The sequence below is a fragment of the Piliocolobus tephrosceles genome, chromosome 9 (genome assembly GCF_002776525.5).
Source record: "Piliocolobus tephrosceles isolate RC106 chromosome 9, ASM277652v3, whole genome shotgun sequence".
Taxonomy (NCBI): Eukaryota; Metazoa; Chordata; class Mammalia; order Primates; family Cercopithecidae; genus Piliocolobus; species Piliocolobus tephrosceles.
Window position 1 is genome coordinate 27,101,173 of NC_045442.1, and position 144,179 is coordinate 27,245,351.

Sequence of the window (144,179 nt, forward strand, 5' to 3'; positions counted from 1 at the left end):
CCCTGGGTAGCCCTAGGCATAACCTGATAAAACTAAGAGGAGTATTAGGTACCTATACAATATGGAAGTAGGGGGGTAGAAAGTACCTCCACGAGATGATAGTCATATTTGTACTTTGTTTTAATTTTCCATATTCATAAAAATCTTGCAATGCTAAAGAACTAATAAACTCTGACACCCCAAATGTTCTTTGTTTTTTTAAATTTTTTTTTTTTTTTAATAACTGGAGACAAAATGTTACTATGTTGCCCAGACTAGTGTTGAACTCCTGAGCTCAAGCTATCCCACCACCTTGGCCTCACAAAGTGCTGAGATTACAGGCATGAGCCACTGCAGCTGGCCACAGATATTCTTTAAATGGTTCTATAATATTTATGAAAGGCACATTTTTCCCCTTGTGCTTTAGTATTAGGCTGGTGCAAAATTAATTGTGGGTAAGTCTGCAATTAATTTTACACCAACCTATTATTGGATCAAAAATTATATTGAAAATTTAGGAGCAGGGCACATTAAATGTTAGATAGGTATAAGATAAGGGGTGAGGTCCATTTCTCAACCTGACACTACTTAGGTTTACAGATGTCATAATTGCATTTTTTTCCAGGAATCTTGAATTCCTGATGGTCAGCACCTTAGAGACTGTGCTTGCTCTAAAGGAGACATACAATAATCCTTGGGTAATGGGGGAAAATATTACCTGTTGACTCTTCCTCCGAGAAATTCTGGGCTCTTGGCATCTTTATCCAGAATTCACTCACAACAGCATTAAGAAAATATTGACCACAACCCTGCAAGATTTTTTTTTTTTTTTTTTTTGAGACGGAGTCTCGCTCTGTCGCCCAGGCTGGAGTGTGCAGTGGCCGGATCTCAGCTCACTGCAAGCTCTGCCTCCCGGGTTCACGCCATTCTCCTGCCTCAGCCTCCCGAGTAGCTGGGACTACAGGCGCCCGCCACTTCGCCTGGCTAGTTTTTTGTATTTTTTTAGTAGAGGCGGGGTTTCACCGTGTTAGCCAGGATGGTCTGGATCTCCTGACCTCATGATCCGCCCGTCTCAGCCTCCCAAAGTGCTGGGATTACAGGCTTGAGCCACCGCACCCGGCCAACCCTGCAAGATGTAAAATGAATTACCTTATCCCATTTTTCTTAGACTGTTCAGATCTTCTAGTAGTTAAAACAGAACTGTTTCTTCTGTGAGATTTTAAAACTTGGTAGATTCATTCATTGTTGCTGGGCTTTTTTTGTTTGTTTGTTTGTTTGTTTTGTTTAGTCGTTTGTTGTTTGGGGACTTTTTCATTTTTTGTTGTTTTTACTGAAGTTCTCAATAAAACATGAATCCTGTGCTATCTAGTAAAAGCACAGGGTCCAGCTTCAGTCTCCTATAATACAATAGACATATAGACACAGCAAGTTGCTTACAAATAGAGTCTAAAAGAACTACTTTTGTTTGGACAATCCACTCTCTTAAGAATGGACATATTTTTCACTAAGCCAGTCCCAGGAATCTCATCCCCTTCTTTCTGTGAATGGTTTGTGAATTGGTTTACAACATAATTCTGGCCAAATGCAGGCAAGGGAAAAATCTCTCAGGGAGACTTCTAGGAAAGCTTTCCCTAAATATACTAAGAAATTGTCCTTCCTCTTTTGGAAATTTTTACATCTGAAAGTTATATCTAGAATTGTGGAAGCCTTTTTTTTGTGACCACAAGGGTAAGCCAACAAGCTGAAAATGGCTAAGAGGAAGGACCAATATCACAGACATATGATGATTAATTTTGCATCAGTTGACTGGGCTAAGGGATGCTGGATGCCTGGATAGCTGCTGTAATGTTATTTCTGGTGTTTGAGTGAGGGCTTTTCCAGAAGAGATTAGCATTTGAATCAGTAGACTTCGTAAAGATTTCCCTCACCAATCATCATCCAATCTTGAAGGCTTGAATAGAAGAAAAACACAGAAAAGGGGTAAATTAGCTTTCTCTCTGCTTGAGCTAAAAAAATCCATCTTCTCGGCCAGGTGCAGTGGCTCATGCCTGTAATCCTAGCACTTTGGGAGGCGGAGGTGGGTGGATCACCTGAAGTCAGGGGTTCAAGATCAGCCTGGCTAACATGGTGAAACCCCGTCTCTACTAAAAATACGAAAATTAGCCAGGTGTGGTGGCATGCACCTGTAATCCCAGCTACTCAAGAGGTTGCAAGAGGTTGAGACAGGAGAATCACTTGAACCCAGGAGGTGGAGATTGCAGTGAGCCAAGATCATGCCATACACTCCAGCCTGGGTGACAGAGTGAGACTCCACCTAAAAAAAAAAAAAAAAAAAAAAATTCCATCTTCTCTTGCATTTAAACATTGGAGCTCCTGGTTTTCAGGCCTTTGGACTTGAACCTATACTTAGACCATTGGCATCCCTGATTCTTGGGCCTTTGAGCTTGGACTGGAATTACACCATGGGTTTTCCCGGATCTCCAGCTTGCAGATGGCAGATCATGGGACCTCACAAGTTCCATAATCATCTGAGCTCATCCTTTACAATAAATCTCTTTCTATTTATCTTTTTATATATCCTGTTGGTTCTGTTTCTCTGGAGAGCCCTGACTAACATACAATGGGTCCATGATGTTGTTGAGCTGATAAAAGCTAATCACTTTGGAGCTACCCTAACTCGGGGTTTCTTGTGAGTTATTGTCCTTAATATTAAGGATACTTTGAACTGGATTGTCTATTACTTAGCCTAAATGTACTAACTGATCATTTGCCTGTCCAGTCTCTTCAAGAAGACAATAGAATGTGCTTTAAAAAGTCAATAGGATAGAATAGGAAGAAAATCTGAAGGTAAGGGCTTTGGATAATTTTAACACTGATTCAGAGAATATTCTGCATTGTTAGAGGACTAAAAGCAGGGAAAAAAAATCCTGTCACTTCTCGTTGACACGTATAACTTCTCAGATACAACTTGTAAATGTCAAAGTGCATAGAAAAACTTTCCGAAAACTGAAGTGCAGTCTGACCATTAACCGGTATTATTTAAAGCACATTGCAGGCATTGAATTGAGTGGGATTTTGAATGTGGACCCCTGTCTAAAAGCAGAAGGTTCTGGGCATAAGGGTCTCAGCAAATGGGGCCAAAATAGAATGAGTATGCAAGACTCAAAGTAATAAATAAAACTTCCTAGATTTATGTAGTTTCAACCAATTCGTTGAACTATTTTTTAACCAGAAACCAGTGATCTTAGCATATGTTTCTACGTGCTTGCTTATGGCAAGATGTAGTTTAGCACAAACACACATTATTAACCTTTCTGAAGGCAGATTTCACTAGAACAAGTAGTGCAAATTGGAATTTGTCTCATAAAGATGTGCCATTTTGATGCAAGCTAAGTGATGCCTTGGTATAATTACTGGTTAAAATATAATTACGAAAAAACTGGATTCATAATAAAATTCCAAGACTTCACTGAGGGGTCAAAGGGATATGCATTCTTAGATACGATGTCAGTAGAGAATGTATATGGAAAGCTCCTACTTTTACCAGATTTATGCTGAAAACGTCAAAAGAAAAAAACAAACAAACAAAAAAACCTGAGGAACCCCCCTGGCTCGCCCCTCTACCCCCACACACACTAGAGATCTAGGACAAAGAAAAGACAAACAAAACATTGTATGACATTGACGTTAAATTGCAAGTTAAGAGAACTAATAACCAATCCTTGTATCAGCCTGAGGAATGTATTGGGGAAAACTTTACTCTGCTTCCATTTTCTGTTTTTTTTTTTCTTTTTTATTATACTTTAAGTTCTAGGGTACATGTGCATAACGTGCAGGTTTGTTACATATGTATACTTGTGCCATGTTGGTGTGCTGCACCCATCAACTTATCAGCACCCATCAACTCGTCATTTACATCAGGTATAACTTCCAATGCAGTCCCTCCCCCGTCCGCCCTCCCCATAATAGGCCCCGGTGTGTGATGTTCCCCTTCCCGAGTCCAAGTGATCTCATTGTTCAGTTCCCACCTATGAGTGAGAACATGCGGTGTTTGGTTTTCTGTTCTTGCGATAGTTTGCTGAGAATGATGGTTTCCAGCTGCATCCATGTCCCTACAAAGGACACAAACTCATCCTTTTTTATGGCTGTATAGTATTCCATGGTGTATATGTGCCACATTTTCTTAATGCAGTCTGTCACAGATGGACATTTGGGTTGATTGCAAGTCTTTGCTATTGTGAATAGTGCCGCAATGAACATATGTGTGCATGTGTCTTCATAGCAGCATGATTTATAATCCTTTGGGTATATACCCAGTAATGGGATGGCTGGGTCATATGGTACTTCTAGTTCTAGATCCTTGAGGAATCGCCATACTGTCTTCCACAATGGTTGAACTAGTTTACAGTCCCACCAACAGTGTAAAAGTGTTCCTACTTTTCCACATCCTCTCCAGCACCTGTTGTTTCCTGACTTTTTAATGATCGCCATTCTAACTAGTGTGAGATGGTATCTCATTGTGGTTTTGATTTGCATTTCTCTGATGGCCAGTGATGACGAACATTTTTTCATGTGTCTGTTGGCTGTATGCATGTCTTGTTTTGAGAAATGTCTGTTCATATCCTTTGCATTTTCTGTTTTTTAATTTGACAGTCTTTATATTGAGGTTCAGAACTCAAATGATAATTGTTGTCTTTTCCTATAAAATTTTATTTAACCTCTCAGCAAGGGAGAGGAGGAAAGAGTCAAATTTGGTGTGTGTGTGTGTGTGTGTGTGAGAGTGTGTGTGTGTGTGTGTGTGGTGGGACTTGCTGCACTTCAGGGAAGAGTGGAGCTTTTTTTGGTTTAGGTTAAAGTATATCTTCAGCTTTGGTCAATGCATCTTATATCTGGGGAATGTGGCTACCATATTGTATAATGCAGGTTTAGAAGGCATCTCAATTAGAATGCTTTTGATGAGGTCACTGAAGAAACTCAAAATGGAGAATAAATAAATGTAGAGGCTGGGCGCGATGACTCATGCCTGTAATTCCAGCACTTTGTAATTTCAGGCCCCGGTGGGTGGATAACAAGGTCAGGAGATTGAGACCCTCCTGGCTAACAGGGTGAAACTCCGTCTCTACTAAAAATGTAATAAACAAACAAATAAACAAATAAATAAAATAAAATAAAATAAAATAAAATTAAATTAAATTAGCTGGGTGTGGTGGCAAGCACCTGTAATCCCAGCTACTTGGGAGGCTGAGACTGGATAATCATTTGAACCCGGGAGGCGGAGGTTGCAGTGAACCGAGATTGCATCACTGCACTCCAACCTGGGCAACAGAGCAAGACTGTCTCAAAATAAATAAGTAAATTAAATAAATAAATAAAGAGATGGGGTGATCCTAAGGCAAATTCCATGACATTAAAGATTCAGGTTCTTTCCATCATTTGGTTCTTCACTTCTCAGTAAATTAGCTTTGTACTTGAGGCCACTCCACAAAACAACCAGAATTCCACTGAACATGATCTGATTACTTCTGAATTAGATGCATTTTCATGTTTCTTTAAGTTTTAAAATTCTGATTTACTCTACCCAAAATATTGTAGAGAATCAGCCGTATGTCTTTAAATCTGGAATCTCCCAATATACCTTCTGAAATAAACTACAACAGTTTTTGCATTCTGTGATGCAGTTTTTAATTCTGTGAAGGAACGTATGTTTGGTGGAAGTGGAAGGCTAAACATAAATTTAATAGCTCCTTAATGTTAGTGAGCAAAGTATTCCCAAAAACTATAATGAACAATTAAAAGTCAATTAAATCCATTTAAATTATTATAAAATAAAATAGATATTTAAGATGGACTTAAGCTATCTGCTGCTGATTGTAATTTGAAAAACTGATCGATATCAGCAAGCTTTGGGTTTCATTTATTCAGTACTAGAATGGACAGAGAAACCTTTCAATTCTTTAGGAGTAGTTCCTATAGCAGATTTTTAAAGGAAACAGTCGCAATTTGATGAACCCATCCATCATTAAAAATCTGAAATGTAGAGGGTATTAGCATTCTTTGCCTCACATGATGAGAATAATGAACATTTACTCTTTTTTAAATAATTGTACTTAAAAAAACAATTCACTACCCACTATTAGCATTTGGAATAGGCTCTAGTGAATTTTAATTCAAGGAAACAAATGTAAGGAACCTAGAAATACACCATTCACATGTGTCAAAATGGCAAATTTTGATAAGGTATCACTGGTGATTTTAAACAATAAACAGCTCAATTTTCACTGCTTATGAATAGGTTATGTTCACTGCCTCCTGGTTCCAGTCAGTGTAGAAATGGCTCCAGAGTCACTGCTGTAACAGGATTTTGGCTCATTGGGTTTCTGTCAAAACTCACAACTAAAGATACTGCTCTGAATATAGGAAGTGAGGAAAAGCTTTAAGAGTGCAAATGATTTTAAAGCTCAAAATAGATTACACTGACTTTGACAGCAGTTGTTCTTTTTCTCCCACCTCCATTCCTAACTCAAGGTCATTCAGGGTGTTTTGTCAATAGAATGGACTGTTCATAACTTCCATCAGTGATCTCGTGATGATCAAGATTCACTTTCCACTGTTCTTTTACTGTGGAGGAGATGGGGCAAAGGAGGCACCCACCAGAGGCAGGATGCACAGTTCTGCTGCTAGTGTAATGCTCGGCAGGTTGAGCCTTGAAGCAAAAGGAGGCTGGTGAAAATGCCCCCTCCTAGGGTCCCTCCAAGGGTTAAGAGAGTTAATGCATATAAAGGAAGGGTCTGGCACATAGGAAATGCTCAATATCAACAAATGGATCTATTCCTGTAGTTTATTACTAAGAAGTCTCTTTGTTTGCTACACTCAGCTAACTCATGTTCATCGTTTTGATTTTTGCTTTGTGTAGGTTACATTCAGTTCTTTAGAACTACTGCAACTGTCAAGGCATAAGTCTTAGTAATCTTGATGATATTTCATTCAGTCTTAAGTGGGTAGGAGTCCACAAATCTACCATGGAGAGCTCCCCAGCATTCTGTATCAAGGGATAAATACATGGCTTTGAGAGGGTGAGCAGAGCCAGCTTGCTGAGCGGGAGTTTTGACAGAAGTTCTTGGAGTAGTTATGAAGTCTGTGGGTATGGGGCCAACATTTTTTTAGGTAGACTTTAATCTTTCGTCAGGGTTATATTCATTGCCAAAGATGTTTTCAGCTCCTGAAAGCTCACTCATTTTACTTTAGACATATAGCCAGGAAGGTTGTTAAAGCTCCAAATTCTCTTAAATTCTATGGATGTGAAATTCCTCTCAGACAATATCACCAACCTGGAGTAAGTACTAGGTGATCTGTTAACATGATAAAACTAATATACCACAAAAGACAGGCAGCCCCCTGAGACCTGAAATTTCACACAGCACTTTCACTTTATGGCCATCTTTCTCATCCGGGGCATAAATTCGATTATTTTAATGCTCTGGAAAGATAGAGAATTTGTAGAGCATTTAAGATATGGAAACTTAGTTTGGCCATCACAAGGTCAGATTTCTTTTTTTGTCATGGTGCTATCTAAACAAATGCTCTTACATCTTTGCTTATGATACTTTTCAGTCAAGGTTGAGAATAAGTTTACATTTTAAAAAGGAAAATCTAAAATTTCCTTTTTTAAGTGCAAACTTAGAAACGGGGGTATTTAGAGATGGGGAGTGTTGCTGTCATGAATTTCTTGCTTTGTCACAAACTTCATGACTTCAGCTATAGCTCTTCTTTATTTTCAAAAGCCTTAATAAGGTGACCTGAGATGAGTTTCTCAGTCACATTCCCATGACATGTAATTAGATAATGAAACTCAAATTTTTAGGGAGGCTTTGTACTGAGTAAGAAGTGGAAGAAATGACTTAACTGGGCTCTAATCAAAGAAAAGTAAAGACCTATGACAGAGAGACAGCTGGGGAGATGCAATTACTTATGAATTTGCCCTTATTTTAAATTATAACACTATAACCGGGCACAGTGGCTCACGCCTGTAATCCCAGCACTTTGGAAGGCAAGACGGGTAGATTGCCTGAGGTCAGGACTTCAAGATCAGCCTGATCAACATGGTAAAACCCCATCTCTACTAAAAATATAAAATTAGCCAGGCGTGGTGGCACGTACCTGTAGTCCCAGCTACTTGGGAGGCTGAGGCAGGAGAATCGTTTGAACCCAGGAGGCGGAGGTTGCGGTGAGCCGAGGTTGCGCCATTGCACTCCAGCCTGGGCAACAAAAGTGAAACTCCATCTCAAAATAAATAAATAAATAATAACACCATGTCTTGAAAAGTGGTGAAAAAAAGCCAGGCATTAATTTTGTTACATTTTCATGTTATTGATTTTATTGTAAGACCTACAGAACTTATTCTTAGATTTTAGTGTTCCTAGGAGTCACACCTGATGCCTATTAAGATGGCAAAATTCTTTTTCCACCTCAGAACTACTACAGTAAAATGAGAAATCTGAATTTTATGCACAATAAAGTTTAAGATTAGCTGCCATAAATTATCCCCCCATTTCTTCCTGTTCTCAAATTTGCCTTTGCTAAATCTGTAACTGGAGTCAAGTCACCTTCCATTTCCCTTGATTAGACAACAAGTATTTTTTACCGTCTTGAAGGTAAAATCATTCTTACATTTTTGGAGGTACTAGGATCAATAGGAACTTAAATTCAGTCTAGTTTTTATACTATTTATTTATTTAGCACTGATCTCCTACTACATACAGAACACCTGGTCCTCAGATCCAAACATGAACCCTGCCCTCAGGATCCTTTTAACCAAGTAAAAGATGCAAAAAAAAAAAAAAAAAAACTGATGGATACCTGAATCTGGTCAATAAACTGTGAGAGGTGCTCAGAGTATGTTCTGAGGAAGGGCACCCACTCTAGCTTTAGGAGTGTGGGGATGGTCAGGAAATTCATTCTGGAAGAGCTAACACCGGAGACCCATCTGAAATGATCGGGTTTTAGCTAGGATTTGGGCTATTCAGAGGATACAGAAGACATTATAGGGTGGGAGAACGATTCTGGCAATGCCATGTTAAAAGGACGTATTATATTTATGGAGATCACACATATTATTAGGTGCTGGTGATGAGTCTGGAAAATGAAGCCAATTTTTGGATGTCATATTTAGGACCTGAGACTTTGTCCTAAAAATGAAGAAAAGGTTGGCAAGAAGCTTTTTGTTAGACTCACCCATATCAAAGATGACACACAATTGCCACAAAACAGTATTGAGTGGTGAAATGTTTTGCTCATTAGGTCAGTTTGCATTTAGAGAAAAAGGCATAATTCTTCCTCCTGTTGTGGTAGATAAGAGCGAATGCCCTTTTGCAGCAATCACTCACAATCTTATCTCTGAAATAAATAGATAAGATTAATGCGTGGTGTTTATGTTAGCTGGAGATTGATGCAGTTGGTGTAGATACATCATTGCTTGTACTGGTGATGCTGTAATAGAAACTATTCATTAGCACTGCCAAAGCCATTCTTTAAAGCAGTGGTCCTCAACCTTTGTGGCATCAGGGACCAGTTTTGTGGGAAATAATTTTTCCACGGACCAGGTTGGGGGTTTTGGGATCATTCAAGCACATTTCAATTATTGTGCACTTTATTTCTATTATTACTACATTGTAATATATAATGACATAATAATACAACTCACCAAGATCTAGAATCAGTGGGAGCCCTGAGCATGTTTTCCTGTAACTAGATGGTCCCATCTGGGGGTAATGGGAAGCAGTGATAGATCATCAGGCATTAGAATCTCACAAAGAATGTGCAACCTAGATCCCTTGCATGCACAGTTCACAATAGGGTTCATGTTCCTACGAGACTCTAATGCCACTGCTGATCTGATGGGAGGCAGAGCTCAGGTAGTAAGGCGGGCAAGGGATGGGGAGCAACTCTAAATACAGATGATGCTTCACTCACTTGCCTGCTACTCACCTCCTGCTGTGCAACCCCGTTCCTAACAAACCATGGATAGGTGTCAGTCTGTGGCCTGGGGGTTTGGGGACCTCTGCTTTAAATAAAACAATTATACATAGAGACAATAGAGCATGGTGGTTAGGGACTCAGGTTGTGGATTCAAATGTGAGTAAATTATATAACTCTCTTAGCTTCAATATTCTTTTTTTTTTTTAAGTCTGGGTGATAGTTCATGATAGTGACCAGCAGTGATGAAAATTAAATGAGGTAATACACTGTTATGGATTGAATTGTGTGCCAGAAAAAAGAGATATTGAAGCCCTAACAGACTGACACCTCAGAATGTGACTGTATTTGAAAACAGAGTATTTACAGAAGTAATAAATTAAAGCGAGTTATTAAGGCAGACTCTAATCCACTATAACTGGTGTTCTTGTGAAAAGGAAAAATTTGGACACAGAGAAAGGTATACAGGGTGAACATATGAACATGAAGGCAGAGATCAGGGTAATGTATTCATAAGCCAAGGGATGCTACAGATTGCCATTAAACCCCTAAAAGCCAGGACAGAAAAATGGTAACGTTCCTCCCGCCAGCTCTCAAAAGAACCCACCCTGCCCACACATTGATCTTAGACTTCTAGCCTCTAGAACTGTGAGACAGTGAATTTGTGCTGTTTGGCCACCTAGTTTATAGCACTTTGTTATGCCATCTCTAGCAAACTAATACATTCACGTAAATACTCCAGCACATAGCAAATGGGCAACATTATCAGTCTTTCTTTCTTTTTTTTTTTCTTTTTGAGATGAAGTCTTGCTCTTGTTGCCCAGGCTGGGGTAGAGTGGCATGATCTTGGTTCACGGCAACCTCCGCCTCCTGGGTTTAAGTGATTCTCCTGCCTCAGCCTCCTGAGTAGCTGGGATTACAGTCATGCACCACCACACCTGGCTAATTTTGTATTTTTTGTAGAGACGGGATTTCTCCATGTTGGTTAGGCTGGTCTCAGACTCCTGACCTCACGTGATCTGCTCGCCTCAGCTTCCCAAAGTGCTGGGATTACAGGCCTGAGCCACTGCCCCCAGCCTATCTGTCCTTCTTATTGCTGTTAATACTAAGCTTTAGTCACATTTCCAGATTTCTACTCAGACTCTTCTTGTCCAGTCGGGCTCCTTTGATGAGAGTGCATTGTTCTATAGGTCACAGACAGGAAAAATCAGAGGTGTAATGCAGAATGGAATGCACAGATTTCTTACAGCTATGTGTAGAGAGCAGGGCCATTCTGGAAGCATTGAAACCAGTTATCAGCCGTCACAGGTAGTGCTAGGATGGTGACATGACAGGGCAGTGTAAAAAGCAAAGGCTTTGGGTATGAACAGACTGGGCCTGACATCTTCAGAAAAAACAAACTAACCAACAAATGAAGCAAAACAACAAAACACAATACAAACAACTTAATGGTTTGATTAGGAATGAAGGAGAAGTTGAACATATACTGATAAGATGCGTATGTGGTTGCATATCTTATTTTTACATGAATCAAAGATATTTATTTGTTACATAGTATTGACCAGAACCAAAGACAGTTACAAGAAGACAAATATAAAAGAAAAATAAGAGGGAAGAAAATAGGAGAAGGAGAGAAAAGAGAAGGAGGGGAAAGAGGAGTGTGTGTGGAAATCAGCCATGTAGATTCAGGCAGTTCCTTCCATTGCGAACACAGTACTTCAGCATAATTTCTCAGGAAGGTGTGATGGAAACTTTACCACCACAATTTCATTTCAAGGACGAGCTTTTGCTTTGAGATTTGTGAGTCCATTCACTCTGAGCTTAATGTAACTGGGCTCTGCCAGTGTCCTTGACCAATAAGCAAGGGAGAAAGAAGAGAAAATATCTGGAAGTATTTGTATGTGGTTGGGAGACCATGGGTAGAAGTGATAAAAATAATAAAAAAAGAGGAGAGATAGAGAGAAAATAAGCAAAATAAACAAATAAGCAAATCAAAGGATGGTCAGCATTATTGCTAAGTACACAGGTTCTAAACCCTAGCTCTGTCACCTCAGGTACATGGCCAACCTCTTTTAAGACTCTGCTCTCCCATCTATAAAATGAAGTTAATAAAAACACTTACCTCATTGAGCTAATTATGAGGATTAAACCAGCTAATACACAGAAAACTTAGGTTGTTTCTATTCATGAATCATTACTGTGCTGGGTACTCATCAAGAGGAGAGGATTAAATAAATCATGGTATATCTATGATACAATTAAAGTGAATCTGGTAAGGCCTCATGTGTTGATAAGGCAAAATGTCCAATATGAACAGTTAAGTATACAACAAGAGTTGTATAAAATAGTGCATAATATCTACACATTGCCTTGAAAAATGATGCATTTTCTTGCAGATTTATATATGTAGATTATTTCTGAAAGAATGACCAAGAAATTGGTTATAATGGTTCCTCTGTGGAAGTCATGTGGGAAAACACAGAGTAAGAAACATCATATTTTATTGTATTCCTCTTTGTTGTATTTGAAATTTTATCATTTGCATGTATTATTTTTTCAATTAAAAATAAAGTAAAAAATGAAAAAAAAAAAAAAAAACCAGGAGAGTAAAACTAGCTTCTGTTGTATAGTTTGAGAAGATTAAATGAAATAATGCATAAAAGTTAGCATTATGCCTGACAATTAAAAAGCCCTACAATTATTATTACTATTATTAATAAAGTCATCTTTAACTTTCAGTGTAACTATTGAATGTTAAAAAAAGGGATGTTTATGGAAGAAGGAGGCATTGGGCTCATCACTGATGCTGCCAGAGTTGCTTGGGGGTAAGATTAACCACACTTTGCATGGTGTGGCTTACAGGTATGGCGAATGTTAGCTTACTTCCATGGCTTCCTGGTCTTTTAATGACATGGATTCATGTCAGAGCGCCCATTTTCACATTATCAGTTTAGAAAAGTTTAGAGAAAGCCTCCTGAGACTCTTCACTAACAGGAGGTTTCCTGACCCCAAGGTCTACAGATTGGCTCCAATGAGGAGCTGCAATCCCATTTCATGCTAGAGTAAAAGTTTTCAATTTAAGGAGGAAATCTCAGAAGAAGGATACATATTTTAAAGCTAATAGTGTATAAGTTAATTTTGGTTCTTCAACCTAGAGTTGCAGAAAAAGGGAGATTCCCTTAAGCCTTGGATTGTTTCTGTTAAGCAATTTTCTAGAAACACTAGGGACACTATGTGTAGATTGAAAGTGTTTAAATTGTGTGTACACCCTCCCCCCAACACACACACACACACACACACACACACACACACACACACACAATAGAAAGAGAAAAACTAGACTCTTTCAAGGTCAATCCTTACCTAGGTAGCTAACATAAGTTGTTCTCATTTTGAACCTTCACAAACATTCTTTATTTATGAATTTATTCAAGGAACCACTGTGAGCCAATCTGTATCTCACTTATTTCAGCATATTGGTGCTGGGAAAACTGTTTTGTTTTCTTCTGCTGTACTTAGACCAATGAGAGACTACTTTGAATTGGTGATTTGTGGAAAAGCAACTAGACTAGAGCTTATTAGTGGCTAAGCTGGTGACTCTGAGGCCACCCATTGGAAATGAGCTGAAAAAGTTGTCCTTTCATTGCAAACTTGCTCTCTCACAGCACAATCTAACACATGTAAAAACAAACGTAATAACCTCAGCACTGGGGAAAATATTTTGTTTTTCTTAAATGTATGTGTTATGTATAGTTAAATGTACTGCTATACACATAATACATATATATGTCTGTGTGTGTATATATATCATATATCAGGTGAGATATATGTGTATATATATGTATATATATGTGTGTATAGAAATATGTATAAATAAATAAATAAATATATATATATATATATATATGTATATATATATTTATTTCACCTTGATAGGAAAATTTCTTTCCATCTTACTTGGCAAGACATCATGCTCCAAGAGCACAAATAGCCTTTGAAAGCTATTTGAAAGCCTTTGAAATAGCACAAATAGCCTTTGAAAGACTAATAATTCTGTTTCTTCCCCCAATTCTTGGGTTCTTTCATTTCTCTATAGTTTTCAGGTTGGTTAATTGTATTTTCAGTCTGTACATTGAAACCTGTTTAGTGAAAAAACATCTGTTAGTTGCTGAGGTTGGTAAAACACTGAAGACATTAGTCACCTTACAACCAACACAAAAAATAATAGGTTTAGCTATTCCCTTCAACTGCTCTGGGAAATAGATGTGGTGGCAAGATAAGTATTAGGTTTCATTTTCTCAAAGTTCTACAACTAGGTAATCTGAACTGTTTCCCAGATGAGTCTGTCTATGTCCTTAAGTGTCAACTAAACTACGAAACTTTAGTTCCTAAAATTGTAGTTTCAGGTTTGCTTGGTTCAATGCTCCTTTCAGAACCATATTTTCATGCATTTATTCATGCATACATGTTTGTTTTCAACCAAAATCTATTGAGCACTTATCATATTCAAGTAGTGGTTGAGAGGCTGGAAAAATATGAATGACAATTAATGCAAAATCTGATTTGAACAAGGTTTGGCTTAGGAAACAGACATGTAAATAGATAATTCCACCACAGTGTCTTAGTGTTAAATATAAGGTATTCTAATAGATAGAGGAAGAACACCTAATTTAGACTGAACGGGGCTGCGATATAAGGGAAAGATTCCAGGAAAAGTTGATAACTGAACTGAATGTCAAAAGGTAAGTATATGTGGGCTAAATAAAGAGTTGTACAAATTTATTTTTCTGATGTTTTGAATGACCTCTCCTTACTAATTAAAAGAATGTGGTGAAATTAAAGTACATTGAAAAACTCACAGGAGAAAATAAGTATATTTTTGTAATGAAAACATTGAATCTAGATACTTGGCAGAGTTACATGTCTAGTGTAATGACACTCTGAATGGAAAGGGAAGATGATGAAGATGCCATCGTTGTCCCCTTAGGCAGAAGGATCAACATTTAGTGACTTGAAGAATCTCTCAGCATGCTTTTTAAAAATAATAATTTCTGGGTTGTCTCCATGAATTCTGATTTAGTATGTCTGCAGAGAGGCCTAGGAATATGAATTTGTAACATGCCACCCAGGTAGGTACAGGGTTTTTTGCTCTTTGATTTTTATTTCCATCATCATGCCCTGCTCTTTTCTGTCCCACTACTACCACATTCACAAGAGGCTGCTGTTTTCAAAACGAAATTTTTTTTTTTTAATGCTAAGTAACACTGGAAAAGATATGAAATGAGGAAGTCATACAATTAGTTAAGCTTATACAGTATGAAGGTCCTGCTTCTACTGTAAATGCAATGTAGCCTTTGAACTTAGGACATCTTTATAGGGCCATTCTTGGATTATTTTCCCTCCTGGCAAAGAATTTCCCTGTGAGACTGCTCCACTTTATTTCCTGCCACATAAAAGTTTGTCAGTTGTTCATTTTACTTCTAACTAATTTGAGCATAAACATCTAATCTTAACTCTACCGACTACTTGACCTTCTTCAGCTCCCTTTGGGTTTCCTACTCAAAGGAGCATTCTTATCCTTAGCTGAGTTTAAAGGACATACTCATATCTCAAATAAGCCAACACTGTATTTACACAGAAAGCGACCTTTGTTGAATCCTTCATAATGATAGCACCACAGGTTAGAGATATCGTCTCCATAAAATAATAATACCTATGACAAAGCACTTGCACACATAACATCCCAGGCTTATACATGATACTCAATAGATATTTGTTGAAAACTAGATAATGAAATTCAGTAATTGTGAGTCACTCAAAGACATTGTTGTTTCAGGATACTTATGTCTAGGAAAAGTGGTATACCATTTCGGATCTTATATTTGACATGGGAAAAAGTGACTAATGTCAAAAATAGCCAAGGTGCTATTTTATTTTTATTTATGTATTTATTTTTATTATACTTTAAGTTCTAGGATACATGTGCACAATGTGCAGGTTTGTTACATAGGTATGCATGTGCCATGTTGGTTTGCTACACCCATCAACTCATCATTTACATTAGGTATTTCTCCTAACACTATCCCTCCCCCAGCCCCACACCCTCCAACAGGCCCCGGTGTGTGATATTCCCCTCCCCGTCTCCATGTGTTCTCATTGTTCAACTCCCACTTATGAGTGAGAACATGAGGTGTTTCGTTTTCTGTCCTTGTGATATTTTGCTGAGAATGATGGTTTCCAGCTTCACCCATGTCCCTGCAAATGACATGAACTCATCCTTTTTAATGGCTGCATAGTATTCCGTGGTGTATATGTGCCACTTTTTCTTTATCCAATCTATTATTGATGGACATTGGGTTGGTTCCAAGTCTTTGCTATTGTGAATAGTGCCACAATAACCATATGACTACATGTGTCTTTATAGTAACATGATTTATAATCCTTTGGGTATATACCCAGTAATGGGATTGCTGGGTCAAATGGTATTTCTAAGTTCTAGATCCTTGAGGAATCTGAATTTTCAACCCAGAATTTCATATCCAGCCAAACTAAGCTTCATAAGTGAAAGAGAAATAAATCCTTTACAGACAAGCAAATGCTAAGAGATTTTATCACCACCAGGCCTGCCTTACAAGAGCTCTTTCTTTAAGAATGTTGACTATTGGCCCCCACTCTCTTCTAGCTTTTAGGGTTTCTGCAGAGAGATCCACTGTTAGTCTGATAGGCTTCCCTTTGTGGGTAGCCCGACCTTTCTCTCTGGCCAAAATTGACAAATGGGATCTAATTCAACTAAAGAGCTTCTGCACAGCAAAAGAAACTATCATCAGAGTGAACACGCAACCTATAGCATGGGAGAAAACTTTTGCAATCTATCCATCTGACAAAAGGCTAATATCCAGAATCTAATATCCAGAAGGAAAAATGTTAAGCGCAGCCAGAGAGAAAGGTCGGGCTACCCACAAAGGGAAGCCTATCAGACTAACAGTGGATCTCTCTGCAGAAACCCTGAAAGCTAGAAGAGAGTGGGGGCCAATAGTCAACATTCTTAAAGAAAAGAATTTTCCTTCATTTCAACCTTTGTAAATCTGATAATTATGTGCCTTGGGGTTGCTCTTCTTGAGGAGTATCTTTGTGGTGTTCTCTGTATTTTCTGAATTTGAATGTTGGCCTGCCTTGCTAGGTTGGGGGAATTCGGGAGTTCTCCTGGATAATATCCTGAGGAGTGTTTTCTAACTTGGTTCTATTCTCCTCATCACTTTCAGGTACAACAATCAAACATAGATTTGGTCTTTTCACATAGTCCCATATTTCTTGGAAGCTTTGTTCATTTCTTTTCACTCTTTTCTCTCTAATCTTGTCTTCTCACTTTATTTCATTAATTTGATCTTCAATCATTGATATCCTTTCTTCCTCTTAATTAAATTGGCTATCGAAGCTTGTGTATGCTTCACAAAGTTCTCGTACTGTGGTTTTCAGCTCCATCAGATCATTTAAGTTCTCCTCTGCACTAGCTATACCAGTTAGCCATTTATCTAATCTTTTTTTCAAGGTTTTTAGCTTCCTTGCAATGGGTTACAACATGCTTTTTTAGCTCAGAGATGTTTGTTATTACTGACCTTCTGAAGCCTACTTCTGTCAACTTGTCAAACTCATTCTCTGTCCAGTTTTGTTCCCTTGCTGGCAAGGAGTTATGTTCCTTTGGAGGAGAAGAGGTACTCTGGTATTGGAACTGTCAGCCTTTCTGCTGTGGTATCTCCCTATCTTTGTGGTTTTATCTACCTTTGGTCTTTGATATTGGTGACCTATGGATGGGGTTGTGGTGTGGATATCCTTTTTGTTAATGTTGATGCTATTCCTTTCTGTTTGTTAGTTTTCCTTCTAACAGACAGTACCGTCAGCTGCAGGTCTGTTGGAGTTTGTTGGAGGTCCACTCCAGACCCTGTTTGCCTGGGTATCACCAGCAGAGGCTTCAGAGCAGCAAATATTGCTGCCTGATCCTTCCTATGGAAGCTTCATCCCAGAGGAACACCTACCTATATGAGGTGTCTGTTGGCCCCTCCTGGGAGGTGTCTCCTAGTCAGGTTACATGGGGGTCAGGGACCCACTTGAGGAGGCAGTCTGTCCGTTATTGGAGCTCGAATGCTGTGCTGGGAGAACCACTGCTCTCTTCAGGGCTGTCAGGCAGGGATGTTTAAATCTGCAGGAGCTGTACCCTGCCTTTTGTTCAGATATGCTCTGCCCCCACAGGTGGAATCTAGAGAGGCAGTAGCCTTGCTGAGCTGTGGTGGGCTCCACCCAGTTCGACCTTCCCTGCTGCTTGGTTTACACTGTGAGCACAAAACTGCCTACTCAAACCTCAGCAATGTCAGACGCCCCTCCCCCTGCCAAGCTCCAGTGTCCCAGGTTGATCTCAGATGGCTGTGCTAGCAGCGAGCAAGGATCCATGTGTGTGGGGCCCACTGAGCCAGGCATGGGAGGGAATCTCCTGGTCTCCCGATTGCTGAGACCATGGGAAAAGTGCAGTATTTGGGCAGAGGTGTACTGTTCCTCCAGGTACAGTCACTCATGGCTTCCCTTGGCTAGGAGAGGGAAATCCCCTGACCCCTTGTACTTCCCAGGTGAGGTGACTCCCCGCCCTGCTTTGTCTTGCCCTCCATGGGCTGCACCCACCGTCCAACCAGTCCCAGTGAGATGAACCAGGTGCCTCAGTTGGAAACGCAGAAATCACCCATCTTCTGTGTCGATCTCGCTGGGAGCTGTAGACTGGAGCTGTTCCTATTCGGCCATCTTGGAAGTGACTCCAAGGTGCGATTTAAATACTCATTGAAATAGCATGTAAACATCATCTCCTATCTTTCTCAAGTTGTTAGCTGATCTCTCATGATCCCTTCAGAGCTGGTCTATGAACCAAGGATTACTGGACAATAGTAACTAGGCTACTCGCTTTTCCCCCAAGAACTCAAAACTGTCAAAGTGAAATTATGATATAGATGATTTGAAACTATTTATTTGACATTTCAGAAGTTCTTTCATGAGCTTTAGAGTTAGAAGAGCAAAATATTGTTGTCCACTAAGAGCTTATAAGTAGACAAAGTTCACATAATACAGTAATGAGCACATTTGATTAAAACAAAAGGAGTCTATATATCTGCAGCTATATAGAAACTAGTAAACCTTCGGCATATGTCTCCAGTACTGAACAGGGACCTTTCTTCAAAGCGAGCGGGCCTGGAGAAATAATTCGATGATGTTAGGAGATCTGATTTGGAAATACAGTTATTAAATGAAAGTATGTATTATGCTATAAAGTCCCCAAATGCCCAAACAAATGTAGAGACGAGAACAGGGAGATTTATAATTTAAATTTGGTTTCAAAATCTTCAAGACAACATCTATTTTTATTATTTTATTTATTTATTTTTGGGGGGATGGAGTTTTGCTCTAATCATCCAGGCTGGAGTGCAATGGGGCGATTGTGGCTCACTGCAACCTCTGCCTCCTGGGTTCAAGTGATTCTCCTGCCTCAGCCTCCCGAGGAGCTGGGATTACAGGCATGTGCCACAATGCCTGGGTAATTTTGCATTGTTAGTAGAGATGGGGTTTCTCTATGTTGGTAAGGTTGGTCTTGAACTCCCGACTTCAGGTGACCTGCCTGCCTCAGCCTCTCAAAGTCCTGGGATTACAGGCATGAGTCACTGCACCTGGCCTACATCACCTATTTTTATTTTTGAATATTTGGTTATCTGATGTGCACGATGCAATAGGGGAAAGCTTACAACGGGGCCATGTGTGGCCTTGTCTCTTTCATTTCTCCTTTGGATGTCTCTGAGACTATAGCATAGTCAGTCAGGTGGGCTCATTTTCCTGAGATGGCTGCTCAATTAGGGGTTACGGCAAGCTTTGAAAGAGAAAGATGAAATGCTGATGACCCAACACAGGAATTAACATTTAAAAATTGTTCTGTACCAGCTCACAACATTGGTAACAACAACAGTAATTATCGTTGTTATTTTAGAAAGTTGTGAGTCTCAAAGTAGGTGTGGAAAGTCAAACTGGAGAATAAACTTCCTCTGTTTGATTGACATTTTGGGAGCAATTCTTCTTTACCCTAATCATCAGCTCAGATTTGCAGAAACAATCTCTCTCTGAAAAATCACAAGCAAGTTCCAATAAGGTAAGAATTCTGTTTGAATAAAATGAAATAAAGGAAAACTCAAATCTAATTCAAAGTACTTAGCTATTAAAAAATTATTCTTTCTGGCTCCATAGACACATGAACACCTTTTCATCCATATACAAATTTTAATGTTCTCTTCAAAATAATTCAATGTTATTGACTATGGATATCATTGGACAGACATTGAAAATGGTATTATTCTTGTTCTCCTGCTTTTATTTTTTCTTTCTTTCTTTTTTAGATGTGTCTTGCTCTGTCAACCAGGCTGGAGATCAGTGGCATGATCTTGGCTCACTGCAACCTCCTCCTCCCAGGTTCAAGCGATTCTTTTACCTCAGCCTCCTGAGTAGCTGGGATTGCAGGCGTGTGCCACCACGCCTAGCTAATTTTTGTATTTTTAGTACAGATGGGGTTTCACCCTGTTGGCCAGGCTGGTCTCAAACTCCTGAGCTTAAGTGATCCACCCACTTCGTCCTCCCAAAGTGCTGGGATAACAGGCCTGAGCCACTGCCTCCCAAAGTGCTGGGATTACAGGCATGAGCCACCACGCCCCACCTAATTCCTGCTCTCTTGAAACGTACATTCTATTGTCCTCAGATCTCTTCACAGCATTACTTCTAGTTACTCGCTAGTTGAGCTCATCTGTCTCATAGCTTAATATCAATGATTTTCTTGATCTCATTCTAGATAAAAATCAAAACCCTAAAAATGACTCCCCAGTTAACTTTAGTTAGGACTTATCCCTTGATTTTCATAATCATATATCTAACTCCCTAATTGACACTTTCACTGGGATGATTATTTTGTACCTCCAGTTAAGTGTCCCAAATGGAACTCATTCTCCTCTCACCACCCACGTCTCTGATAATCTATTCTTTGTCTATCCTTCTACCCAAAATGCTAACTTCATTCTTCCAGTCAATCTGGCAGAAAATCTTACAGTCATCTATAATCTCTCTTTTTATCCCTATATCTCCCTCTGCCATCTGTCTCCTGCACTTTGATATATTAATATACAATCTATACCAAATATTCTTAATGGCAACCATGAAACATAACCCAAATTCCATGACTCCTAAATATTATCTCCACTGTTACCCTAGCTAAGCTACCATGTTTTCTTACCTGGAATATTGTGATCACTTCCAGCTGGTCTCTTAGCTTCCAACACTGACCCATACATTCTATTTTCCATAGTGCAGCCAGAAGGACCTTTTAAAAAATGTTAGCCCTTGATACTCTTCTACTCAAAACCTTCCAGTGATTTTCTATCCCATTCTAGATTAAAAAACTATACCACAAGAATGAACTTCAAGGCTCAAAATGGTCTGTACATATCAGTCCCCTAGCCCCCAACTCTGTATTATTTCCTGCTTTCCTGTCAAGCTCCTTTCATTTCAGGCACATTTTCTCCCCCAGATTTTGCTTGTGGTTTTTGCTTTGCTTGGTATGTTCTTTTCTTCATATACCTGCAAGACTCTTTCATTTTATTTAACACTCTGTTTAAATTTCACTTTATCACAGTGACCTTCCCTGACCAAGCCATCTAGAATAATACATCCACCCTCCTTACTCTGTCTTTAAGTCTTTCTTCATAGTATGTCTTATACTTCTAGTTATCTGTCATTACAGTTGGTTCTCATTATTTGAAGATTCAATATTTGTGAATTTTCTTACTTGCTAAAATTTATTTGTAACCCCATAATCAATAATCACGGCACTTTTATCATTATTCACAGACAAGGGCAGTGGTGAAAAATTTGAGTAGGCTAAGGTGTACATTTTCAGCTGAGGTCTAACAAGGAGACATTCTGCTTTCTTTTTTCAGCTCCCATACTGCAAACAAATGTCCTATTCAGTCTATTTAGTGCCCCATTTTTACCATCTTTGTGCTTTTTCTTCTTGATTTTGCTATTAAAAAGGGCCTCCAAACATGGTGCTAAAGTACTGTCTAGTGTTTCTAAGTGCAAGAAGGCTGTGGTATGCCTTCCAGAGAAACTATGTGTGTTAGACAAGCTTCATCAGGCATGAGTTAAAGTGCTACTGGCCATGAGTTCAATGCTAATAAATCGACAATACATATTAAATAACATGCCTTTAAACAGAAACACACTTTAAAACAAAGTTATATATTGATTGCTTGATGAAAATTTTGTGACCAGAGGCCTACAGGAAACTGATGTATATTTCCCTTAGGAGTGATGATCTAGTAGTATTCACTAATTCAGTGTTTGGGATGACTTTATAGAACATAACTACCACAAATTATGAGAACTGATTATAGCTGGTTTTTCTATTTCTTTATTTTCCTCTGATAAAAAATAAACTTATGAGAGCAAGGACTTTGTGTTCACTGCTGTATGTTCAAAAGTACTAATAAATATTTAATGAAATAATGAAAGGAAGAAAGAAAGAAATTCTCATTGTAAAAGAATTACAATAGGTTAGTATTTCAAGAAAAATTCTCTAAACTGGTAAACAAACCAATTAAAAATAGAAATTGTGAAACCCTCTCTGAAGTTGATGTACAAGTTAATGAGGTAGAACAACCAGTCGGCAGGGGTGTTGTCATTTGAGTTGAGCCCTACAGGGAGAAGAATAAACCATACCTGAGCAGCAATAAGGAAACAACATTCCAGGCAGAAAGAATAAGAAGTGAAGACTCGGTTAGGCACGGTGGCTCACACCTGTAATCCCAGCACTTTGGGAGGGCAAGGCAGGTGGATCACCTGAGGTCAGGAGTTCAAGACCAGCCTGGCCAACATGGAGAGAGCCCATCTCTACTAGAAAAAAATACAAAAATTAGCCAAGTGCAGTGGCGCATGCCTGTAATCCTAGTGACTCGGGAGGCAGAGGCAAGAGAATCGCTTGAACCTGGGAGGCGGAGGTTGCCATGAACCAAAATCACACCACTGCACTCTGGTCTGGGTGACAGAGTGAGACTCGGTCTCAAAAAAAAAAAAAAAAAAAAAAAAAAAGAAGTGAAGGCTCACAGCAAGAGGGATGGCAGCAGAGATTAAATGATAAAGTGAAGCCAATGTGAGCAATGGGAAGAATGGTGACAAAAAGGTGAAAGACATATGGAAGAAGTGGGAGGGATGCTAGATCAGGAAAACATTTTGTATTTTGGATGTTCTAAGAGAAATAGGAATCCATTGAAATATTTTAAGGAACATGAATTGATAAATGTGATCTATACTCCTAGGAAAACAAAGTTAAAGAGGAAAATGATTGGTCAACTAATGGGCCCAGTTTTTAGTTGCCATATATTCTGTCATTGCCAAATAATGATCTATTCTGGGATGGAACCTAAGCTGGTCCAGGTACTACACAGACTGTTATGGGACCTCTAGTTTGATTTCTTAAAAATAAACTTGAAGAAGCTTTATTGGAGTTTCAGGTGTATGACGGGTAGCTTTGGCCAAAGAATTCTTCTCCATTTGGAAAGTACCTCTTCTTCAAACAAATGTGCAGATTTGGAAAAATACACAGGGAAACAAATTGAGGAGACAGGAACACTTTTGTAATCAGAATGATCTGTCAAAGGAACCCTGCTGCGTGGTGGCTCACACCTGTAATCCCAGCACTTTGGGAGGTTGAGTGAGCGGATCGCCTGAGGTCAGGAGTTCAAGACCAACCTGGCCAACATGGCGAAACCCTATCTTTACTAAAAACATGAAGATTAGCTGGGCCTGGTGGCGTGTGCCTGTAATCCCAGCTACTCGGGAGGTTGAGGCAGGAGAATTGCTTGAACGCAGGAGGCAGAGGTTACAGTGAGCCGAGATTGCACCACTGCATTCCAGCCTGGGTGACAGAAGGAGACTCCGTCTCAAAAAAATAAAAAGAATTAAAAAAAAAGGAAGTGTGCTCATCTGGAAATCAAGGAGTAGCAAATATTACAAACAAACACACTCAATTTTATTAGGTATATATTTTAAAAGTCTTGTATTATGCTCAGCACTTCAAATGTGCTGTGTAAATTGGTAGTGATTATTATTATGAATTCTTAGAATGAGTTCAGAGGTCAGTGGTTTTGAAAATTTGAAATCAATACCAAAAGGAACTCTCAAAACCACACAAGTACACAGAAACTAAACAACTTACTCCTGAATGACTTTTGAGCAAATGACAAGACAGAAATAAAAATAAAAATGGAAAGAAATAGAAATAGAGACACAACATGCCAAGCCTCAGGGAACTAGCAAAAGCAGGGTTAATAGGAAAGTTTACAATTATAAGTGTCTACATCAACAAGAAAGGTCTCCAATTAACAAAATAATGTCACATTTCAAGGAACTAGAGAAACAACAACAAACCAAATCTTAACTAGACAAAGAAAAGAAATAAGAAAGATCAGAGCAGAACTAAATGGAATTAAAACAAAAAAAAAGTATACAAAGGTTCAACGAAAAAAAGTTGTTTTTTTTTTTTTTTTTATAAGAGTAAACAAAATTGATAGTCTACTAGCTAGGTTAACCAAGAAAATAAGAGAGGAGATTCAAATAAGCACAATCAGAAACGATAAAGGGGACATTACCATTACCACAGAAGTACAAAAGGTCATCAGAGACTACTGTGAACATCTCTAACACACAAACTAGAAAATCTATAGGAAATGGATAAATTCCTGGAAGCATAGAATCTCTCATGATTGAACCAGAAAGAAATAGAAATCTTAATCAGACCAATAACTAGTAATAAAATTGAATAAGTAAGAAAAAAATTTATCAGTGACAAAAAGCCCCGGACCAGACAGATTCACAGTCAAATTGTACCAGAATTTACAAAGAAGAGCTGGTATCAATCTTACCGAAACTATTTCAAAAATTCAAGAAGGGTATATTCCTCTTTAACTCATTCTATAAAACCAGTATTATCCTGATATCAAAATCTGTCAAGGACACAAGAACAAAAGCAAACTACCAGACAATATTCCTAATCAATGTAGATGCAAAAATCTTCCACAAAATACTAGCAAACTAAATCCAACAGCACATCAAAAAGATAATCCGTCATGATCAAGTGGTTTTTTTTCAGGGATGCAAGGATCATTCAACATATGCAAATAGTAAGTGTGATTTACCAAAGAAGCGTAATTAAAAATATAAGCCATATTATTATCTCCATAGATGCAGAAAAAGCATTCGGTAAAATCCAGCATTCCTTCATGATAAAATTTCTCAACAAACTAGGCATCGAAGGAATATATCACAAAATAGGAGTCATTTTTGACAAACCAACGGCCAAGATCATGCTGAATAGGGAAAAGTTGAAGGCATTTCCCATAAGAACTGGAACAAGATAAAGATATATATTCTTACCACTTCTATTCAATGTAGTACTAGAAGTCCTAACCAGCATAGTCAGTCAAGGGAAAGAAATAAAAGACATCCAAACAGGAAGACAGAAGTCAAATTATCTCTGTTCATTGATGACGTGGTCTTATACCTAAAAATCCCTAAAGATTCTTCCAAAAGTCTCATAGACTTGATAAATGGTTTCTGTAAGGTTTTAGGCTACAAAATTAACATACAAAATTCAGTTGCATGTCTATGCACCAACAATACTCAAGCTGACAACCAAATCAAGAACTCAATCCCATTTACAATAAAGACACAAAAAACAAAATATCTAGGAATACATTTAACCAAGGAGGTAAAAGGCCTCTATAAGAAGAACTACAAAGTACTGATCAAGAAAATTGTAGATGACACAGACAAATGGAAAAACATTTCATGCTCATGGGTGGGGAAAATCAATATTGTTAAAATGACCATGTTGCCCAAGCAATCTATAGATTCAATGTAATTCCTATCAAATTACCAACATAATTTTTTCACAAAATTAGAAAAAAGTATTCTAAAATTCATATAGAACCAAAACTTGGAGCTTGAATAGCCAGAGCATCCCAAGCAAATAGAACAAAGCAAAACAACATGTTACCTGACTCCAAACTATACTACAAGACTATCGTAATAAAACAGTATGATACTGGTATAAAAATAGAGACATAGGTCCATGGAACAAAATAGAGAACCCAATAATAAAGCCACATACCTACAGCCAACTGAGCATCAACAAAGTTGAAAGAAATAAAACATGTGGGAAGGACACCCTATTTAATAAATGGTGCTGGAAAATCTGGCTATTCATATGCATAAAAATAAAACGGGACCCCTGTCTCACCATATACAAAAATTAACTTACAATTGATTAGACTTAAATGTAAGACCTTAAAATATAAAAACTCTAGAAGAAAACCTAGGAAAACCTCTTCTGGATATTAGCCTAGGCAAAGAATTTGAAGGCAAATGCAACATAAACACAAATTTATAAATGGAATTTAATCAAACTAAAGAGCTCTGCACAGCAAAAGAAGCAGTCAACAGAGTACGCAGACAACCTATACAATGGGAGAAAATACTTGCAAACTAGCATCTGACAAATGACTAATATTCAGAATCTGTAAGGAACTCAATAAGAAAAAACAAGCCCATTAACAAGTGGGCAAAGGACATGAATAGCCATTTTTCGAAATAGTTCGTACAAGAGGCCTACAAACATGAAAAAACAATCATCACTAATCATAAGAGAAATGCAAATTAAAACTACAATGGGATATCTCACATCAGTAGGAATGGCTATTACTAAAATGTCAAAAAGTAGCAGATGGTGAGGATGTGGAGCATAGGGAACGCTTATGCACTGTTGGTGGGAATGTAAATTAGTTAAACTGTGGTAAGCAGAGTGGAGATTTCTCAAAGAACTAAACCTAGAACTACCAATCCAACTCAGCATCCCACAACTAGGTATCTATCCAAAGGAACAGAAATTGGTTTATCAAAAAGACACCTGCACTTGTATGTTTATTGCAGTACTATTCACAGTAGCAGTCATGGAACCAATGTAAGTGTCTATCATTGGTTGACTGAATAAAGTATACTTGGTATATATACGTCATGGAAAACTATGAAGCCATAAAAAAGAAGGAAATCATGTCCTTTGTAGCAACATGGATGAAACTGGAGGCCATTATCCGAAGTGAAATAACTCAGAAATAGCAATCAAATACTGCCTGTTCTCATTGTAAGTGGGAGCTAAACAATGGACACACGTGGACATAAAGATAGAAATAATAGTTCCTGGGGACTTCATTGAGGGCACGGTAGGAGGGGAGTGAGGGTTGAAGATTTTACCTATTTAGGGTACATTGTTCAGTGTTTGGGTAATGGATTAACCAGAAGGCCAAACCTCACCATTATACAATATATCCATGTAACAAACCTGCAAATGTACCCCCAAATCTAAAATAAATTAACAAATAACAGTCAGTGGTATTAGGCATTTCTAATAAGTTTCAACTCAGACAAAGAACTCTGATTTCTAGTGGCCTCTCAGACCACTATGTTAGGAAGGTGCTACCATAGAATCTAGGCTCAAAGAGTACTGCTATCAACTGCTGATGTCTGCTAAAATGAGGAGAGGGAAACTGTAATGTGCCAACAGTTCATCACGCCTAAAGTAAAATACCCTGACAAACTAACTTCTGATAGAGCAATATGTTGTACTGAAATCAGCATGTGATTAATATCAGACAGAATCATCTTCAAATCCTTGCTACACAATATCTAAGTGCGTGTGATTTTAGAAGTACATCCATATCACTGTCTCTACACAAGGGGGGCACACTATCTACTTTTGATGTTCAAAATGGTGACCAGTTTACAATCCCACCAACAGTGTAAAAGTGTTCCTATTTCTCCACATCCTCTCCAGCACCTGTTGTTCCCTGACTTTTTAATGATTGCCATTCTAACTGGTGTGAGATGGTATCTCATTGTGTTTTGATTTGCATTTCCCTGATGGCCAGTGATGACGAGCATTTTCTCATGTGTCTGTTGGCTGTATGCATGTCTTCTTTTGAGAAACGTATGTTCATATCCTTTGCCCACTTTTTGATGGGGTTGTTTGTTTTTTTCTCGTAAATTTGTTTGAGTTCTTTGTAGATTCTGGATATTAGCCCTTTGTCAGATGAGTAGATTGCAAAAATTTTCTCCCATTCTGTAGGTTGCCTGTTCACTCTGATGGTAGTTTCTTTTGCTGTGCAGAAGCTCTTTAGTTTAATCATATCCCATTTGTCAATTTTGGCTTTTGCTGCCATTGCTTTTGGTGTTTTAGACATGAAGTCCTTGCCCATGCCTATGTCCTGAATGGTACCACCTAGGTTTTCTTCTAGGGTTTTTATGGTTTTAGGTCTAACATTTAAGTCTCTAATCCATCTTGAATTAATTTTCGTATAAGGAGTAAGGAAAGGATCCAGTTTCAGCTTTCTACTTATGGCTAGCCAATTTTCCCAGCACCATTTATTAAATAGGGAGTCCTTTCCCCATTTCTTGTTTCTCTCAGGTTTGTCAAAGCACTGTTGGTGGGATTGTAAACTAGTTCAACCATTATGGAAAACAGTATGGCGATTCCTCAAGGATCTAGATCTAGATGTACCATATGACCCAGCCATCCCACTACTGGGTATATACCCAAAGGATTATAAATCATGCTGCTATAAAGACACATGCACACGTATGTTTATTGCAGCACTATTCACAATAGCAAAGTCTTGGAATCAACCCAAATGTCCATCTGTGACAGACTGGATTAAGAAAATGTGGCACATATACACCATAAAATATTATGCAGCCATAAAACAGGATGAGTTTCTGTCCTTTGTAGGGACATGGATGCAGCTGGAAACCATCATTCTTAGCAAACTATCACAAGAACAGAAAACCAAACACTGCATGTTCTCACTCATAGGTGGGAACTAAACAATGACATCACTTGGACTCGGGAAGGGGAACATCACACATCGGGGCCTATCATGGGGGGGAGGGGGGAGGGATTGCATTGGGAGTTATACCTGATATAAATGACGAATTGATGGGTGCTGACAAGTTGATGGGTGCAGCACACCAACATGGCACAAGTATACATATGTAACAAACCTGCACATTATGCACATGTACCCTAGAACTTAAAGTATAATAAAAAAAAAAAAAATTGGTGACCAAAGATCATGGATGTAAGTCTATAATTTGAATTGGGTAAACACTGGCTTTCTTTAACTTCCTTCCATTTCCCTAATATCTCTTGGAAAGATCTTTTTTGTTTCAAGGCTCCACAGCCATTTTTGGCAGGATGCTCACTCAGTGGACCATTCATAGAATTCAAGGCTTACTTTTGTTACCTTTCTCCATCGATTAACATTCCATCCCTTCGTACCTCTCCCCATCCAATTTATATAATTATTATCATTTGTTGTTGCTCACCACAGTTCTCATGAGTGTTGAAATCAGGAGACATTTGTCTTTGGAGCCTGGCCTCTACTTTGAGTCAAACCTCCTCCCTTTCATGCAAGTCTAACTAGTCTCCTAATAGGGGACCCTGAATTTTTGTCAAAAGACAGGAATTTAATAAATGTAATATATAAGAAAGTTAATCTTTCATCCCTCCAAGAGATATCTGTACTTTAAAATGCTTTTCTATGTGTGAGAAAAAGGTGCTGAAACAAACGTTATCAAATGGAAGAATTTTAGGTGTTAGGAAAGAAATGATATGTACTATAAATCTGATTTCACGGATTAAAAACCCTATGTTGTAGCCACAGCTGGAGCCTAAGTCCTCTGCACAGACACTATAGTGTGGGTCTTTATACTTAATTCACTTTGTTTTCTTGTACACAAACCCTATGTTGTAGCCACAAATGGTAAATCTTATATTCCATAATTTGACATGTTTTTATTGAATATTTTCTGTGTGCCAGGGCTGGGCTAAGTACTACAGATTCTAGGAAGGAGACTGTGTCCTTTCTAATTGCTAAAGGAAATAAGAAATGGACAAGAATTTGACTCTGTGTGGTATTTGACCGGTGGTTACCACAGAACGTAAATGGTAAGTATTCCGAGACCTGAAAGATCATCTTCATCTGTGAAATAATCAGAGCAGGCTTCATGGAAGAAGATGGCATATGAAATTTGACTTAAGAAATGGAAGGCTCTAAATAATATGGATTAAATTAAAAGGGAGAGAACTTTACAACTATAGGAGCAACATATGCAAATATACCAAATATCTTCAGGAAATGGTAAAGAGTCCAGTGTGGCCAGATTTAGGGCATACATTTATATGGAACAGGCTTGGGGCAGGTTTTTAAGTGTTATGCTTTTGTGTGTATGATTGATTGAAAAAATAGAGAACTGTTAATTTTGAAGAAGGACTGGTGCTAATAGAACAGTGATTTAGAAAGAAAAGTTTGCAATTTATATATATAGTAAACTGGAGTTGAAAAATAATGTCTAGACATATTCTTTAAAAAGCACTTACTAGAATAGGGCAAGTATGTCTAGAACCCAAATTAAGGTACCAAGGTTAGGCATAAAGAACATCACAAATTTGAGTTATATTGTAAAGGGACCCTATATTAGGATTTGTGGATTATACTGATGGCTGAAATAGTTTAGATTTATACTTGCATGTGAAAAAGTAAGTCCTGAAGTGACTGGGCATTTTACTTGGATATTTGACAACTACATTGGAAATGCATTGCTGTTACAAAATGAAAGAGAAAATAAGCAACTTGTTGACATTTAAGACTTTCAGTGTGGCTGAATCGTGAATAAAATACTTCTGATTCCCATATCTGAAATAGTACATTCGATTTATGATACAGAAAAGGAGTGAAAAAAAGTCCTCAGTCACCCATGTAAAATATGCATGCCAAGAGAGCGTGCACTGGGTGCCATTTTATCATATCTTCTCTACACTTTTTAGGTCAAATGAAATGATTTATTACCTCATGCTAAATTGCCAATTCTCAGATAATGTGTATCTCCAAGTCAGATCACTTGAAAGGATTCATCTCCTGGCTTGTAGAACACTACATACAAAGTGGTATTGCTTTTCTTCTCTGACTTTGCTTGCAGTGGAGACATTTAATACACAAAACTATTGATTTTTTTGTTTTACAAATGCTTCCAAAGCTCTTAACTTGACCTTATCCAGCCAAGGACAACCAGTTTACATTTGTTGGTGATCATATGCAGTTTCAGAACATTTTATGCAGGCCGATTCTTTTATCTTGCCTGTTTTGGGTGATAAGAACTTCAGTGTGAACTGGAGGAAGAGACTATGGGAAACTGAGTACCAGTGATCTAGAACCCATCATGTGTAGATTTCTGCACAGTTTTATAAATTTTATTTTATCTTTTGACCCAATCCCAAATATTATTTCCTAAATTTTACTTTTATTGAAATAATTATACACATATGCTAATATATGAAAATAATTTAAAAGTACATACAATAAAAATGTAAACTTTAACCCCTCCAAAAAACTCAATTCGTTAACACATTTTGTACACCTTTCCAGAAAGTTTATATGCTTATATGAATATGTGTCTGCTGTGTTTGTTCTGTTAAAACTGTTTATTTTATTTTTAAATTAATATAGAATAAAATTTAGTTTATATTGGTGTACCATTTTATGAATTTTAGCATGCAAATATTTTTGTGTTAACACAACCACAGTCAGTAGAAAGATCAGTTTCTTCATCTGGCAAGCGTTGATCAAATAATTACTATAGTTTTGTCTTTTTAAGAATGTCATCTAAGGGGAGTCAAACAGACTATAACCTTTGGACACTGTCTTCTTTTGCTGAACACAATGCCTTTGAGATGTATTCAAGTTGTTGCATCTATCAACAGTTTACTTCTTTTCATTCCTGAGTAGTATTCCACTACATAGATATTTCACAGTTTGTTTATCAATTCACTCATTAAAGACAATTTGGCTTATTTCCAGTTTGGCCTAATTTCCAGATAATTAGGAATAGAGCTGCTATAAAGATTTATACAGAGGTTTTGTGTGAATTTAAGTTTTAATTTCCAAAGGTTAAAAACCTAGGAGTTAAACTTCAGGGGCCACATGGTAAATGTATAATCTGTAAGAAACTGGAAAGCTTCTCTTAAAGGTTGATTCCCACTAGTAATCTTTGAGAATTCCAGTTGCTTCATCATATCCTCTCAGCACTTAGTCTTGTCAGTATTTTTTATTTTAGACATTCTGATAGATTTGTAGTCATATCTCAGGATGGTTTTAATTTTCATTTTTGTAATGACTAATTGTATTGAGTATTCCTTCTTGTGCTTATTCTCCATTCATATATTCTCTTTGGTGAAGCATTTGTTCAAGTATTTTGCTGATTATTTAACTGGGTTATTTTTTATCTCTTTTGAGTGATGGATAATTTTTTAAAAAATCTATTATTGCCAGGCATGGTGGCTTGTGTCTGTAATCCCAACACTTTGGGAGGCCAAGGCGGGTGGATCATGACCAGCTAACATGGTGAAACCCCGTCTTTACTAAAAATACAAAAAATTAGCTGGGCGTGGTGGCAGGTGCCTGTAGTCCCTGCTACTCAGGAGGCTGAGGCAGGTGAATTGCTTGAACTTGGGAGCAGAGGTTGCAGTGAGCCAAGATCGTGCCACTGCACTCCAGCCTGGGCAACAGAATGAGACTCTCTCTCTCTCTCTCTCGCTCAAAAAAAAAAAAAAAAATTATTTGTAATTTCATTTTCTTAACAGTATCTTTCTGCAGAGCAAAAAAATTTAATTCTTTGGAAGTGTGCCTTATCAATATTTAGTAGTTCAATGCATCATTCTTTTGGAGTCATGCCTAAATGTTCTTTGTTTAAACCATAAAAGAAGATGGAAAAAGACAAATTCATAATTATAGTTGGACATTGATACTTCTCTTCCAGTATGATTAATAGAGTTATTACCTAGAAAATCATTAAGTATATAGAAGAATGGAACAATAACATCAACCAACTGGATTTAATTGACACGTAGGACTCTCCAACCAGTAGTAGAATATATATTCTTTCCAAGAGCAAATGAAACATTCACCAAGATAAATCATATTCTGGGCCTTAAACTGAACCTTAACAAAATCAAGTTTTGTCAAGTTTTGAAATCACACAAGATATGTTTTCTGACAATAATAGAATTAATCTAGAAATCAATTACTAAAAGATAAAAAGAAAATCTGCAAACACTTGGAAATTAAGCAACATATTTCAAAATAACCTGTGGGCCAATGAGAAAGTCTTGAGGGAAATTAGAAAATATTTTTAACTGAAGAAATATGAAAGTACCACATAAAATTTTATGAGATGCTTGAGCAGTGTATGCAGGGTGGGGGGCATTTATAGCACTAAAATTCATATTAGAAAAGTTCTCAAATCAATCAGCAAAAAGGTTTATTAAATCAGTAATTTAAGGTCTGTTTTAAATCTGCTTTACCTGATATTAATGTAGCCACTCCAGCTATCTCCTTGTTTTAAATTTTACCATTTCAAAAAGTATTTCTTATTATTCATTCAACAATATAAGTATTTAAAACTACACTATTTTCAATAAACTTTGCTTTAGCTGGTCAGTGAGATTGTGTTTTCATTATTGCAGTTAAAATTTTGATTTAAAGTTAGAAGAGAAGTTCTATTATCTGATACTCTATCATTTGATATCATGTTTTAATTGTATTGAATATCATTCAGAGAATATAATTTTTCCATTTTGGAAAATCTGTCAGTATTTTAAAGAAATATGTTGTCATTTTTAGTAAATGTTTCATAGATGCTTAAAAAATATTTTCTTTTCTATCAGGATTTACATATTTGGCAGAGATGACTCTTTGTCCATTATTCCCTTTTGTAATATAACTTTTTGATTGGCCTACAACCTCTTAGAATAAAGATACTGTGTTCAGCCTAAATACAGTTATATGATACACTTCTGGTCAATGGGATATAAGCATGTCATCTTTCAATTTCTAGGAATTTCTTAAGAGATACATATGAGATATTCTTGGCCTGTTTCCCTCAGTCTTTTCATTCTACAATTTGGAATATGAATATAATTGCTGGAACTCTATCTTATAAGAATGAATGCCACTCCTTTATGACAGATGAGTACAAAACTAGAGGAATGTGGGTCTCTAAAGACTTTGTAAAACAAATCATATTGCAGGCCTGAATTGCCAATAGATAGATTTTATTTTGTCTAAAACACTATTATTTTAGGTTTTCTGTTACCTACACAAACTTAATTTCAAGTAAAGTATTGTACTATGTTTTTCTATATCTGTATTTTTAGTATGTTGATATGTTATGATAGACATCACTACCATTAATCACTTTAAAATTTATGGTAATTTTTATTGGGTATCTGTAGAGATCTCCTTATGTTTCCTTCCCTTACCCTGGGAGCCTGTTTCCTAGTGCCCTCACCATCTTTGAATATTGTCATTTTTGGTTTACTTAATATTCTATATTAGTTTGAACATGGTTTATTGGATTCCTCACCCATAAGAAAGAATAGGAAGTGTTTGCTCAAGAAAGTGCCTTGACTTTGAAGTAGTTAGATGACTTTATCTGTCATGGTGCTCCGAAAGAACTGTGATAAATCAAGGGCAGATCTTAGAAGGGATTGTATTCACCATGTTTTAAATACCTGGAAGAATAGTTTTGGATGAGTTGCTTTACGATTTTGCCGTAAAACATGTGCCACTCATGACCTATGAATATTTTAGTTTCTTCATAGAGCAATTACATTCAACTAAGACCTTTATTTTTTCCTCATCACGTCACTTTTAAAGTTTTACAAGTATTTTCTTCATTTATAGTCAACCTCTATTAAAGTCTGTTGGCTAGTAATCAGAATTGTGCCAATATCTAGTGAGAGGAACAAATAGCTAAACTTATAAATCCCTCACTAATCTTACTTTTCAATGGTTAAAGTAATTGACTCTGAGCACTAGTAATGTTAGCCAGTTCTAGGGAAAAATCCATTTTTCCAACTCACCCTCTAGGTAAAATTATTGCACTGTAGATAGGACTCTGCCTTTGAAAGAAATTAAAAGCTATCATCACAAACAATAATAGCTTTCTGCAGATTCTAATTAAAGGATAACTTCACACTTTTCCTTTACTTGATTATAAAAGAATGAAAGAGTAGAGAATTTTGATATTTAAATATTATTGTTTACAGTTTTGCATATCCACTCCAAGAGCCAATTTCCTATGGCTGCTGTAAGAGATCGCCGCAAGTTGGGTATCTTAGAACCACAGAAATGTGTTCTCTCATGTTGGAGGACAGACTTCAGGATCAACGTGTAAGCAGGATTAGTTCCTCCTGGAGGTTCTCAGGGATGCCTCTTCTATGTCTCTTTTCTTAGCTTCTAGTGGCCTGCAATCCTTGGCATTTCTTTGTTGGTAGCAGCATAACTCTAATCTCTACTCCCATCTTCGCATGATTTTCCCCTCTGTGTGTCTTTATGCACAAGTTTCCCTCTGGCTTTCTCTTACAAGGACCTCTACATCAGGGTGATCTCATCTTGAGTTCCTTAACTTACTAGTATCTGCAAGGATACTTTTCTCAAACAAGATCACATTCACAGGTTTTGGAGGTTAGGACATGGGCATGTTTTTTTTATGGCTGGGGGTGGGGGGTGTGAAGTATGCACTATTCAACCAACTACAAAGTCGATTATTTACTTAGGTAAATGTGATTCATTTTCACATTCAGAAGGCATAGAAGATGTCCCAGGACCTGAACGGGATGTCTCTCCTATGCAACCAAAAGGAAGAGGTACAAGTTGGAGCGCTCATAGTAAGGGAGGAGATAGTCTCTGAACACAGATTTCACACTGTGTGTTACTGACGCATATGTTTGTCTTCTTAGAATATTGCTACTTTATTGTACGGTGTGAATATAGGAATTATATTTCACAGAAAGAAATTGTTTTACCCAAAATCATTATTTTCACTCTAGGATTTCAATGTAACATAATACTTTCAAAAATAGCTGCAGATTAAAAGCGGGTAAGGGTACACTTGGGCAAAATAAGCATGCAAGGTCTGAATGATTTACCATCTAAGGTGTTAATGGGTTTTGTTGAAAAACTTACTGAACTACTGCTGATGGTTATTTATGAAAATTTACCGAGAACTGGGAAATGATAGGATGGAATGCCAACATTGTATCAATTTTCCAGAATAGAAAGAACCGCTATCATGGTAATTATGGTTCAGTGAATGTAACTTAAATCCTTCAGTAACGGAACAACTATTAAAAAAAGAACCTGTAAAAGCCTCTCAAAGGTAACAAAATCATGAACAATGAATAGAATTGGTATATAAAGAAAAAAATTGTGACAGATGGAGTTTAACAGCTTTTTGATAGGATTACCAGATTAATAGACTATGGAAAGGAAGTGATTGCAATATGTTTTTATTTTATTATATGTTACAGTCTCTAGTGAAATTTACATCAATTCAAATTTTCTGGAAAATGAATAGCACCTTGTGGTTTGAAAACTACTTAAGGTCTCAAACAGTAAAGAATCAACAGCAAAATACCTAGTTTGAAGAGGAGTAAGCTATTCCGATCCATTTAGATTTAAAGTAAAGCTGAATTTTAATAACTCATTTGAGGTCTCAAAGAGGCAATTTTGTTGCTAGAAACTTTTATCAGTTTAGAAGAATGAAAAACATAAGACATTAATGCATGCCAATGAGACTAGCACACTGTGGCCATTTTTCTCTTACTTAAAAAAAAAAATAAGAAGTAGAAAGGTGATAGAATTTGAAGGTGAACAATCTAGTAGCTAAAATTAAGAAAAACAATTTCATCCTGGACTTTAATTTAGGTGCAGATGCTGCATTTTGCTTTAGAAGGCTCTCTGCTGTTTTGTATTCCCATGTTTTTTTTTGAAGAGAATTTTCTTATAAAGACGTTTTCCAGTTTTCAGGTATACAGGAGATCCTTGAGTGATGTTGTTTTGTTCAACGTCATTTCATTATAACATTAATAAGGGGGAAAAACACAATTCCTGGCCAGGGCCACGGTCTGCTGGAGTTTGCACTTTCTCCCCATTTCAGTGTGGGTTTTTTTCTGGGCAGTCCAGTTTTCTCCCATATCCCACAGCTATGCCCCTTAGGTAACCTGGCATGTCTAAATGGTCCCAGTCTGAGTTAAAGTGGGTGTGTGTGAGTACGTCCTAGAGCAGGATAATGTCCTATCGAAGGCTGATTCCTGCCATGGCCCTGAGCTGTTGGGATAGGTTCCTACTAACCTTAACTAGAATAAGCAGAGTGGCAGATGAATGGTTTAATTAATAAAAACTATTTTAAAATAAAATTTCTTGAAGTATGTGACATTTATACCGACGCACAACAATAAAAAATATGGTATGAAGGCACTCAGCAAGCCTGCCATATTTATTCTTGCTATGGAACTGCATGGTAGAAGAGATTCCTCCCAATTTTTGCTTTGCAAACATTTGTTCCTTGATTTAACCCACCACCACTCCAATTACCATCACTCACTGATGGAGCAAAAATTTGGTAGATTCTTTCACTTGCTTTTATTTTAATGTTTGATATTAGAAGTGTCTTGTGTCTTTCTTGATTTAGAAGTTTGGTGATGTTTTTATGACCAGAAATGTGCTATAGGAACTTAATTCTTGTTTATATCCGTTAGCCTGTGGTAAAATTGGTTTAATCAAATGTTATTTTGCTTCAAGTCTTGCAAGAACCTATGCACGACATTAATTGAGGGCTTACTATATTTGATCCTTAAGTGAGATTGCCTTGAGAAGATATGGTCCAAAAAAGAGGAAAGAGGTTGTTTGTTTGTTTGTTTAATTTTTTTTTAATTATTATTTTTTGAGATGGAGTCTTGCTCTGTTGCCAGGCTGGAGTGCAGTGGCGCCATCTCAGCTCTAAGAAACCTCTGCCTCCCCGGTTCAAGTGATTCCCCTGCCTTAGCCTCCTGAGTAGCTGAGACTACAGGCACACGCCACCACACCTGGCTAATTTTTTTGTATTTTAGTAGAGGTGGGGTTTCACCATGTTGACCAGGATAATCTCGATCTCCTGACTTTGTGATCCACCTGCCTAGGCCTTCCAAAGTATTGGACTGGAAAGAGGTTTTTAAGTTTGGAAGGATATGACTTACATTGGTGGGACTTAGAGGGCTGTATCGGGGAAAGATGAAATAGAATCAGAAAGGTAAAGAATTTCAATTGAGAAAAACTTCATCCACAGCATTGCATGAAAGATAGTGTAGCATTAAGCATAATATTCACCAAGTATTTCAAAAAGATATAAAATTATGGGATGCATTAAATGAAAACATGAAACTGTATATTATAGCATTTGCTCAACTATGTAAAAATATTCATAAAAAATGAAAGAGATATGTTAAAATTATAACAATCATTATTATTGCATGTTAGGATTATAAGTGATCATTATATTCCTTTTTTATGATGAGTTTTCCAAATTTCTACACCGAAAATACAATTCAGCATTAATCAACCCCCTGAAAAAATAAAATGTTTATACACACCACTAGAAATTCCCTGGGATAGAACATAAAATTGGAGTTAAGAATGAGTAATGTTTAAGTATTTATTATGTGACAAAATGTGATAGGGCTTTATGTATGTTATGTCCTTTAGTCTTAGAACAGCCATTTGAGATCGATGTCAGCTCTAATGATTGCTTCACAATATGGCTTTGGGTTTGGGATAACATATTGCTCAAAAGATGCCAAATGAATAAATCAGAGACTGTTTAGGAAAGAAAATGATTAAAGAGCTTCAGGCATTGATTTATGATGTAAGACACAGTGTATACAGAGTTCTGTCAGGCATAAATGTGGTCAAGAAGAGATAAAGTAAGAGCATAAAATGGCAAAATTATTTAGAATATAGATTGGGTAAAATTGGTGGAAGAAATTGAATTATCATGTGATAGTGGAGCATATCTAGGTTGTCATCAGAATCTAATGAGGAGCCTATAGTTTGAAAACAATTATTTTGTATTTAAATATTAATACTTGGGGCCAGGCATGGTAACTCACGTCTGTAATCCCAGCAGTTTGGGAGGCCAAGACAGTTGGATCGCCTGAGGCTGGTCAGAAGTTCAAGACCAGCCTAGCCAATGTGGTGAAACGCCATCTCTACTAAAAACATAAAAATTAGCTGGGTGTAGGGGTACACACCTGTAATCCCAGCTACCTGGGAGGCTGAGACAGGTGAATCACTTAAATCTGGGAGGCAGAAGTTGCAGTGAGCTGAGATCATGCCACTGCACTCCAGCCTGGGCAACAGGGTGAGACTCTTTCTCAAAATAAACAAATAAATAAATGAATAATAATAAATATTAATACTTGTTAACAAAGCTATTGCGTTGTAATAGCAAGATAAACTGGATAAATCCTAAGAACAGGTAAGAAGGTAAAGAAGATGAGTTATTTCCACTGAGGCACCAGTTAGAAGGGACAATCCTATGGATAGATCTTCCATTAGAAGACAAGCTGATAGGCACCACTGTAAGTGATGCATCAGACTGACCACACCTAAGCCTACCTATCACACTTAAGATCACAAAAAGAGGGAACTAGAAATTAGGTGCTCCTGGATGGGATGCAATGGGTAACATACTAAATCACCTATAAAGTGTTCTTGTCTAAAAAATTGAATCTTGAAATATTAAACCTAAATCTGATCATGCTTCTAGATTTAACTTTCAGATACAAACAATATGGGGGACAGAAAAACAGGGGAAGGAAAATCAGAAAAATGAAGAAAATGGAAATGTCTAGAAAACAAAGATTCAGTTTCTTTAAAATAATAACTAAAAGAAAAGAAAACAAGAAGAGGAACAAAAGGGACATATAGAGTAAAAGACAAGAGGGAGGCCAGGTGCGGTGGCCCAGGGATCCAGCACTTGGGGAGGCCTAGGTGGGCGGATCACGAGGTCAAGAGATCAAGACCATCCTGGGCAACATGGTGAAACCCCGTCTCTACTAAAAATACAAAAATTAGTTGGGTGTGGTGGTGGGTGCCTGTAGTTCCAGCTACTCAGGAGGCTGAGGCAGGAGAATAATTTGAACCCGGGAGGTGGAGGTTGCAGTGAGCTGAGATCGCACCACTGCACTCCAGCCTGGTGACAGAGTGAGACTCCGTCTCAAAAAAAGACAAGAGGTAAAACACCAATTGCTGGTGAGAATATGAAGCAACAGGAACTCCCTCCCCTCCACTTCACTCCTCTCCCCTCCCTTCCCCTCCCCTCCCATCCCCTCCATCCTGCCTTCCTTCCTTTATTCCTTCTGTACCTCCTTTCATCCTTTTCTTTCCTTAAATCGACTTAAAAATTAAATATACTTATGTAAAACATAATGTTTTGAAATATGTGTACATTATGGAATGGCTAAATCAAGCTAATTAACCTATATGTCATCTCACATACACTTATCTTTTGTGGTGATGTATTAGTCTGCTTGTGTTACTATAAAGTAATACCTAAGACTGTGTAATTTATAAAGCAAAAAGGTTGAATTGGCTAGCAGTTCTGCAGGCTGTACGGTAAGCGTGGCGCCAGCATGCGCGTCTAGCCAGGACCTCAGAAAAGTTTTACTCATTGTGGAAAGTGAAGGGGGAGCTGATTAGTAACATGGTGAGAGCAGGAGCAAGAGAGAGAAGGCGAGATCTCAGAGTCTTGTTTTACAACCAGGTCTTAAGTTAATGAACTGAGTCTGAACTCAGTTATCATCAAGAAGATGGTGCTAAGCCATTTGTGAGAGATCCACCCCCATGATTCAGTCACCCCTTACCACACCCCACCTCTAACTCTGGGAATCACACTTCAGCATGAGATTTGGAGGGAAAAATATCCAAACCATATCAAGTGAGAACACTTAAAACTTACTCTCAGCAATTTTCAAAAATATAGTACATTGTTATTGACTGTGAATAGATCTCTTATTCTTCCTAATTGAAATTTTTTATCCTTTTAACGGGATCTCCCCACCTCACCCCACCCCCTAGTTCCTAGTAATTACCATTCTACTCACTATTTCTAGGAGTTCAACTTTTTAAAATTCTGCATATCAATGAGATCATTAAGTATTTGTCTTTCTGTGCCTGGCTTATTCCACTGAATGTAATTGGTGAATTTCCAACTGTTATTACACATACACTTTGGAAGACAGTTCATCACTTTCTTACAAAGCTAAATAAAGCCTTCATATATGATGCAGTGATTGTGCTCCTTGGTATTTACCCAACTGATCTGAAAACTTATGTGCACATATAAACCTGCAAACAAGCTTATAACAGTTTTACTCATAAATCATCCCAAACTGAAAGAGGTACTTAAATAAGTGAATGCATAACAAAGCAGTGGTACATGCATACAATATTGTTCAATGATAAAGATAAATGAGCTCTTAAGCCGTGGAATGACATGAACAAATCTGTTTTGTTTCTACTGTGTTAGGATTTATTGTTAGGTTTATTTTTCCCGAATTTTCAAAATTAAATTTTGTTTTAAAAAAATATTTAATTTTTGATTTTTGTGGGTACATAGTAGGTGTATATATTTATAGGATACATGAAATGTTTTGATAGAGGCATGCAGTGCATAATAATCACATCGTGGACAATGGAGGTATCCATTTCCTCAAGCATTTATCCTTTGTGTTACAAATAATCCAATTATAGTTATTTTAAAATGTACAATTAAGTTGTACATATATGACTATATCATTCAGTGAATTGTTTCATATATTTATAATGCAGTTATATTTTTTGCCAAGTTCTGCAAATGTACAAATAAAGTTGCACATTTATTATTGATTATAGTCACCCTGTTGTGCAACCATATAGATGATCTTATTCATTCTTTCTGTTTTTTTGTAACCATTAACCATCCCCACCTCCCCTCCATCACTCTACTACCCTTCCCAGACTCTAGTAACCATCTTTCTACTCTCCATGTCCATGAGTTTAATTGTTTTGATTTTTAGATCCCACAAATAAGTGAGAACATGTGATGTTTGCCTTTCTGTGCCTGACTTATTTAACTGAACATAATGATCTCCAGTTCCATCCATATTGTTGCAAATGACTGGATCTCATTCTTTTTTATGACTGAATAGCACTTAATTGTGTATATGTACCACTTTTTGTTTATCCATGCACCTGTGGATGGACCCTGAGGTTGCTTCCAATTCTTAGCTATTGTGAACAGTGCTGCAACAAACATAGGCTTGCACATGTCTCTTCAGTATACAAATTTCTTTTCTTCGGGGTATAAGCCAAGGAGTGGAATTGCTGGATCATACAGCCATTCAATTTTTAAATTTTTGAGGAACCTCTAAACTGTTCTCCACAGTGGTTGGACTAACTTACATCCCCACCAACAGTATATGAGGGTTCCTTTTTCTCTACATCCTTGTCAGCATTGGTTATTGCCTGATTTTTGTTTGTTTGTTTGTTTTTGTTTTTTTCAGATATAAGTCATTTTAACTGGGGTGAGATGCGATGTCATTGTAGTTTTGATTTGCATTTCTTTGATGATAAGTGATGTTGAGCACATTTTCATATGCCTGCTTTCTATTTGTATGTCTTGTTTTGAGAAATGTCTATTCAGATCTCTTGCCCATTTTTGATTAATTTATTAGAATTTTTTTTTTCCTATACGGTTGTTTGAGCTCCTTATGTATTCTGGTGATTAATCTCTCATCAGATGGGTAGTTTGCAAATATTTTCCATGGGAAAATATTAGATTCACATTTCTAAGTGAAAGAAGGCTGCCTGAAAAGGTTACATACTATATGATTCCACTTATACAACATCTGGAAAAGATAAAACTATAGAGACATTAAAAAGATCAAGGCTTACCAGAAAATTTGGGAAGGAAGGAGGGTTGACTTGGTGATAAAGGATTTCTTTTTAGGTTTATTAAACTGTTCTGTGTACTATAATTGTTGATATATAATAGTATGCATTTGTCAAAACCCATTGAACTTTATAGCACAAATAATAAAGCTCAATGTATGCAAATTTAAAAAAGTAACTTAGGAAGCTGGTGGCAGCCCATGATAAAATGCAGAATTTGGCAAAAAGTATAACTGCATTATAAATATATGAAACAGCTCACTGAAGGATTTGTGGAAAAGGTGCTGACTAACTTTGGAACCGAGTGGGGTCTATAAAAACAAAGCAAAATAAACTATGCATAAATACTACATGCTGGTTGAAAGAATTGTTTTCCATAGAGATATGAGTTAACATATCTAATTTTATTATACATGTACCCTGGAATTGAACAATTAAATGGATGGCAGGTGGTGTGAGCCAGGTTTGTCACTGTTGATGTGGGAGTTTACACATGAGAAAGGGGAGGTGCCTAGAATGACTTATGTGGTAATAAATTTGAGTTAGAGACATCAGCATAAATTTATGTTTGGCTTAATATATATATGGATGGTTACATAGAAATATGTTTATAGATATGTGAATTCAGAGCGTTCAATATATGCATATATGTTTCTTTGCTCTGTCAGCTAAGAAGGCATAAAAGAAATGACACCCAGTAGCTTAGTTTTTAATACCATTCTCCAATAAAGGAGCAAGAAATACTTGGAGAAATTGCGGATTTTCTGTGGCAGAAAATAACAAGATGAGGTTAGAGTATCTTGTTGTGCTAAAAGGTAGAGAAATACTCAAAAACAAAATAAAACACAGCGATGAAGGTATATATCAAAGGGGCACAGAGCCTACTGAAAGAGCTCCCAAGGGCTACAGCTGAAACAGTTAGAAAAGCAAAATGAAGTTGTGTTGGATTGTAAATACAAAACAGAGTATACTGGAATATAACCCAAAGTATAAAATAAATATAAGTCCATGCTGATAAAAGTAAATAAAGGAATGAATATGTAAGTGGGGGAGTAATGACACATTTTCCATGCAAAGAATTCCAGATTAGCTTTGTGGATCCTCTGCATTCAAGAAGGTAAAGCATGATTATCCACTTCTTAAGAAGGGAAAGTGTGATTATCCACTCCTTAAGTCTGGGCTGTACATGCTGATTTCCTTCCAAAAGAAAAAGTATGGGAAAAGAGGAAAAACATAATGTTATAATGGAGAAAACTGACAAACACAACCTCAGCAAGGTGATCAAGGTTAATATTAATAGTGATAAGCTGTATAGATATGTACCTTTGATATGACATGATAAACATGACACCTTTCGTCACTCATCTCTGGGATTTTCCCCTAAATATCCACAACTCAATCTAATTATAAGAAAACATTAGACCATTCTAGCAAAGGGACATTCTACAAAATACCTGACTGGTATTCCTCAAAACTGTCAAGGTCATCAATAACAAGACAAATTTGTAAAATGGTCACAGCCCAGAGAAACCTAAGGAGGTATGATGACTACATGTAATGATGTATTTTGAATAAAAATCTGAGACAGTAAAAGATACTAGGAAAAACTCTAAGGATATTTAAATAAATAGAAACTCTAGCTAATAATAAAATATCAATGTTGGTTCATTAATGATAACAAATATAGCATAGTAATATAAGATGTTGGCCTTTCCTTTGACTTGTGAAACTGGATCTAAGGCTATCATTCCTTCTTTCCCATATGTCTCTGAGTGCTCCGTTCCTTTAATGGGTCAATACTTTTTTATCCAATTTGGAAGCTTCAGTCTCCATCCAACAGAAAGACATCCAAGTCTCAGTATCCCCTGAGAAAGAAATCCATCTTTTACTGGCCCCTTTGGCTCCCCAAAGTCAGCAACCATCCCCTGTCCCAGAGAAAATACTAACTAAAGTGACAAAGACCATATGGGACACCAGTACTCCAGAAAGGTCATCAGTGCAAAGCCTGTTAAAATAAAACTCAAGCCAGCCATATGCTACCCATGCAAACTCCAATATCCTTGCAGGCAGAAGCCCAACAGAGGGTATGGCCCTTCCTGGAAAAATTTCTACAGCATGAGCTAATTCAGCCCTGCCAATCCCCCTGTAATACTCCAATCCTGCCTGGGGAATACAGCTTTGTTGAAGACCTTAAGGCAGTAAATGTCTCAGTTGTTCCCATTCATCCTATAGTTCCCAACCCCTACACTCTCCACTCCCAAACACCTGGGTGGACTACATTTTATAACATGCCGTATTGAAAGGATGCTTTTTTTGGTAAACTGTTGCATACTGATTCCACCTACATTTTGCCTTAAGTACTAGTCATGCTATCACTATATTATATTTTATTTATGGCCTGATCCACCTAAATAAATACTACAGGGCAAGTAGAGATTGACATTCAGGCAATGTATAATCAGGCAATGTAGTTATACTCTTTTGGTAAAGGGGACCCAAGAGCTGACTCAGTGAGGAATGCTGTCAAATCAGCCTTACCCTTTATAACTTGGTTCCTTCCTTTCTTAGGGCCTGTATTAGCTGTCTTTCTTCTTTTAATCTTTGAACCGCACTGGTTTAACTTTCTGATAAAATTCATGTCTTCTGGACTAAAAGAGTTTTATGCCAAGTGAATGGTCATGCAAGGCTTCCAGCCTGTTCCAGAAACTGCCATCCAAGAGTCATATAGCCCATTCCACTAAGCCACAAGAAATTTCTACTCCTCCTAGGAACAGATACAGGGATTATGTCTTTGCTCAGCAGAAAGTAGCTCCAGAAGAAAAGATCTTCACTCCTTAACAATAAAGAGCATAAAATCTCTCAAGGGGGGAATGAGACAAACAAGTTGGCTGATTTCCTGTTTGAATGTGGTCTGGAGAAAAAGAACAAAAGCCCCTTACTCAAGCTGTAGCTTATTTAATCTCCAGATAATTAGCATCAAAGGCCCAAGAAGCTATTTTTTTCTTTCTTTCTTTTTTTTTTTGGAGACAGAGTCTCGCTCTGTCACCCAGGCTGGAGTGCGATGGCATGATCTCTGCTCACTGCAACCTCCAGCTCCTGGGTTCAAGTGATTCATCTGCCTCAGCCTCCTGAGTAGCTGGGATTATAGGCGCCTGCCATCATGACCAGGTTTTTTTTTTTTTGTATTTTTAGTAGAGACGGGGTTTCGCCATGTTGGCCAGGCTGGTTTTGAACTCCTGACCTCAAGTGATCCGCTGGCCTGGGCCTCCCAAAGTGCTAGTATTACAGGCGTGAGCCACTGTGCCCGTCCCCAAGAAATTATTAACCACATGTATCTGCTTTAGGGGGCTAGAGACATCCATGAGGCCCTATATGTGCAGCTAGGCTTAAGTTTCAACTCATAGTGAACTTTTCCTTATTTTAATAACAAAAACCACGCCCAGGCATAGAAATTTAAAATGCTAATGTTACATGCAATGTGTGTTGAAGCATGTAAAGCCACTATGCAAATACTAGAGAAATCCCTTCTGTACATGCTCTGACATTATCCCTTCCTATAGGAAAGTTTTAAAAAACTAACCCACACTGTCCTTGGAGAGGAGTTCACCTTTTTCCTTTCCTGTTGCTGATTTCCCTTGTGCACAAGCTAAATCAATCTTTCTCTTTTTCTTTGCTGCTATGTCTGGAGACCTTTCCTGATTTCTGTTCCGGGAGATTGCAAGAACCCAGGATGCCCATAGCAGATTAGCCATGTGTTAGTAATTTTTGAAAGTAGGTAATGGGTATTGGTAGTTTATTATATATTCTCTCTACTTCTGTATATATTTCATATGTTTTAACCAAAACAGATTTTTTATTTTTTAAGTGTGAGAAACAATATGTGGAAGAAAATGAAAGAATTACTAGGTATAAGTTAAAAGTCACTGTTGTGAGTTGCAAGGAATGTAGTGCAAATACATTCTGAATTTTACTCTTAAGTTTATCCAATGTTGATTGAGGAAGCTTATGTCCTAAATGGTTTTAGACGTCTAGAAATAAGTGCATTTCTCACATTTAGAATAATTTATGAGGGCAAAGGGAAGTTCAGTCGCCGGAAAACTGAACTGGTTTATAAGCAGTGCATTATAAACCAGTGCATTGAAAACATTTTTGTCCCATAATCATCCATAGTCCTGGTCTGCCTACCAATTTATAATCCACTGAATAAGTTCATGGAAAGGGATGCAAAAAGAGTTTTTGTTTATAAATGAGCCTTAAAGCCTTTCTTTAAAAACAGACATCAATTATTTTTGGTTTCTATTAATGTTCTCTTTCTTATTCACCAATACTTAGATATGTTTATGTATATATCTGTGTATGGAATAAAAATCTTTCTCTGAAAAATTTCTCTGTGCTAAGCAATCATTTTAATTATTGCTTCCTACAATTTTTAAAAGATAGTAGTAAATGCTGCTTAAATTCCAAGTAAATCTATAGAAACCCCTACTGTTGTGAAAATGGTTTGGTCTTCATTTGGTAGTGTGTGACTTGCTTTAGGAAAATGTGTTATGACCAATTCTGACTAGTTGGTATTTCTTCTTTCCCCTTTTTTTTCTGCAACTCTTAGTGTTTTGCAAGAGTGTTAGAGAAAATATGAGCACAGTGAGAGCAAAGGTTGAATTTTTGGCAAACTATGAATAATCAGGATGTCAGCCAGATGATTCCACATTTTGTACTCAAATAATTTGCTTTAAAGTAGATATTTTACTACTTTACTGTTGAGCGGAAGTAAGTTTATTATTGAAAAATTCTCAACTACATTTACTAATTTATTAAAAATACACACTGTATGCTGTATAGTCCTGGAAATATTAAGAACTTAATTCTCTGTCTCAATCACTGGCTTGCTCTAGTTGTCTCTCTATCACTGGAGATATTTACTTCCTGAGTTGGAAGTGATTTTCCCATGCTCACACTGTTAATTAGTAGCAAAAGCAATCTAAAAATTCACTCATCTTTCCACAAAATCTCCAATGTCTCTGTTGAGTTTTGAATATCTTTATTGCACCCTCTTTGCATGATCCCTTTAGAGAACAAGTAACATAAAGAAAATTGTTTTTCCCACTTCAAATGAGTGATTATGTATGTTTTTGCATACCTATGATATTATGTATATGTGTATGTATATGTGTGTATTTGCTTTGCCAAAATATGACAGGGGAGGCAGATGAAAAATGCTGTAAATGAACAAACCCTGGACTCTGAGTAATTGTCAAGTTTACTTACACAGAGTCTATTACATGCAATAGTGATTGAACCATTGGCTAATACCTCTGTCAGTAAGTGATCGCAAAATGGACCTATTTGTGGTTAGAGTTATTTTTTTCTGCCTTAATGAACATCGAAATGTCTTCATTAATTTGTTATGTAACACCATGATCTATTGCCTCTAGGACAAAACCCTAAAAGCTGGCATTCAGTCCTCTCTTGGTCTCTATTTTCAGTATCATCTCATTCTATTCCTCACCATAAACCGTGTTTACTATTTCTTAAACACGTCCTAGCCTTTTATTTCTCTGTTTATGTCAGTTCTAGAAATATCTCACTCCATACTCACTTCTTTCACTGGTAATTCTCATTCTAGCTACCCTTAATGTGTGCAAACTCCATGAAGTTTTCTCTGCCTTCACAAACTCCCCATGATTTCTTCCTTTTTTTGAATCCCTGTAGGAACAGCTCTTATTAGTAAATGTGCAACTTTTGTGACTGTTGGCAAAATGTGGATAATGACGGAAGATTATATATCTCTGTATATAAAAGTCCAAAGTAGAAGCAATATAAATGTTAGTGAATCTAGTAAACAATGGGTAACTTTCCCAGCACACAGTGGTACCTCCTAAAACCCCAATCATTAGTGGATGACAAGAAGGAAGAGGCAAAATCACCAGCCTAGAGCAGTGGTTCCTAAAAGCCTATGGACCATGGATCAGCTAAAGGGACTGCGTCATAATCATTTTGAGGACTTAAATAATTCAGAGCACTGTCCCAGAGGACTTGATGCGGGTTAGTGGATGTGTCCCACAATTTGCAAATGTAGTCAAAAGAACACTGAGGTGGGCATTTGCAGTCATAAAAAGTTGTCATTTTCTGGCTTTAGGCAAAGGTTTCCAACCATAGCTGCATATTACAAACACCTGGGATGCTTTCAAATTAAATGCATGCTGGGCCTCACCTCTAGAGATGCTCATATGATTAGTGTAGACTAGGTCCTGGTATCCGCATTCTTAAAAGCTCCCAAAGTGATTCTAGTGTTCAGCCAGGATTGAGAACTATTGCATAGACATCCTTTTAAATTCAATCCATGAAAATTATTGGAAATGTCTCTCTCTGGCCCCTAATTCAAGTCATTTCCTTTGCCTTCTCTTACCCCACTCTGCCTCCCACCCAAGCCAGGAGATACTTTCTTTTTGCTGGCATGGATTTTTTCCCACTTACTTTTTATGAGTTTGTCTTTTATGGAAATGCCTATTGGAATGAGTTCACCTGGGAGGGCCTCCAGGGCGGGGATAATGGGTGGTGAGGTGTTTACAGCATGATTCATTCCACCATCCTATTTATCTTCTCAATGAGCAAAGTAGCTTACAAAGTCTTTAAAACTGCTTTATGTTACTAAGATAACTAATTCCCTGGGCTTACATAGTAGTGGGAATTAATTCTTTGAGCATGCCTAAAATAGGTCACCATGGAAGGTAGTTTTAAGAACTAAAAGGAAAAATAAATACTTATGAATCATGTTGCCTGTTTCCTGGCAACCCAAGCTCACTTGTTCCCTTAATCCACAACTGCCATTATTTCACTGGAGACCCATGTGCTTTCTTTCCTAATAATTGATCACTTTTTCCAGAATTGAGAGTTGTCATTGGAAGTGATTCAATTCTAGGTCAAAAGCAGGAACAAACTCTTACTTTTTAATCATTCTGTCATCAATTTGAGACCTGAGTGTGATGCATAATTTATTCTCTCAAAATAAAAGAAAACAAAGTATCTATTTTTTTTTTTTAAAAAGTGAGCCAAGAACGTGAAGGGGACTGTTGTCTCCTTACAGGTATGCACAGTTGACAAACACAGGGCCGCTCATCTCTAGAATACCACAGATACATGAGTTTTTAACTTTTAACTTGAGGCAATTGCAGTTGAAAAAAAGAAATAAAGAGGAAATTCTATGCTTTGGCCTTCAATTAATTGAGTTGTCAAGGAACCAAAGGCTGAACCTACTAGTTGTAGAAGGAAAATACAGTTATGTCTCAGAATACAAGGTGTAGGGATGTATACAACCCCCTTTCATGGGAGATTATAATGCAGCTTGTGGTTGGTCTCTTTAAAATTGGCCTCTGTCTAGGGTTGCATTTGCATTCCTATTGCAAGGGCTTTTGATGTGATGTTTATGGATATAACCAATGGGGTGTTGATGATGAACTTGCTTGTAGAGCTCCAGCCTTTCAGCCCCAATTGTCTGGTTGTTATTGCAGTGATATTCTTGAAAGAAGCAATGCCCTTTAATTATTGCAGCACAAAACGAGCACCAGAAAATGTCTGTCTTATTTCAAGGATATGTTTTTAAACTTTAAAGTGTTGTCTGTGAGTTGCTGAGTGCAAAAATAGCCAAAGAGCAGTGTGGTGGACAGTCACTAGGACTACTTCCCATTGCCCCCAGCTCCTGCTTTTAGTGTACATACCCTTATGTGATCCCTGTCCCTTGAGTGTAGGCAGGACCTGTAGTTTTCTTCTAAACTGAAACAATAGCATATGACAAAGGTGATGAGTATCACTCCCCTGGTTGGTTTATGTTACGTAGCAAAGATGATGAGCTATTACTCCCATTACCTCATGTTGCGTAAGATTCCACCTAAGCAGACTGAAACTCTGTGGGGTTCATGAAGTCAGTAGTCATGTTGGAAAAGCTCATGTGTCCAGAAATTGCAGGGGGCCTCTAGGAACTATGTGTGGCCTCTAGGAGTTGAGGATAATCTCCAGCCAAAGAGTCAACAAAAAGCTTGAGCCCATCAGTCATACAACCACAATTAATTTGCCAACAACCTGAAAAAACTTAGAAGCTGATGCCTCCGCAGTCAAGTCTTCAGATGAGAATACAGCTCACCTGACATACTGATTGTAGCCTTGTGAGACCAAAAGCAGAAGGCTGAGTTAAGCCATATCTAGACTTCTGACTTCCACAGAGTGTGAGAAAATAAATGTGTTTTGTTTGAAGCCACTGATTTTGTGGAAATTTATTATGTAGCGATAGAAGACTAATATAAGCAGAGACCCCCTGGAGGCTTTTAAATGAAAAAAGTTGCCTAGCTGGCATTTGCTTATCTGAACCAGGTAATTAAGAAAAACAGCAATTGAAATCTGCAACAATATATGATCCTCTGACTTGACAGTGGAGTCTAATAAAAGGGAGAACTTTCATTCATTCCTACCAGAAACCAAAGGTTGGGGGAGGGGGGCAGTGTGGAAATAAACTTTTCTGTTTTATTCCTACCTGCTCTCACTATAACACTTTGACATTATGCTGTCTTTTTGCTATTTGTTCTCATAAATTTTCATCATAGAGAAAAGAGAGTAATCTTCATTTCTCATCAATGAAAGTATTGTTTCCCATCTGCATTTCTCAAGGATCACTTTAGAAAGGTAACAAAGGGTTTTATTACAGAAGCTGGGCTTCTGGGGCTTGATAATTTATCCATCTTGTTATTCACTGTTCAGTTGTTAGAGCTCAAGGAAGGTACCCCCATCTTTGTAATAGGACAGTGATATAATATAATCCAAATCAGTGGATAGAAAAAAGGGTGCATCCCACATGATGCGGAATTCAATTAAGCACATTGGTTGCTAAAGAAGAAGCTCTGCGTTATTTCATACACATAGTCCAGCTGTTAGAAAGACATTATTCATTGCTTTCTCTGTCCAGTAATATTTTCCTGTTTCACTGCTCTTAAAAAGTAATGTAATTGTTTCTTTATATATTTACTAGGATACTACTAATTTTATTTTCTATTATAATCTGGGAAGTAACTATATAAAAGCTAACAAAAATACTTAAAAGTGTCCATTGATATCAAGGCAGGAAAAAATGTAATTTCATCAAGAATTCTATTTGGATCAGGATCTAGGTTGATTTTTTACCAATTGCATAGAAGTACTTATAGCCTCACAGGGCTGCTTTCCTTTTATACAAAATGAGTAACATTGAAATTTAAATATACTTCTACCAGATGGCCATTGTTCCTCAGTCATAGCCTAAATAATTGTTTCAAAAATAGTAAAATAACATTTTAAAAAAATTGACAGTGATACACATTATTAGCACATACATGTAAGTGGTATGTGAGAGAATGAGTATGTGAAGATTTATCTATCTACACACACACACACACACACACACACACACATCTTTGGGACTTAATTTTATTCAATTGATCTGTACATCTCTTCTTATCCCAGTACTACTGCTTTACAGAGTACTGTAGCTTTGTAGTAAGTTTTGAAATTGGGAAGAGTGACTCCTTGTTCTTTTTCTTTTTCAAGATTGTTTTGGCTATTTTGGGTCCATTGCATTTCCAAATGAATTTTAGGATCAACTAGGGAGTTTCATCCAAAAATGAAGTTGGAATTTCATTAGGGATTGCATTAAATCTGTAGATCAATGTTGGCCATATTGCTATTTTAACAGTATTAAGTCTCCTAAGTCATGAAAACACTCATTTCCATATTCATTTATTTCTTTTAGGCAATACTTGCAGTTTTCAGTGTATACGCCCTGCACTTTTCTTGATAAGTGTATTTCTACTTTGTTCTTTCTAGTGCTATTGTATGTGAAATTATCTTCTTAATTTAATTTTAGGATTATGAATTGCTAGTGTTTAGGAATACGAATGAGTTTTTTTTTTTCTGTTTTGTAAGAGCATTGCTTTTTACAATTGAATTTTCAATATGCATCTTGTATTTTCTAACTTGCTAAACTTGGTCAATAACTCTAAAATTTTTTTGGTGGATTCCTCAGGATTTTGTACATATAAGTTTATGCCATTTGCAAATACAGATAATTTTCTTTTTTCCTTTCCAATATGGATATCTTTTATGTCTTTTTCTTGCCTAATTTCCTGACTAGATCCTCCAGCGACAATGTTAATAGAAATGTTGAGGAAGGACATTTATGCCTTGTTCTCGATCTTGGAGAGATGAGGAACAGAGTTTTCAGTATTTCACCATTTAGTATGAAGTCAGTTGTGTGTTTTCTTTTCTTTGTTTGTTTGTTTGTTTTGAGACAGAGTCTCACTGTATCACCCAGGCTGGAGTGCAGTGGTGTGATCTCGGCTCACTGCAACCTCTGCCTCCTGGGTTCAAGCAATTCTCTTGCCTCAACCTCCTGAGTAGTTGGGACTATAGGCACACACCAGCATGCCCGGCTAATAGTTGTGTGTTTTCAGAGAAAACTTTATCATGTCCTATTTCTAGTTTTTTTTAGTGCTTTTCTCATGAAAATGTGTTAGATTTCATCAAATTATTTTTCTGTGCCTTTTGAGATGTGTGTATTTGACTTTTATTAATAATGTAGATTTTGTCCTTTTTTTTTTTTTAACAAGATGTATTATATTAGTTGACTTTCATATGTGGACTCAACCCTGGATTTCTGAGATGAATTCCACATGGTTATGGTATATGTTATGTGTTTCTTGATTTAGTTTGTTTGTTGAGGATTTTGTGTCAATACTCATGAGAAATATTAATCTGTTGTTTTTCTTTTGAAATCTTTGATGTCTCCCATCAGAGTAACAGTGGCCTCATAATACCTCATAATATGAGTTGAAAAGTGTTTTCTTCTGGTCTAATTGTTGGCAGACTTTGTGCTGATTTTGCTTTAAATGTATGGTAGAATTTACCAGTGAATTTGGTACTGGACCTTTACTTGTGGGAAATTTTTTTTTTTTTTTAATTACTAATTCAATCTCTTGTTACATGTCTATCCCGAATTTCAACTGTTAAAAATCAGTTTTAGTAGTTTGTATATGTATAGGAATTTATCCATTTCATCTGTTATCTAATTGATGACATAAAAAAAGACATAATTCTTTAAAATCCTTTCTTTTTTCTCTAAGGTCAATAGTAATATCTCCTCTTTCATTTCTAATTTTGATTCTCTCTTATTTTCTTGGTTATTCTAGCTAAAAGTTTTGTCAGTTCTGCTAATGTATTTAAAATATTTTGTTATGTCAGTTATCTCTAATTTTTCAATTTCTTGTTTTATTTACTTTCTCTCTAATATTTATTACTTTCTACCTCTATTTGCTTTGGGTATTAGTCTACTTTTCTTTTTCTAGTTTCATAAAATGAAGGAATATGTTATTGATTTGAGAACTTTCTTTTTAAATGTGGTGTTTATGACTATAATTTTCTCTTATAATTTTTATTACTATATTTTTTTCTTATAAATTTCTCAAGGACTGTCTTTGTTGGATCCAAAAAGTTTTAGTATTTTGTGTTTTTGTTTTCATTATCATAAGTTTTCTGATTTTGTTGTGATCTCTTTTTGGACACCTTGCTTATTTAGGAGCGTGTTAACTTCCACATTTTCCTGAATTTTCAAACTTTTCTTACATTATTCACTTCTAAATTTATTCTGTTATGGTAGCAGAGCATACTCTATATGACTTCAATCATTTAAATAGATTGAGACTTATTTTTATCGGCTAACATATACTCTCTCCTTGAGAATGTTACATGTGTACTTGAGAACCATATGTATTCTGTTGTTGAGTGAACTATTCTATAGATACTTGTTAGGTCTAATTGGTTTATAGTTTTCTTAAAGTCTTCTATTTCCTTGATTATCTTTGTCTTGTTCAATATTTACTGCAATTGGGTAATTGAAGTCTCTATTATTATTGAACAGTCTATTGTTTCCTTCAGTTCTGCAGTTCTGCCTATTTTTGGTATACATATTTTGGGGCTCTTTAGTTAGAGGCTTATATGTTTATATATTTATATCTTCTTCTTTTAAAAAAAAAATTTTTTTTGAGACGGAGTTTTACTCTTGTTGCCCAGGCTGGAGTGCAATGGCGTGATCTCAGCTCACTGCAACCTCTGCCTACCGGGTTCAAGGGATTCTCCTGTCTCAGCCTCCCTAGTAGCTGAGATTACAGGTGCATGCCACCATGCCTGGCTTTTTTTTTTTTTTTTTTTTGTATTTTTAGTAGAGACAGGGGTTCATCATATTTAGCATATTTCATAAACAAAAAATTTAGTAAATTTTTTGTATTTTTAGTAGAGACAGGGTTTCATCATATTGGTTGGGCTGGCCTCGAACTTCTGACCTCAGGTGATCTGCCCGCCTCAGCCTCCCAAAGTGTTGGGATTATAGGCATGAGCCACCACGCCCGGCCGTATTTATATCTTTTTAAAGCTTTGATACATTTAATACATTTTAAAGTGCTTTTTAATCTCTAGTAACAAGCTTTGTTTTAGAGTTGATTTGTCTAATATTATTATACCCACTTGTTTACCTTTATTACTATTTCCTGGTATATATTTTGTTATCGTTTTACTTGCAACCTATTTTTGTCTTTGAAGCTAAAGTGTATCTGTCATGGATGGTATATAGTTAAATCATATTTGTTTTTATTTTTTAATCTTTATATCATTCTGTTTACTTCAATTGTAATATTTATTACAGTTAAATGTAATGTATTTACTGATAAGGTATGATTTACATCTTCCATTGGTTATTGTTTTCTATTTGTCACACGTTCTTATTATTCTATTTCTTCATTACTATTTTATTGTGTATTAACTGGATATGTGCTAGTGTATAATTTTATTTTTTTCATTTCTTTGACAATATTATTTTAAAAATTATTTTTATTGGTTGCTCTGAAGGTTGCAATAAACATCATAATTTATGACAACCTACTTTGAATTAATACCAACTTAATGCAATATTTTGCAATTGGATATGCCAAAACTTTACTCCTATATAACCCCATTCCCTCTTCCCCACTTTGTGCTGTTATTGTCATGCACAAAATTATGTATTTGTGCATATAAAAGTATGTATATCAATGCAGTTTTATAATTAGTATTTTATGCAGTTGTTTTTTTAAATAATTGTTTTTAAGAGACAAACAAGTATTAAAACCAAAAATATATTTATAATTTGTTCTTTATATTTATCTTCATAGTTATCTTTAATGCTTCTCTTTAATTTTTCATGTCACTGTCTAGTGTATTTTCATTTAAGCCTTAAGGACTCCCTTAGACAAGGCTTTATGGTAGCTCTGCTATAAAATAAATTTTTCTCAAATTTGTTTATTGCACGGCCTCTTAATTTCACCTTCATATTTAAAGAAGAGTGATATTTGATATAGAAAATTCTTAGTTGGCTGTCTTTTTCTTTTTAGCTGTCTTAATGTCATTTTACTATCTTCTGGTCTCCATGATTTCTGATATTAAATCAGCTGTTAATCTTATTGAAAAATCTTTATGTACACTTGTACATAAAGAAATACTCTTGTGCTGCTTTCTTTCTTTCTTTTTTTTTTTTTTTTGAGACGGAGTCTTGCTCTGTCGCCCAGGCTGGAGTGCAGTTGTGCGATCTGCGCTCACTGCAAGCTCTGCCTCCCGGGTTCACGCCATTCTCCTGCCTCAGCCTCCTGAGTAGCTGAGACTACAGGCGTCCACCACCACACGGGGTTAATTTTTTTTTTTTTTTTAGTAGAGACAGGGTTTCACCGAGTTAGCCAGGATGGTCTCCATCTCCTGACCTTGTGATCCGCCCACCTCAGCCTCCCAAAGTGCTGGGATTACAGGCGTGAGCCACTGCGCCCAGCCTCTTGTGCTGCTTTCAAGATCCTCTCTTTGTCTTTTTACAGTTTAATTATCATATGTCTAAGCATAGTTAGCATTGAGTTATACTACTTGGAATTTGCTGGGCTTCTTGGATGTGTAGGGTAATGTTATTCTTAAACTTTAGTAAAAGTTTAGTCATTATTTCTTTGAAGATTCTTTCCCCTTTTTCTCTCTCTTCTATTCTGGGATTCCGCAGAATGTATATGAGTACTTGCTACACTTGATGATGTCTCACAGGTCTCTAATTATCGCTTCATTTTTCTTCATTCTGTTTTTAAGACTGGATAATCTCAATTAACCTGTCTTCATTTTGCTGATTCTTTATTCTGCTTGTTCAAATCTGCTGTTGTACCCCTCTAGTGATTTTTAAAATGTTTCAGTTATTGTGTTTTTTAACTTTCACTAATTTCTTGAACGACATTTGTGAGCCCTTTATTTTCAGTTTGTGACAATATCAAAACATCCCTGGTCTGTTGACATTTCAGTATTTGATTCAGTATTTTATTAAAGTACATAAAGATTTTTCAATAAGATTAACAGCTGATTTAATATCAGAAATCATGGAGACCAGAAGATAGTAAAATGACATTAAGACAGCTAAAAAGAAAAAGACAGCCAACTAAGAAATTTTATCCGTTAAAAAAGTTGATCTAATTCAGCTAAGCTATTTAAACTGAAATGGAGCTTAGGTTTCCAACGTTGTATTTACATAACAGGGAAGACAGGCTGCCAACTATAAAGGACATCTTGTCACAGAGAGTATCATCAGTGCTCTTTACTGTCTTTACTCCTTTTTCCTTTTTATTTATTTATTTATTTTTTTTTTTAAGACGGAGTCTCGCTCTGTTGCCCAGGCTGGAGTGCAATGGCCGGATCTCAGACCACCGCAAGCTCCGCCTCCCGGGTTCACGTCATTCTCCTGCCTCAGCCTCCCTAGTAGCTGGGACTGCAGGCGCCCGCCACCTCGCCCGGCTAGTTTTTTGTATTTTTTTAGTAGAGACGGGGTTTCACCGTGTTAGCCAGGATGGTCTCGATCTCCTGACCTTGTGATCCGCCCGTCTCGGCCTCCCAAAGTGCTGGGATTATAGGCTTGAGCCACCACGCCCGGCCTACTGCCTTTACTCCTAAGGCGGGTAACTCCACTTTACTCCTGTACTCCCTATTTTTTATTTACTAACTATTAACTTGAAATTAAAGCAACCTGACAACATTACATTTCTCATACAGAATAGCTTTAAAGAAATTCTTGTTCCAGGTTAACCTATTTTTTGAAAATTTAAAATATACAAATAAAAAAAATCAATGGATAGAAAAAAAGAAATACAGTTGTAGGAAATGAAAAAAGTTAAAACTACCTCAGATTATATCACAAAGAGATGATCACTCCTTTTTGTTGTTTGTTTGTTTTTTTTTTTTTGTTTTTTCTTTTTTGAGACGGAGTCTTGCTACGTCGCCCAGACTGGAGTGCAGTGGCCGGATCTCAGCTCACTGCAAGCTCCGCCTCCCGGGTTCACGCCATTCTCCTGCCTCAGCCTCCTGAGTAGCTGGGACTACAGGCGCCCGCCACTTCGCCCGGCTAGTGTTTTTGTATTTTTAGTAGAGACGGGGTTTCACCGTGTTAGCCAGGATGGTCTCGATCTCCTGACCTCGTGATCCGCCTGTCTCGGCCTCCCAAAGTGCTGGGATTACAGGCTTGAGCCACCGCGCCCGGCCTAAGAGATGATCACTCCTAAAACTTTGTCATATATACTTTCTGATTTTTCCCATATATGTACATAAATTTATGTACAATGCATCAAAATACATTATACTGTAACTCATTATTTTGCTTTTAATAGAAAATATATTCTATATGTGACATATTCTTACATTTTTAATGGTTGTGTATTATTCCATTGATATTCCTATGATTTAAAGAATCACAGCTATCAGATCTATAGATGACCCACACTAATCCCAATCATTAGCAACCGTTTGTAACCAATTATGGCAGTAAATTAGCTTCAATATGTATTTGCACATTTGAAAATTTGCCTTGAGAAATTTATATAATTGAAATTGATGGATTTAATGTCTTTTATTAGACCCTTGATATTCTAAATTTCTAAACAACTAAATTTCTAGTATGTTCCTAGAAAATAGCATAGCAATTTATATTCTAAGCAATAGGCTGTGAATACTGATTTCCCTTTTAAACAATACTGGGTGTTCCCACTTTTTTCAATCTTTGCCAATCTTTCTGTTTTACTTTATTAAACAATAATTCTTTGAAAACTAGAGCACCTGTAATTATTTTTATCCATTGCTTTCTTTTAGATGTATTTTTTCCCCAATATTTTTCTATTCATTTTCCTGTAGCATTGGGGGTTATTTTTTCCCTATTAATATGCAAAAACATTTATATATTTAGGATATTTACCCTTTTTTTTCTATACATGTAGTTTGGCCTTTAAGGTTGTATGTTAGTTTTGGATTCTTCAGAGAAACAGAACCAATAGGATGTATATATAGAAAGAGATTTATTTTAAGGAATTAGCTTACATGATTAAGGAGACTGGCAATTCCAAAATCTGTAGGGAGGACTGGCAGGATAGAGATCAGGAAGAGCTGATGTTGCAGCACAAGTGTGAGGAATATCAGCTGGCAGAGTTGCCTCTTGTTAGCAGGGAGGTCAGTCTTTTGTTGTATTCAGTCCTTTGTTGATTGGATGAAACCCACCCGCATCATAGACGGCTATCTACTTTATTAAAATTCCACCAATTTAAAGTTAATCTTATTCAAAAATAACCTCACGAAAATATTCAATACAACGTTTGACCACATATCTGGGTACCATGGCGCAGGCAAATCGATACACAACATTAACCAACGTGTGTTGTTATATTGTTCTGGAGCCTTCTGTCATGTTTTGACTCTATCTGACATGACCCTTCCTGGAAGAAAAATTTTATAAATGATGCTCTCATAATTAACATTCAAATTTTAATCTCTGTGTAATTTACTGAAGCATACGGTGTGAAGTTTAAATAAAATTAGGTGTGTTTGAGAGTGTGTGTGTGTATATGGATATACACACTGTAGATATAGAGAGAGCTATAGATATAGAGAGAGCTATAGATATAGAGAGAGCTATATCTATAGTGTGTATATATAGATATATTTCTATATTTTGCTACATATAGATATTGCTGTCTCTCTATACACACACTATATTTAGTGTATACAGTAATATAAATTTAGGGAATCATAGCTATCAGATCTATAGACTTCCCACACTAATCATGATCGTTAGCAATCATCAGCAACAAATTATGGCAGTAAATTAGCTTCAATATATATTTGTGCATTTAAAAAATTAGTTTGAGAAATTCATAGAATTGAAATTGATGGATCAATGGCAATCTGAAGAATTGATGACAATTCTTGACACTTCAATTGATGGATCAATTTCAATTCTTCACACTTCAATTGATGGATCAATTTCAATTCAATGATATGACAAAAAGACTGTTAAAAGAGAGAAAGAAAGAGAAAGAAAGTTGGGCAATTTATCTTGCATCATGTGATGAATAGAACCCACCCAAAGATGTCTAGACCCTAATCTCCTGAACTTGTGAATATGTTGCCTTATATGGCAAAAGGAGTTTTGTAGATGTGATTAAGCTAAGGATCTTGAGATGGGACATTATTCTAAATTATTTCGCTTTGCTCAATGTAATCATGGTCTTTATAAAAGGGAGGCAAGAGGGGCAAAGTCAGAGAAGGTTGTATTGTAACAGAAGCAGAAGTTGGAATCATGTGCTTTGAAGGTGGTAAAGGAGCTATGAGCCAAGGAATGCCACCCATTTCTAAAAGCTGTGAAAGGCAAGGAAAAGGAAACCTAGCACCCCCAAAATGGGCACTGACCTATGGACACTTGAGTTTAGCTTACTGAGACTGATTGTGGATGTTTAACCTGTAGAACTGTAATGGAATAAATTAATGTTGCTTTAAGCCATAAGGTTTTTTAAAAAATAATTTGTTATAGAAGCACTAGGAAGCTAATACATACCATTTATTGAACAATTTATCATTTTCTTCACTGATCTAATATTCAGCATTTATCATTGCTGTTCCAGGGATAATATTTAGCAAATGACAAACTGATGTATTTTAATCTTAAATCATGTTTCCCTGTAGTTTTCCATCTCCAAGGCCTAACTCCCAAGTTGTTTTTGTTTTTGTTTTTGTTTTTTGTTTGTTTGTTTGTTTTTTGCCTCAAATAAGGAAAAGTAGCTACTTGACTTCTTTAGCAAGACAATCAGTTTGGTAATCAGAGAGACTTCTCCAAAGTTCTTTTGCCTATTACATGCAGGCAAAGTCTTGCTGCTAAATACCAGAACGATATGACACAAAGGCTGTTAAAAGAAGCCAACCCTTTTTAACCCAGCGTGGATTAAAATGATGGAAGAGAGCAGAAAGCAGTAGGAAGGATTCTCCCACATATACCCTTAGCTACCTCTCTGGGAATGAGTGGCTTTCCCTCACACTCTGGGAGAAATTTTTCCACCTAGACCCCTACCTTACAATGTGAGGCCCAAGCAGAGTTAAATGGGAAATGTGTTGCATAGTGAGAAGAGAAAGAATTTAATAGTTTGCCCTCACCAGCCTCCCTAGGGAAGCCTCCGTATATTTGAACACAAAGTTGGGAATCAGTAGATCTGCAACAACGCTCATCACTGTAGTGGTGATCAACCTAGCCAGAAGCTAGAAAGAGAATATGGCCAGCTCCAGAAGGTCTATTTTAATTGTTAATTTAAAAAATCTCTATTATCTTTAATTAACAAATAATAGTTATATGTTTATGAGATATTATGTGATTTTTTTGATGCTAGCTAGATTCAGCAGAGAGAAGGCTGCCTGACTAGGTAGTATCTATGAGATTAGAAAGAACCCACTGAATATGTTCAAGAGCTGAAGGAAAAAAACACCACACATTCATCAGCTACCACCTGGACCAAGCTGCCATATTTCTCATGTGGGTCATTTCAGCCGACTCTTGTTTCCCTGTTTTTACTTTTTGTCCCTGTGTAGTCCATCCTGCATACAGCAGCAAATATTCATTAACCCTCTGCTCAAAACTCTCCAATGGTTTTCCACTTAGAGTAAAACCCAAAGTCCACTTTGATGTAACTGCTATCATCTTTCCTACCTCAATTCCTACCACTTTCCCTGTCAATCATTCTTCTTCAGCTCCCCTGGCCTCCTTTGTTTTTCTTTTAACATGCTAACCACCCTCTCACCTCATGAGCTTTGAGCTTTTCTTTTCCTTTCTTGGAATGCTCTTCTTCCAGGGATATACATGACTCATTTTTTTTTTTTTTTTTTTTCCAGTCTCTGCTCAAACGTTACCCTATTAGACAGTTATTTTCCTATATTCTTTTTCCTGCTTAATTTTTCTTCTTCTCTTATCATCACCTGAAATATGATACGTTTATTTCATTATTTCTGCCTTTTCCACTGAAATATCAGGAGAACCATGCCTGGGCCATGGCAGAGACACAATATATATTTGTTTATTTTAATGAATTAATCACCCATAGCCAACAAAACTGTGGTAGAGTGGTGAGGATATGTCTATTATTTAATATTGAGGAATGAACTATAGTCATTTGGGATATCTCTATTTTTTTAACTCAATTTTTTCTTATCAACTTTAAATGAGGGTGGGCTACATCTGCACACTTCCAAATTATGGCCTTGGACTCAAGATTTTAGAAATATTTCTTCAATTAAGGACAAGAAATAATGAATTATAAAGTTTGACTTTAACCTCAGAAGCTTCTGGTAAAATTTAGATAAGAGGTCATAGAGAAAATAGTTCTGTTGCTTTCATAGAGCAGGAATATTCATGCCATCTTATTCTTAAAAATCTTCCAGAGTTTCTTTTTTTAAAAGTAATGCATGGCTGAACTCTTCTTCTCACATTGTCTTTTTTTGCCTCCAGTAAAATTAAGCACTCTATGAATGAAAATAGATAGAGATAGTAAAGTACATATTTTCCAAGAATATAACATAAACCTGTGAACATTTCTTAGGTCATAGTCATATCCTACCCTCACCCTCAAACATCTGCTGACATGTCACATGAAATGATTAGCTATTTTTTGGTATATTGGAAAAGTCATTATGATTCAGTGATGTAAGTACATCACTATGTACTTACTTATGTAAGTGCTTATGTAAGTACTTACATAAGAACTATGTACTTATGTAAGTACTACGAGGGAAGAGGTTACCAACACAGGATAGTACCATGAGTCCTCTGAATCCCAATCCATTGTCTTGACTCAGAAGATCTTCAAACAACTAATTTCTAAAAATTGTGACTCAACTCTATTAGAATTTAATGGGGACATAGATATAAAGATCAAGTTTTAAGAGAAATACCATATACGACTGTAAGGCAAAGTTACTTAATCTGTTTCTATCTTTGCCCATGAAAATCTCAAAACAGCATAGTTTCTCAAAAGCAGATCAAACTTGAGCCTGAGAAATGTAGACCGGAAGGCTCAGCATGAAATTTTTTATTTTTGTCTAGTTTAAGCTAGAGAACATGTGTGCTAGGATGGAAAGAGTCCTGCTCTAAGAATAAGAGAACCATAGGTTCCATCCAATTGGATCACTGACTAATTGTATGACTTCAAATGCCTGAGGGTTTCAGTTTCTTCATAAGCAAAACAGTGGGGTTGCATAAATGACACTAGGGGCCCATTTCTGACTCTAGCTTATCATAAGGCTGATAAAATTACCAAAAAATCTAACTTCTGATGAAATTTAAAAAATAATTTTGATGTTTGGATATGCTAATTTTAATTGGGGGAAGGGAAGCTGAAGAAGAAACTGAAGAAACCGAATTCATTTGGGATTACTATCTGACCTGTAGTAATAGGGAGATAATTTGGCATTTTGACAAGTAAACAAAATGAACATTTTAGAAAACTCCTTTTGGTCCAAGCATATATGAACTCCAAAGCCCATATTAAATCCTCTCCTTTGGGAGGAACTTTTCCAGATTAAAAATGTAAGAATTCCTCGTGACTCCAAAGCTTCAACCAATTGGATCCAAGCTTTCAAAATATACTCTCCAAATAAAAAAACAAATGACCTAAAACAGTACGTTAAAATACTTTGCCAATATTTTCTCTCCTTTTTTTCCTACTGAAATAGTAAATATGTGAACAAAGAGACTATTTCTCTTTTTTTTTTTCTTTTAAATTTCATCAAGTGACCAGTTTTGAGCTTGTGTTCATAGTTTGGGTATTGAACATTTCATCATTTTATGATGGTGAATAATATATCCTGCAAAATCAGCTTCTTTCTGGTTTTATTCTTTTAACATCAGATTCCTGCTGTTCCATGAATTAATATTAACAGTGTATCTGGGAATATAATGATAAAATGAAAGAATAATGATCATTGACTGATGAATTTATCAGAGTTGGTTTGTTTCACTTAGTTTTAGATTGTCAGCATCTACTCTGCTAAAGGGATTGAATTTCTATTTGTAATACATTAGATTTATCTTTAAAACAAATGAACACTGGAGACTACCAATGTCATAGATGAGCTCCTGCATGCTAACCTTCACACAAAAAAATACATTTTGCCTACAATGTATTCCTTCTCTGACATGTTTAGACAACTTTGTGAACTCCAGATGATCTGGTTCACGACTTTCTTGAGATATAAATGTGTTGGCCCTAACATATAATGTATCCTGCAACCAAGGAGACAAAAATGCTCTGTAATGTTTCATATCAAATTCCACGAAAAAGCCTTTTCAGTTGTCTAGAATGTTATATAGTCTTAATAGAATTCAGTGAAGATTATTTTATGCTTATACAATATTGCTTCAGAACAAGAACGAATGGTACATCTGTGTATAAAAGTTAATTTTTCAAAGGCACGCTTCATTCTAACATCAAATTTAAAATGCCCTTTGAAGAGCCTTTTGAGTCTGAGAAAACAACAAATCAAAAACCCTTTAGTACATAAGGTTTATCTAGGCGCTGTGCAGAAATTTTGGCAAGTTAAAGTCATGGTCCTCTAGAATTAGTGTTTCAGAAGACAGCTCTGCAAAGCTAGAGAGGATGTAAGTCAGGAGATGGCAAATATGTGAAAAGAACCAACTACCAACTGGTTAAAATATGAATAAAGGTTATGCATTTTCCGCTTCATATAGAAAGATTGTTTTAGAGGAGGTATTGTCTGAGGAAAGGAGTCACACCTCCTGGCAATTTATAATAGTAATAGCAGAAAACATTAAGTGGGAGATTAGAGCATTGTTAGGAATGATTTTTCTGTTTCTACAAAACCTTCCTTAGGTAGATCTTTCATGTCATCACATTAAATGTGAAAAGCGTTTAGTATTCATGACAAATGAGCATTTTTTGCTACTTGTGCAAAAACAGAATGTGGATGTTACTTTTAGTTTTCATCACTGCTTTCTGCCTGTGATGAGCAGAGTATTTACCTTTTTCTCATAATCCATTACAACTTTTACTCTCTCTCTCTTTTAGCTTTAAAAAGGTGTTATTCTTTCCAACACTTGCCATAGAGGTGTAGGAAGTGTATGTATTTATGAGGTACACCGTATGTTTTGATACATGCATGCAATGCATAATAGTCACATCATGGAGAACAGGTTATCTATCCCTTCAAGCGTTTACCTTTTATGTTACAAACAATCCAGTTATACTCTTTTAATTATTTTAAGATATACAATTAAGTTGTTATTAACTATAGTCACCCTATTGTGCTATCAAATAGTAATTCATTTTTCCTAACTATATTTTTGTACCCCTCCCACCCTTCCTACAATTCTGTTTTTAAATGTTTAGGGAAATATTTGCATGATTTTTGGCTCTCTTACTAGGTTTTAAGTTCCATCAGGTCAGGAACTGTGACTGTTACGTTCATCATTTCCCTAGCACAGGCAGGTTATCATTAAATATTTCACAGGCAGGTTATCATTAAATATGCTTTGTTAAAAAAATGAGATGAGGAGGAGATTTTTGCTTGATTTGTGAGTATAAGGTACAGATATGGATACTAATTTAGTAAAATTATAATATGCAATTATATTATGATATAAAATTAATTACAAATTTACTTATCTTTTATTTTTTCTTTTTAATTTTTATTTCAATAGTTTTGGGGAAACAGGTGGTTTTTGGTTACATGGATAACTTCTTTAGTGGTGATTTCTGAGATTTTGGTACCCCTGTCACCCAAGCAGTGTATACTGTACCCAATGTGTCATCTTGTATCCCTTTTATCCCTCACCTTCCTCCCACCCTTCCCTGCATGACACCAAAGTCCATTTTATTATTCTCTTGCATCTGTGGCTTCATAGCTTAGCTCCTACTTATAAGTGAGAACATACAATATTCAGTTTTCCATTCCTGATTTACTTCACTTAGCATAATGGTTTCCAACTCCATTCAGGTTGCTGCAAATGCCATTGTTTCATTCTGTTTTATGATTTAGTAATATTTCATTGCATATATCTTTATATATCTACGTATATCACATTTTCTTTATTCACTTGTTGGTTGATGGGCATTTAGGCTGGTTCCATATGTTTGCTGCTATGAACATGAGTTTGCAAGTGTCTTCTTCACACGTTGACTTCTTTTTCTCTGGGTAGATACCCAGTAGTGGGATTACTGGATCAAATGGTAGTTTTACTTTTACATCTTTAAGGAATCTCCATGCTGTTTTCCGTAGTGGTTATTCTAGTTTCCATTCCCACCAGCAGTGTAAAAGTGTTTCCTTTTCACCACATCCATACCAACATCTATTATTTTAATTTTTTTTTGTTATGGCCACTCTTGTGTAGGATCCCTTTGTGGTTTTAATTCGCATTTCCCTGGTAATTAGGGATGTTGAGCATTGTTTCATATATTAGTTGGCCATGTACATATCTTGTTTTGGGAATTGTCTATTCATGTTCGTTGCCCACTTTTTGATGGGATTATTTGTATTTTTTCTTGCTGATTTCTTTGAGTTCCTTGTAGATTCTGGACATTAGTTCTTTTTTTGGATACATAGTTTTTGAATATTTTCTCCCACTCTTCGGGTCGTCTAATTCTGCTGGTTTTTTGTTTGTTTGTTTTCGTTTTGCTGTGCAGAAGCTTTTAAGTTTAATTAGGGCCTATCTATTTTTGTTTTTGTTTCATTTGCTTTTGGGTCCTTAGACATGAACTCTTTGCCTAAGCTGATGTCTAGAAGAGTTTTTCTGATGGTATCTTCTAGAATTTTTATGGTTTCAGGTCTTAGATTTAAGTCTGATCCATCTTGAGTTTTTTCTATAAGGTGAGAGATGAGGATTCAGTTTTATTCTTCTATATGTGGTTTGCCAATTAAAACCAGCACCATTTGTTGAATAGGTCGTCCTTTCCACACTTTACGTTTTAGTTTGCTTCGTCAAAGATCAGTTGGATGTAAGTATTTGGCTTTATTTCTGGGTTCTCTATGCTGTTCCATTGGTCTATGTGCCTATTTTTATGCCAGTACCATACCGCTTTGGTAGCTATAGCCTTGAGTATAGTTTGAAGTGTGATGCCTCCAGATTTGTTCTTTTTACTTAGTCTTGGTTTGGCTGTGCAGGCTTTTGTGTGTGTGTTCCACAGGAATTTTAGGATTGTGTTTTCTACAATTATATATTCAATTGACATAATTTAAATTTTCTTAAATTTTACTAAGACTTGTTTTGTGACCTATCATATGGTCTATCTTGGAGAATGTTCCATGTGCTGATGAAAAGAATGTGTATTCTGCAGTTTTGGGGTAGAATGTTCTGTAAATATATGTTAAGTCCTTTTGTTCTCGGGTATAGTTTAAGTCCATTGTTTCTTTGTTGACTTTCTGTCTTGATGGACTGTCTAGAGCTGTCTGTGGGGCATTGACCTCCCTCGCTGTTATTGTGTTGCCATCTATCTCATTTCTTAGGTCTAGTAGTAATTGTTTTATAAATGTGGAAGCTCTAGTATTATGTGTATATATATATTTAGGATTCTGGTATTTTTCTGTTGGATTAATCCTTTTATTATTGTATCATGTCATCCTCATGTCCCTCTTTGTCTTGTTTTCCCCTATGGTTGCTTTAACATCTGTTTTATCTTATATAAGAATAACTACTCCTGCTTGCTTTTTGGTATGGTTTGACCTGTATTCCTACCCAAATCTCATGTTGAATTATAATTTCCAATATTGGGGCAGGGACCTGGTGGGAGATGACTGAATCATGAGGGTGGTTTCTAATGATTTAGCACCATCCCCCTAGTGCTGTCTGTAGACAGAGTTCTCATGAGACCTGGTTGTTTGAAAATGTGTAGCACTTCCCCCTTCACACTCTGTCTCTCCTGGTCTACCATGGTAAGCTGTCCTTGCTTCCCCTTTGCCTTCCACCATGATTGTTAGTTTCCTGAGGCTTCCCAGTCATGCTTCCTGTACAGCCTTTGGAACTGTGAGTCAATTAAACCTTTTTCTTCATAAATTACCCGGTCTCAGGTAGTTCTTTATAGCTAATATTTTGTTATGGACTAATACACTTTTGGTTTCCATTTGAGTGGATTATCTTTTTCCATTCCTTTACTTTATGTACGTCCTTATGTGTTGGGTGAGTTCTTGAAGACAGAAGATACTTGGTTCAAGATACTTGGTTGGTGGTTTTTTTTATCCATTTTGCCATTCTGTTTTATTTATTTATTTATTTATTTATTTATTTACTTACTTACTTACTTACTTACTTACTTACTTACTTACTTATTTATTTTGAGATGGAATCTTGCTCTGTCACCCAGGCTGGAGTGGTGTGATCTTGACTCACTGGAACCTCCACCTCCCAGATTCAAGTGATTCTCCTGCCTCAGCCCTTCAGTAGCTGGAATTACAGGTGCCTACCATAATGCCTAGCTAATTTTTATATTTTTAGTAGAGACAGGTTTTCACCATGTTGGCTAGGCTGCTCTCGAACTCCTGACCTCAGGTCATCTGCCGACCTCTGCCTCCCAAAGTGCTGGGATTACAGGAATGAGCCCATTTTGTATCTTTTAAGTGAAGCATTTATGCCATCTATATTCAATGTTTGTATTCACATGTAAGGTACTGTTGTATTCATCATACTAGTTTTTCCCTAAATGCCTTGTTTATCATTGTATTATGGTTTTATAAGCCCTGTGAGATTTGTGCTTTAAAAAGGTTCTATTTTGGTGTATTTAAAGGTTTTGTTTCAAGATTTAAGACTCCTTTTAGCATTTCTAGCAGTGCTGGCTTGGTAGTGGCGAATTATCTCAGCATTTGTTTATCTGTAAAATACTTTGTTTCTCCTTCACTTATGAAGCTTAGATTTGGTTGATGCAAAATTCTTGACTGATAATTATTTCGTTTAAGGATGCTAAAGATAGGACCCCAAACCATTCTGGCTTGTAAAGTTTCTGCTAAGTAATCTGCTGTTAATCTGATAGGTTTTCCTTTGTAGATTACCTGATGCTTTTGTCTCACAGCTCTTATGATTTTTTCCTTCTTTAGATAACCTAATGACTCTATGCTTAGGAGACGATCTTTTTGCAACAAATTTCCCATGTGTTCTTTGAGCTTCTTGTATTTGGATGTCTAGATCTCTAGCAAGACCAGGGAAGTTTTCCTCAATTATTTCCTCAAATAAGTTTTCCAAATGTTTAGATTCCTCTTCTTCCTCAGAAATACCAGTTATTCTTAGGTTCAACCATTTAACATAACCCCACATTTCTTGGAGACTTTGTTCATTTTTTCGAATTACTTTCTCTGTTTTTGTCCAATTGGGTTCATTTGAAAGCCTTGTCTTCAAAATCTTAAGTTCTTTTTTCTGCTTGTTCTAGTATATTTTTGAAATTTTGCAGTGCAGTTTGTATTTCTCTAAATCTGTCTTTTATTTCCAGAAGTTGGGATTGTTTTTACTTTATGACATCTATTTCTCTGGAGAATTTTTCATCCATATCCTGTGTTGTTTTTTAAATTTCTTTAAGTTGGTTAACACTTTTCTCCGGTATCTCCTTGAGTAACTTAATAATAAATATTCTTAATTCTTTATCCAGCAATTCAGAAATTTCTTCTTGGTTTGGATCCATTGCTGGAAAGTTAGTGTGATCTTTTGGAGGTGTTATAGAACCTTGTTTTGTCATATTTCCAGAATTACTTTTCTGGTTCCTTCTCATTTGGGTAGACTATTTCAGTGGAAGTCTGGAACTCAAGACCTGCTGTTCAGATTCTTTTGTCCCACAGGGTGATGCCTTGATGTGCTGTTCTCCCCATCCCGCTAAGGATGGGGCTTCCTGAGAGTCAGACTGCAGTGGATGTTAATGTCCTTTGGGGTGTAGCCACCCAGTGGGGCTACCAGGCTCTGGGCTGGTGCTGCGGAATGTGTGCAAAGAGTCCTGTGATGTGATCCTTCTTTACGACTCCGACTCCCAGCAGCAGACACCAGTACCTGTTCTGGTGGAGGTGGTAGGGGAGTGAAGGAGACTCTGTGAGAGTCCTTGGTTGTAGATAAGTTTAATGTGCTCACTTTCTCAATGCTGGTTATGCCAGCAGTAATGTTGTTATGAGGTCCACAGACTCAGGACCACTGGTTAGCCAGGATGTTGAAGGCAGTGGGATTAGCTATGGTTTTCTCTTTCCTGGGAACAGGGTTATTCTGTCATTAGTTGCTATACTGGCCTGAGTTGGTTGGCCTCCAGCCAGAAGGTGGTGATTTCAAGAGAGCACCAGATGGGTTAGTAGTAGGGGGTCTAAGCTTGCCCTAAGTTGGCCAGGGTAGGTATTCTGATTTCTCATGTGATGGGCAAGGCCATAAAGTTCCCAAGAGTTTATGTCCTTTGCTTTCTGCTACCAGGACAGGGAAAGAAATATCGTTAGGTGGGGGCAGGGTTAGGTGGGTCAGGGCTCAGACTCTCCTTGGGTGTTGTTTGCCACAGTTACCGTCGGGGGTTGGGGGTGGTTCTTAGGTCAATGGAATTATGTTCCAGAGGGGATTATGGCTGCCTCTACTTTGTCATATAGTTCACCAGATAAGTGGGGGATAGCTGGCAGTGAAAGACCTCACTAGCTCCCACACAGTTGGTGAGGCCAGTCTCACTCCTGCAGTGCTCCGTTCAGACCTTGCTATAGGGCGTAAGCTTCCCCTGCTGTAACCTTGTGAAATTTTCAGCAGTGTGCTGCTGCTTTCAAATGATCTGTGAATACTTTTGGTTTTCCTATCATGTTCCTGTGGTGGTTCTTGGAGCAAAAGTTTACGGTGTGAATCTCCATACACTGTTCTGTCCATCCAAGTGGGAGCTGCACGTTAGCCCTGTCTCCTATTTGGTGACATCATATGAATTAGAAGGTAAGATCTGACTAAAAACCAAGGCAAAAAATAAATAGTAAAGTCAGGCAGATAGGAAATCCAAATATGAAATGATCAAATACTGCTTTCAAAATAGCTATTATTAATACTTTTATGGTAATAAATGACAAGCTAGGGATTTTAGGCATGGGCCTGGAAACTATTTAAAAATAAGCAATGAGGATTTATAAAATTAATAATCCAAATAGTCAAAAAACACACGAAAAGTTACTTACTTTTGTTAGTGGAAGTTAAAATATAACTGAAGTAACAATTTGCTCACCCATCCAGTTGGCAAAACAGAGAGTGAAAATTTAATTTTCTGGTAGTAGTGCAGAGGAAAAAAGTAGTTTTAAATATTCTTGGCAGGATAGAAATGTTACAGCATTTTAGAGAAATGATCTGGTAATACCTTTGCTGTTTTCAAAATTACATGTCTTTTAAACTAAAGTTTTCACTCCTACAAATATATTTCATTGTAAACAAATAAAAGCATCGGTATTTAAATATATATATATATATCAATGGAAATGAATATTTTGAAAAGGGGATACTTCTTAAATGCACAAAATAGCTAATGTTGTATATTCATATAATTAAATATTGTGAGAATTAATTGAAGTTTGGTATATATTTTTAATTGAAAAAATATATTTTAATTTAAAAAAGCATCAGTATTTAAAGATATATATATATATATATATCAATATTCTAAACAATGGAAATGAATATTTTGAAAAGAGGATACTTTTCAAATGCACAAAATAGCTAATGTTGTCTATTCATATAATTAAATATTGTGAGACTTAATTGAATTCAGCATATATTTTAATTGAAAAAATATATTTTAATTAAAAAAGCATCAGTATTTAAATATATGTGTGTATATATTTTTTCTGGACAATGGAAATGAATATTTTGAAATGGGGTTGCTTTTCAAATGCACAAAATAGCTAATGTTGTCTATTCATATAATTGAATATTGTGAAACTTAATTGAAGTATGGTATATATTTTTAATTGAAAAAATATATAGTACAATTCCATTTTGGAAAATGATCAATTGCTAATATAGCAGACACTTTTAGTGCTCTAACTCAGTGGTCCCCAAACTTTTTGGCATCATGGACTGGTTTCACATAAGACAAATTTTCCCATGAATGGGGGTAGGGAGATGGTTTTGGGCTGAAACTGTTCCACTCTGGATCCCTCACATGTGCAGTTCACAATAGGGTTTGTGCTCCTATGAGAATCTAATGCTGCTGCTGATCCGAGGCAGAGCTCAGGTGGTAACGCTCACTCACCCACCACTCACCTCCTGCTGTACAGTTTGGTTTCTGGAAGGCCATAGACCAGTACTGTGGGCTTGGGGAATGCTTGCTCTAACCGACGTCCGTTCACAAACACCCTGTCCATCCTCAGCCCCCAAGCCCCACACATTCTAATGTAAATGTGAATTTATTGAGATATCCACTCACTTCTGCATGGTCATGGAATTAAAGAAAATAATTCCATTCCTAACTCAGGGAATAAATAGTAATTGGTTTAGGCTAAGCATGATGGTTCCATCTTATCTCTTCAGCAAGTCATAGGCTAAGGGGAAATAAAGGAAGTCTCCTGGAGCTTCTTGGAAAGAGTTTTCTCACTGAATTGAGAAAGTGAGAGAGAATGTTCCTCCTGTTGATTGCTGTCACGCACGTGTGCATCATTCGGAGCCATAGCAACATTGTGTGCTGTGACCCATGAGTAGGGTCAATTGTACACACTGAGGAGAGCAGATGAAAGAGTATCGATTCTGAATTAGTCAATTATGATACCACTTTACCTCTTAACTTCTTTCTATTTGAAAGAATTAATTTACTATATTGCTTTAGCTAGCTCACTCAGAATCTTCTGTTTTACAGTTGACTATATCTTAAATGATAAACTTACACACACACACACACACACACACACACACCTTTGTGTGACCATGTGTCCAGCCTGAAGACAAGACCAGATCAACCTGAAGACAAAATTCTTGTCATATTTTTATGTTGCTCTTTGAACCAAAGCCTTATTTGGAAGCTATTTATCTGGGAAAATAACTGGGGGTAAAATACGTATTCCCCAAAACACCTTTCCCTAAAGATTTCTATTTTGAATATATGTATTATCTGTCCAAAGAGCCATCTCAGTGTTAAGTATAGGATGCCTTTACTGTTTTTCTTCCTCAGAGTAATAAAACTGTTAGCAGCCACAACAAAGACTATGCATAATGTTTGGTAAAATGGTAAGCTGTGAGTTAAAGAAGAAACAATCATAATTTGTTAATTTTCCTAAAATGCATTTAAAAATCCTTTCACATTAATCTCTGTGATTCATAAAGAAGGGAGCCAGGCTAGCAAAGTGTAAATGATTGAAAATGATGCTGGTGGCCTTCTGCAAAATCTGATTGCAGCTTTGATGATTGATAGCTTGCCATTAGCACAGAGGGGGAAAAAGCCTAGAAATTGAACCAAGTAAATCAAGCAAAATCTTTCTAGTTTATAGGGAACACTTAGAAATGATTCAAAAATGTTTTAACCAAGATTTCATTTTCTGTAAATATATGTTGCCTTCGAATATGAAGCATTCATTTCAGTGACTTTTCCCTGAACTGTGCTTTAATCTTGTCTTCAAGAAAGTTCAGCTTGCCCTGCCACCTTCCCTGGGATTCAAGGCTGGTGTGATTTACTTAAGTGACAGTGTGCGACTCTATTCGTATTTCTTTTCTCATTTGGCAGCTTCTAAAGGATGCATGTTGCTGTTGCTGGGCAGACATGGACATTGGAAAACTCAAAAGTGAGAAAAGTAAGGAATCTGCTCTTTGCTTGGAAACTTTCCTGCATTTGCTAAATTTCCCATGGCAATTTGACCTATAGAACAAGGTGTGACAGATCATTAGCTTTAGGTTTAGTGCAATATTTATATATTCAGGCCTCTCCCTAACATCAGGTACCAGAAAAGACAATTCGTAAGTACATCACATCTACATAGGAGTATTTCCAAGACGGTTTAAGCAGATAATTACAACCATGCTACAGTTTACTATCAATTGACATATTACACAGGCCATATTGTTGCAAACTTCCAATAACTGATCAAGTTACATATAGTTATGGAGAAAATGTATACATATTTGTATACCATCATTGCATGCATATAACATATTTAATACAGCTTAAAAGTATTGAGTAGCCCACCATGTCTTTATTAGCTAAACATATCTTTACAAGCAATGTTGGTAAATCTTTACTGACATTTACTGTATGGGAACACCATAAGAACTTACTACAAGTCATTGTTACTGAGAGTTTACTATGTGCCAACGTTGTAGAGTCAATTTGTACTGAGCACCAAGTGTATAAGACTGTAAACTCTTTGAAGGTAGAGGCCATGTCTTTGTCTTGAGAGTTTAACAAAATGCACAGTACAGAGCAGTTATCCTTCTTGCAAACACAGTTTTTTTTATAAGTACACATATTAAACTATACAATTTTTGCTTAACTCTTCCACTTCCTTCTTCAAAAAAGCAAACCATAAAATTGGTGTTTTTATTGATCTTATTTTACAGAAATTTAAACTGAGACCCCGGGATGATTTTTTAACCTTCCATGAATACACAACTGAATCATGTCTTAAAGTAGCATTTTCAAGATAATTTGAGAATGTGAGGGCATAGAGAGTCCCTGGGAAATTTTAGAGGAGTGATGTGGCCAATAGAAAAAATGTTCTAAGAATTTACTTTGTGATTGAGTTGATGAACTTTTTTGACCTCCAAGATGCTCTCTTAGTTAAACCATCATTCAAGTCATTGGAATGGTTCTGTATTAGTTTTCTATTGCTGCAAAACAAATGACCAAAAAACTTGGTGGCTTAAAACAACAGAAGTTTATGATCTTACATTTCTAAAGGTCAAAAGAACAAAATGGGTTTCACTAAGCTGATATCAAAGTGTTAAGAGAGCTGTATTCCTTGTAGGGTCTCTAGAAAAGAGTCTGTCTCCTTAGTTTTTCTGGCTTCCAGAGGTTGCCCACACTCTTTGGCTCATGACTCCGCTTCCATCTTCAAAAACAGCAATGGCCAGTGGAATGTTTCTCACATAGCAGCACTCTGACTATACTTTTGTCATCACATCTCCTTCTGTGACTCTTCCTATCTCTTTCATTTATAAGGACTCTCAGCATTACATAGGACCACCCAGATAATCCAGGAAACTCTCTTGTTTCAAGATCTTTAGCTTAATTACATTTATAAATCTATTTTGCTATGTAAGATCACATTCAGAGGTACCAGGGATTAAGACATGGATATCAGCTGGGCATGGTGGCTCACACCTATAATCCTAGCACTTTAGGGGACTGAGGCAGGTGGATCACATGAGGTCAGGAGTTTGAGACCAGCCTGGCCAACATGGTGAAACCCCATTTCTACTAAAAATACAAAAATTAGCTGGGTGTGGTGGCATACACTTGTAATTCCAGCTACTGGAGAGGCTGAGGCAGTGGAATCGCTTGAACCTGGAGGCAGAGGTGGCATTGAGCTGAGATCGCGCCACTGCACTCCAGCCTGGGGGACAGAACAAGACTCCATCTCAAAAAAGAAAAAAAAAAAAAAAAAAGACATGGATATCTTTGGGAGTCCATTATTCTACCTACTGCATGGTCTATACAGAGAATAGAAAGAAAAAAATTTGGGAAAACATTTCAGAAGTTTTATTTAGGAACATTCCTCAACAGGTAAGTCTATCAGCACCATTCATCTAATGCAACACACTGAGATTGTTTAGTGAGACATGTTTTGAGTCAAATCAAATGCTATTTTACAGGTATAATTTTGCCTTCATTTGGGATTTTGGACTACTGTGAAAGATATAAACAACTTATGTAGGTTCACTTTGTCATGGATTTGTGAAAATAACTAAGGAAGAACAGTTACGTGTATTTGATTTCATATATAAAAGCATTCAAACTTCTAAAATTGATAAAAGGGAGTAGAGCTCCATTTCCTTCTCTTTGGAAGGAAGCACTCAGAGGTACATCCATATTTGTGGTTAGATCTTTACTGCCATTCACATAATCTTGGTTTCCCTATAAGAATCTTTGTGGGGCACTACAACTGGACTGGTGATTATATTCATTTAATCACCTTGTAGGCAATATTTTAATCTGCCAAATCAGACTCCATCTAAGTCAGATTATTTTTTTGTAACATAACTTTAATTATGTTTTTTTTTTGGCTCTAATTCCTCATTCAATTTCCATTGTGTACAGGCTTACTTAGGCTTGTATTCAAAATTCTCCTCAGGCTGCTTCCAGGTAAATATTTAAACTTTCACTACTCTTTTAAAGGAGCTCTTGTTTTTCTTTATTTTATGTTTCTTTCTCCAAAGGTGCTAGGATTCTCTGCAGATCCTCTTGGGCAAAAGGCAAGCTAGTGGGAAGATCTCTGGATTTTCTTCTCCAGCTTCAATCAGAGTGCCTCCAATTTATCTGGTGTATGCATTGGATTTCACTGCAAGGTTATTGTTTTTTAAAAAAAGTTTCTGTAGGCTGGCATGGTGGCTCATGCCTGTATTCCTGGCACTTTGGGAGGCTGAGGCAGGATGATTGCTTGGGCTCAGGAGTTTGAGACCAGTCTGGGCAACACAGGAAGATCCCCATCTCTGAATTTTTTTTTTTTTTTTTTTTTTTTTAATTAGCCAGGTGTGGTGGCATGTGCCTGTGGTCCAGCTACTCTGGAGGCTGACATAGAAGGATTGCTTGATTTCCAGGAGGTCAAGGCTGCAGTGAGGTATGGTCATACCACTGCACTCCAGCCTGGGTGACAGAGTGAGACCTTGTCTTAAAAAAGAAAACAAAACCAAAGTTTCTATAAATGTGATGGAATTAAGATGGCTGTTCTCTGTGAACAGTGTATGTAGCCAAATGATATCCTTTACTGGAAACCAAACATCTCTCACATTCTAGCTTCTCACCTTTTGCTTCTGCCCCTTCCTAGGTTATTATTTCCTATCCAGATACTCCATCCTTAAGGGCCAGCTCAGGTTTTATCTTCTGTGGGAGACTGTTCCTAATCACTTCAGCACAGAGTCATCGCTCTGGAAGGCTAAATATCTCGTTTAATCATATCTTTACTGTCTAGTTCATTTTTATTAAGGAATGGCGTGTAGTGCATTTTACAGAAATTTAAACTGAGACCTGGAGATGGTTTTTACCTCTAGTGGGTATACAGTACACGGTACATGATGGAAAGAAGGAAGACAGGAAGGAGGAATGGTAGACAGAAAGAAAGAAAGGAATTTGATATTGCCTGCATATTTGATATTGAAACATATTGTAGTGTCACTGATCTTTTTTTTTTTTTTTTTTTTTTTACTTGTTGAACTTTGTAAATGTAAATACAAATCTACCCAATTACTTTAAAGGGAAGAGAAGACTGCAGGTTTAACATTTATCAAATGCTACATGACATTCTAGGTATATTATATGATTATACTTTTTAATCTTCACAGGAATCTTATGAAGTTTTGCCAAAGAAGCTGAGAAAATTAGGCAACATTCCCCATGTCACATAACACTAGTGGGGCTGGACTGATACCTCAGAGTACACTGTACACATTTCTTCAGCCTCTCTGGAAGCTAGTCACTGCTTTCTAAATGTCACAGACTACCTGGCAAGAAGCAAATACTCATTTCATATTTTATGAATAAATAAATGAATTGCCAAATGATTTATTGAAGAAGGATGGCATTAATATTTTTAATTATACTACTACACTTCTGCAGTGTTGCTATTACCACCTCTATTTCTACTGTCATTGCTGGTAAGAGCCCAGATACTACAGCCGTTGCTTTGGTTTCAGTTGTATTCCTACCACATTCCAGCTGTATATTCACAGTCAAGTTTCTCCATCATCTTCCCTGCCTCTGTCTTTTCATTTGTTGCAGGAGGAAAATAATTGCAGTTATTTTATAGGGTTATTACAAGAATTCAATGCATTTAGCCTAGTTTTTAATCCGTATTAAGACTAATATTTTTTGGAACTAAGTACTACCGCAAACTCCATCAATGTTTATTGGGTATTTAATAAATGTAAAGCATTTGTGTTAGCATTCTCCTTTTAAACCTTTTAACAGCCTGTAAAATAGGTACTGTTACTGTTTTCTCTTATAGATGACAAAACTGAAGCTTAGAATAGAAATTACTTGCCTAAGATCGCTCCACTAGCAAATGACAGAGCTGAACTCAAACCCAGGTCTGCTTGATTTCCATAGCCTAAATTAGTAAGACCAAACTGAAAATGTTGGCCTTTAAAAAAAAAATTCAATAGTTTTAGGGGTACAAGTAGTTTTTGGTTACATGAAAGAATTGTATGGTGGTGAAGTCTGGGATTTTAGTGTGCCTGTCATCCAAATAGCGTATATTGTACCCAATACCAATAGGTAATTTTTCATCCCTCACTCTCTTCAGACCCTCCTCCACATTTGGAGTCTCCAATATCAATTATACCACTCTGTATTGTACTCATAGCTTAGCTCTCACTTAAACATACAGTATTGAGAACATATACCATTTGGTTTTCTGTTCCTGAGGTACTTCGCTAAAGATAATTACCTTCAGGGCTGGGCGTGGTGACTCATGCCTGTAATCCCAGCACTTTGGGAGGCCGAGGCAGGTGGATCACAAGGTCAGGAGATCAAGACCATCCTGGCTAACACGGTGAAACCCCATCTCTACTAAGGGAGGCCGAGGTGGGCGGATCACGAGATCAGGAGATCGAGACCATCCTGGCAAACACGTTGAAACCCCATCTCTATTAAAAATACAAAAAAATTAGCTGGGCGTGGTGGCAGGCACCTGTAGTCCCAACTACTTGGGAGGCTGAGGCAGGAGAATGGCTTGAACCTGGGAGGCAGAGCTTGCAGTGAGCCGAGATCTCACCACTGCACTCCACCCTGGGTGACAGAACAAGAAGACTCTGTCTCAAGAAAAAAAAAAAAAAGATAATGGCCTTCAGTTTCATTCAAGTTGATGCAAATGACATTTTTGTTCTTTTTTATGGCCAAGTAGTATTCCATGGTGTATTAGTCCATTTTCATACTGGTAACAAAGACATACTTGAGACAGGGAAGAAAAAGAGGTTTAATTGGATCTACAGTTCTACATTGTCTAGGGAGGCCTCAGAATCATGGTGGGAGGCAAAAGGTACTTCTTACATGGCAGCTACAAGATAAAATGAGGAAGAAGCATAAGCGGAAGGCCTTGATAAACCCATCAGATTTCTTGGGACTTATTCACTATCATGAGGATAGCACCAGAAACACCAGTCTCCGTGATTCAATTACCGCCCCTGGGTTCCTCCCACAACACATGGGAATTCTGGGAGATACAATTAAAGATGAGATATGGGTGTAGACACAGCCAAACTATCACGTCGTATAGGTATAGCATATTTTAAAACATCCATTCATTGAATGATGAGCACTTCAGTTGTTTCCATATCTTTGCAATTGTGAATTGTGCTACAATAAACATACATGTGCATGTGTCTTTTTCTTTTTTTTTTTTTTTTTTGAGACGGAGTCTCGCTCTATCGCCCAGGCTGGAGTGCAGTGGCCGGATCTCAGCTCACTGCAAGCTCCGCCTCCCGGGTTTACGCCATTCTCCTGTCTCAGCCTCCCGAGTAGCTGGGACTACAGGCGCCCGCCACCTCGCCCGGCTAGTTTTTTGTATTTTTTTTAGTAGAGACGGGGTTTCATTGTGTTGGCCAGGATGGTCTCGATCTCCTGACCTTGTGATCCGCCCGTCTCGGCCTCCCAAAGTGCTGGGATTACAGGCTTGAGCCACCGCGCCCGGCCTGCATGTGTCTTTTTCATATACTGACTTACTTCCTTTGGGTAGATACCCAGTTGCTGAATTGAATGGTAGATTTACTTTAACTCTGTGAAAAATCTCCATAACGTTTTCCATAGAGGTTGTGCTAAATTCCCACCAACAGGAAAATATTGGCCTTTATCTGGTCTGCTATGGTTTGGCTTTTCTTGTTATTGCCTCTGTATATAGAACCTCTCCCAATACATGTTTTGGATGGCAAGTCCCTTGTGTTATATTCATTATTGTCCTGATTCATTCCTTATTTATCTATATTCAGTGGGTAACTCTATGATTCTTCTACTTTGTTGGAGATTAATGTCAGATATGGAGTTCCATTAATTTGGGAAGGCAGTTGAGTGTTACAATTGTAATCGATTCTCATTCATTTTGTTGGTACCAGTTGTTACACACACACACACACACACACACACACACACACACACACACACAGATTTTTCTCCTCTAGGTTCACAGAGAAAATTATCTGTTGTGAAAATGGGATGACATCAGTCAGAGGCAGCATCATGGATTTCTTTTAAGTATTCTCATGACTCAGGGGATGTCCTTCTCTAAAATAATGTTCCCAGGAGACTCCCATTTAATTTTTCCTCATAAAAGCAACTTACAATAAGCAATATTTAGTGGGGCTATGTGCCAAATATGTTAATTTACTGCCCAGAAAATGCTCAGACCAAAACAGGCTGATCTCCACTACTCTGGGACACTGTGGTCTCCTTAGGATGTACCCAGCGAGCTGGGCACAAAGTAAAATATCTGATTTAGGAGGCTTGTTCTTTCAGAGCTACAGCAGTAAACTCTGTCACCTTTCTTTATCTCTTTTCTACAGGGTAAAGATATAACTCATTGACTTTGTTCTGCGGTATCCCAAGGCAATTAGGCAGTTGTTTTTGTAGCAGTGCCTATTGTATGCTATTTATTCACCATATATGTATTTAGCTTTTTCCACGAATACAGTGCTAGGAGTTTGCAATTCACTAAAATACATGTTTTCAAGGGGATTGGAATTCAGTAATACCAGATACAATACTACATGACTTACCATAAATTTTCTTACTTAATTCTCATAGTAGTCCCAAGAGAAGCAAATTATTATTTCAATTTCTATATATGAGCAGTAAAAGGCTCTGAGAAATTTGCTAACTGATATTTGAATTGAGAATTATATAATTCTGAGACCCATCCACATTATACTGTATTACTTTCTCTGCCAATCACCACTGCAGTATGTCTCTGGGACCTATTGGTGGCATAGTGCTTAAGATTGCAACTTTGACATCAGACAGATCTTAGTTCAGGCACCAGCTCTTTTAAGTTTTATGACCTTGTGTGTATGTGCATACATGCACATATACATGCACAATGATAATAATTTACCTATATTATAGGGTTGCCCTGTGGATCAAATAAGATATTGCATTAAACCTACTGAAAACCTAGCCTTTTAAAATGGTAGCTGCCATTATATCATTAGTAAAGGGAGTTTCCGTCTGACTGTCTTGGTTAGAGTACCTGGTATTCAGTATAACTTTATTCTCCTACAGAAATAAGAAAAAGATATTGAATCAGCTGTGGATAAAACAGAATTTTGTCAGCTAGGCAACCATCATTAACACTAACGAGTAAGCCCATCCTTTCCTCCTAAGACTTTCCAGTTTTTTATTTCTTTCACAGAATGATCCTTTTGAAAGCAGCAAGAATGCAAGGAATGTACATTTTCATCATTTATAGCTAGCTGATATTTGGACTAATTTTTGAAAATTCAGTGTCAAACAACAAAAGATAGGAGAAGTCTCATTATAATGCTATGCGTTCATTTAAATGAAGTGTGTCATGAGGGACCTAATAGGAAAATGCACAGTCTTTTTGTCTTTATGTGACTTTGTGGCTCATTTGCCCAAGGAAAGAGGAAGCATCACCCCAATAATATTCCTAAGGATCTTAAATGAGCATAGGGCCAATTTTGACATTTTTCCCCCGATCCACAAATATATTTTTATGACTTGGAGGCTAGCTATGGCATACAAGTATTCACTCACTGCTTCGTTCGGCAAATATTTATTGTGTCCTTCTCTGTGGTACCTCCCATCACATGGAGATTATACTGTTCGGCGATCCCTTCTCTCATGTCTGCCACTCAGCATGTCACATTTGCAGTTACCTATCATATGCTTATGATGTATATTTGAGTAGTATAAGGTTAAAATATTACTATAATTCTCAGAAAAATAAAGGTATATGAAAAAAACAGCAAAGGACAGTACAAAAAGTGATCACTGCTTTGTACTGGTGAGGTTCTGGGGAATTTTTGGTGTGTGTGTTTGCTTGTGTTTGTGAATATGCATATATGTGTACGTTCCATGATCTCTAATATTATTAAACCTCATGAAACATATTTTTGTCTCTGGGAAGATTCCTAAAGTCATCTTTGACTGAGCTTCTACGGACTCTGCTTTGTATTTATGATGCTTTGTATCTTTGTCACTTAGCCTTCATTACTCATTATTCTTTATGTTCATTCTTCCCTCACACACTAGGTGATTTAATTCGGACCGGTGGCTTTAAATACCATGCATTGCTGATGAAGCCCCCGCTTTATCTCTAGCCCTGGCCTCTCTCTTGAGCTGCCCACATGAAAATCCAGGTGCCCTCTTGATGTCTATTGAGCATCTAATAGGCATGGCAAGAGTGACATGCCCCAAGCGGAACTTCTGATACCTCCCCCACAGACAGGCAGGAATTAAAAGAATTCCTCTTTCTGGATAATTGCAAGCACTACTTTTAAATGAATTGTTGAAATAAAAAACAAATAGTGAGTTTTCCTCCATCCTCCTCTTTCTTTTTTACCATATATGTAATCAGCAAATTCTCTCAGCTTTATTTTCCAAACATATCCCCAATCTGACCACTTCTACTTTCCATCCTACTCCAAGCTGCCGTCCTTTCTGGGCTGGCCAGTGGTGCTGATCTCTGATCTGGTTTCCGTGTTTCTTTCCTCGCCTTTCTCACATCAATTCTCCACACAGCATCCAGAGTGACATTTTAAAAATGCACATCAGAGTATGCCACTGATCTGCTCAGAACTGTTCAATGAGCTTCCATCATATTCAGAATGAAATCCTTACTGTGACTGAAAAAGGCTGTTTCTTATTTGTCACAGGTTACCTCTTTGACCCAATCTTCTTCCACCCTTCTTTTCTCTCTCATTGCTTCAGCCACACTGGCTTTCCCGTGGTTTCTTGTGCACATCAACTTTATTCCCGACCAGCAGCATGCTGTCCCTCTGCCTGGAATACTATTCCCCTACATCTTCATTTCACTCACCCCTCTTACTTTATTTACCACTTTTTCAAATGTCACTACCTCAGAGAATCCTCATAGGACTCACCTAGCTAGAACTTCCACCTCCTTTGCCCATTATCCACCTACTTTTAGTCATTCTTTATCTTCATCTGAAATTATATATGAATACACACAAATGCACACATGCATATCCATATTAATTTACTATTTGAAGTATCCACAGCATTTTCTTAATATACCTTTCTTATAAAACTCTCTCCTTCTGCAAGTTTGTGAACACCTCAAGATCTGGGACCATATCACAGTCAGGACCTATTGCAGGAATCAGCATAAAATAATTACTCAATAAATGTTTGTCAAATTGAACTGAATCAATATAGTGCCCTTGGCATTTATTATTCATTTACTTGTATAGATTTTTAAATTGACTAAATGATTAAACAGGCCATATTTGCAGACTCATACAAAGCATTAAAATAGTTAAAATAGAAATACAGGCTTAGCTCTCTGCTTTCAGTTAAATGCCAATCCTTATATAACCGTGCCAATCTGGTAACTTTCATATGTAACAACTCTTTGAGGTAGATATAGAGTAAATATTTTTATTCCCAACTTTGAGTTAAGGAAATTAAGAGTCTACATTGATTTTTAATGCCAGACATTATAAAAGCACAAATACATATTAAAGATTAACTAGCTAAATCCACATAGAGATAAATACACTAAACTTAGACTAAGAACAAGTGACAAAATTTTCCAAGTTATTACAGATGCTTAGTGGAATACAAGCCAAAACGATGAAGTATTGGAAATGCTGGAATAAAAAAACATTTTTTTTCCTCATACATGTTCTGGAGTTTTTCCATAAGTCTGTCTTGTCTTTTGTTCTCACCTGGGAAGGTGGCATGCTAACTGGCAGGAGACCTAGTGATGAAAATATTGTGGATCTTTACACATTCCTCAAGGCATCCAGGCTGACATCAAAGAGCAAATTTCAATTAATAGTAGAACTTGGCAGCAATGACAATCCCTTTGGTCCTTTCTCCCCACTGCTCTTCCAGGGTGCCATAGTTCATCATAATATTTAATTATAATTCAACTTGTAATGCACCTGGATGGATATAAGTATGGTTAAAACAGCATATTTTTTTTTTTTTTCAGATGTGTTGTTTACCTCTTTTAATCCACACTGAGTACAGGAATCTTGTCTGAAATAGCCAGGTAGGGTGTCAGTTCAGTTGTGTTATTTATCTTTAATTTATCTGGAAGGGATCTTAGGTTTAGAAATTTATGAAAATAACAGAAAGATGAATTGAGACTGATTGAGGCCATGCTATAGAATAAGCATATACACTTTGTGAGTACTTAGGGAAGAGAAAGGGGTCTAGGACTGAGCCATGGAGCAATGCAATATTTAAAAGCTGAATAGAGGAGAAGCAGTTAGCAAAGCAGGCCAAGAAGCAGCAGCCTCAAAGGAGCCTCAGAGTAGGAGAAAAGCCAGGGAAGTGTGTTGTTCACAGAAGCCAAGAAAACAGAATGTGAATAACCACAATCAGTGCTTTTGAACTGAGTTTAAGATAGTTGAACAGTTTAAGAAAAGAACAGAGACGTAATCAGTGTGCTGGCAATCTGGATGTCATCGATATGAAAAGAAAATAGTCTCAGTGGAGTGGCAGGGACTGAAGTACAATTATAGTGGGTTGATAAGAGAATGCAAGATGATAAGGTGGGAACAGCAACTACAGACCACGTTTAAACAATCTTACAGGAGAAAAGGAAAAAAAAGTGTTGGCAGTGGAGTAAACAGAATCTATATCAGCATAATATAGATAATAATCTATATTAATATGGTTTAATATGGCAACCTTCAATGTTACACAGAGGGATGCCACTATGCATTTTTCTTTTTAATTAAGAGCTGGTAAAAGTGCTTAGCTGAGTAGAGCTGAGAAAAGAGTCTGTGTTTTGATAGAACCTCAGTTTATACTTACTTTCTTCCTCATATCCTATGAGCAAGCACATGGTAGTCAACACTGAACTATTCTTTCCTCATATCATCTTATGAGTTTCAGAAGATTCTTTTTTGTTTTGTTTTTCAGCTTTTTGTTGAATTATTTATTTCAATAGGTTTTTGGGGGAACAGGTATTGTTTGGTTATATGAATAATTACATAAATTGAAATAAGTGATTTTGATTTTGAGAAGATTCTTGACACTGTTTATTTATTTACACAATGTTAACTTTAAGACTTGGGAATGCCTTTGTTTCAAAATTACAAAAAGTCCAATGCTTAAGTAAGAGAGCAGACCTCATTATAAGGATATAGGACTTTCTCCTAGAACTGTATGTTGGGAAGTAGAGTGAAGTCCAAGGGTAGTTTGAAACCTGGTACTGTAAGGCTCTCAAGAATCAAAGCAGGTGCATAGAAAGGCCTCTCTTTCTAGACATGTAATTTCAACCTTTTTCGTTTTAGGGGGCATAATTTAAAGGTACTTATTTATCTTTTCAACATCATATTTATTAACCCACCTGCATTTATGTAATGTACTTATTCTGACTGTCCTTCTCTTACCATGGCTGAATGTGTTCTTGCTCCTAGATGAGACCAACCCTCCCCTTTTAGTCTCCTGAATCTATCCTCTTCTGTTCAAGGACCTCATGTCTGCTTTATACAGAATTATTTTTCCAGAATAATCAATTTCTCCTTCTCTGTTGAACAATTCCGCTATCACTGTATCCCCTATTGATATCTCAATATTTCCTGTCTTAAAGTACATTCTGTTGACTCCACTGCCAACACTTTTTTTTTCCTATTCTCCTGTAAGATTCTTTAAACGTAGTCTGTAGTTGCTGTTCCCACCTTATCATCTTGCATTCTCTTATCAACCCACTATAATTGTACTTCAGTCCCTGCCACTCCACTGAGACTATTCTCTTTTCATATCGATGACATTCACGTTGCCAGCACACTGATTATGTCTCTGTTCTTTTCTTAAACTGTCTTAAACGGTTAAACTATCTTAAACTCAGTTCAAAAGCACTGATTGTGGCTGTTTATTCCATGACTATTCACATTCTGTTTTCTTGGCTTCTGTGGACAGCAGACTTCCCTGGCTTTTCTCCTACTTTGAGGCACCTTTGAGGCTGTTTCTTCTTGGCTTAGTTTGCTAACTGCTTCTCCTCTATTCAGCCTTTAAATATTGCATTGCTCCATGGCTCAGTCCTAGACACCCTTCTCTTCCCTAAGTACTCACTCTTCTAAGGTGAACTCACTCAGCCTCCTGCCTATAAATACCATGCATGTGCCCTTCACCTTCCAGTTCGCTACTCACAACATGACCTCTTCCCACTACTCTGCACCAGTGTATGTAACTACCTACTTACCACATGTTTAGATTTCTCATAGATATCATAGACTTAAGAGATCTGAACTAGAGTTATTTATTTTAATTCTTGTGAGTACATAGTAGGTATATATATGTATAGGTTACATGAGATGTGTCATGCAATGCATAATAATCACCAGGGTAAATGGGTGATTACCCATCACCTCAAGCACCTATCCTTTACATCACAAACAATCCATACTCCTCTAGTTATTTTTAAATTCATAGTTATTTTTAAATGTATATATAATTTTTAAATTTAGTTATTTTTAATTTGATTTTTAATTTTAATTAATTTTAGCTATTTTTAAATTGATACTTTTAGTGATTTTTTAATGTGCAGTTAAATTATTTTGACTATAATCACCCAGTTGTGCTAGCAAATACTAGGTCTTATTCTTTCTATTTTTTTGTAATCATTAACACTACCTACTCCCCCACCCCAACTACCCTGCCCAGCCTGTGGTAACCATCCTTCTACTTTCTATTTCCATGAGTTCAATTGTTTTAATTTTTCGATCCCACAAATAAGTGAGAATAAAGTCACAAATAACATGTGATGTTTGTCTGTCTGTGCCTAGCTTACTTCATTTAACATAATGCAAATGACAGAATCTCATGCTTTTTTATTGCTGAAGAGCACTCCATAATAGCCAAAATTTGGAAGCAATCTAAGTATCCATCAACAGATGAATGGATAAAGAAAATGTAGTACATAAACTAGAATTCTTGACTGCCACTTATTCTCACTCAACTCTTCCTATATTCTTTCTCATTCCAGTGAATGGTAAAAACCACTCACTCAGTTGCAAATGTCAATAAGCTAAGAGCAATCTTTAACCTTATTTTCCCCTCCTCTTACCATATAAGATCCTCTACCAAATTTTTCTTGCCTCTGCTTCCAAAATGCATCAAATATGTACCCACTTCTCTGTCTCTCTGCTCCTACCGCTGTCATTCAAATCACCACCCTATCTTGCCTGGATGTCTTTAACAAATACTTGGCTTTCAGTTTTTTTCAATAGAACCCTTTGTCCATATGCCTTTTATGTTAAATGTTTAAGAAGTTGAAATCAATAACTTGGCTCCCCCTGCTGGAAATAAAACCCTCCAGTGGAACTTAGATTTTCATCTAACTCCTTACTCTGATTTATAAAATTTTATATGACCAGGCCTGTGACCTGTTCTCTGACCTCATTATTTATACCAGATTTTGCTGAATTTATTGTAATCAAGAAAAACAAAATAAAATCACCAGTTCCCCTACCTCCCACCCCTAATACACACACAAATATACCACACTCACATATGTGTAGTGGCTTCTTTCCGTTCCCAACACACCAAGCTTACTCACACTTCAGGGTGTGTCTCAGTCAGCTTGGGTCCCTACACAAAAATCCTATAGACTGGGTGGTTTAAATATGTTTCTCACAGTTTTACAGTCTGGGAAGTCCATCACCTAGGAGCTGATAGATTCTGTGTCTGACGAGAACCCTCTCCTGGTTTTCCGATGGCCACCTTGTTGTATTTTTACATAACAGGGTAAGGGTAACTCTCTGGTATCTTCTTATAAAAGCATTATTCCATTATAAGGGCTCTACCCTGGAACTTATCTAAACCTAATTACCTCCCACCGTTGTCACCTCTAAATATATCACACTGGGGAGCAGGGATTCAACATATATAATTCGGAGGGTACATAAACAGTCAGTCCCTTTCAGGGTCTTTGCACTAGCGTACTGAAGCATACTTTATTTTTGCTTGGGTGCCTTTCTTGTAATTCACTTTTCAACTTTACTACTGTCTTTTGAAACAAGCCTCCTCTGACCATCCAATCCTTTTTTATCATGTTGCCCTGTTTTCATCACCCATAGAACGCTTGTCTCCTGAGACTGAAACAGAACCTGTCTTATAACTGCAAGTGCTTGATAAATATTTGTTGTTGCTGTTTTTGTACAAAGCCTTTGACGTTTTGTAGGGCAGGGACTTACTTATTTTATTTTGTGTTCTAAATAAGTAAAAGAACAACATCCAATTTGATTTGAATTATAGTAATTAAGACACAATACAGAAGTGCAATTAAAAATAAAGCAAGGAGCAAACTGAACCCTAAATTGCATATTTCTGGAGGCAGCATGCAATTAACCAGAATGGAATAAATCTGCTTTGAAGAACGTGGGATGGGAATGAGAATCTATAATGATCGTAGTTCTTTGGATCCTGTTTTTACATTTCGTGAAAAAGAAAAAAAAATTATACTGTCTGATTATCTTTAGTCTTTACTGTCCGTAAACTTCCAAAGCTCTGTAGTAGAATTTTTTTTTTTTTTTTTCTTTGAGACAGACTCTTACTCTGTTGCCCAGGTTGGAGTGCAGTGATGTGATCTTGGCTCACTGCAGCCTCCACCTCCCAGGTTCAAGTGATTCTCCTGCCTCAGTCTCCTGAGTAGCTGCGATTACAGGCATCTGCCACCACACCTGGCTAATTTTTGTATTTTTAGTAGAGACGGGGTTTCATCATGTTGGCCAGGCTGGTCTCAAACTCCTGAACTCAAGTGATCTCCCCGCCCCAGCCTCCCAAAGTGCTGGGATTACAGGCATGAGCCACCACTCCGGGCCTGTGGTAGGTTCTTTACAGGAAGATTGAAACTAGACAAGCACTTTGTCCTTTTATCTCATGCATGACCTTAATAGTAACCTAGGCAAAGAGACATTTTACCACTGAATAATCTGTGGAAATCAACAGGCTATGTAATGAGGAGACTCAGTGAACTATAGTTCTCCGAAGAGTTGCTCTTAGTTTTACACATTGCACTCGTGGGTATATTCTTCAGGAATTCAAAAGACATGCGTATGAGGTGGAAAAGTTAGATGATTTCCATGTCTATGGATTTAAATATCAACCAACTAGTCATTTTTACCAGGAACACAAATGTTTGTGCTGTTTATATTGTCTAGAAGTTATTCACCATTTTTCTAATAATAGCAGTTCAGCTTCTCCTGGGGGAACCCCTCTTTCTCCTACTTTCAGCTTACAGGTTTTCTGTGGAGTCAGCTAAGCCACCACTCCAGGAGCAGACATGCTTCTTAGCCTGGTCAATCAGAATATCCCATGCCCCTGGCTGTGGTAACTGGTTCACTGACAGGCAGATAATCAGAGTCAATACAATGAAATGGGACTGTTGTTGGGATTGCTGACAGAAAAACACTCTTTTCTGTTTCTCCTTCCCTTATCATGACAGAATGGGGACTTAGATCTGTTAGGCCAGAGGTCTCCAACCCTTTTGGCATGAGGGACCGGTTTCGCGGAAGACAATTTTTCCATGGACGGGGGGGGCGAATGGTCTCAGGATGAATCGAATGTATTACATTTATTGTGCACTTTATTTCTACTATTATTATGTTGTAATATATAATGAAGTAATTATACAACTCACCATCATGTAGAATCAGTGGGAGCCTTGAGCTTACTTTCCTGCAACTAGACGGTCCCATTTGGGGGTGATGGGAGACAGTGATAGATTAGCAGGCATTTGGTCCTCATAAGGATTGCGAAACCTAGATCCCGCGCCCATGGAGTTCACAATGGGGTTCGCGCTTCTCTGATAATCTAATGCCTCTGCTGATCTGGCAGGAGGCAGAGCTTGGGCAGTAATGTGAACAATGGTGACGGACTGTAAATATGGATGAAGCTTCACGTACCTGCCTGCCTCTCACCTCCTGCCACGTGGCCTTGTTCCTAACAGGCCACAGGCGGATACTGGTCCATGACCCAGGGATTGGGGACACCTGTGCTAGACCATATTGCTACCCCAAAGAGAGTGTGAGTATAGCCGGTCAGGCCCAGGGGACACAGAGCAATCAGAGTATGACTTATAGTTGGCCCCATTCCTGGCTTTCTTAGTTATGTAAACAAATACATTTCCATTTTGAGTCATATTTTCTGTTATTTGGTGTTGAAAGTGCTTCTTGAGAGATATTCAACTTATGGCTCAGTTTCCTGTTTTCTGAGAGACTGTGTGTGTGTATGTGTGTGTGTGTGGTCATCCTTTCTGCCTTGCCTTGTAGGTTGGGATCCGGGAAAACAGATTTACTGTACTCCTGATTTTGATGGCACAGTTATGTAGACTTGTATTAATCTCTAGTTTTTATTTATGGCTGTCTTATGGTACTGAAAGGGCACAGGATGCCCCCACCCCGTTGCTAAAACTTTGTCCTGCTCTCACAATCATATAGTAAAAATGTTGTAAGTTCCCGTTTTTCTTGTAAGCTCCTGTTTTTCTGTGGCATGGCAGGGTCACAGGATGCGTTTAAGTATTGCCTAGGCCTGTTGTGAAACCTGTCACAATATGATTAACTGCCTTTGTGTGAGACTGCTTTCCCACCTCAGGTTTGCAAAAACAAGCCCTGCCCTGTCCTGTGAACCCCTGATAAACGTCATCAGAGTTTCAAAATTAACGGAAATACCAGAAATGGCGGGAACCAATCATAATCAGCCGAATCGCTTTGTTCAAATATTGGCCAATCATACATCCAGTTTGTACAATGACTCTGTGCCTGTTTACTCCAGACTATATAACACTGTTCGGAGCCCAGTGGGGGAGCTCTCCTGCCTGGCTCGTTTCACGAGCGAGTGAGAGCTCCGGGTTCGAACCTGTAATAAAGATCCTTGCTGCTTGGCTTTGACTCTGGACTCTGGTGGTCTTCTTCGGGGAATAAACAGTCTGGGCATAACAGTACTATGGCCATGTCAGACTATATTTCTGAGCACTGAACATCAAAAATACTTATTAATATGGATATATTATTGATAATTATCTTTGCACAATACTTTGTGGATGTCATGGCATTGGGCTTACTGTGAGTAACAAAAAGGTTTAAAAACCAAGTCTTCTTGTCTCCAACTGACATTTCTGACTGGAAGGATAGGATTGCTTATATGAAGCAGTTGAATTGGGAAATAGCTTTCTACAGTTGTGAAAATGGGAGGTAACAGTGAATTTAATAGTTTGATAAAGGGATAGATGACTATGGTTTGGGGTATCCATAGAAGAATTCATGGAGTAATGGGGAATTGAATTAAACCTTAAGGGATAGGCAGGCTCAATGTAGTTGGAGAGGATTTAAGAGACTACTTTTGGTGAGAGGCAAATACCAAAATTTTGTTGCCTTTGGAAAACAAGGTGATTGGAACAGTGGATGTTCCTTAATAATACAAGCTATTCTTATTACACTGTGGCAGGTAAGTCATTTTCAGAATATGATTTAGTGAAATCTAAAACCAAATTTACATGAGAAGGCCTTATTTTTAGTTTATGGTTCAGAAAGTTGAGGTATTGTACAGTTTCATAACTTGCCCGTATTACTCAGCTTATGGTGGTGCAATGATGAGGAAAATGGACCACAGATCTTACTACAGAGTTTGTGCTTTTGAGGGTTACACAGGCTAAGTGGTACCAGTTGACAGAGAACCTCCGAAGCTGGCCTGAGGAACCTGGTGAGAATTCTCCAGAGGGGTCTTTAAGGCAATCTGCTAGTTGCCCACATAGTGAAGTTTTTGAGTCGGAATTTTGGTGTAATTTGAAATAACATAAGTAACGAGGCATCTTCTTCCATGATGACACTCTGATAAGGAAGATTCCTCTAAACTGGAAAAAGGCTTTCTTTGCTTCATTTCATCCAAATTTCCTTGGGAGCATTCTGTCCTCATCCCTGTATCCATTCCCTGTAAGTTGGTTTCTACAGGTTAGAGTGAAATTAGAATTGAAACAGGAAAGTTAAAGCCTGTTTTGCATTCAATGTATTTAAAGTCTATTTGTAAATTTTTCTAACAGCTGCAAAGTGGCTTTTTAACACATCCAGTAATTGAAATTATTTTGTAATGCAAGTCTTGTCATACATCATTAAGATCATCCTTCTACCTCTAGGCCGATTTAGGAGTGGCTCAGGCATTTGGACTGCCCTGCTGAATAAATCTAATTTGTTTATAGCTATCGGGGATGCAACATTAGGTTTGGTGATTCCAGCGTGACTGTTATATTCAGACATTCACAGTTTTACCAGTTCTGGAATTATTTTGCAGAATCCATCCTTGTCTTGGTTACCAGGGTGTGGTAATGTTGGTTTCTTATTATTTATTACAGGCAATAATCTTTTCCCCTGAGATCTGTGCCTCTGTGTCTCACCGTTAAATTTGGAAATAGAGAATTGCTCAGAATGCTGTCTTGCATTGGTTCCAGTGCCTCTGTCTTTAAAACTCCCTTTCAGTCTTGGACTTTTTCAATATTTTTCATTATCTCCTGTTGCTGTCATAGCAGTGCTGTTGCTCATTTACATTCATAGTGGTACCAAGAATGAGTAAGTTGCAAACAAAAGGTTTCATTTTAGTTAATTTTTATAGAAATACCGGTTGTATAAACTCTTATCAGTATAAGCATACTAGAATTAAGGCAAAATACAGAATACAGGAATACGGCAACCATGCATTAAGCCAGAAGCAGGCATCAACACACTGACTTGAAGAAGTCCAGAGCCGGAGAGAGTAGAGGATAGCCAGATGATAAGCAGGTGCCAAAACAGAGACATCGGAACAAAGCCAAGGTAAAACCACAGCTGAAGAGTAATTCAGGGCAGTACAGAAGCAGGAGCTTGAAGGCCAACGAGGGTCAAAACCCAGCACACATCAGATGCTTCATTGGGAGCAAAGAAAGGGCGCTGAGAGAGAACTCTGCTGGGCTGGGCCTGTTGCTGGCTGCTTTTATTTTTACTTGTTATTTGAATCTGTTCCACATTCAGAAGCTTTTACTTTCAGAGATTCTTTAAACATCAAGTGATTTATACCACCCTTGATTGAGAGCTGATGCATGGTGCTTTGCATATATTAACTCTAATCCTCATAAGAACACTCAAGGTAAGTATTTTTACTTAAATTTTACTGATGAGGAATTTGTAACTTGAAGTGATTTACTAAATCTATCTAGGGCTATACAACTATGATGTGGCAGAGCCAGGATTCATAGCCAGTTGTGTCTGAATCCAGTGCTGGTTTGATTTTCTCTGAATTTTCTCACAGTGCTTTCCCTTCATCTGATGGAATTCCAAGTCAGAATGTCATTTCTTCAGTTGAAATCAAAACCACACATGCACAGTAGACAGGGAGCTGAAATAAAATGTAGAGTCAATTAGTTTAATCCATTATCTTTTCAGATAAGCTCGGAGAAGTTAAATAACTTTTCAAGGTTGTTCATACCATTTTGCCAACACCAGGAGACTAAAGCCAATGTCTCTAGATTCGTAGGCCTGTATTGTGCCTCTAGACTGTAGACCCTTTAGACCATGCCACTGACTGTCATGGCTATGAGAATTTGGAATTTTTGCCATTTAGACTATCTCCTCTGTCACCCCTGACAGCCTGTTCACTTTGAATCCAGAAATGCATTCACTGACTGAGCAAATACTTTGACCTGATCAAGGTTCAAGTGAGGTTGTTATCCAAATGAACATTCCTGGAGAAATAATTTCACATTAAAAGGGTCGTAGGTGAGTGCTTGGTGTCAAAATCAATCCATCATACATGAACAGGCAGCATGTGATTACGTTTTTTGGTGGTGGTTGATGCTGGGTAATAATAAATTCCTTTAGCCTCAAGGGATTGTTGTGGCTTGAGTTCTACCATGGACAATTTCATCAGTCTAATAGCAATGAAGTACTTCTCTAAAAGAGGTGTGCAAATTATTTCTGATATTGTGAAAACAACCCACAGATCTAGTCATTTGCATGGAAATTAAATGAAGCCCTGGAGCCTGGGAACTGGCTTTGTTTTAGACGTCATTGAAAAAGAAAAATACTTATAAGATGCCAGAGACCAAATAGCATTTTCATTCTGTCAGTTGTAATTTTTAAACTGATAAGAACAACAAAGGTAATGTAATTTTCAGTTCTGCTTGCTAGAATTACTTCAGTCACCAAACTGCCACCTCAGTGATCTCTCTAAAATAGTAGTTCTCCCCATCTCTTCCTGGCAAATAAAAAAAAAGTTTATAAATCAAAAAGTGAAAATAAAATAGTAGTTCTCAAAGTATGGTTCCCAGACCAGCAGCAACAGCCCTTTGGCATCACCTGTGAATATGTTAAAAATGAAATTCTTAAGCTGTACCTAAAATTTAATGAATGAGAAACTACAAAGATGGGGTCCAGCAATCTGTATTTTATCAAGCCCACCGGGTGACTCTGATAGCCCCTAAGGCTTGAGAACCATTGCCCTAGAGTCTGGACCTATTTATGCCACACTGGCTTATATATTAAGACCATGTTGTTTGTGTGTGTCAGGAACTTAATTCAAATTAATTTAAATCCAGATTTTTATTGGCTCTTTTACCTAAGAAGTCAAAATGGGCAACTCATACGCTAGATCTCAAATTACATCAAGACATTGTTTCAGTGCAGCTCCTGGGTCTGTTCTCGGGGTTGTTTTCTTGTTAGGTGGTTTCTCTCTATGTGAAAAGGGGCACTGGCAGCCCTAGGCTTGCATAATTTTCATAGACCTTTATCATATTAGCCTCAGTCAAATTACAGGGATGGGGGTTACTCACATTGGCTTCTCTTGGCCCATCCCTGAACTATCATCAGTGTGGCCAATTAGATAGAGGATTCTGATTAACCAGATCTGGGTCCTGTGTTCTACCCGGAGCCAGTGAGTGGTGTCAGCATCACCTAAACCGCATCTCCCGAGTGTGCGAGGATTGTTTCCCAAAGAAAAAGATATAAAATAACAATAGCAAAAATTTAAAAAGCACAGAAATTCATTATGAAATCCTTCCCTTTCAAGGTTGTCTTGAGTTAAAATGTGCCTTCCTAAAATTTATATGTTGAGGTCCTAACTCCTCAAACCATAGAATGTGACCTTATTTGGAAGTAGTGTTACTGCAGATAACACTACAGTATTAACAATGTCCTTATAAAAAGGGAAAATTTGGACACACACACACACACACACACAGACACGGAAAATGCCACGTGAAGATTGGAGTTAGGTTGTCACAAGCCAAGGAACTACCAGGAGCTAGGAGAGAGGACGGCATCAGATCCTTTCCTTGTACTTTCAGAGGGAGCATGGCACTGCTGACACCTAGAATTTTAGACTTCTAGCTTCCAGGACTGTAAGACGATGTATCTATATTATCTAGACAATATATTTGTGGTATTTTATTAGAGAAGCCTTAAGAAATTAATGCAAAAACCAAGTGCTTCTTCCTTCTAACGACACATAAGGTTGCTATCAACACTATTCAACATTGCCTGCATATTAGAACTCTTCAGGCAGTGTATCATACAGGTTCTCAGAACACAATAGCATACTCAAGAATAAATGATGAGAATTTGGTAAAGTTACTACTTATAGAGATGTGGGCGGGGTTATGGGAACCAACAAAGAATGGCGAAGCATCTAGAGCTATAGGCAGCGAAATGCTGTTAGGAACTCAGCTGAGCTGGGAAAGGGAGAACTAAGCTGCCACGTGTCAGTGTAGCCAATTAAAACAAGCCAAAAATCAGAAAGTTAAGCCTTTAATCACTTATTGCAATAATAAAAGCAGGAGTCTGAAACCACAGAAATCACCGACTCCTACTGTTCCATTTTTCCCCGTGGAAAAGAGCACCAGGAAAGGGCCAGGCGGATCAGCACTGATTTGGGCAGATTCACACTATTGAGGGAGCACCAAACTAAAGATTCCAGCCATTGATGAACCCTGATTCCATAGGGAGTAGAGTGGTGAAGAAGGGCTAGGAGTGGAAAAGTATTAGACACTGTATCAGAGGGTGGAAAAATATCTTCAAGATTTCCTGAGTCTCCCCACATAAGAAGCTCTTGTTGGAGGCACCTGAAGAAGACCTCTGCCCAAGGCCTGAGACACTAACCTAGTACTGAAGCTGCTAGGGCTGGGAATGCAAACCTGTGTTACAGTGTGACTGGCCAGAGGGGCCCGAGTCCTTGGCTGCAGCTCCTTCTAGAGACGGCACTGCACTGGCTGTGCACCAAGCCCATGGGGAGACCAGCTGTCCCACGTGAGGCCTCGCAGGTAAAACCTTTGTCATTGCCTAGGGGCAGGCCTGAAAAAGCACAGGCAGGGTTTTAACCAGAAGCTGAACTCCTCAGATGCCATGAGTACCCCAGGCAGAAAAGGAAATAGTGCGATTAGAGCTGAGTGGCATTGTCATGGCAGTGATCACCTGAGAAACTAAGTAAGCCATGCTTAGAACCACAGTCAGGCAGGCAGAGAGCAGGGTTGGGGGGGACACATGCTTTCGTATCATTCTCCTTCTCTTACTAACGGCTCCCTCAACCCCTTTTGCACCATGATTGGCCAAATCCAACGGGCAGGCAGAGGGTAGGGGAGCTGGAGGGATGCAGTTCTTACTCTTAAGCCTTCCAGGCACAGATCAGGGCAGAGAATGAGAGGAGGGGGTAACTCAGCACTCTAAACCTTTTTTTTTTTTTTTTTTTTTTTTAGATGGAATCTCACCCTATCACTCAGGCTGGGGTGCAGTGGTATGATCTAGGCTCACTACAGCCTCCCTCCACCTCCTGGGTTCAGGGGATTCTGCCACCACAGCCTCCGGAGTAGCTGGTACTACAGGCATGCACCACCATGCCTGGCTAATTTTTTTTGTTTGTTTGTTTTGTTTTGGTAGAGACAGCATTTCACCATATTGGCCAGACAGATCTTGAACTACTGACCTCAAGTGATCTGCCCGCCTTGTCCTCTCAAAGTGCTGGGATTACAGGTATGAGCCACTGCACCCGCCTCAGCCTCCCAAAGTGCTGAGATTACAGGCGTGAGTCACCACGGCCAGCCCAAGGAATCTTCTATATAGTGGTGAGGACAAGTTATCCGAGTGATTTGAGTACAAGGCATTGAGTTAATGAGTATTAGTTAATGACTCTAGCGTGTTGTAATAGGAATAAATGTGACTTTTTTGTGTGTGGGAAACAAAAGGTGTTGCATAAGTACAGAATTGAGATAGCAATGTCTAGTTATGCAAGGTAGGTATTTAGACCTTAACAATTCTAAAATCCACCTGTATATTAAAAAGTGTGACAAAGAATACTGAAGGTCTATTATAAGGAGAGATGACTCGTTAAGACACACACACTGAGCATGAAGGCTGAAACTGTAATGCATAACTCAGTCCAGCCTTATTTAATTTCAAGTGATGAACAGCAATTTGAAGTTTTACATTCAAATGAGACTTAGTTGATTCTTTTTACCAAGTCAGTGTTGTGTGATTAGGGCCATAATGTTGTGCTTAGTGGTTAAATCTAATTATTCCCGTTTTGCACATAGCGAATATATTTAGAACTTAGCCTGAAGAGAATATGTGACAGGGACTTTTCTAGGGAGAATCCTGTCTCCTTTTTTATAGGAGAGAAACATTTATGAAATAACATCTGCTGTGTCCACATAACTCTGAATAAAGGCCAGCCTTGCACAGGAATTGAGATTGAATGGGCAGAGGAAATACCTTCCTGATTGAAGTTCATAACTAGACCCTTTCTTTAAATGTTTGTTCATAAGCCTCCTTGTTTTAGTTACACATAAAGTCATGCTGATGAAGTGAATTCCCAATGGGATGCTGTGACTAGGAAGCTAATTCAGCTAATACTTTCACTGGGAACAGTGGCTTTTGAGAGCCTTGCTTTAAATTATGCAATTTGCCATAAAACTCTTAAAGCAACTATTTTCCTTTTATTTTTTATTTCAGAAGTTATTTTCAATTTGACAGCTCTGTGCCATGTATTTATAAAACTTCTTTTTAATGACTTTAACACTGTTTTGAGGTTCATTATTCTGAGCAAAACCCCAAATTTTGTAGGTAGTATGACACTGTTTACTATTCTCATACTATGGAAAAATTTTCAATATTGACCACATTAAAACAATCTCTGATAACTGAAATAGTTCTAATGGACTTTGAAGGCAGGCTCACTCTCCCAAATCTCCCTCAGACACTCTGTGTCCTTGCCTGCCGACCATGGTCACTCACATTGAGGACATTGAGGACTGGGGAGGTAAGGTTTGAAGAGATTTAGACGACTTGTATGAGCAGAGGTAAATCTATGAACTCAAGAAATATTTTAAATACATACAATTTGAGCAACAGTAGTGGGTTTTAATAAATAATTCCCTCTGCCAAAGAAAGGATAATGTGCCAATGTGTCTTATGTCCAATAGGTTAAGGGGTGGCAATTTCCAAAATTCTTAAGATGCTCATTCTAAATAGTATAAATAAGTGAGTATAAAGTTCGTAGAGCAATTTTCTCCACATACCCATCTTTGGACCAGTACAAGTGTATGCTTGCAGTTTCAGTGGTCTGTACCACAATAAGAACACTTTCTGTTCTTCCTAATGCTATTGTTATTCATTTTAAAAGGTTGTTCTATAATATTTCCCCTTCCTATATTTTTGGCTTTAAAATGATTACTTCTCTTATGAAATATCGAGATGGTACTTGGTAGAGGCTGTTACTATTACTGTTAATGTTTTATTAATACCCTAACTTGTTTGTTAAAGCAAACAACTTTGAGTGCCATTAAATTTTTTAAAGTCTGTTCTGGTAATGACGTAACACTAGGAACTGCTGTTTACAAAGTGCTGTTCTTAATGATCAGGAATCTAGAAATAGGTATGGAATTCTTTATATTTCTACTCTGTAGACTGTATTATGCATGCACAATGTAAGACAAAGGATAAGGAAAATGTACTTTCAAGATGCATTCTTAATTGACAACTTAGCTTGTCATCCTCAGTTGGTCACTGTTCCCCTCAAGAGAAGGGTTTCCAGGAATAGTTTCTTTGGTTTCTCACTTGTCTTCATCCCCAGCAAAACTACACAAGGAAAAATTGCTATGGATTTGTCTGATTTTTGCATGGCTGTAATTATTGTGCATAGATATAGCTGGCTTTCTCACACTCTGTATTCCATGTTGCCTGAGTGCTAAGATGATCCAGTCCAGGAGTGGATCTGATTTTATTCTCCATTATCTTTCTCCTTCTATGGTTATGTATCCAGTGTTTAGCTAGAGTGCAGTCATTTCTGAGATTCATGTTTCAGCGTATAATTTGGGGATCATGATACACTGCCATTCTACTTTGTGGTACCATTATTTCTTGATTATATTGTTCTCTTAAGAAAGTTGGGGGTGGAGATGTATTCTGAAATAGGACTTGAATATTTCTAGATTTTCTGGCTATTGCTCCACCTAATAGAAAGTCAGTTACAGATTAATAACTAATATTCCAGTACAGTCATCCCAGTAACCATGGGTGATTAGTTCTAGGACCTCCCTAGGACACCCCAATTCCTGGATACTCAAGTCTCTGATATAAAATGACATAGTATTTGCATATAACCTGTACACATCCTCCTATAAACTTTAAATCATCTCTAGATTACTTATAATACCTAATACAATCTAAATGCTATGTAAATAGCTGTTATACTGTACTGTTTAGAGAATAATGAGGAAAAACATTCTGTGAATGTTTAGTATGAAACCATGTTTTTACAAATATTTTTGATCTGCAGTGGGTTGATTCCCTGGATACTGAACTCACAAATAGAGAGGGCCCACTGTACCTGGAAAAACGTCAACTCAGCTCTTCTATTCTAAGAAGAGATTTCTATAAAACTCAGAACAAGTTTCTGAGAATATTAATGGCCAGTTTGGTATTCTCTTTTCATTAGTAAACTTTCTTTACTCCATTAATCTGTTTATCCCTTTCTCCATGAGATCACCATTTACCTAATAGAATTGATTCTCATAGCATATATTATGCTTCATTGCAAAATGTTGGTGGAGATTAATGTGTCTCCTAAACACTAAATTCTTGAGTGCAATGGCTGAATTTCATTTATCTTTGTATCTCCAGCTCTTATCACTGTGTTTGACATGTGATAAAACATTCAGTGAAATTTGTTCAGTGAAGACAGGAAGGAATACATGAATGATTTAATTAATTTCATCAACTTTGATATCCATGTAATTGCAATGAATATTTTATTACATTAATAGATATAATCACCCCTGTCCTTAATATTCAATTCCACTCAACCCTAGTTCTGTGAGCTGGTAATAGGAACTGTATTTTCCAACCTTCATAGGTTTGCAGATTGAGTTTTCTTTGGTTTGAGATTCCATGGGATAGCCATGAAAGTGTCAGTCATTCCTTTGAGTGAGGCCATAATCAATACTTTCCCTTGTCCTTACAATGATATCATATGACTTTTTTTTTTTTTTTGCATTTTAAAGCAGTGTGACACATATTTAGAAAAATAAATTAATACCCTCATCTGATCTGATTTTATATGACGATAACAGCAAGTTCTTATGTCGGTGCATAGGCTAATTGACATTACACAGAAACTCCGAATTGCACATATGTTTGTATTTCTATAATAAATATTGCAGCCTCTGAAATTTCATTTTTCTTGTTTTGTTTTCTTAGCACATCAGTTTACCTTATAAAGGCATTCTTTATATGTTTAGTCAGTCCCATGTAGGACATTTTTCAGACACGAAATTTCAGCGTGGAGAGAAAACTGATTTCTCTTTTTAGTGTGTATAAGTAGCTGTATAATACCTTTTAAAGACACTGAAAGTAAGAGGGAAGAAATCTGGAACCTATTACTTCCTTGTCATCAATAACTACAGCTTTATTAATTCAGAATGAGATGGCTTTTTGATAATTTGTTTTGTTTATTTCTTTTTGCCATTGCTACAATTTATTAATATTCAAATCATTGCTCGAGATAATCAGCATGTAACTTTATATTAGTCTTCCTGTAAACCCATAAGTTTGCAACTTTCCTGTAAACCCATCTGTGAGTTGTATAAGTTACCACCCTGTCCCCTAGCCTCCTTGCCTTTAAAATGAAGATTTGGACTAAAATTTCCTGCAACTCTAATATACTATAAATCTATGAATATTTATTGGGTTTTCCCTACAATCTCAGTTAGTTAAGTTCCTGATTCTTCTATGTATTTTATTCAAGAATACTTTCAGGTTTATGTCACTGCAAATTTGATAAACAGTGCCTCTAACACCTTCACCAAAGTCACTGACAAAAATATTGATCAAGATAGACTAGGGACCAAACCCTGCAGGGAATCAATTCATTGGGCAGGGTACTTCAATCAAGTATGAATCTACTGAATTTTACTAGTGTCTTAAACTTATTTTAATACTTTATATACAGTTATCGGGAAAGGATTTTCAAATGCCTTACTGCAATCTTACTAAATCACGTGTATATCAGTCTGACTTAGCCATCTTTCAACTCTACAAAAATGGAATGTGACTCACTTGATACTGCCCATTTTAAATTACTCATGTTTTTAGCAAACCTATTTCACCCTCTTAAAACCCACAAATCACTCAATTGCAACATCATTCTAGAAGCCTTCCTACACAAAACTTGCCAGTCAGAAGTTAGTAAAATCTGCCTTCTACATACTGAGACTAGAAAAGACTTTTATTTGCCCATATTTAATGTCTTTTTATCATTCTCATTCTATCTGATTCTTCCAAGAAGATGGATACGACTCAGATAACTAATTTCCCTCAGCATCCCAGTATGCAAGTTGAACCTGGAATTGTTATACTCTGTCTGTTTTTCATTCATGTTGGAATTCTGTAAATTTTTTTTTTTTTTTTTTTTTTTTGAGATGGAGTTTCACTCTTTCACTCAGGCTGCAGTGCAGTGGCACCATCTCGGTTCACTGCAACCTTTGCCTCCCAGGCTCAAGTGATTCTCCTGCCTCAGCCTCCTGAGTAGCTGGGATTACAGGCGCACGCCACCACACCCAGCTAATTTTTGTGTTTTTAGTAGAGACAGGGTTTCACCATGTTAGCCAGACTGGTCTCAAACTCCTGACCTTGTGATCTGCCTGCCTCGGCCTCCCAAAGTGCTGGGATTACAGGCATGATCCACTGCACCCAGCCGGAATTCTGTAATCATTTACCACAATTAATTGCATATCATTTTTTGTTCATCAAAGAAAGCAGAAAATGTAGGGGTTGAATAGCCTAAGTTAGTATCTGTCAACAACAGCATTACAACAATAGAATCTTTGTAGAACTCTCGTTTCTTTAGTATTTTGTACAAAGCCACTTTAATTTTGCTGACAGTGATCATTATGATTTATCATAATTTCCTTTTTCATACACTCTCTCTATTTCCTCACTCATTTGGGCTGATTGAGTTTTGTTTTTTGTTTTTTTTTTTTTTTTTTTTTTTGAGAATGGAGTCTTGCAATGTCACCCAGGCTGGAGTGCAATGATGCAATCTTGGCTCACTGTAACCTCTGGCTCTTGGGTTCAAGCGACTCTCCTGCTTCAGCCTCCTGAGTAACTGGGATTACAGGCACCTACCACCATGTCTGGTTAATTTTTTGTATTTTTCGTACAGACGGGGTTTCACTATGTTGGCCAGGCTGGTCTTGAACTCCTGACCTCGTGATCCGCCTGCCTTGGCCTCCCAAAGTGCTGGGATTACAGGTGTGAGCCGCCGTGCCTGGCCTGAAAATTTTTTTATGCAACAATGCTGGTTTCTGTTTTTTGCCTCACTGACGTATTTCACAATTGCAAGGTCAAAATTACATTTCTTATAACCTTGCAATCAATTATGAATCACAATTCATAATTCCAGCCATCTTCCTTTCAGTATGATCTGCCAGGGAATCACTCCTATGACCTGAATATTTAAAATTTACCTACTAAAAGTTTATGCTGGTTATTTGATAGACTTCACATCTTTAGATAGTAGATCTTAATAAGGAATATTGTTAATTTTATTCACAATTTTCATTTCAAAATCCATTAAGAAGTTCTCTCACTTTTATTTCATTAATCAATGTTCTATTCTGGCTGGAGTTAGAGTTTGCCTTGAGCAGAGTTTCTCAACTTCAGCATGATTGAATTTGGGGCTGGATAACTTCTGTTGTGGGGTGCATTCCCGTGCACTGTAGGATGCATAATAGCAGCATCCATGGGTTATATCCACTAAATGCCAGTAGGACCATTTCCCAGTGAGGACAATGCCTCCAGATATTGTCAAATGTCCTATTACTGAGAAAATCATCCTGGTTGAGAACCACTGTCTTACTTGGTTCCATTGCTCTGTGAGAGATAAAAATTTCTAGTCAAGATCTTGCTATTTCCTTTACCATCTCACAAGCAGTCCTTTAACCATTACACTTCCCTTCTGTGACTAGAACATGATAGACAGTAGAGATCCCTTCCCCTTTCTGGGGAAGTAGCTGTCATAAAATATTTTTCTCTCTTTTTAAAAATATTTAAACATTGCTTCTTTATTATATTTCTGTGCAGTTGTATATATAATTACAATACAGAGCTACTATTTCCCTTCAGGACATAATTGGGATTTTATATTGTTGTAAAATAATGTTTGCATTTAAGCGATGTATCGCTTGAAGAGTTAAATACTGAAAAAATACTAATACTATAAGCTTGTAAATGAATGGTGAGTACAATACTATGAAAGTTTGGGTAAAATATACACAACTTTTAGTGTGACATTAACAAGCTGAACAGAGAAGGTAGAATGTTGCCTGGACTTTAAAGGAAATGTAGGATCACATGAAAGAAAGGGAGAGCAAAAATTTCACCAGTGGTAAAATGGTGAACAAAAGCAAAAAATTCCAGAAAGCAAAAATATTCGGTAAAGGGAGGTATAGTCTGTGAACCAGTTCAGCTGGAGGAAAAGGTCCAGGGAAAATGATAAACATTTTTTGGATGTTGCATTTCTTGTCTATTGCTGCCCTAACAAATGACCACAAACATAAGGCTTAAAACAGCACAAATGTATGTTCCTACGGTTATGTGGTTTGGAAGCCCTCGTTGGGCTAAAATCAAGCCATTGGCAGCTCTGTGTTTCTCCCTGGAGCTCCAGTGAAGAATCTGTTTCTTTCCCTTTTGCAGCTTCTAGAGACAAGTTTCATTCCTTGGCTCAGGGTTCTCTTTCTTCATTTTAAAAGCCAGAAACAACAGGTGTAGTCCTTCGCATGCTGTATCTCTCTGGTTCTTTTTTTCCAGCAAAGGTATTCTGATTTTAAGAACTGATTTTAGTAGATTTGCATACACAAATAATCCAGAAATTCTCCCTATCTCAAGGTTTTTAACTTAATCACATAAATGAAATCCTTTTGCCATATTAAGTGACGTATTCACAGGTTATGGAATTATGATGTGAATATCTTTGGGGTGGAAGACATGATTCTGCCAACCACAGATGGATTGGCTACATGCAGAGTAACTTGAATCACTGCATACAGGGATTTTCCCTACTTCTCTAGGGAAGAAGGAGCTGTTGAAGAGGAACCAGTTTCATAAAGCAACTCAGATCATCATCACCACCATCATCATCGTCACACACAATAAAGTGTTTCCATCATTTTACTAACCTTCAAATTTATTTCTATTTTTCCTTTTGATCTGACTTTCCTGCTTCATCTACTCAATTCTTCAGCACCTGGGACTATCATTCAGCATCTGTGCTACCACTTACAATGCAACTAGGATCCTCCCATTGACAAATTTTCTAATGGGAGTCTTGACATTCTCTTTGTTCATGTGATCTAAATCAATGTTGAAGATAAATAAACCAGGATTAGAATACTCAGGAGCAGACCTGGAATAAAAGTATTAGTTCTAAGTCACAAGGAACATGCAGCCATGGGGTAAAGCAGAAGCTCACAGGAAACATCCCTCCATAAAATTGATGGTGGTGACTGGCCAGAGGTTAAGGCAGTGAAATGGGTAAAGAAATCAGAGCAACCACAACACATGATATGTGACAAGAGTTGAAAGTTAGCTGGGCGCAGTGGCTCATGCCTGTAACCCTAGCACTGTTGGAAACCGAGGAGGGTGGATGAAACCCCATATCCACAAAAAAGTCAAAAATTAGCCAGGTGTGGTAGTGCACACCTGTAGTCCTAGTTACTAGGGAGGCTGAGGTGGGAGGATTGCTTGAGCCCAGGTGGTAAAGGCTACAGTGAGCTGTGAGCCTGCCACTGCACTCCAGCCTCAGGGACAGAGTGAGATCCTGTCTACAGAAAGAGATAATTGAAAGTTGAGGCCAAGCCTGTTTCAGCTAGAAATACTGTCAGATTCTCCCTCTTGACTTGCTTGTCCAGATAGAATTAACCTAGTGCTCAAGCTGTCATGATTAGCATTTCTCCCTAAGACCTAGAAGACCTGGAACTCTTCTGATAGGATAAACATAGAGTGTTGGATACAAAATATGCTTAATAATCAGCAGTTTCCAAATATACTTTGTAATCTCCTGGGAAAATTTTAAAAATGCATGGTCCCAGACCAGCCCAGCCTGCTCTATCAGAATCTTCAGGGAGAGGGATCAGGAAATCTGTATTTTTATACAAGCTTCCCAATTAATGACTCTAAAGAGCCTGACACAGACCAGTGGACTCACTGTGGAAATAACAGCCATGTTCCTGTGTTCTCACTTTACACTGAGTGAAATTAGGGTCTAAAGGAGTTTAAAAATTTTTCCTAAAGTCACACACTCCATAAACTAGAAATCCTCAGCCTAAATACCTCAACTGCCATCACCTGAACATGATAATTTGGAGTCTGGAAAGATATGCAGACACATAGAATATATTCTGGCCAATGAAAGGTTTTATGCATAAAACTTCTTTCTCCTTTGCCCCAGACAATTCTGGACTTGTCATTAAAACATGGCAAAAACTGAAATATGTCACTCAAAGACCTGATGCTAAATGCCTGACTAGATTTATGCTTTCTTTTGCTCCAAAAAATAAATGGACAATTTCCCACCTGTATCATGAAGAACTTAAAGCCACCTGATCTGAAACTTCTGGCCTCTTGTTTCCCTCCCTACAAGTCAGTCTATTGTGCTTGAAATGTTAGAAATTCATTACTTTTCTTATTCCTGAAATACATTCTCTGAAATCATTCCAAAGAATAGGAATCTGAATAGCATGATACATTTGAAATGTCAGAGGTCTTTCTACCTCATCTGAAAGAAATCAAAAATGTTGACAGATGTGCTCAGAGATAATGGGAACTGAAGCAAATTCTCAGAAGCCCATATAAACTACCTTGGTTACTCAATCTTTCACTTTCAATTGTTTCTCTTAGGATTAAGTAATAAAAATAATGTGGAAAAATATATTAGAAAATATATTTTTTATCAGTTAAACCAAAGTTCTAATATGTTTTATTTAATGCCTCTACACTCTATCCTTCCTTCCCAGACTTGTGCGGAATGAATAGAAAACTTCTCACCCTATTTCACTTTTCTGTTTAAGGAAAAATTGCTTAATGCCAGAGTTTTTTATGGAAACATTAATTCAGTTTATTCAGTAAATATGGCTGGGCAAGGTGGCTAACTTTGGGAGGCCAAGGCGGGCAGACCACTTGAGGTCAGGAGTTCGAGACAAGCCTGGCCAACATGGTGAAACCCCGTCTCAATTAAAAATACAAAAATAACCCAGGCATGGTGGCAGGTGCCTGTAATCCCAGCTACTTGGGAGGTTGAGGCAGGAGAATTGCTTGAACCCGGGAGGTGGAGGTTGCGGTGAGCCAAGATAGTGCCACATGCCACTACACTCCAGCCTGGGTGACAGAGCAAGACTCTGTCTCATAAATAAATAAATACATACATAAATAAATACATAAATACATAAATACATAAATAAATAAATATTTACTCTGCCCCTATGGAACAGACATTAACATGAGCCCCATAATTTTTACTTCCTGTTCAGGACCTTATGTGATCCATTCCTCTTGAGGGTAGGAAGAACCTATAACTTGCTTTTATTCAATAGATATGGCAAAGATGATGGGATGTACGTGAATGTGTGATCATGTGTTTATGTCTCATAAGATGGTAATGTCCATCTTGCTATAACCACCCCCGCACTCTCTCTGGCTGGCTGGCTCTGAGGAAGCAAGTGGGGAATCTCACATGGGAAGGAACCGTGGGCAGCCCCTAGAACTGAAGGGGACTTCCAGCCAACAGTCAGCAAGAAAATGAAGCCCTCTTTCTTACAGCCTCAAGAAACTGTGTCCTCTGCCAACAACATGAGTGAGCTAGGAAATAGATCCTTCCCTATTGAGCCTCAAATGAAGCTGCTGCCCTGGCCTTTACCTTGATTAAAAGATTGTGAAACCCTAAGCACATAACCCAGCTAAGGTTTGTCTGGATTCCTTACCCACAGAAACTGTGAGATAATAGTGTGTGCTGTTTTAAGCTATTGCATTTGTGATATTAATGTACTGCAGCAATAGATAACTAATATGTCCTATAATGCAGCAAACATGGTTGTAAATGTAGGGATAAAATTGTTAGTAAAAACCACACATAAAGCTCCTGCTTTCATAAAGTTGTGCTCCAGAGGTGCAGCAGATAATACATACACAAATAAAGCAATTATCGCTTATGGTACGTCCTATGTATTGGTGCATATATGTAGGGGAGTGATATTTTCGACAGGGTTGTCTGGGAAGGCTTTTCTGAGAATATGATATTTAAACTCAGATACAAAAGATGGAGACCAGCTGCACAAAAAGTTGAGGAAAAAAGAGTTTCAGGCATAGAGAACAGCAAATGCAAAGATTCTATAGCTAGAAAAATTTAGGCATTAGTGCATTAATATGGATGGAACATAATGTTTCAGTGGGCAGAGTGGCAGAAATATTTGATCTCATGCATTGTTTGATGGGTTGGGAAGCCAGTGAATGATTTGCTCTCAGTGGTTGTTTTCTTTTAATTGTATTTCTCTGTGTATTCTGCTTCAATCAGCCTGTAAGCTCAATGAGGGAAAACTCAGTAGGGCACTGTGCTGCCCAGTGAGCAAATGCGACGTGTTGGATGCATCTAACTAAGTATGCTTACATTAAAATAGCTTACAACATTCATACAAAGATTAGACTATTCCATGGTAATGGATGAGGGGATTAAGGTCCTGATGATAAAATGTCTTAACCAAGATTACATGGTGAGATAAAGGTGAGCTCACACAAATCATATGTGTGTATATCTATCTTTTACATGTATACATATTTTAATGATTGAAAGTGATACATATTTTACTGATTCAAAGTGTCTTATTTATATCTTATTAAAACCTCCTTTCTCCATGTTTATAAGTGCATAGTAAGCTGTTATTATTGTTATTTTAATTTTAGAAATATAAACTCACACATCACTGTTAAACATTTGGTAAATAGGAATTTAAAAAAAACAAAGAAATTAGTGATAAGCAGGTCACCCAAAGATTATGTCAATTAACATAATGATGAGGGTTCTGTGAGGCTTTTTTAATGCATAAATTATTTATTTTAATTTGTATTGTACATATGGTTGATAATCTTTTTAAATAATATATGCTAAATTATTCCTTTTAAAAATATTTATAAAATATGACTGCACTATTATTTTATATAGCTGTGTCATTATTTGTTTTAAATGTCCTTTATTGTTGGAAATTTATACAATTTAAATTTTTCTGATGTTATAAATAGTGCTACAATGAACATCTTACACATAATTTTCCTTCTACCTCTGAGTGTTTCCTTAAGGAAAAATTCTAAGGAACTGCAATTACAAATAATCAGTTTTCCTAATCCTTAGGAATCAGTTGTCTCCATCTTTCTGGAGAGAAATAATGTACTTCATACATATATTGATTGATGTCTCACGTCTCCCTAAAATGTTTAAACCAAGCTGTGCCCCGACCATCTTGGGCACATCTCCTCAGAACTTCCTGAGGCTGTATCGTGGGTGCGTTCTCAACCTTGGCAAAATAAACTTTCGAAATTAAATTAGACCTGTCTCAAATGTTGGGGGTTCATAATATGATATACATAAAAAATAGATTAAAAATATTAAATGTAAACTATGAAGCTAAAACAATTGGAGAACACATAGATGTACATTTATCTACTTAATTTAAAAATGTATACAGTTTTTTGGCCGGGCGTGGTGGCTCACACCTGTAATCACAGCACTTTGGGAGGCCAAAGCGGTGGATCACAAGGTAAGGAGATCGAGACCATCCTGGCTAACAAGGTGAGACCCTGTCTCTACTAAAAAATACAAAAAATGAGCCGGGCATGGTGGCGGGTACCTGTATTTCCAGCTACTCGGGAGGCCGAGGCAGGAGAATGGTGTGAACATGGGAGGCGGAGCTTACAGTGAGCCAAGATCGTGCCACTGCACTCCAGCCTGGGCAACACAGCGAGGCTCCATCTCAAAAAAACCAAAAAATATATATACAGATTTTCTAACCACAAAAATCAATAAAAGAATAAAAATATAGCTACATAAAAATGTAACATTTTTCTACTTAAACAATAGCAGAAAAAAATACAAAGTTAAAAAAATGACTGTCTAGAAAATATATTTGCAGCATAAAAGGCTAAAGAAAATTATTATGTGGATAACTCATATGTAGTAACGGAGAAGGGCAGATGGGTTTCCAGGCTTTTTCCTCTTCCTGGTCACAGATAAACTATGCATCCTAAACACTTAGCATCTAGTTGAAGTACTAGTTTTAACTGATGAAATGTGAGTGGCAGTGATGTGAAGTGTCACTTTTAGCCCAAGATAGTTGGGCAGGTATGCTGTATCCAAGCTCTTCATACTATTCATACTCCATCTGTTCGCTGACTATGTTAGAACTATAGCCTAAAAGGCATCAGATTCATAAATGACTATATAGGACAAATCTCCATCCCACCTATACACACACATCACATTGGACTGAAAATTGACTGTGAAATAATCTTTAATGTCCTAAACCAATCAGATTTAGAGATGTTTTATATAGCAGCTAGGCTAATATACATGTTTTTAAGAAAGAAAATGTTATAAATGTGGCAGAGTACATTTTCCAAAAATAGCTTCAACAATATATCTCCAATCAATATGTTCTTACAACATAATATTCACAATTCTTCTTCCACCAATAATTGGAGCCTCTGGTCTCAGGTTTTATCTGATCTTTCAAGGCTAGGATGCTTTATTTCTAGATGGGTAGGTCCCAAAAGCTCATTTTTAGCAGGTTGTGATGTCCCATGTCCTGTGAAGAGAAAATAGTGAGGAGGAAGGGAGAAAAAACAATGACAAACAAAAGAACAATCTTAGAAAAAAATCAATATAGGCCACATTACTCTGAAGTTCATACATGAGTAGGCAGGTATGAAAGTGGCGTATGTATTTAAATAGGCTACTGTTATTTTCTTCTGAAGTTTAAGTTGTCTGGCTTCACTTTGCAGGGTTTTAAGAAAGCACAGCTTAGTTTTCATAGACTCTGAATTAGGAAAAATGGAAAAAAAAAAAAGATGGAAAAAAAGTTGAAAACAGTGTTTTGAAGACTTATAGCCAAGAAAAATTAGAATTCAATCCAAATTGTAAATAATGAAAACTAAAAAAAAGAAAACATTAGGCAAAACTAGAATTTAACAATAGGTATACAATCATTTTAAAACGTATTTTTTTTCTCTCTCCAGTTTCCCATTTTACTAAAGACAAATCATGGTAGGACTGGTTTGCTTATTATACTTTGGCTAATTATTTGTATACAGTGCAGCAAGAATAATTATTTTTTATATAGGCTTTGATGGAACTTTGCTCCATAGGAGGTATCCCAGATAAAACTTTTTTAAAGCCTAGTCCACCCATGGATTCGTGCCATCAATTACCCATGAATTTGGTGAATTTCCTCTGCTCTTGAGGTTCCAAGATAAACCTGGGGCTTCTGCACCTGTCAGAAAATGACATTTTTACATACCACAGGTCAGAAACCCTGTACAGGGACTGTGTACATAAAATACAAGGCCAGTTTTCCAAGGGCTTTATTGGTCCCATAAGTCAAGTTTGATTCCTTAAAGGAAAGCATTCCGATCCAGTCAAAGCCTTGGTAAAACAACCAGTTTCTCCAATTGTGTCCTGCTATAAATGAAAGCAGATTCTTATTGTACTTACGCAAATATCTGTATTGACAGAAGTTAAGAATACTCACAAATAGTTTGCAAATTCTGGAGAAATCAGGCAGGGAGAAAAAAAATATGCTCCAAATTTTGTTCATAGGAGTATACTAAACTGTTAAAAGCTGTCATTAGCCCAAAAGAAAAGTTTTAACTCTTTGAAAACCAAAACAAAGAATCCCCAAACATTTTAAGCAAAAAGTCAAAAAGATTGGTTCAGTCTGTATAGTTCATTCCTGTTCTGCTTGATACTCATGAATATTTTACTCTCCATGAGTGCTGAAAGTTTTTCCTCTATTCTGATGTCACAATCTCCAAAGTTATCAGAAACCTACATTTAAGAGCACCTGTTGGAGTTTTATAGCTGATTATTAAACCACTTTCTAAAGAGGACTAAAACAAGACAATTGAACATGGATGAAAAAAATGTTTTAAGGCAGCCATATTTAAAAGATACAATTGACAAGGAAATTTGTTACCTCTGTTGCACACAATAATTTTACCATAACAATTATGATTATTACTAATAATGTACACTAAGTTATATTAGAATTACAGGAGTTTTCCATAATTTTGGAACACATACCAATAACATATTTATACAAATACACCCCAAAGAATATAAAACACCATTTTATATTTGACAAATGCTTACTGTATAATTTTTATACCAAATAAGCCAAATTATGTCATTTTTGGACTTTAGGAAGCTTAATGTTTTAAAGGATTAGTTAGGTTAGAAAAATATATAATTTATAATTTGATTTTGGAAAGTTTGTCAAATATAAAAGGTTTAAAATATTTGATATTACAAAATAGGATTACAGGTCATTATAAAGTCATTTATTTAACCAAAGCAATCCTTCAAAGATTTTTTTTAAGTGAAAGGCTTCATTCTTTGAGAGAGGAGACTTAATTTCCTGAATAAGAAGCCCTAATAAAAACAGCATGAAGTCAATTACATTTGTTTTTCAAAATTTTGTAAACAATCTATAAAATTTAATTTTGATTACAAAATATAACTTACATAAACCTTTTATAACCTTTATAACTTTTATTAAGGAGTTAGTTAATGCTTCAAGAAAACCTTGTTAATCTGACACAGTGATCCATATACTGGTTTTGCATCAGTGTGCGTTTGACACTAATGATTAATATGTAGAGAAACTGAACTTATTTTATCTCTCAAAATTGGCCCTTACAATCTTACATGCCCATCTCTTCTGTGATAATCCCTTGGCCCTGAAGAATTGAATAACTTTAATTTTTTTGCCCTGTGACTCAGGAATGCAGTTTATTTTGATTATCATCTTCTGTGGGGCCTGAAGATGAGGCTTCAATTGCTGTCAATGTTTAAGAGTTAGTTGGACTTGGTGTCCTTTAGACCCAAGAGTTAAAGACTTGTAACTCAATGTTATAAGGACTTTCAAAGTATATACAGGAAGATACATGGATGTAATAACTTTAATTTAAACAAATTTTATATCAGTTTTTTTTTCTAAGCAAACCAAAAAATAATATGACAACTTGATTATATAAAAGTTTTTTAAAAATATACAAATACTCTTATTGGGACTTATACTGACCATTACATGCACACTCAGACTTTCTGATTTGTTCTGAACATCCCTCTTTTTTAAACAACCAGTTATTTTATTTTAGGACTAAGTTCACCGTACAATATTTTTTTCTATATAAAATTATTTTTCTTTAAGCTCTTTTTTTAACCTCAAAAAAAAATCCTCTTTATTTTTATAACTTTCTTTCCATCTTTTTTTATTTCCTGGTTCCTTTTACCTTGTTTTATACATAACCTTTAAATATGCTTTGAATTAGATAAAACTTGATCACTTTTTTTAATGACATACTTCTCTTTTTTTTTTAGCAACAGTATTTTCCTACAATATGTATTTATTGGAAAATACCCAAATAATGAAATATCTATTATTTAATTTAATATAACTTTATATTCTAAATTATAAAGAGCTTTTCTGCAAGTATTTATCCCATTACATTTACCTAATTATTTTATTTTAATTATTTACCCAGATTATTTATGAAAACTGTGGTAGTCATGAATTTAAAGTTATGAAACTGCCATTGTAAAATTATAACTGAGACAGTGAAAAAAGATTTGACCTAACTGACTCCATCTTGCACTTAACCTCCAAGCTGTCCTGGGCATAGGCTGAAGTAACTTTGGGAGTAACTTAGTTTATAGTCTAGATTTGAAACAAAAACGATAATGATCCTTTCCCAAAGCAAGCCTTCTTATTGTCTACGGACTAGACTGCCTAGAGCCACAGGATTGGAAGTTATGGTAATCTTACTAAATTCAAGATGCAGCTATTTTCGTTAAACCCATATCAACGTCTTATTTATTAAAAATTACAAAAACAAAGATAATTCTGATTTGGGAATGGGTTTAGAGTTTTGTAATCCCTATGCCAAATTTTGACACCTTATGGTATATGGCAGGGAAAAATATGAAATTGCTTGATTAATAAATGCTAACAAAAATGTATGCTGGCAACTCTTGATTAATAAATGCAAACAAAAATGTATGCTGGCAACTCTTAAGACATTTCTAATATTACTTTACCAATAAATTTTAAAGCTAGTTTATTTATTAAAGATTTTACTTAAGTTAAATAAAGTTAAAAAAAATGTTTGACTAGTCTTTTATAGTATCTGATTTAAATGCTTTCATTTTTCTTTAAGCCAATTAATTAGAGCTCTTTAATATATTTTTAGTAGTGAAAGACTGTGTACACAACATGTAAATGTATATAAAGACATACTAGGCATGATGGTGGAAATACATTTTATAGATTTTTTTTCCCCTATCTTTAGACTTTCAGATTCTTGATACCCTGTTTCACAACCGTAGGCAGTTGTCAGCTAAATACTCTTAAATTTTCACATTAAGGGAAACAACTCAGGTGAAAGTCAAATAGCAAAATTTACAACATAAGGTACAGACAGAAAAAGTCTGGTGGTGCTAGAGAGAGATGCTTTTATTTTTATGTGAGCCAAATTAAACATAAAATTAAACTACACTCTTCCTTAAAAGCCCTTAAAAACCCAAGAGTAGCCTCTGTTGCAATAACCATTTTAGTCACACGCACAAAAAAATTAAGATGAAAACAATTCAGTCAACTGAGAAGAAAAAAAAAAAAAATTTGCTCAAAAGAGACAAGGTCTTAGGACCTTTCAAATTAACAAAGTGTCCTAGAAACACCAATGAATACAAACAACCTTCCTTCCCCCACTTAAAAAAATACCATTTTGTCATATGCTAACTTCTCTTTGGGAAATGTTAAATTTCTTCCACTAATCTGGTTAACATTATTATTACTATTTTAATATTTGAAAGCATAAGAAGCTTTTTATAATTTTTCTATTTCAAAATGACCTTGTTTTGCCTAAATATTTATTTAGTTTTCCATATGGATTTTGATAAATATGCTATTTCATAGGCATTGTGCACTTACTTTTAAAATTTGTTCCTAGTTATTTTATATCAGTGATTTTGTAAATGACATTTTTCCAGTGTGTGTGTGTGTGTGTGTGTGTGTGTGCGTGTGCACGCACGCGCGTGCGTGGGTGCGTGTATGCATGTTTTTAACATATCACTGAAGGCAGGTATAAAAACTATTAGTATATAATCATCATACAACATCACTTTAAAGCACTGTTATTGATTCTAACATGATTTTTTTCTTAATTTTTTTTTTTTATTTCTGTGATACATCTTTATTCCAAGTTATCTTTCCTTTGGATTTTAAGTGCCATTTTTTTTGGCCTTTGTTTTTCTGCTGCAGAATGTTTCATTCATTCCTTCATATATTTCTGCCTGCTTGAGTAAAAATTTATGGAGTTCTTTACTTTGCAGTCTTTTTTTATATTCTCCTTAATTTCCCTATTGTTCAAATGTGTGCAGTTAGAGATAGACGGAGAGTTGATGTAAGTTTTACTGTCCACTCAGCGATGTGAAGGCTCAGCTGGTTGGAGATGAAGAAGCAGCTAGTGTTACAGGCACTCACATCAAGAGATCACACCAAGTGCACTCTCTATCTGGTTCCTATTGTTGCCTGCCTTATGATTCTGTCCAGTTTCTTGAAGCAGATACTTTGGAAAAGATTCCTGCTGACTCAGGATACATTCTCCCTCCTGCTTGGCTTTTTACTTGATGCAGCCTCCATTCTTCCATTGCAGACGCTTTTACACAATGCTGATCAGTCACGGTATGTGAGTTTCTACATATGTGTTCCTTGTCTTGTCCGTGGTGCTCTTTTACCTTCCTCCTTCCATGTTGGAGTGTATTGGTGGGTGTTGTCTGATCTTCTTCCGTATATTTTGCCAACTTTTGACCACTCTTCAGAAAAGCTACATGGAAAGGATTCCTACTATGTTCCTCTGATCTTGCTTCAGCATTATGTGAAAAAATGTTTCAATTTCATCCAAGTTGATAATATGGGATAATGATCATGTGGAAGACCATTTCAAATTTGCATATAATCTACATTTTAAGAGAAAAGCTTGTCTATTTCTTTTATTTTTCTCATAGATTCAACATCCATATTTACATTTTGTCCTAATACTTTCACAAGTACAGTAGCATTTAGCATGTTAAGTTGACTTGGAAAATGTATTTGCTATTCTTTTTCTCTTCATTTAGCTGCACACTGGTTGCTTTCCCTTGTGCTATTTTTAGAAACATTATCACTCTTGCCACAACAACTGCTGTGTGTTGAATATAAGATGGTGTTTCTCACTGTTTTTTTTTTTTTTTTTAATTATTGACCATCCTCCTATAAGGAGAATGTGTAGACATTTTTTGCTAATTAGCATCCGGACATTATTTTTAATGTCATCGGTATACTGTATAACTGATTATATACTCTGTCCTTTGGAATGCTACAACCCATCCTAATTTCTACATTTTTTTCACCTCCCAAAAACCAGTTTTCACTTCCCGTGGATAATATTGCCCACACTGAGGAACATGGTGCAATCTATATGCCAGGAAATTCACTGCATATTTTGTATTCATATTTATAATATTTTGTTGTTAATAGATTATCTTTTAGCATGTGACTGGGCATTTCTCTAATTAGAGGTGAACATATCCTACTTATACAAAGTAGCTTATAAATTCTGTCTTCCAAAATGCTATACAGCAAATACCATTCTTTTGGATCTTCTTTTGATTTTTTTTCCTGCCCATTCCTTCACCATATGCACTTCTATATACTTTAACCATGAGAAATAAGTAGTGTCTAAGTACTGAAAGGCTAACACTACATCATACCATGTGGTAAAAGCAGTGTCTGCAACTGCTATGGGATTTTCAAATGTTATTTGCTTTTTATTTTTCTTATCAACTACATACCTCTGGAACGAGGATGAAAAAGATATGAAGCTATGTGTCCCTTTGGAGTGGATTGGAATGGAGTGGAGTGGAGTGGAGATTCTGTCTGTCCTAATGTGTTCTACAGAAATCCTTCTTGCTGTGTGCAATCAAGTAGTTCTACTCACACAGCACATTTTTAAATAAAGAACATTGCCAGCACCTTTTGCATTACTGTATCCTCTGGAAGCATAATTTAAGTTATGGTTTCAGAATATAATTGTATTTACTTACAAAGCAGTGATTATTACATCCATACTTATTTGCATTCTACACATGTGTTTTGCAAATTGCTTTACAAATAATTGCATTCAAGGGATATCTTTGCAACACTTGCTCTTGTCCTCAGTTGCCACTGTTAATTGCAACATGGATGAATGGCCGACTCAGGCTTGGCATCCATTGATGGATTGGTTGATTAAATTGCCTATTGAAAATTTGAGTGAAGACTAAAGACTATGATCAAGCAGTAGTTGGTGGGCATAGAAATCAAAAAAATTATCGGGAGTGAGACTAGAATTAGCCTTATGAAAATGAATATTATTCGGCCTTAAAGAGGAAGGAAATGTTGACACATGCCACAACATAGATGAATCTTGAAGACATTATGTGAAGTGAAATAAGCCAATCACAAAAGGACAAATATTGTCATGATTCCACTTATATGAGATATCAAGAGTAGTTAAATTCATAAAGACAGAAAGTGGAATGGCAGTTACCAGGGGTGGGGGGAGGGAGGGAATGGAAAGTTGTTACTTAAATGGCTACAAAGTGTCAGTTTGGGAATACAGTAATAAGTTCTAGAGATGGACAGTGGAGATGGTTGCCCACCAATGTGAATAGACTTAACATCACTGAACTGAATACTTAAAAATGGTTAATAGTAAATTTTATGTTGTGTATATATTACCACAATTTTAAAAGTAAAGGAAATCTCCCTGTTAAGAAAATAAAGAAAACGCCACAAGAATATTAACATTAAAAGAGAACAAAACAAAGAGCTTGTGGAGTTGTTAGTTTCTGTGGAGCAGTGAAGAGCAGAAACTAAAATCTGTGCAGTTCCAGGGAAAGTAGATAGGATGATTTTCGGATATTTTGTTCTTGCAGTTGGATTATATGGATACCTTAAGCTCCCCACCACCCTTTTTTTGAGATAGCATCTCACACGGTCACCCAGGCTGGAGTGCAGTGGCACAATCTGAGCTCACTGTAATGCCTGCCTCCTGGGTTTAAGTGACTTTTGCACCTCAGCCTCCCAAGTAGCTGGCACCACAGATACCTGCCACCATGCCCAGCTAACTTTTGTATTTTCAGTAGAGACAGGGTTTCACTATGTTAGCTGGGCTGGTCTTGAACTCCTAGACTCAAGCGATCTGTCCACCTCAGCCTCCCAAATTGCTAGGGTTACAGGCATGAGCCACCGTACCCAGCCTTTGTATCCTTTCAATGGACCTCTGTTTAACTCTGACTTCTTTGATGATAACCAAAGGGTCTTAGCAAGGATTCTTTTGCCAAGAAAACAATTCAGGAGGAAACATATATCCCAAAAGAATATTAGTGCCATGAAATTTGTTCATTATATTGACCATTATATTTCTGCTGCTCAGAGCAATATCTTTCCATAGCAGATGCTCCATAGAAATCTATTAAATCCATAAAAGGAAAACTACATGATTAGCATGCACATGCAATGCACAATCTGGGATACCTCCCAGATGTTGAAATGAAGACATAGAAGTGGGGTTGTGTGGAAGAATAATCTGAATATGAGGAAACTTATTTCATTTGATCTTTCTTTCTTTGTTATCCTGGTATGAGGTTTGCTTTGCTTTGCTTTGACTTTCATTTCTTTATAGATTTCAAGAAAGAAACTGAGCCTTGGCTGCCAAATGCCACTCTTCACTATTCTTAACAAAAAGCACTGTAAAGATCTTGAATTTTTGACGTGCTAAGAACATGTTTTCCAGAAAAAAACCTCAGACATTCTCCACAAAGTCCAAAAAGCACCTTTTAATGATACAGCACTCTTCCCCAGATGTTTAGATTTCAAAGACTATTAAAATTTCAAAATAACTTTTAGGTGTCAATGAAGGTTGCTTGTTTTCATTTACCCAAGTAAAAAAAAAAAAAAAAAAATGGATTTAGTTTCATAAGAATTAAAGAAAAAGGAAAGAAACACGAAAAGGTGGTTCTCCAGTCAGGATAGATTTAGTTTAGAGAAAACAAACCTGAGTGGCGTCTTCTGGCCAAGTTAGGTCAGAGGCACATTTTCTTACAGACTGAGTTTTGAAAGATTCAGGGTGGGAGACTATCAGAGGCTGAGACTGTTTCTGTGTCTTTTTGTTGTGCTCATCTGGGAGGGAGATTTGTGTGTCTGCTTGCATACATCGTTTTGCAGCTGCCGGCATATTCCCCAAGTCTGCTTCTAGCTTTCCTTTCTTAGTGCACCTGAAGGGAAAGGAATGTGCTTATTAAGGCCCACTGTTTTACTGGGGCCCATGCTATGAGGGTAAAGTTTGGCAGTTACTTAAGAGACTTTCCCCCCACCTGCCTCTGTGCCTGAGCTGTTCTATCTGTGTCTTACTGTCTGCTCTTTCTGGCTGCTAGTAGTTAGAAGAGAAGTGATCTTCTTGAGATGCATGAGGCCGGAAAGGGAGCTGGAATTGAAAGTGGCCGTGCTTTTCCAAGATGACGGCGCTCGTGCTCTATCAGTTTCAGCATTATTTTGTAGGGAAAAATGATACTTAAAAAACTCAGTGCAAAGAACATAATTTCAGAATAAAAGATACCTTAACATGAACATGCTCAATTTAATGTAAGATTTACTACGTTGTTTAATTTTTCTTATTTTCCAGTGATGTGATGAAAACTCCACCTCTCATAAGAGTAGCTCTTCATAACCTTTGGTCCAAGATCAGTAAGAGTTGATGGTCTCTTAAAAACACTGTACTTCAAAATCTGAGATTCAGACCACTGAAAGACCAACGTTTTTTGTTTTTGCCTTGCCTTGACATAGACCAACTTACTCCAATAACCAGTAATGATTTCATGCAGATGAGTAATGTGGAATGGCAATTACATATGCTTTTGTAATAAACAATAATCATTTTAAAGAGTACTTAGTAAATGCCATGTAGTTATTGATGCAATGAGGGAAATTACTATCCTTTTTCTATTTTATTATTAAAAAATCTATTTGGCAAACAGCATTGGCAGTTAAGTCCGTGCTGATGGGACTAAAGTAGTAAATTCAACCTCGTTTGATTTTATCTTCTTGACCATCACAGTACTTTGGTGTGACCTAGCCATATTATGTATAAGGAGGTGTCACTGGCAAGTGAGGCCTAGATCAAAGAGGGGACATAACTTTCTGTAACATTATCCATACACACCCACACTCTTGTGGCTTTATGTTAAATGAATTTCTACCACTGAAGTTACAGACATTACTATGCATATACAAGGGGAAACCTGTGGTCCGTTATGATACATACCTCTAGAGACACTTAAATTTTAACAACCCACAAAAAGCCCCATCTATGCAAATTCATTTTGCTATTAATGTTAACTGAGTTTTTAACCCAGATTTTTTTTTTTTTTCCTTTTAAGGGTCAAGCACAGTGGAAGTTGAGGTCTGACTGAATTGCTTTTTGAAAAATTTTAATCCAGTGTTACCTCAGCAGGCAACAGATGGAGGAAAAGCCATTTGATGTCAGTTCAGTAGCAATGTGCCCAGCACACAATATGAAGCACAGATGCTTATCTGGAATGGCCATGAAGTTGGAAAATGAAAACTTGGAAGAAAGCTATTGAGTTCCAGAACCTCTCTAATGCCATATTATAAACAGACAGGACAGCCTCCAAGGGGTAGTATTAATACCTGATTCTCTTATGATCTTTTGGTAATAGAGTATGCACAAAAGTGCTTGTGCTCAATACTAAAACCTCAAGTCAGAAATGTCTTCTTCTCATCTTCTGAACAATACTTTCAGTTAATGATTTTGTGTGTATGAAAAATTTCATTTCCTTTTCCCCAGTGGCTCTTTGGAGTTTTACAGCCAACATTTTATTATATCTCTCATGCATTACATGATGAGAGTACAAACTGCTTCTCACATATCTTTTTATGCTCTTAAAAATGTGTGGTTTAAAACATCTGTGTATCAGGTATGTTATGTCACAATTATCCTTCAGATAACTATCTGTTTTCCTGAATGGTTGTCAATTTTTTAAAAATTTGTTTGCTTTTATAATGAGTTAGCGTTTTGCATTCTGACTTCTCTACAGGCTGTTCGTCACTCAGCAAAGAGGGCAAACATTTGAGTGAGTTGTCACTTGAGACCATGAGAATGAATGAAATTATCTGCTCAAAGTGGGATTTCGACTTTCTAGATGTAAACAGGCCCAGCTCTAACATTTGTGTGACTTGGGAAAAGAGGAAGGGTGAGGAATACTTGGTCAAATGTATAACTCTGAAATTCCTTTCCCTGGTTCCAGCCTGAAGCGTGTTTGTGGACACCTCAAACTACAAGTCCCATCTCTGACAACTAAAGCCTTCTTTAAAGAGCTGGCCCTTGAACTACTCCCAGGATATAAGGGTACATACATCATGATGGCATGCTCTGCTCTTGGGAGTACAGACTGAGGAAGAGGGCTCCATACTTCTGTCAGCAAATTTGGGGCTATTTGGGCGGAGAGTTCTGCAGACTTGAGTACCCAGAGGGCAGCATAAAAGTGGAGGTATGTGGATTTGTCTTGATCATTTCAGGCTGCTACATTAAAATACCATACACGGGGTGGCTTAAACAGCACACAATTCTCGTGGTTCTGGAGGCTTGAAGTCTGAGATGCCAGCATGGTTGGGTTCTTGGTTAAAACTCTTTTCTTGGTTATGTTCTTACATGGTCTTTCCTTGGTGTGTATACACACACACACACACACACACACACACACACACACGGGGCGGGGGCACAGAGAGAGAAAGATAGAAAGAGTGTCCCATACTCATTACCTAATCTAACCCTAATTATTTCCCAAAGCCTCCACCTACAAATATTATCACTTTGGGGACTAAAGTTTCAACATACATCTTTGTGGAGTGGGGAGACAGAAACATTCAATCCAGAGAAGGACTCTAGTTTGGTTATTTCCTGGGCCTCACTTACTTCTTGCTTTATATGGAGAGACACAGCTGGGAGAGTGCTATAGCAGGGACCTCTACAGTACAGGGCCAGTGACAGCAGTCTACTTGCCCAGGTCTAAGGTTGATACTGTGTGTAAGCTTTATTCCTTTGTAAACAAAAAGAAAAGAAAAATTCGTTATAATTCGTAGTTGCACAAATAGAAATGTCCAGTTTATATTTGTGAACAATATTATGCCAGCCTAATTAATCCATTTATATTTGTTTCCATGTGTGATGGACACACCCTAAGGTGACTCCCAATGGCCACACCCTTGCATACTCTCCTTTTCTTGAGTATGAATGGGATCCATGTCTTAATGCTAACTATTAGCCTTTTGCAAATGTATCTGGAAATTACTGTCTTGATCAGGTAATGTTATGTGGCAAAAGTGATGAGATGCTTATATTGTAAAAGATTCCTTCTTAGGAAGCTGGAGAGAACGAACCTCCCTGCTAGTCTTGAAGAGGCAAGCTGTTATGTTATGAACAGTCTATAGAGAGGACCTCATGGCAAGGAACCGGGACAGCCTCTAGGAGAGCCTCAGTCCTACCATCCACAAAGAATTAAATTCTGCCAACAACCGTATGAGCTTAGAAGATGATGCCCAACTCCAAAAAAGATCACAGGCTGGCTGACACTTTGATTGCAGTCTTGTAAGATTCTGAGCAGAGAACCCATTTATGCTATGCCCCGACTCCTGACACTGTGAGATAATAATTGTGTGTTGTTTGAAACTACTAGGTTTGGCGATAGCTTGTTACACAGAGTAAGATAACCGATACATTAGTTTTTTGGAGATTGGGCATTTGTTCTTTCTTGTGTTATCTTCTTTCTGTTTACTCTTTCCTCAGATTTTATGGTCTGGTCATCACTCTATTCTTGTGTACAGACACTTGTTTTATTGGCATTGGACAATCTTTGGGAATCCCCACTTCCCTGAATTGTTTGAGTAAAGTCTTTGAAAACACATACTTATTTGATACTATAACTGAGCAAAGATTATCATGTTCAAAGACACCCTAGATTTTTTGAAGACTTTGCTTGTGACACATCCCCTTTCCATTTCTTTCTAACTAGTCTTCAAATATGCACTCATTCCTCTGACATCTTCCTGATTTCTTATTTGCCCCTTGACACAGGCAAAAATATGTTTTTTTCTCTTCAGATAATAAATCCCTTTCCATGCCATCCTTTTAAGACTTTTTTCTTTCTTCTTCTTCTTTTGGCTTAATCCCTTAGTTAGTAATTTTAGTTGAGCTCTTCCTTTTCTAATTAAATTATATTCTCCTGGAGTGGAGAAAGGGTCAGGGGTAGGTCAAATTTTTTTCTCTCTTTATGACCTGTCCTCAACCCAATCATGCCTTGGATACAGTGGGCTCTCTTTTAGCTACTTGCTTGTATCAATGAAAGTGATGTTGTTGAGCTACATAGTTTTCAGCTCATAGATTTCTCAGGAAGATAATCAACTTTTTTTTTTCTTTTTAGAATCTAACAAAAAATAATCAGAAGATAAAAGATAAATGTCTCATTAAAACTGAAGTGAGCTTTTCTTTTTTCTTTCTTTTTTTTTTTGAGACGGAGTCTCGCTCTGTCACCCGGGCTGGAGTGCAGTGGCCGGATCTCAGCTCACTGCAAGCTCCGCCTCCCGGGTTCACGCCATTCTCCTGCCTCAGCCTCCTGAGTAGCTGGGACTACAAGCGGCCGCCACCTCGCCCGGCTAGTTTTTTTTTTTTTTGTATTTCTTAGTAGAGACGGGGTTTCACCATGTTAGCCAGGATGGTCTCGATCTCCTGACCTCGTGATCTGCCCATCTCGGACTCCCAAAGTGCTGGGATTACAGGCTTGAGCCACCGCGCCCAGCCGAAGTGAGCTTTTCCATCCTGAAATTGACATTACCTGATTGATAGACTTGGTAACTTTGATCCAGCAAATTCTCATTTGCTTGGATATTTGGATACCATTTAAAAATATAACAGCCTCAGAGAGCAGTTGAAGTGAATGATGTAGTTTGATATATAATACACTGATAAAAAAATGCCTACGGGTATTTTTAGAAGGACAGATAAGCACCGAAATCAAGTGGGAAAATCTGGTCACTAGCTAGTATTTCTGCTCCAGTTATTCCCTTAGCTGGCAAGAGTGAAATGCAGCCTCCTGTGGGTTCTTGTCGTTCTTGGTTGAAGACCTGGATGTTGGCAGACTGTCCCCAAAGGCAAAGTAAAAGGAAGAGTTTAGGCAATAATCAAGGTAATTCAAACAGTGTGTGTGCTAATAAAGAAAACAGGTGCTTTGAGCTTGGTTGAACCAGCGTGGAATGAATGCCCTGGATAAATGGCCTTCACACTGCTTTCTGTTGCATGACTAGAGGCAACTTGAAATGTCTGCCTTATCGATGCCCTTACAAATGAAGACAAAGCCTCCTTATGAAAACATCCAGATTGCTCTAAACTCAACCTACTTACAAAAACATTATAAACTTCAGCCATAATTGCAATGTCTTATTAAAGTGCAGATTTTTGCTTCAAATAATATTAATGATCTAAGATTTGAACGACAGGAAAGAAATGATTTGAGGACTCAGATGGCTTGTCACGATAGGGAAAATTCAGCAGAGATGATTTGTGTAGAGGAAACAATGTTACAAGCAGTTTGACTTAAAGTTTCAAGAGCTTGCTTTCTTTGGATTGAGTATACCATTAATGTTTGGTAGTGGTGACGGAGTGTCTTGCTCTAACTAGCCTCACCCCACCACCACTGTGCAGAAGTAGGAGAAAGGGTGGCTGACTCCAGAAACTCCATGTACCACTGCTCCTTTAAAATAGCAGATGTGCTCACTCTTTGTAATATTGATCACAACATCCACCGTGGGGCAAATAGATATAGTTGAACCAAGCTTTCTCTGTAGAAGTTCCTTAGACATTAAAGGGAATATCCAAAAGGATCCATGTGATATCTTCATTTGATTTTAACAAACATTTATTGAAGACCAGTCAACAAAACAACATGCAGTGGCAGAGCCCATAGAGTTCCCTTATAGAGCCAGCAAATGGAAAAATTTTTAACTGAAGTAGGAGGGGGAAAAGATCACCCCAAATCTACGTACAATCAGCATTTATTAATTCTAACACAATTACAGCAGATTAACTCCATGTCAAGGCTGGAATGAAATAACAATGGACAAATCATGAAGACTTATTTCAGAATCATTTTGAATCTCTTTCTTCTTCCTGAATTTGAACATAATTGCTGATTTTATTTGAGACTGTAGTTCAAAATTTATTTTCTTTTAGTTTTTCAAATTTTCCTGTAATGTAAGAATGAATTCTCTTTGATTATTTAACTTCCATGAAAACTGCCTCCAAGATTTAGCTTTTAGGAAATTTGTCTTATTTCTTAAATAAAAAGATTTGTATGTTACAGTTAAGGATCATATATATTGCTTCATTGCAATTCAAAAAAAGTGTAAATATATAAAGCTAACACCCCACCCCAATTCCAATAATATTATTTCTTCAGAAATAAACTTATTTTTTTTGCCAGTGCTTTCCATTTGTTCATGCTTTGCCATTAATATTTGCCTTCACATTTGCAAGCTTGTCACAAAATATGAATTTATTTTCAATCTTTCACCATTTGTGCAAATGCTGTTGTCACCGAAGGGTGAAGATATAGACAGACTTTAAAAGCATAATATCACAAATGTTTTCTAAGCCCTTTTATTAATGCAGTTCACAGCACAATTAACATAAATAATATTGTTTTTAGTCTACTGGTTCCTTGTCTATGTTGCTTACTCTTTCCCATGTGGGTTTGTCATTGACACAAAAAGAAAATCAGTTTAAATGGAGCTATCACAGATGGTTCACCCAGACAGCAAGGATACTTATAAGCTGAAAAATCATCCAATAGGAAAAACACAAGAACAACAATGAAAAGGTCTCTTATAATGCAGATCTTATTATTATAATTGTTATTATTATTATTATTAACTTTACAGGAGCAGTTGAACCACATTTTGCATGCAGTCACTAACTTTTTTTCAACCATATTGAGAACTCCTTCCCCCCACAATCTGCTTTTGTACCCTAATGCTTTTGGAAACCAGTAGACTAACAGATAAAAATAAAATAAAAACAAAAATAAAAAATGAAAGTGAGGCAAATGATGTGAGATTGAATTAGGAAATGGGAGATGGAAGTTCTTGTGTAGAAACACTGGTAATCGTTTCTGGCTGACCTGTTTTTTGGTTAATTGATTCATCTTTAAACACATTTATTGAAATCTACTATGTCCCAAGCATGGTGCTGAGCAATATGTGCCATATTTTGATATTATGCATATAGCATATGCATAATTGGATTTCACTTTTGGTCTAATAGAAAGTTACTCATCAAATAATAATGTGTATGTTTTTTAATGAATATGCAATTATAAGCTGAGATAAATTCCATCTTCAACAAGGTACTTACAAAACAGTTTGTCTTCTCTGAGGAAAAAATACTTACAATATTAGTAATAAATACAAAAGAGAGTCAACGACTGGTGAAAGAGCATGGAGAGCAGCCAGGGCTATATGTACAGAGGAGTGCGGGTTGTCTGAGAAGCTACCACAAGCATTGTGTAGTGGAGATAAGAGTATGGGGAGAGAGTGTTGGGAAGAGTGAGCAGAAATCAGATCACACTGCCTTGCATGCCATGTTAATAATTTTTTGAACTATTTTATGTGCAATGAAATGCATTGGAGGATTTTAAGCAGACATTGCCATAGTGAGATTTAATCTTTGACGGTTAAACTTGAAAAGTTTAATACAAATAAAGAATCTCCTTTTGAGTTATTGACCCCTTTATTTTTATTTATTTATTATTTTTTGAGACAGGGTCTTGCTCTGTCACTCAGGCTGGAGTGCTGGAGTGCAGTGGTGCGATCTCAGTTCACTGCAACCTCGACCTCCTGGGTTCAAATGATCCTCCCACTTCAACTTCTGTAGTAGCTGGGACTACAAGCATGTGCCACCATGCCCCGCTAATTTTTGTATTTTTGTGTATATACAGGGTTTCACTAAAGTTGCCCAAGCTGGCCTCAAACTTCTGAGCTCAGGCAATCCACCTGCCTCTCAAATTTCTGGGATTACAAGTATAAGCCACCGTGCCCGACTTTTTTCCTTAAAAAAAAAATGGCATTTCTTTTAGTAGAGAATGTGTTTCACCATGTTGTCCAGCCTGGTCTTGAATTCCTGGGCTCAAGCAATCTGCACACCTTGGCCTCCCAACTGACCACTTATTAACCAGAGGTGGTGCTTACTTTCACACACAGTGAATGCATCTGCCACTGCATGAAACTGATCTGTGCAGAAATTTAGCTGTGCCCTTATGCTTTATAAGAAGTGTTTTAACAGAGCCACAACCAAGTATAAAGCCCACAATTGTCTTTTAGATATGGCCATTATCAACATATATTTAGACTGTTTATATGTTCCTTAATTTCCTTTTTTTTTTTTTTTACTTCAGATTATCGTAACACCGGACAGAGACTGAATATTTATGTAACAACTTCTAGTTTTGTATTGAATTGGTGAGCCTAATAATTGTTATTACTAGTTTTGGCACAGTTTTAAATTTTGTAATCTTTTCATAAGAATGGTGAAGTACAGCAAATTATTAATATGATTGCATAAGTTGATAGTGACTATGGCCACTTGCAGTTAAATTTTTGCACAGATCAATTTCATGCAATGGCAAACAGGAGCTTTAATGATTCCTGCTTCTTGGTGTTCATGCTGTTATGTGATCCCTACCCCTGAGTGTGGGTGACACCTGTGATTTGCTTCTAAGCAATGTAACAACAAAAGTGACAGGATGTACATCATTATTTGTCTACAATTATATGATTAATTTACATAACATTGCAGTCCTGTACTTGCTGGAGTCTCTCCCTCACTCACTTCGAGGAAGCAAGTGACTATGTTGGAAAACCCCGTGTTGTAAGGAATTGTGGGTGGCCTCTAGGAGTTGAGGGTAGCCTCCAGGAAACAGCAAGAGACTGAAGCTCTCTTTACTACCACTGCAGGAGATAGAATCCTGCCAACTACATGAGTAAGTTGGAAAGCAGAAACTTCCTCACTTAAGCCTCAGATAATACTGCAGCCCAGATAAATTATCCCTTTTTTGCAGATTCCTGAGCCATGGACACTGTGAGACAATGAATACGTGATTGTTAAGCTTCTAAGTGTGTGGTTATATTGTTGTGCAATGCTAGATGAATAGTATGATTCTGATACCAAAATCACACTGTGCAGAGCAAGAAGTATCACCACTCAGTGGGTAAGATGTTGATTGGATGTTCAATACAGGAGAAACGGAATTCAGCCTGGGAAACTTGGTTTAGGGAAATCCATGCATTTTTCTGAAACAATGTGTTCTCACAGAGTCAATTGTATTAATGTAGAATAGTTGCCTGTTATTTTGGGCAAATCACAACTTCCCTAGTTTTAGTTTTTTTCTCATCTGTAGAGGGATAATATTTGTCCTTCGTATATGGAGATTGCGATAGGATTAAATTGAGATCACTGTAATTCAACAATCAAGTTTACACTTGTACAGTGCTTTCACATATTATGCATGGACTCCATTGCCAACAGTAGAATCCTAGATATTCAAGTGAGAGTATCAACATGGTACAAATGAGCTCTCCTCCATTCTCTGTGACCCACTATCACTAATACATCTGATGTGGACAGATTCTCCAGTCAGAGTTCCTGATTTTCTGTCTGAGTTAAGAATAGATGTTTGTTAATGCCTTTGTTGAAACACTCACAGTGTGGCCCTTCATTTTACCTGTGGCAGGTGTATTATTCCAGTCTAAGTTATAGGAATTCTTGTAGATGATTTACCTGCTTTACCCTTAAGCCTTATTCTTGGATGCAGTGGTGTACTTGAAATTCTCTTTTGCAAAATCCAGTGCTTTCCATTTGTTCATGCTTTGCCATTAATATTTGCCTTCACACTTGCAAGCTTGTCACAAAATATGAATTTATTTTCAATCTTTCACCATTTGTGCAAATGCTGTTGTCAGCAAAGGGTGAAGATATAGACAGACTTTAAAAGCATAATATCACAAATGTTTTCTAAGCCTTTTTATTAATGCAGTTCACAGCACAATTAACATAAATAATATTGTTTTTAGTCTACTGGTTCCCATAAGCATTAGGATGCAAAAGCAGATTGTTGGGGGAAAGGATTTTCAATATGGTTGAAAAAAAGTTAGTGACTGCATGCAAAATGTGGTTCAACTGCTCCTGTAAAGTTAATAATAATAATAATAACAATAATAATAATAAGATCTGCATTATAAGAGACCTTTCATTGTTGTTCTTGTGTTTTTCCTATTGGATGATTTTTCAGCTTATAAGTATCCTTGCTGTCTGGGTGAACCATCTGTGATAGCTCCATTTAAACTGATTTTCTTTTTGTGTCAATGACAAACCCACATGGTAAAGAGTAAGCAACGTAGACAAGTGTCCAGTTTGATGGATATCATTATCTCTTTAAATCAAGGAGACTTGGGAAAAACTTTATTTAAATTAAGAAGTATCCCTGAAAATTGCAGTCCTCAGGAAATAAGTTCTTTTAGGTTTCAAATTAACTTAATACAAAATGTATCATCTATGTAGCCAGCAATGAGCAGGAAGGAACATAATCACTAGAACGTTTTAAAACATCTTAACTAGATTTTCAAGATTTTGCTGTCCCAATAAGTGGGGATTAATGACAAAGGAAATATATTTATTTAATGTAAATATTTTGTTTCCTTAAAAATTTAGCAAAACAACACAATTCACATAGTTGCTGAGAAGTGATACAAAGGAAAACAGTCTTGGTTAACATTTATTATATGCTTACTATGCACCAATTTATATTTGTATGTCTCTACACAGATTATACAGTTTATTCCTCACAATTAGTCCTATCAAATGTGCATTATTACCATCGCCAGTTTACAGATGAGGAATGTGAGACAATGAGATATTAAGCAATTTAGCCACAGGCCAGACAATTGGGATTCAAATCCAGACCATGTAGGAGCTAAGAGTTGAATCCAGGCAGGTGAATTAAAATCTAAGCCAACCACGAATCTTTGGCATAGTGGAAGTAGGGCAGATTTTGTAACCAGTATAAACTGGAACTGAGACCTGACTGTGCTACTCAGTAAAGGTCTGATCTTGGGAACTTAGCTCCCTCTTCAGTGAAGGTTGCATTTCAAAATAAGACAATAGGACCTAGGATTACATGAATGTGGCTCAAGTTTCTTCCTTGCATTTTGGAACCTCATGAGGGTGATAATAGTACACCACACCAATAATTTCCTAAATCCTCTCCCAGAATCCTCCTGTCTTCTTTCCTATGCCTATTCTTTTTTTCTTTGTTTTTTTCTACACCCATCCTTGAAATGCAAGAGATGAGGAGGGATGGAAAGGATATTGAGAGAGTCATGCCAAAATTCCTCTTAGTGGGCAAAAGGAAAGCTATAGTCTGTAGCACTCATCCTTTACACACTTTTGTTTGGTTACAACATTATTGTTATACATTTAGAGGCATCCACGGTATATATTTTGGAGACTCCAAAGGTTTAAAATGTTACAGGTTAAAAGTTGGCCCTCTCATATGAGAAACAAAAGTATGTAGACTCATGATGACTTTATGTGGCTTTCATATTAGACAATTCCTTCTAATGGAACGCATGTGGATGGGCAGGGATAAAATTAAAGAACAAGATTCCTAATAGATTAGTTAAAGCATGTCTGACCTAAATATCAAGATAGGCTGTGAGTTTAAACAGTAAAGCCTACACTATTGTTTTGAGGTTTTGATATAGATGAGAAGATCTGTGTGAGACACACTGATGATTAATACCAACTTACTGGGTAATAACAGTGCTTTAGTAAGTTTGGAATTAAGATATAATTTCATCTTTACTCTTAAGTGATCCAATGAACATCTCATGAGTAAGCATTTTCTCTACACTTCATGATAATATCACTTTTAAGCCACATATATTGAGGAGGGACAGCTGGCAGCCAACGTGTAATACCTTGTGCCTCATCTCTTCAAACCTTCACCTACTCACCACCTGTCAGCAACTTATCTGCTTACTATTTCTATAATTTTGTATTTTCTAGAATGCCACTTAAATCAATTCATCCAGTACGTAACACTTCAGACTAGCTTATTTTATTTAACAATGACGTTTAAGATCCGTCTGTATTTTTAGTGGCTTGATAGCATATTTCTTTTTATCATTAAATGTTAATACAATTCTACTGATGAGTATTCCATTGAATAATAATATTTCATTGGACAGTGTCTTACAGTATGTTTATCCATTCACCTGTTGAATAACATCTTGGTTGCTTCCCGTTTTGCATGATTTTGGATAACACTGCTATAAGTTTTCATGTACAGGTTTTTGTTTGGATGAGTTTTCAAATTAGTTGGTTAAATACTTAGAAAGGCAACTGCTGGATCATATGGTAGGACTATGTTTAGCTTTTAAGATGCTGCAAAACTGTCTTCCAAAGTGGATATACTATTTTGTATTTCCACCAGCAATGACTAAGAGTTCCTATTGCTCCACATCCTCCCCAGCAGTCGGTATTGTCAGATTTTTGGATTTGAGCCACTCTAATAGGTATGCAATAATACCTTATTGTTGTTTTAGTTTGTATTTCTCTAATGATGAGTTTTGAACATCTTCCTGTATGCTTATTTCCCACCTGTATATTTTCTTTAATTAACTGTATAGATCTTTTGCCCATTTCCAAATGTGGGTTGTTTGTGTTCTGAATTTTGGGGGAACACCTGTTTTTAATATGTAATTTCAAACTATAAATAAGAGTATGGAGGCGTATCTATGTGAGCCTGGCACTCTGGCATGCATCATCTCATTTTTAGCCTCAACCTATTCCTATGAGGCAAGTACTATGATTCTCTGTTCACACCTGAGAAGTCTGAGGTTAAGTGATAAAACTTAATTTTTAGAGGCTACAAAGCCAGTAAGAGGTAAGACAACCCTTTCTTAATAAAGTCTAAAAAGTAGTTTTTATAACCATCAGGTCTAACAGCCTTCTTTTTGTTACAAATATTTTTATACTCCACTTACTCACAAAATTATATTCATAAAAAGTATAACCTAATTAAATACAAAAATCAAGCAAATCAATATAAAACCTTGTATGTAATATGGAGGAAAAATAAGAGGAAGGAGGAATAAGAGGAAAATAATGACATAATATGTGTTTATATATTGAATACTTTTGCATGATTATATTAGGTACAATAATAATAAATAAACCCACTTATAATAAATACATTTATTTGCAAAAATCCAGAAGCTTATTCATACAATAATCTCAGGAAGTTAGTAGAATTTAAACAGGAAGGTACTCAAATAAAATCTAATGTTAGATTGACTATTAGCCAACTAGACTTACTTGAGAATAACACAAGAAGGAAAGATAATGCTTTGTGCAACAGGAAAAGCATGCCAGGATAAATTTTAAAATATAGAAATGAAGAAATAAAGTAACAAGAAGTCTTTGCAAGCAAGAGGTATTCGAAAGTCATGTCGTGTGTGGCAAAAGTCTTTACTGGATAAAACTTCTTTACTCATTTTGGATGTTTAAAATACCCAGCTACTAGTTTCCAGTCACGTGCTTCATTCATTGTAACAACTTAAATCATATTTCAGTTTCTTTACTGCCTCATTCTAAAGCCATACAGTAATTGTTCTATTTGTAATATGTAATTTGGGGATGACTGTGACATGCCAGGTTATAAAATTCAGGCACATTTGAGACTATTTTGGAAATATTAATTTATGGCAATAGAAATGTCAAAAATTAGTAAAGTTCAGTGTTTAAATTTCCCAACTTGTGGCCTTGAATCAAATGAGTCTTATCTTTGGTAGCACAGGTACTTTATAAAAGTTAATAAAATACATTAGCTAGAATAGAGTCAGATACTAAATATTTGGAGCACAATTGACCAAAAATTCTTTAAAATCATCTCCTTGGTTCTGCTTCATGAGGTCTTCGGCTGAAGATTACCCTTATAATAGTAACACTGAAGGATGGGATGTAAAAAAAGCATTGTTTGTACTTTCATAAACATCCAATACATTCTATTTTAGTTACTAAGAAATATGCCATAGAGAATAACTATATAATCAAAAAAGTTCCCTTCTTTCAAATTTTTAACTTCTTTGACCATAATCTGCAAGATTAAGTTCATGTGACACTCAAAATCTTAAAAAGCCAGTATGACCTTGACATTTTTGAATTTATCTGAATTTTCTTGGCACCAATTTATATTTTCATGCTGGGTCACCTCTTGTGGTCATGCATTTTATAGATTTATTCCCTGTTCTATCCAAAAAGTCTTGTGTTTATTAGTCTTCAATTTTGCTCTCTTTATTTTTAAGGGAAATTTTTATCATGCTAACCAGATAAACAGACTACAAGAGCAGTCAAACTAGAGTGGGAGTGTAGGGGGTTCCAGAGATTTTGAATCTGAACAAGAAAAAAGATGTGGCCAAGAGGTGGCAGTAGAAAATACAAGCTTTTTTAAGGTGACCCTCTGACAAATTTGCATTTAGGGGGCGTGACAGGGTTGCCACCCAGAAAGGCAGGAAGGCAAAGAACTCCTAAAGGAAAGACAGATCAGAAAGGGAGCGCAGCGCCTGTCTCTGTGATATCCCTCAACAGCATGGGGTGACCCTGGGTCAGAGAGCTGCAAAAGGCATCTATGTCATGGGGTATGTATAGAGCAGGGGCTTAGCTTACCTGTGACTAGCAGATGTTGGCACAGTTTTGTGGGGTATGCAAAACAAGCAGGCTCTAAATGGCTAAAAAAATCTGCTTATTATGGCATGTTGAAACAACTGGATATACAAAATTTGGGTTTGGTGCCAGAGAGCTTTTAAGCTAATGGGTCTCATCCCGATGTGAAGATCTGGCTCTTTTGCTCTTTTGGCAAAAGAGCAACTTTGGCTCTTTTCTGGCAAAAGTTTGGCTCTTTTCTGGCAACTTTGGCTCTTTTCTATAAAAGGGAGGCCCTGTGGCATGGTGAAAACAAGGTGGGTTTGGAATCAGACAATCAGGATTTGAAATCTCTATTTTATTTCTTATTAGCTGGTAACCTTTGTCTAGTTCATTATCTTTAAGAACCTCAGCTATCTAATGTGGAACAAGGGGATCAAAATAGCTGACAAAAGCCTGGGATGAAGATTAAACAAGGTAGCACATGCTGATCACCAGGTACATAGGTTATGTTCAATAAATATTAGTTGCTTTCATAATTCTTTTCCATACTTTGGGGTATGTTATAATTCAAGTATCACTTGGATAATTTGAGTCTTGGATAACAGAATTTCACGGAAGAGTTTGCATGCAGGTAGTTTATTTTGGAACGTGATCTCGGGGAACAGAAGTAAGGGACTGAAGAGAGGTAATCAGGGAAACAAGAAAAGCTTGTGTATAGGTGTGCTCTATGGTCTGTTTTTGTAGTGATCACCTGTGGTCTGAGTAGTAAATTGAATGTGCCACAGGATTAGCCAGCAGACGGACAGAAGAAGAATGTATCTGCGGACATCTCCCTTCATGCCACCAAACTGATCAAGGGTTACTCTTTGTCATACCAACTCCTTCTCACTTCTAGTTTGAACACGTGTGAGTGCTGGGTGGTTTCCAGCAGCTGCTCAACACTACCACTGCACACCCAGAGAGGCACAGGGGCAGAAAGCCATAGAAAATGCTGCCACTGAGGTAAGAAGTTCTGTGGTTACACCTGTATAAAGTCGGTTGCTGCAGAAATGTTTGGAAGACAAGGTGGGTTGAGAGTTTGGAGAAGGGAAGACACATGGCATATTCAATAGAGAATGACAAGGCGAACAAAAGTGAGGTGATTAGTCTATAATGGGAAAGACCATCTTGAAAAACATGGGTCATTTTTAATAAAACCATGAGTTAGTCCATTGATTTTTCAGCTCTGACATATAACATTTTTGTGAGCTGCATGCTCTACAATTCTCTTTGATAATTTTTGAACAGAGCTAATTTTAGTACTTTCCAATTTCTCTGTAAACAAAGTGATAAAGCACACTTTTCAGATTTTTCCAGTCTATTTAGATTTTTTGGGTTGCAAAAGACTAATGCTTTCTTATTTCACTTAAAGCATCGGTGATTATTTAAGAAGATGCACATGTATAAAGATTCAGGGCACATTCTGAGACAGGCACATTTAATTTGTGCAAATTCCATTTTATTGGCTTTTCTATGAGGAGAGGTGAAACATTTGAAATGCATGAGACATTTCTGTGACTAGTCCACACTCAATTAGCATATTCCAGAAGTAACCGTAAGCTGGGAAATGGGAATTTGCTATTTCCTTGGTCATTCTGTCTCCTAGTGAAAACATCACATGCAATCCCGGGGGATTACAGAGTTTAAAGAAGCATACAGATTTTTTTTCACATGAAATGTCTTACAAAACAAGAGAGCCACTTCATCTAGTACTCAATGAAAGAAACCACGAACTGGTGCAAAACTAGGAGAAAAAAAAAAAAAATATTTGTGTCTATATTGCCATTCTCCCAAAGGATTTTTAAGGGAAATGATAACTTTATTCATTTTGGGTAAAATGTAATGCAACTGATGAGACAGATCAACAGGAGGGAAGAATCACTAGAAATCCCAGGGCCATTGAAAAGTTTCAGTGCTTTTTTTTTTTTTTTTTTTTTTTTTTAGGTGGGTTTTTTTCTCACCCCCCCTGGAGTGCAGCAGCTTGATTTCAGCTCACTGCAACTTCCGCCTCCTGGGTTCAAGCGATTCTCCCAAGTAGCTGTGACTGCTGGCGTGGTGCCTGCTAATTGTTTGTATTTTTAGTAGAGACAGTTTTCACCATGTTAGCCAACATGGTCTCGATCTCCTAACCTAGTGATCCGCCTGCCTCAGCCTCCCAAAGTGCTGGGATTACAGGCACCCGGCCTTGTTTTGTTATTTGACACGTTCTATAAATTGAACTTTCCCCCCCCCCTCAATGATGCTCCTTTTCCATAAGCTTGGTTTACTCACAATTTTATATAATAGGAGCTGTCATGGATTAAATTCTGTTTCAAGGTATTGTTTGATCATCCTCTTTTTGATAATGGCCTAATTTTCTGGTTTTGTTTGTTTGTTTTAGCTTAAATTCTTGAGAATCTACTTGACCCAGCCCATGATTTATTTTTCAGGATTTAGCATTTCAACTGTTGCTGACCAGCCTGAAAATTTACTTTTGGGGGTATCATTGTCCCCCTAAATCCTATTATTCCTTGGGGATAGGGCAAGGGCATAGGATTTGCGCAGGGTTTTGCAAACAACAAATGAGGGCTATGGGTGGAACAGTTTCATGCAGAAAGGGGCTATGGCTCTGACAGGCAATCTAAGAACCAGTTAATTTCCCCAGTTATTTAGTACAAGGAGTATTCTCTAGTTTAGTGAAAAACAGTCAGCTACATGCAGTCCTGTATATCATTCAGATAAAACTGCACTTGGAATTGAAGCTGCTTTGGCAAGAATTTTGTATCTAAAGTTCCTTGCATTTGTCTTCTCCTATTCTTATTTTTGAAGTTGTCTAATTTTCCTTGATCTAAAATATTTATGATTCTTATGATCCTTATTCTCTATATTCTCACTTAACTTTCTTTTGACTATTAAATAAACAAACAACAATAAAACTCTTATTTTAAACTTCCTTGTGGACCAGTAGAGAAAGGAGAACTTAAATGTTGTATCATAATTAAAATTCCTTCTGTATCATAATTAAAATTGCTAGACATTTTGAGAATATCCTAAGCTAAAGAGGACAAGGGCTTAGTTTCAACTGATGACATGGAAACATCTACTTGAAATCCAGCCATTTTGGGAAATATTTTGTTGGTTTTGATTAAGATGCATTTGTTCTATAGAGAAAGGTTTAAAGCATCCCCTCTTTAGACTATTATTCCAAAATAGTGAGAGAAATATTATTATTCACTATATATTAGCCAACTTCTTGAGGAATTTGAGTATATTTAAAGTGGATAAAAGAAAAAGCAAATGAGATGATGTATGAAAAAGGAGAAAGAAGAAATTTGTTAAAATTTAATTTCTATGATTTTTTTCACTCATGAGGCATGGCTGAGCATGTTTTTATAGTGCATATAATATATTATAGCATTAAGTTAAATAGTTTCAGGTTTCATATAAATTATTTTATTCTGTAGGTGCTTCAGGACATAGCTCATTTCTAAGAGAGGTGATCTCATTATGTTTTTAAATGATAGCAGCATGTTCAGGTATTTTGCAAAATATATATTAATTAAATTTCATGTATCTTTCCAGCATGATCTATACCATATAGACTATATCAAGGTTTTCTCATTATTACAAAATATAATGATGCAAAATTTCAATTTAAAAAATATATTCATCCAACCATCCTCTCATCCTTAAACAAATACTAAATGCCCTTAATGAGGAGTAAAAGAACCTATTTGTGTTTGAATAAGATGCAGAGATGAGTAAAATAACCTTAAAGAGGAAGAAAGATATAAATGGTTAAAATACAAATGAATATGTGCTAAGTGTCATAATAAAGGTAGCAATAACAAGTTTTCTGAGTTGAATATTCAAGAAATTGCTAGGTGCATGATCAAGAAAAACTCCATGAGGAAATAGGCATTTGAAATAGGCATTTGGGATGCTCCTCCAAGAAGAGGTACGAAATTAAGGGGATTAAGGGGTATTAGGCAAGGACAAAGAGACTATAGGCAAGAGCAATGGTACACTGAAGATGGAAGCACAAAACACTGGGGAAAATCCATAGTAAATACAAAATTGTAAGAGGAAAATTCTGCACAATAGAGCTGAAAAGGAAGAATGAAGTGTGAGTGTTGGGCACCTTGAATGCCATCTAAGGAGTTTTGGTTATTTTCTTTGTTCAACGGATGGGAAATAAATAGGTTACCAGATGTTTCAGCAAGTAATCTGCTACAAAAGGACATGTAAGACCTCTCTGAACCCTGAGTACGCAAAATGTGAGTTATGTATTTATTCAACTATGTCTTAAGAACAAATTTTTTCTCTGAGTAACTGAAATTGTTATTGTGAGAGGCAACATAGCCCCAAACATGAAAAAGATGAACTGTTCTAAACAGCTACATCTTTTGTATATTAATTTTTCTTCACAAATAGCTGGAGTAAAAGTCTTTCTTTATTGTTTGATCCAATGAATCCTTGCAAAGCAAAACCACACTTCATGATCTACAAGGTCAAGTGCATCTGAGAGGAACATTTCAGTGAAACTTTAAAATTGCTGTGTTTTCAGATCTCGGTTCTCAGGAGAATAGAGGTAGGCAGGAGAAGGAGGAAAGAAGGTTGTTCTATGAACATTTGCAGACGCTTCTCTCTGTTGGGTGCTCACACAGGAAGATCTGATGCTTGATATGAGTAGAAAAATACTAATTGCCATTAGCGAGGAGATGTGGCATCATTAACAAGGCACTATCCTTTGTTGTCTGGGTCCTCAATGAAGGATAAATGAAGAGATGCAAAGAATATTAGAAGCTCCAATAAAAGAAAATTAAGCACATTCAGAGCTGCATGTTGAAAACTTATGAAATCAGAAGGGCTCTAAATAGCTTTGGTAAGAATAATGAGGAAACAGTATAATCAATGTAACTCAGCTAAATGGATACTTTGCAAGCCAAATGCAGTATACATAACTTAGAGACTCAGGAAGGCAGTCAATAAATATTAATGATGCTAAGAATCAGAAGATGGTTTAAAACTCATGAAATCAAGCATACATGTCTTTATTGTTGGATTTTTTCTAGATCGAGATAATTCTAGCCATTGCTTTTAGGTTCACAGGGAAAAACAAAATATACTATTCTCTTTGGGCCTCGGTTTTCTCATTTGAAAAATAAAAGGTTTGGACAGAGATCAGAAAACTACCGCCCAAGGACCAAACCTGACCTGTCGTCAGTATTCATAAATACATTTTTGTTAAATGTAGTCATGTCTGTTTGTCTATGTATTGCCCATGGCCATTTTTGGGCTACCATAGCAGTTAGGTAGTTGCAACAGAGACTGAATGGCTTGCAAAGACAAAGATTTTTCCCTCTGTCCCTTATACAGTTTGATAACTACTGGACGATCTCTTTAAGTCAGTGAAAACAATCCACAGTGTAAGAGTACATTCCAATGTTAATTAGAGCTGGAGTCTATCATGCAATTTATAAAGGAAAGACTTCCAGAATATGACACATTTGTGTTCTTGACAAACGCTAGGTTGAGGGATTTGTGCGTGCACTTGAACAAACACTTAGCAAGTACCTTAAAAGCCACAGACTCTTCTTCTAAAGCAAAATAGACCCTAAATAACCATTATTCTTTCTCTCACTGGGACTGCATAATTATTGCTTCATTCAACTTGATTAGTTCAGACTTCATTAACTTGAAATTTTCCACAATTCAGGCAGACTGGACTACAATATACCATTATTGCTTTTTTTAAAAAAAGGATTTGTTGAAGATGTACATAGTGAAAAAATGGTTATGGGGAAGTATTTTACCCTACAAACTAAACCTCCTTAAAATATGAATTAAGTTGGTAATGACAATGTTTCCCCCCAAATTTTCTGTTTGCTATTAAAACATTCCAAAAAACTTTCCCCATGAAAACCTCAGTTTGCCATTTGAATTAAAGACTTAATGGCCTGTTATTTAGATTGAAAAGATCCGGGTCCCAACTGCAGGGTTGAAAGTTCATCACGTTTCTTAATTTCTCTCTTTTTTTTTTTTTTTGAGATGGAGTTTCGCTCTTGTTGCCCAGGCTGGAGCGCAATGGCGCGATCTCGGCTTATCGCAACCTCGGCCTCCCAGGTTTAAACAATTCTCCTGCCTCAGCCTCCCGAGTAGCTGGGATTACAGGCATGTGCCACCACACCTGGCTAATTTTGTATTTTTAGTAGAGACGGGATTTCTCCATGTTGGTCATGCTGGTCTCGAACTCCCAACCTCAGGTTATCCACCCACCTCGGCCTCCCAAAGTGCTGGGACTACAGGCATGAACCGCCGCGCCTGGCCTCTTAATTTCTTTGTCTCATCTACTCCAAATTTGTTGATCCTCTTCCCATCAAGTGGTGGGGACTATGTACCTTCCCTTTGAGACTGGGTGGCTTGGGACTCAATAGAGTATGACAGATTTCACTTAGCATAGCATCCTCCAAGTTCATCCATGTTGTCACAAATGGCAGGTTTTCCTCCCTTTTTATGGCTGATGTTGATTAATTTGATTGTGGTAACCATTACATGTACATATCTATCACATCATCAGGTCTTATACCTTGAATATATACAATTTTTATTTGTCAATTATCCTTAGTAAAGCTGGAAAAAAATAGGGGCAGCAGAAGTAGGTATGGTCATAGAAGATGTTGAAGTTTCTGCCATGGTCTCTGGAACACTTGTACCTGGGTCTCTGAGCTACCAGGTCAGAAGTCTGACAATACTGAGGTGGGCACACTGCAAGGAAGGCAATCCACTCAGCAGTCTTGGTTTCCAAGTCTTTTCTGACTTGATGCCCAGTGTGAGAGCAAAGGAGATCACAGGTGATTCCTTCCTTCAATCCTTGAGTGACCCTAGCCTTCAAGCCTTCCCAGACATGATTTCAGACTTTGGAGAACCAAGAAAAGTCATCCCCACAAATTATAACATATGAAATACATAATAAAATATCTGTAGTTTTAAGTTACTACATTTTGGGGATAGTTTGCTTAGCAACAGCAATAATAAAACTGTTCTGCCATCTACAAAAGAGAAACAATATTAATCAATGTGATACAACTGCGTTGGGAAGACGCATAAATCATAAATAAAATGCTACAATGCCTGATCTATCATAAGCAGTAAATTATAGCTATTCATACACATTTCCTGAAAGTGATAATTTAATTCTACTTTTGTTCATTGTAACCAAGTTCTATATTCCTTTTACTGCTTCTCTATAGTACCCATGTATCTAGTTTCACTACCACACAAATAGAAGCTATGAATTTTTAAAGATCAAGCTCAGATATTCAATAAAGCAGACTGATTCCTAACAGATATGTGTACAATAGGAAACTAGAATCCAGATAAAAAGTTAATATAAATTATTGTTATTATTAACCAATTTATTGAAATAAACATTTATAAAATGCCTACAATGTGCCAGACCCTCTGATGAAGCTCATGATAAACATCCATGGGGAAAATGTCTGCTTTGCCTTTGACCTAACACAAGAGTTGCTGTACTTCCTTATTTAGTAACACCATCCTTTTTAGCTGGGAGTTAGTGATCCATCATCTTTCATCTTCTCAGATCTGACAGACACTGGCATATACCACAAGACCATAAATGATCACCAAATCTCAGGACTTTCTCTCATTGAGGATTCAGATCTAAACGTCTCCTTGAAGTTTATCCTGCTCTTTTGGCTTGTCAGTAAACACAGTGTGGTAGAGTTTGTGAGGCAGATACCATGGGTGAGCAGCATGAAATTCAAATGCACAATGAATTGAAGTGACATTTTTTTATCCAAAGCAATTCCATTCAAAGCCACATCATTTCAGAAGGGCACCAGTACTGATGATAACAACTGTGCATTGAGACTACTCTGAGTAGACAAATTGTCTTGCATTTTAGCTAATGAACAAGCACTGTAGTGAACAGTTCTTTGCTTCGGGGTCATATTCAACTTGCTATTTGCTCCTTTGGACGTTCATACAGGGTTTGTTAAATTAGGCAGTAATTTTTGATTACGTGGTGCCATCCTAATGGTTATGATCTTTGGCAGAACTCTTAACAGATTACAATGGGATGGGACTGTGAAGATATACTAGGAACTCAAGGGAAGGTAGAATTAAGAAGCAATTTGTTGGCCAAGAGGCCTCCATCTTTTTTACCCTGCAGGCATTAGTAGAAATAAAAGACAATGTTGAATTGGTGGGGGGTGATGGTAGTTTGGGGTCGATTAAGTGCCAAGCATTGTTATAGACTCTCCATGTACATTTTCCAATTTAATCTTCATGATAACTCTGCAAGGGAAATACTTATCTTTCATTATCTAGAAGAAGAAAGTGAGGTATAAATTAAAGGACTTGCTCAATGTGAAAAGAATTATGACCTTTTGAAGTGTGAGGGTATAGCTATCTCACAGGTGGAGTTGTTTAAGCCCATAAGTCAAATGGTTAAATAGTAGGCATAACTCTCTCTACCATATTTTAGAGTATTGATACATGGTTTAAAATAATCCTTAAACACATTATAAAATTAGTGCATACTTAATTAGAACACTGGGAAGACAGTAGCTGATAAAGAGTTAAACTGATACTACCTTTAATCCTACTACCTAGAAATAACCATTGATAAGATTCTGATGGACTATGTTTACTTATAACATTTTTGCTATGATTTTGACCTAAAATGGCTCCCTATCTTATACTACAAGTAATACACTTATTTATGAAAGGCAGAAATGTATAAAGAAGGAAGTAAAAATCACGAAGAATTCCACACAATCCAGATATATTAACATGTAGGGAAATTTTCATATAAAACATACCTGTATACTTATATATATATGTTCATGTATAAGTACATAATTTAAATACATTAATTTATATTTTCTACCAAATTAGCATCATACCCTTTATGCAAGTGTATATGCTTATAAAAACACTGTCATTGTCTTGCTAGGGAAATTATCTATTTAAATCAAATTTATTAGGGGAGAGGAAGAAGAAGAGAAAAAGTAGAAAAGAGAGAAGGTGGGGAGGGTTGGGAAGGAAGGGAGTGGGGAATGAGAGAGGAAGTGACTAGTCATTAGTTGTGTAAGTTCTGACTCTATCAGCCTTTAGTATAAATGCAATAATTCATCTTCATCTATGTTTTTCTATTTTAGTCTCTATGGTACATCATTATCAAATATTATTATTAGAACAAATTTATATTGCATTTAACAGAGAGCAAATTTATATCTTATAATCACAGGACATCTCCCAATATCACCATTATCATACCATCACCATCCTAATCATCACCGTCATCATCATCTAACACTTGTTGAGTGCTGAACCCTGCCAGTTCTTCAGATTTTATGTAAAACATGTCACTTAATCCTTACCACCTTCTAAAGTAGGGGCAATATTTAATTTCATTTTGCAGATGAGAGATCTGAGATCGAGAACTATTAGATACATTTCCCAAAGTCTCTCCACTAGGAAATAGTGCTGAGATTTGAATCTAGGTTTTCTGATTCCTAAGGCCATGATTCCAGTTCTGAAAATTATACTATACTGATCAGCTTGATCAAAAGTTGGGATCATAGCTGTGGTATTTGCCATATAGTTTGCCAGTAGAGTCATAGGTCACAGAAAGATAGAATTGTCATATTTTAGAAATGGAAAGAATCTTGATTGATAGCCTAAGGTTCAAATATTAAATATGAAGAAAATAGAAGCCGGAAAAGTGAAAATGGCTTGCCGAAAATCACCTAGTGGGCTGAAGACAAATCCCACATGACTTTTAGATCAGTCCCCTGTAAACTGAAAAGCATCCCAGAACATAGAAT